The sequence below is a fragment of the Rutilus rutilus genome, assembly GCF_951802725.1.
Source record: "Rutilus rutilus genome assembly, chromosome: 15".
NCBI lineage: Eukaryota > Metazoa > Chordata > Actinopteri > Cypriniformes > Leuciscidae > Rutilus > Rutilus rutilus.
Genome location: NC_140220.1, coordinates 3540967 through 3685145, shown reverse-complemented (window position 1 = coordinate 3685145; position 144179 = coordinate 3540967). Strand labels below are relative to the sequence as shown.

At 37.2% G+C, this 144179-nt stretch overlaps 1 protein-coding gene across 1 annotated transcript; it reads left to right on the top strand.

The window, feature by feature from the left end:
- The first annotated feature begins 43643 nt into the window (after positions 1-43643).
- fut8b (fucosyltransferase 8b (alpha (1,6) fucosyltransferase)) lies at positions 43644-142621 on the top strand. The gene is made up of 10 exons (XM_084431768.1): positions 43644-43785; positions 99582-100058; positions 113747-113862; positions 119421-119586; positions 124674-124788; positions 128474-128711; positions 135861-136107; positions 138229-138405; positions 139323-139473; positions 142185-142621. The coding sequence occupies exons 2-10, from the start codon at positions 99856-99858 to the stop codon at positions 142512-142514; spliced, it is 1743 nt and encodes a 580-aa protein (XP_084287894.1). The 5' UTR covers positions 43644-43785; positions 99582-99855; the 3' UTR covers positions 142515-142621.
- The last annotated feature ends 1558 nt before the right edge of the window (positions 142622-144179 follow it).

Genomic DNA, 144179 nt, shown 5'->3' with positions numbered 1-144179 from the left:
AACGGCTTAGCAGAGAGGGGTTTGACCAGGGGGCCAATGTTTCAGAAAACACTGAAGCTTCGTCCAGGCGTTTGAAGACTCCATTTGTCCATTATTTATTTCTAAAGAAACACGAAAATGTATAAAAGGCTCCATTACCTGTAAAAATAGGCTAACGATTGCATATTAACAACGCGACTCTCTGTCGCACAGTAGAGAGATTACCGTATGGACAGGAGGAGAAGCTCGCGGGCAATCGGGGGACGTGGAGGCAAAATTACAAAATAATTAATCAGAATACTTAGCAAAAGTTTCTCCTGCTCCTAGCTCATGGACAGCTCCTATTCACACTCTCCATCTCTGCAAGACTCGGAAGGGAATGATTCAGATTTCTCTTGGCACAGCTTCTAGAAGACAGACGGGTTGCTCACGTCACATCTACGTCGTCAAGCTCAGTTTGAGTCTGCGCAGTACGCTCGACCATCAGGAAGTGAGAGCTTCTAATTGACTTCACTTTTCTCCATTGAATCCAATGGGGTCGCTGTGTCCATTTCTTTTACTGTCTATGGGTTTGACTCGTGATTAATCAATAAAAAAAAACCAAATTATTTAATGTTATCCACATTATATTTCATCTGCAGCAACATTGTGAACTTTTATAAAGATACGTTTGGTCATTAACTCTTAAATGCATGATTATGCAAACACGAGGAGAGTTATCTGTATGAAAATCCCACACGCTGCTACATTTCTCTCCGATACGTTTGGAAATGAAATGAAATTGAATGTGGATGATTTTGTGACATGATGATTGACAGGGCAGTTTAAACAGTGAGAGGATGACCGTATCTAACCATCAGAGCGCCCCGTTAAAGACACAATTATGAAGCAGTAAAGCTTGCCTACACACTCAAATGTACTTTATCTTCACAAAAACAGAACTTTAAGGGCATGCTATAAGCAGGCGAACTGGGACACAGCATTAGTTATGTTGAATGCTTGATTCTGATTGGTTGACGAACATTCGAAGGTGTGCAATTATTTTGCAGTAAATGAACAGGTGAAGTAGTTCCAGGCAGGTTTTGACCGCATTACAGTTCCATATCACTTCGCCAAATGATTTCAGTGATTTCAAAGGTCCTTACAGCCGACAACAGCAGAAGAACCAAAACCCACAACGGCACTGACAGAACAAATATAAAAAACAATAAAAACAATTTTTTTAAATGAATTCCCTGCTTCACATCATGACCACATTACCACCTCGGGTGTGCATTATTTTTCTAATAATTCAACGCCCCGGAGTCAATTATTCCTTACTTAAATATTAATTTCAACATTTACTAATGGACTGTAAAAAAATTATTTTCAAAGTTGTGATTAATTGTCTTTCTATTTTCTACTGCTTTTTCATTACTTGTTGTTTCTTTGTAATGAATTTGTAACAAATTCTGAGTGAAAGAAGTTAATAGGCCATTATTAAAGTATCTGTTATTATTATTATTAAATGGACCTGAGCTCAAGGTGAACTAACAATGAACAGTTGTATTTTTATTATTATGCTTATGGTTAGTTATTGCATTAACTAATGGGACCTTAAAATAAGTGTTACCAATCGAACCTGAATTAAACTTCAGCATAAAATATCTATAATGCCCTAGCAACCATCTCATGCATTTCTCACATTATGGATTCAAGCGACGGCGCATGAATTTTGCACTCATAGGCTGCAAAAATCCTTCCATAAATTGAAAGTATACAGTTAACCTTCTCAATTTACAGTTTCTACATCACATTCCTCGTGAATTAGTGCATGGGGCGACTTTTTCCTCATCAAAATGAGCTTGTTTTTATGAGTGCACTAAAGTTTTTCAACCTTACTGGATTCCAAATGCAGATATCCAATCTAATAAAGCACACGCTCATGTAAGAGCTGAGAACAGCTTGGGGACAGACATCTGGGGCTGAGATTGTGCTGAAAGCAAACACACACGGCTGTTACCTGCGAGACTTGGCATTCTCTCACGCCGAGCTGGATTTTTCCTGACACGACTCAGTTTTGCTTTTAGAGGCGTTCCTCAACAAAGCAGCAGAAGCGATTGTGCCATTCTCTACGGATGATACGATAGAAGGAAAAGGAGGATAACAGATAACAGACACGCGGGAGGATGTTGAGAAGTCACTTTCGCCTCTCTCTCTCGCACAACACTCAACCTTCTGAAAAATATGTTGAAACCAGCAAAACATTTTAATGTAGTAATTTTTCAAAATCAAGCAAAACATTCCTGCCAACTCCATGACTCTAGCATAAACATCTTCCTGCTAAAATATTCATGGATTTTAAAACTAGACCGAAACAAGTGCAGCTTTGCTCAAAACAAACCCAAACCATTTTAATCTTATTTTTTTCTTCTTACATTAAAATATCTTATTTTACATGTTGATGCAAATGTTTATATAGCTCAAGTGTCAGCTAAGAATCAAACAGAATTTTATGTTCAATATAACTTGACTCTAATTCCACTTAATTCCATTTTTTGGTATTTTTAAGAAAGGTAACAATGCTTGGCAATGAGGTCAAGGGTTTGATTCCCAGTACTGTAAATTTTGTTTCTGAATTCTATTATTTTATTGGTAGCACTTTAAAATAAGGTTTCATTAGATAACATTAGTTAAAGGGGTGGTGTAATGCCCTTTTCACAAGATGTAAAATAAGTCTCTGATGTCCCCAGAGTGTGTATGTGAAGTTTTAGCTCAAAATACCCCACAGATATTTTTATATGGCATGTTAAAATTGCCACTTTTTGAGGGCGAGCAAAAACGCACCGTTTTGTGTCTGTTCCTTTAAATGCAAATGAGCTGCTGCTCCTGGCACAGGGGGCGGAGCTACAACAGTTCTTGTCCTTTTACCTCACACCGACATGCACTGGAAATGTCAGTGTTTATGTTCAAACCGGATTCAGACAATGATGGAGAGACTCAAGAAGAAGTGACAACATGTAGAAGCAACAGGACATTTCTGAATGGTTAGTTGATGAATTTATGTAGCTTATGTGTAGTTATCTTTTAGTCATTGATTAGCATATTCTGTCTTGATAATCTATAAATCGCGTTCCGGGGGCGGGGTTTATGTAAATTCTAGGGTTGGTGATGTCACTAACCCGGGAGGAATGTGGTGTAGTCTCTACCAGCCGTTTGTTGAAGTCCTTAAAAAGCAATTTCTTTAAAAGCAAATATCTCCCTTTGCTTTGAACTTTGAGCGCTGTAACTTTGCAGATGTTGTTTATGCTCAAACAGCAACATTACACACTAACTAAAGTTAGAAAAGTCAAATCATAATCAACCACCCCTTTAACTACATTAGTTAAGATGAACAATACTTATAAAGCATTTATTAACCAGTTATTTTACATTAACCCTGTTGTCAAAGTTAATTGATAAGGTTTAGGGAAATCCAGCTGTTTTCGGCACAAATTACTGATGTTTTGTTGAAACAGTCTAAAGCTCTGTTTTGTTCCCTGTTTGTTGTGAAGTGTGAGATTCTGAAACACCCCTCAGATGAACATCTCAGACCCGTAATCTCAGAGCTCTGTAATTTACTGCTTTTAGCGTGAAGCGCTTGGTCAACAAGAAACCATCTGCCAAGAACAGAAATGCAAATGAGGATGAATCAGGAGACGAGTTTGACCAATTATATGGCAGACATACAAACCATTAGCAATGACTCCTGATTCCACATGCGACCTCAGGAAATCCTGGATGAATAAGACTCTATTTTTAATAATCTCAGTCTCAGACAGCAGTGATATATGCATGAAGACGACTCCTGTGATCCTTCTCTTTTGTCCACTTTCATCAACTTCTGTCCTGATTTCTTTGAGCGGAGGGTCTCTGGGCGGGTGAATGAATGGACTTTTTCAGATCTTTCAATTTAATGGACGAAATAAGCTTGCACAATTTACATATGAACACGACCGGAGAAAACAGAAAAACACACGGAGAGCGTCAGCTTTAGTTTCCGCTCTGACAGCCGAAAGACCAGCCGAACGCTGTGAGTGTGTGTTAGACACCAGGAATGGTGTGAGAACATTATGTTTGGCACGTTTTTCCTCTTCAAACCAAACTTGAGTCTCCAGCCGACAGAGTTTAAATCCCGTCTGGCTAGAGCTCTTCCCATAATGTTTACTCATCAGGTCAGTAAGAGGAGAGTAGACGGTCTTTTGTGGCTGTCAGATCTCATGAGTGTTTACACTACGAAAGCTATCCGGCTGAATGCGTTTTCAATCTCTGGAAGTGGTCGAAAGTGGACAAGCTCAAAAACTTTTAGACCCCGTTTACACCTGTATTTAGCGTCGTCCACTTGTGATCCGATCGACCAAAACGCTTCTTAATACCAAACAGAGCCTCAGTCTCAGTCTCTTATGTGCTGTAGTAACATTATGTGAAAATTATGGAAATACATTTATTATGGTGGTTGATTATGATTTCAGTTTTCTAACTTTAGTTAGTGTGTAATGTTGCTGTTTTTAGCATAAACAACATCTGCAAAGACTAGAAGTTATCAATGACTAGAAGATAACTACACATAAGCTACATAAATTCATCAACTAACCATTCAGAAATGTCCTGTTGCTTCTACATGTTGTCACTTCTTCTTGAGTCTCTCCATCATTGTCTGACTCCGGTTTGAACATGAAAGTTTTTGAAACTTCCAGTGCATGTCTGTGTGAGGTAAAATGACACAAGATCTTGAAGCTCCGCCCTCTGTGCCGGGAGCAGCGGCTCATTTGCATTTAAAGGAACAGACACAAAACGGTGCGTTTTTGCTCACCCTCAAAAAGTGGCAATTTTAACATGTATACAAATATCTGTGGGGTATTTTGAGTTAAAACTTCACATACACACTCTGGGACCATCAGAGACTTATTTTACATCTTGTGAAAAGGGCATTACACCACCCCTTTAAGCATGAGTTTTGAGGAGGTATAGGAAAGACCAAAAAGTGATTGGAAATGGATTTGGTCAACTTTTCATTCATGCATTGTGTTTTGCTAATTGTTAGTTGTCATATTAAATATTTCCCCCCTAACCCTGTACACTCTTTGAAGAAAAGGTTGTTATGGAATTAAAGGGTTCTGTCAGCCGCTTCATATTTATAACCTTTTAGTGGTTGCCATCAAATTTTGTGGATTTAGCTTTAATTAATGATTTTTTTAAATTAATTAAACAGCTTGTAAACATACTTCATTACTGGAATACTTTTATTAAACTTGAAAGTATTATGCAATCAGAACCTTTTTGACAAAAAAGGGTTCTTTAAAATTGAGTCAAAACCCCCAGAGTTCTATTTAGAATCCCATTGAAACTTCTTTTCCATGACTGACTCTCTTCCAGAGGCGGACAGAGTACACAGCTTCATTACTTGAGTAAAAGTACAGATACCCCTTGCTAAATTTTACTCAAGTACAAGTAAAAGTACTACAGTCAGATGTCTACTTAAGTAAAAGTACTAAAGTACTTGTTTTTAAAAGTACTTGAGTATCAAGAGTACAAGAGTACATTTTCTAAATATTGCATTACTACTGCCACAGTGCTTACATTGGTAAACACAGCAAACACTTGAAGCGAAAACTATCATTAACTTGTTCAGAAAATTGAAATAGTCTGGCGAGGTGGGGCCACGGGTTGGCACATTCCCGGGATGGACCTGCTGCGTCTTCATCCATTGTTTCGTCCATGGTTTCGTCTCTTATCTAAATCTGACCATGGAGTTGACTTTGGCAGAAAGCTGAAGGTGATTGCTGATAGGCTGTCCCAATCAGTGGCGCCTGCACAATCCAATCACGTTTGAGAGGGAAACAAATTGAGGGGAATTTTTTTTTTTTTTTTTTTTTGAAGAAGTAACGGGTACTCACGGTTATGGATAGAAATGTAGTGGAGTAAAGAGTACAATATTTGCCTCTCAAATGTACTTGAGTAAAGTCATGAGTACTCCCCAAAAATGATACTTGAGTAAAGTACAGATCGCTCAAAATTGTACTTAAGTACTGTACTCAAGTAAATGTACTCCGTTACTGTCCGGATCTGCTCTCTTCTATGGAACAGATGCATTTCTGGAGAATATCTTGTTTCCAAGCCTTATATAGTGCTCAAGATGTATGTGATTACATGCACAAAAACATTTATATTTGTCTGATGGTGTTTGGGAAGCTAATGCGTTGAAACACCTAACATCTGTTCTGTGATGATTTCCTTCAGACTGCTATTTTGCTATTTTCTGTATTTGCATATGCAGTGATTAAATGTGACAAAACGACTAACTAAATGAAACGAGTCTTTGGGAGAGCTGAAGGGGAAGCCAGAGAATAATTTCTTCTTCTTTTTCTCCCTTTATGATGCGGTTTACTACAGTATCATCACGAATCGTTGATGCACACTCATCCTTCAAATGGATGTTTCCCGAAAAGCAGATGAAAATGTTCATATGGCTTTGTTGAACTTTTAGAAATTATTAAAAGAGGTCAGATAAATCACGCATTCATTGATCTTTTGAGATAAAAGAGTTCATTGCTCTGAGAACCATCTGTTACTCTGGACGTCTGGTTGAGAGCGACATGAAGGCTAGTAAACCATGACAGAAGTTACAATTTTCAATTAACTATTTCTCTGAATCTTTTGATGTGTTTCTGCGTGTTTGTTCGAGAGAGAGACAGATGGAGACACACAAACACTTATTGATCTCATCAGGGAAAAGGCTGCTGGGAAAATCAAGTGTCCTCAATAATGCGACTCTTCTCTTTGTCTCTCTCTCATTCTCTAGATGGCAGCAGAAGTGCTAGACAGGTGACAGAAGGATACAATCAGAAAACAGGCATTTATCATATCAAACTAAGCACGTCATTCTCCCGCAGGACGAATGCCAACACACGGAGCCGGGATATAACACTCACCAGTGAGCTTTCATCAGATGAGTAGTGTTTGTTTGATTGATTGACCGTCTTTTATTGATAATCAGTCATATATAATGGTGAATCTCATGAAACCTGTCAAGAACATGTGCAGGTCATATTTCACCCACAAAATTATGAAAAATATTTTTTTTCCTAAAGAAAACAGCCTATTTTGAGGAGCATTTTTGTATTGTAAAATTATTTTCATGAGAATTATTATGTATTTATGAAAGTATTTATACATGTTAGTATTTGTTCGATTGCATATATATACACTCACTTAAAGGATTATTAGGAACACCATACTAATACTGTGTTTGACCCCCTTTCGCCTTCAGAACTGCCTTAATTCTACATGGCATTGATTCAACAAGGTGCTGAAAGCATTCTTTAGAAATGTTGGCCCATATTGATAGGATAGCATCTTGCAGTTGATGGAGATTTGTGGGATGCACATCCAGGGCGTGAAGCTCCCGTTCCACCACATCCCAAAGATGCTCTATTGGGTTGAGATCTGGTGACTGTGGGGGCCATTTTAGTACAGTGAACTCATTGTCATGTTCAAGAAACCAATTTGAAATGATTCGAGCTTTGTGACATGGTGCATTATCCTGCTGGAAGTAGCCATCAGAGGATGGGTACATGGTGGTCATAAAGGGATGGACATGGTCAGAAACAATGCTCAGGTAGGCCGTGGCATTTAAACGATGCCCAATTGGCACTAAGGGGCCTAAAGTGTGCCAAGAAAACATCCCCCACACCATTACACCACCACCACCAGCCTGCACAGTGGTAACAAGGCATGATGGATCCATGTTCTCATTCTGTTTACGCCAAATTCTGACTCTACCATCTGAATGTCTCAACAGAAATCGAGACTCATCAGACCAGGCAACATTTTTCCAGTCTTCAACTGTCCAATTTTGGTGAGCTCGTGCAAATTGTAGCCTCTTTTTCCTATTTGTAGTGGAGATGAGTGGTACCCGGTGGGGTCTTCTGCTGTTGTAGCCCATCCGCCTCAAGGTTGTGCGTGTTGTGGCTTCACAAATGCTTTGCTGCATACCTCGGTTGTAACGAGTGGTTATTTCAGTCAAAGTTGCTCTTCTATCAGCTTGAATCAGTCGGCCCATTCTCCTCTGACCTCTAGCATCAACAAGGCATTTTCGCCCACAGGACTGCCGCATACTGGATGTTTTTCCCTTTTCACATCGTTCTTTGTAAACCCTAGAAATGGTTGTGCGTGAAAATCCCAGTAACTGAGCAGATTGTGAAATACTCAGACCGGCCCGTCTGGCACCAACAACCGTGCCACGCTCAAAATTGCTTAAATCACCTTTCTTTCCCATTCTGACATTCAGTTTGGAGTTCAGGAGATTGTCTTGACCAGGACCACACCCCTAAATGCATTGAAGCAACTGCCATGTGATTGGTTGATTAGATAATTGCATTAATGAGAAATTGAACAGGTGTTCCTAATAATCCTTTAGGTGAGTGTATATATACACATTACCTGGCCAAAAAAACTAAACAAAGAGTCACTTTGTTCATATGTGCCTCCAGCACATCCCAAAGACTTTCAATGAGTTTAAGATCTGGACTCAGAGGAGACGATTCATGTGTGAAAATGATTCTTCATTCTCTCTCACAACATTCTTTCACAATCTGAATCTGATGAATCTTGACATATGAACAAAGTGACTTTTTTTTTTTCTTGACACTGTCCTCCTGGAATATGGTCATGATGTGTCTTCATACATAGTTGTTTAAGAAATGAAAAGCTACACACTCCATCAGTTAAGGTTAGAAGAACTGTTGCCAAACATATAACATGATAGAAACATAATAATCACTGCAATAATGATCCAATCATAGACTCTTAAGCATTTTTTTTTACTTTATTTTTTTTTGGCCAGCCAGTGTATATTATGTTTTGGACAAGGCCTAATGAGAATCACCGATGAGAATGAAAGTACACTGGTAATGAGAACACTTTTTTCTTTACAATAATGAGAATTTGGGAGCTAAATGTGCCTTGTTTTTGTGGAAAATAATGTAACAGTGTAAAAATCTCAATGGCATTAAAATAGTGTGTATTTTGAGGTGAAATGTGACCTGGATGTGACACACACACACACACACACACACACACACACACACACACACAGATGATGATGTTGCTGCACAGTCATTTATATCCAGGATGAGAGCGGCTGAAATGGACTCGGTGACTCATTGATAAATTGGCACACGGTGACGGCTGCGTATCGCCAGGAAACAAACATGTTTCTTTTTCCCATTGCAAACAGTCTCAAAGGTTCATGGTACGAAATGAGAAATACTGCCTCCATTTGAGAGAATTAAGAATCGCCCGAAAGCTTCAGTACGAAGCTGATGTACAGAAGGAGAAGGATCTGCTATTTTACTCTTCTCATATCACCTATAAAAGCCACATGCATCTTTCTGAGCACTTCTTTTCTCTCATACTGGCTGTTTCATGTCAAGAAATAGTGATATATTGAGGGTGAAGTGTGTCATTTTGCGGTCACTGGTATCACCAAAAGGTGTAGCAAAAAATAATGACTGCTTTCAAACAGGTTGGGGTGTGTTTTATACACTAAAGTGACTGTTACTGTATGTGGATGTGTGCATTACAGAAGTGCATGTGCTCTGTGCATTTGAATTATTTGATATTGTTTTATTTTGAATAATTGAAACCAAGGCAGCTCTCTTAAGTGAGAAACTTTGCAAGTGTTTCTGTGAGTACAGGTTTCTCTAAGGATTTTTTTTTTTTTACTCAAAGAAAGTAAAAACAGCAAGACAGAAAAGTTTGTGTGGTGTCCTCAATGAACTTCATGACTAAATACAGGGAAAGAACTGCTTCTTTCCTTGTGCCATAAAAAAACCGAAGTGCAAGAAAAGAAAAAAAATCCATTCTTATATCCCAAACCTTTTTCTTTCTGCAAACTTTAGATGACAGGCCTTGGAGAGCCGGTGGGTTTAGCTGAAACATGGAGCTGTTTCCATATCCGGCAGGATTCCTCCTCGTATCAAGGTACAATTTAAAGAGCTGAAATCCCTGAGGTCCACTGTCAGGACAGCAGCAGGGGGACATATCCCAGCATGCACTGCACAATAACCTGCCAGTGTCAATGCTGAGTGACAGTCTCTCATCAGGGGGTGAGAAGTGTGTTTTTATCAGGTGCATTCATTCATCCTGCGGTGCGGAGAGGAAAGAAGATCCTGAAAACAACACAGCGGGTGGGCGGATGAGAGGAGAGATACAGCTGTGTCCTCTTTCCACAGCAGCATCTTATCATGTGAAGAAGAGCTGAGCTGTGTAATGTCACTGTCTGCTGTGACTTCTGATATAATGTCCTTGTGTTTTAGGACGTTTGCTTGCCAGAATATTTGCTGCGACACCAGTCCATTTGATGCTTGAGTTCCGATGCTTGAGTGTTGCTTGATGTTGTTGTTTCTGATGGACACTTCCAGCATGATAACGCTCCATGTCACAAAGCTCAAATCATCTCAAACTGGTTTCTTGATCATGACAGTGAGTCTCTAAACTCGAACGGCTCCACAGTCTCCAGATCTCAGTCGATCAGCTTTGAAATGTGGAGGAACGAGAGATTCACATCATGGATGTTCAGATTCGACAAATCTGCAGAAACTGTGTGACGCGATCGAGACAATATGGAGCAAAATCTCTGAGGAATGTTTCCAGCACCAGGCAAATGACTTTTGTTAATTCATTGCATGCTATAATTAGTCTCATTTGCCCAGAAGGGAGGCTTGTTTACACTAAAAATAATCACAATTAGTTGAAATACTCATGCAGCTCTGTTGCACTTAGCTCTTGCTTTAGCTGACTTATGGCTATGTGTTTTGACTTCTGCTCTGATAAAAGTGAAGGTCACTGGCTGACGCAGCACAGGCCTCGTCAACGGATACGCTCCAGACCTCCTCCAGTGATTAACGGCTGCTAAAACACCAGGCCGGACACAGTTAATGTCACCGGGATTATCGAACCCGTCCCGCCGAACGAAGCTCGCAGACGCCGTAAATCTCCTGTCACGATGTCCTTTCCATTAGTCGTATTTCATCACTCACTTAAGGTGAGAACTTTCACTTTTTTTTTACACTCGTGCAGCAGTTGTAAATCTGGACTGGAGAAAGGGAAGAATAAAGACTCTGGCTTATTGATTCTCTAATGGTCCATTATCATAGCGGTCTAATGTCATTGTGTTCCTAATAGAAGCTTTAATTACTGGGTACGGCAACATGATCTGGAGGTGCAGCCGAAATGATGTCTCACTAGAGTTGCATTTATTTGTTATAATTTATGTGCATCTTTCAATCTTTCAAAATTAGTTTTTTTTTATGTTCTGTTCAGTAAGGTCTGTCAAATATTTTTGCATTTTTTAACATTGTCATATTTTTCGGCCTTCTGATATTTCCACGCCTAAAAAAAAGCATCTAGAAAGCCATGTTTAGAACTTGATATCTTGAGAATTATGATCGCTGGCCTCATAAAAATTGGTAGATACGTAGACAAACATGTTCACTTCAAGTCCAAATGGTTCAGATTCTCCTCAGGTTACCAATATTTTCAGACCTGGCCTCTAAAGTTGGAAAAAAGTGAAACATTTCTATATTGGTCGATATTGGGACTTTAATCATGGCCATAAAAAGACTAAGGATACTAAAATATGTGTTTTGATTTTAAATCATATAGGATTTAATTGGCTTTGTCAGTCTGTCAGTTGACTGTCATGTTTAGAATATGAAATGTTAACATAATAGTCAGATATGATACAATATTTTACCCGTTTTGAGGCACTCGTTTGACATTGATGATTATAGCATTATCATTAACAGAAAACGAAGTGAACAATCTGTGGGAAAAAACTAAATCAGTGCAGCTAATCTGACATTGACTGACTGTCCCATTTTAAATAACTGTTTTCTATGTGAGTATATTGTAAGATGTAATTAATTCATGTGATCAAAGCTGAATTTTCAGCATCATTACTCCAGTCTTCAGTGTCACATGATCCTTCAGAAATCTTTCTAATATGATGATTCGATGCTCAAGAAACATTTCTTATTATTATTAATGTGGAAATGCTTCATATTTTTGAGGAAACCGTGGTAAGATAGAAATGTTAAATGTCTTTATTTTGTCTGTCACTTTTGATCAATTTCATGCATCCTCACTGAATAAATATATTCATTTCTAAAACAAAACATATCATATGCTATATACCTTAAGTCATACAATAGCTTCCACAGTAAACAATCCATGTGCCATTACTAATTATAGCTCACTTTCAGCTTTGAATATTTTCAGTGAAGGTGTATGATTGCTCCATAATGTGGACCCTTCTTCACAATAGCAATTAAATCATGTTATTTATCCTAAGTAGACATGGAGTCAATTAGCGCATGTTTTGGACTGAAAGAATCATGCCTCATACGCATATTAATGTAATGTAAAACCATGTTAACAAGCATCCATTAATCATATCATGTCTGCAGTAATACAGCACCATGATTGGCATGTTTAATATGTGCTTTAATCCATATTAACTCATTAAATGTAATGCAAATGAAGGTATGAGTGCTGTGGACTGAAATATTAATAACAGTACGAAGTATATTGTGTCCGTGAGTAAATAAATGATGCCCTACACCTTTCCACTGGCTTCTGAAGTGAATTTGAGCCATCTGTGACTGCTGCAAATGTCACATACACACTCGACTGGCTGCGAGCGCACCGAGGAGCTCAGGATACGACAACTTTTATGATGTTTAGTGAGGCTAAACCAGTGAAATGTGAAATGAGCCTGTTTGTGTGTCAGTCGAGGGAACATGCAGAGGAAGAAAAGTCACCTGTGAGATCTGTAAAAACACTTTCGCATAGACAGCAATGAGAATAAATGGAGAGCAAACTTGGACTTTTTAAGAATCCTGTCACTTCTGTATCACAACTATCATTATTTGATATTATTGCTGTAACAGTAGGCGCGTTTCCATTACAGATTTGCGCAAAATGTTTGCGATTTTTTTTTCTAAATGTCGACAAAAAACTATTGCAAAATGACAACGTTTCCATTAACCGATGTTATGCGACTAAAACTTCATTTTTTCCTCTCGCGATAAGTAAAATCACTCCAAAAATCATAGTAAAGGACGTTGGTAGGTTTATGTACTATATCTCAGCCACTGCACTAGCCATTATTATTAATCGAAGGAGATATATGTGTGTTTTCCAAGCATTAATGATAAGGAACGACCCTTATTATACTTGTGAGCGGCACATATGAGGTGTTTCTGGGTGTTTCTCCCTCATTTCTGCTTCGAGGTCTTGATTGTGGCCTTTATTTGAGGTTTAGAATCCATTATTCCTGTAATTATTTTGTCTTATATGAATTTATTAAAGAACTCTGTCTCGTACTCTGTCCAAACACACCGCGTCATCTACGTCAGGTGACCTGTAAATGCGCAAAAACTGTTTCCATTGCAGTTTTGCGAAATATTTATTTTTCGAATTGCCTGAAAACCTCCTCATGCGAGCGTAAAAACTTTTTTGCGATAAATGGGAGTTTTTGCGAAATTGACGTGTTTCCATTGGGCGTATTTTCAATGCGCAATTTCAATTCGCGCAATTTGAAGGGTAATGGAAACTCAGCTACTGATGTTCTTTGCAAGCTCTTTGGCCGCAAGAGAAACTCTCTCACTTCACTACGCAGGACCAGCGTTCAGGAGCCACGACCACAGAAATCACCACGAATGGTCGTCTTTCATCTGGGACAGCCCAAATTTGTACAATGTGTACCAGGCATTAGTCTCTTTCTTTCGGCTCTGTTGAGCTCAGCATCTTGGGTAATCCTGCAGAGAGTTCATCCACCGTCAGCCCTTCTATAATGCGGCACATGCAGAGATGGAGTTGGTGAGAAGCAACATTTACTGTGAACCAAGTTGCTCTGATGCTGAAAACACACGTGTATCACAGTGCTGTGCTTCACACTGTGAAAAAAAAACCTAGAAACATTTAGGCTGAATTTGCATTACATGGTTCAAGTGACCCAATTTCCGATTTTTTCCTCCCATGTGGCAAAGCGGGGAAAAGACCAACGAACATGTAAGCAGGAAAAAAAAGAACATGGATTCCGATATTCTCAGATGGGTTTCAGGCCTTGTGTAAATATGAATCGGATATGTGCATTTGCGGATATTCCCCTGTCAATGTGAGTCGTACATCATTGAAAAAGCAATCGTGGCGAATGACGTCAACTCAGGTGGACACCAACTGTGATCACATGACTCTTTTCAATGACGCAATGGAGGACGAAGGCTAATGTTCCATAAATATCCAATGTTTTGCTGATCTTTTAAAGAACAAAAGCTCGTTTTATCATTGCAAATCATGCTATTTTTAATTCCTTTTCGGCTTGAGTTTGTCCAGGTCAGTACGTCTACCTCGGGTTGTTTCGCCAAGTGTGTAGTGGAAATGCAGATATCGGATATGGGTCTCTTTTAAAAGAAGATATTAGCTGGTCGCCAAAAAAACCGAAGTCAATAAAACAGAATTGGGCATCAAAGACCTGCAGTGTAAATGTGGCCTTATTAATCGTGGCGTTTGACTTCATAATCTAAATATACGTTTTATTTTGATTAAATGTGCAGCCACATTCATGTATTTTACTGTATATTCCATTTAATAATTAGCTTTTCATCAACTCAGGAACCTTTCAACTCATGTCACATTATGGAGGCCAAATAGGTGGTGAATGCAGTTGTGTTTTCTTTTTAAAGTTTGGTTCTCTGATTCGGTCCTGTCTGTGCTCCTCTGCCTTTCAGCTTCACACCCCCCGAGATCCATCGATTTCCTCCCTGCCTTCCTGACTGACTCTTTCACTTATAAATCCTCAGGGTCAGTTTTGGTCCTGCTGAAGAGTGTTGGTCCTTTGAGGGCTATTACTCCACTTCACTTCACTGCTGTGTTCTTTAAAAAAGCCCCGTGAAATCGTAACTGGAGTTTTGTGACTTTTAGTCCATGTGTGTTACAACCCCAACCCTGTTTACACTTGTATTTAGCGTTGTCCAGTTGCAACAGACTTCCAGCCTGTTATATCTCTGATAGGCTGCAATTTCATTCCTCACCATTAGGGGGCGGTTGAATGATGCTGGGTTTAGTTAAAGTTAGTTGAGGAGTAGAGGAAGAGAGTATGGCTACCGCTCAGGTAGCATATCAACATGTCTTGCTGGCTGTGTCTTAAACAAGTCCTCGTTGGATAACATTTGGTTTCATGCTCAACTGTAAGTAACTGTTATTTTCAGTTAATTGCTGAAGAAATTACAGTTCAGCCTCTTTTACAAATAAATCAACCTCAACATACATTTCTTCAGGGATTAACTGAAAATAACAGTTACTTACGAGTGCAAATGCATGTATAAACTAAGTTATCAAGCTAATCGGGTATCTGTATGCTATGCCAGTCCATAAGCTAACTAATACTGACATTAATGGTCATTTAAAAGTAGTTCGAACGGCATTTATCGTAACATGATTTTGTAGGAATTGTAAGTAGACACTAAAGAGAGTACCTATTAAAAGTTATTTGAGCCAATGGGATCCTAACAGAGAACATTTTTAATATGTGAATAAAAGCCTAAATTCATCCAAAAGATCTTCTGTTGTGTTCTGAAGATGAACGAATTTCTTACGGGTTTGGAACGACATGAGGGTCAGTAATTAATGACAGAATTAAAAATTTTGTGTGAACTATCCCTTTAATTGTGGAGAAGACAGTAAAACCATAAGCTAAAACTGGGACATGTTGAAAGGAGCACTAAAGTTGCAGTAAAGTTTTCTCTCTATTTGGTTGTATACCTGATTTTAATAAGTTTTTGGATGTGCACACTTTCTATGATTGTTTAGAATTCACATTAATAATGATAAATCATAATTATCTTTCAGATTTTAGAACTACAAAGTGAACAGCTTTAGTCACTGTAATTTTATGGACCGTGGAGGAAGAAAACTTCAATTCCCAGAATTCTTGGAAACATTCAACAAACAGCCAAGACGTTTCTGTTCCTGCTCGTTTTGTTGTGTTGGACTTATGAAATTTCTTTCAATTCAGAAAATGTGTCTTCTTAAACTTCCTGTGGGAGTGTGTCCAATTCAATTCAAATTCACACTTGTGTATTTCAGAGGAGCCGAGTCTTAAATATTCAGTTTTTTTCTATGACCCATCTGATGTTCATCCTTTTCTCTTCATTTTGTTGAAGGCTACTAGCGCTAAAAGGCTGTCTTTGAAGTGAAAGAAAGAAAGGAATATGAAATAAAAAGAATATGAAATCAGCCAGTGATGTCCAAACTCAAACGTAGCCTTTATGACCTTCCCAGGAGGAACGTGATGGCAGCGTTTGATTCTCTCTGCTGAGGTCTTCATAAGATGCTTCATGGTGAGACCTTTCAACTCTCCGAATAAGCTCAAACTCTCCACACGACTCTGGGACTTCAAAAGGTAAAACCTAACATTTCAAAACTTAGGTGGTGCCTTATGTATAGTGAACAAACCCAAACTAATCCATATAAAACACTGTAGATTGAGGAATGCAAACAGACGGAGCATTAGCATTTGAGCCTCAAACGTTCATCATGATCAGATTGTATTGTTTTATGTTGAAAATGTGATTTATAAAGCATTCTGGGGTGCGTTTCCCAAAAGTTAGCCAACTTTAGTCGCAAGTTCCGTCGTTATCAGGATAGTTCAACGAGTCTGTGTTTCCCGAAACCATAGTTCTAATGAACATTCGCTCTCATTCGAACATTAATTCGACCTCAAACAGATTCGTTAAAAGTAGTTATTACTCCACTCCTGTGTGAGATCATTAAACAACGTGGTTGAACGACTAATTTGCGACAATACGGTTTCGGGAAACAGTCGTGACTAACTAGTTGATTTGGAAACACATCCCTGACTGGTTGGCACTGACGTGGCTCAGTTCCCTCCTGGGATCTTTTTAGGTAGGTAATACCATGATACTTTGACATAAACCATGATACTGAATGTATTTACATGGCTCTCCAAGGTATTTTAAAGAATATGGAGCAGTGCATGTCTAGTACACCATGGTACCATCATATCCATCAAATAATGTCAAGCAAGCCAGTGGTATTACCATGGGCACAATTTCTGTCAGTGTAGTTCAGATGTGGAATAAATACATGCAGCTTACCTTAGAGAAGAGGAATACGGCAATGCTAATGTTCCATAAACGCCCATGGACATCATGGACATTTTAATAGATGTGTGTGTGTGTGTGTATGTGGCAGGAACGTTTCATTAAAATAGCTTTAAAAAGCAGAAGCAGTTCTTGAGTTAGTAGTGCTGTAAAAATGATCATCAGGGGAGTTGAAATGAGTAAATATTTTTGGAGAGTATGTTTGGGAGTTTGGAGAAGGATGGTGAAATGTGGGATTTCAGTGTTCAAGTCACCTTTATTTCTATTTATACAACACAGATTGTTTCAAAGCAGCTTTACAGGGATAAACAGGGAAATAATGATTCAGTGACGCAAACAGAGTTCAGTTCAGATGTGAAGCAGTTCTAAAAAGACAATAGTGAACAATCATAATTCAGTTCAGTGTCGATTCAGTTTGGTTCAATAACTCTAAGTTCATCAATTATGGAGTGAGCGCTATAAAGGCGCTCTGGAGAAAACAGTGATGTCATCATCAGCTCAGCTCAGTTCTCATCCAATAGTGTCAGTGCGGTCAGATCAATAATGTGCCGAATATTAAAGGGTTAGTTCACCCAAACATGTACAATAGCTGGCTCGTCCAAGCTTTATAACAGGAGTGGATGGTGCCTTAGATTTTGAAGCCCATTGAAGCACATCCATCCATCATAAAAGTAATCCATTCGACTCCAGGGCACTAGCGGCGCCAGGATTTTGATTGTAGGTGGGCCCCCAGAAAACTGGATGGGCCAGTTAAAATAAGCCCAAAAAAAAAAAAAAAAAAACGGGTTCCCCTTCATCTCCGTTTCAGCGCTTTTCTGCGGCACTGAGGACAGTGAGGACTCAGTAGCCTACCTGAATTTAATGCGTAATTAGCATAGGTTTAAAAAAAAATTAAACAGGATTTTTTTTTAGCTTTTTTTAATACAATTACAGTTTCATTTAATTTATTGTTTAATAAAATTATAGGCCTATTATTTTTAGTTTATTAACAACAACAACAGCTGTAAAGATGAAGTTGACGATCGCCATCTCCGTAGTGAACGCGCCTATAGAGAGAAATGCACATCATGGATTACATAACCAGAGAGTAGCCTATTTCTTTTCGTTTTAAATTGTTAAAAAGACATTTCAAGCTTTCTTAAGATATATTTCATGTCTGTGAGGCATATGATGAGTTTCGTTAAGTTAGGATGAGCGCTCCTGTTCACGAGCAATGCAAGTGACCGCGCAGGCGCCTCCATGATTATGTTGTCTGCTATATTTGCTTCTTATTTATTAAATCCAGGCAATTGGTTGATAAAATTATTTATTAAAATTAAGATACAATTTATACAAAACGAAATTCACTTAAAAAAAGGCTTTCTACAAAACAAACCTTAATTAAGTGGTCAAAATCATGTCTGACCCGCTCCATGTCTCTCGATATTGCGCATCCTTTCTTACTCGTAACTTTTCATAATCAACATAAATGAAAAAATAACATTATAATATTTTAACAAATATGAAACTAAATGAGCTTATTTAATGGCTACAACACATATAGTAGGCCTACAGACTCTCTATTTGTACAAATTGCTGCACATTCATTTTATTCTGAATTTTGCACACTAAGTTGAAAGGCATTTGTTTGTGCATGCATGTAAAACATATCTGCAACATTTATCAAGTTCACTGATAATTATGCGTGCATTTAATAATTACTATCTTAATGAATAATGTGACAAGGACGAAGCATGTAAACTGCGTTGTTTGTTTAGAATGGAATGGATCGCAAATAGATCCGAATAAAGAAACATACAAAACCATAGTAGAAAATGGGTGGGCACGGACCTAAAATGGGTGGGCACGGACCTAAAATGGGTGGGCCCAGGCCCACCCGGGCCCAATGGTAGCACCGCGGCTGCTCCAGGGGTTAATAAAGGCCTTCTGAAGCAAAGCAATGTGTTTGTGTGAGGAAAAATATCCATATTTATAACTTTATAAACTATAATCACTGGCTTCCGGTAACGGCCGTATGCCGTGAGTGACCTCTGACCCGACGCATGACGTAGGATGTATTAGTAGCGTAAGTTTAGGTGAGAGTAGACGCCTCTCATGGTTCAAACAAATAAGGCTGAGCAACAAACTCAAGCTCCTCCGACATTTCTCTTTAAAAAAAATTCATTTTAGACTTCTAATTCGTGACTGGTGTTTTGTTTTACTCTCTCCTCTGTGCTTCCGCGTTCCTCGATACGTCACGCGTCGCCCAACTAGACTCGCAAACTAGACTCACAGACGGCCATTACTGGAAGCTAGTAATTATAGTATATAAAGTTATAAATAAGGATATTTTTCTTGCAAAAACGCTTCTCTTCAGAAGGCCTGTGAGACATGCTGCTGCTGCATATGTAACACACACCTGTAGCAGATCTATACAGGTGGAGCTGGGGATGGTGGAGGGTTTCTGAAAGCGCTGCAATGCTAACAGCAACACTACTGGTATTTGTTTGAATGTTGAGCCGCAGCTCATTGGCCGCTGACGCAACAACAACCAATCAGCTGTGCTATGTAGATAATGACGTGATCACTACCAAATGAGTTCGACCTATCAGCATGCGCCATCTAGAGTTTCATGCCAGAATTAGGTAATAAATGCTGAATCCTGAAAAAAATGGATCACCGTTTCCACAAAAATTTGAAGCGGCACAACTGTTTTCAACATTGATGATAATCAGAAATGAGCATTAAATCAGCATATTAGAATGATTTAGATGATGATAAAGGAATACTTTTATTCAGCAAGGATGCATTAATTTGACATTAAAGACATTTATAATGTTACAAAAGATTCTATTTCAAATTAATGATGTTCTTTTGAACTTTCTATTCATTAGAGAATCCTGAAAAATAAATTGTATCAGTTTCCACAAAAAAATATGAAGCAGTTTTCAACATTGATAATAATCAGAAATGTTTCTTGAGCAGCAAATCATCATATTAGAATGATTTCTGAAGGGTCATGTGACTCTGAAGACTGGATTAATGATGCTGAAAATACAGCTTTGATCACTGGAATAAATTAGGCCTACATTTGAACATATACTCACATACAAAACAGACATTTCTATTTGTTTTTACGTTTTTTTATTATTATTATTATTAAATACAGCCTTAGTGAGCAGAAGAGACTTCGTTCAAAAACATTTGGCATGTTTAATTAATTTGTGTAAAGGCTGACTTTCCCCTGGCCATAATGCTTGTCAAAATATCTCGGTGAGAATCATACAACGCCGAAGCAAAGTTGCTGTAAATGAAAGAAGGCCGAAAAACCCAAGACTGGTGATCTCATTCACACAGACGCCGCTTTGTTTTTTGCTGCCGATGTGTTTGAAACAGACGGCGATTCCCTGAGAAAGGACTGAGTGAGACTTACACGCGGCTCACCTGAAGTGTTGGGAAAGATGGGAATACTTCAAACAGAGACGAACATGACAGTCTGTCATTTTAAAGCTCTCGTGGAGTCACCGGCCAGCGGTGGATGAAAGACGAGAGCGTCTGGGGCAGGAGTTGTTGAGGTTTAGATGAGGAGAGAACGCCATCGGAGGGGGGAAGATGTTTCAGAATCACAAGCTTTTGTGTTTCACACACACTTTGGCACTGTTGAAGCGGTATCAGTGTTTTAAATTTAATCACCAGCAATCCCAAAATCGCAGGCACGTTTTACAGCACATCGGGGTGCAACTTTGTTCAGAAAACCTTCAAAATGTAGCGAAGGCATTGAGCCAAAGCAATACAGCCACATTACGCATGTCCCTAGCCTGTCCAGGCTCGTATTGATGGCTCACTAACTGCTTGCTCAACTATCCAGCCGGACAAGCTTAATAAATCAAGCCAATCCCGTTACATGTGTGTTGACATCTCAAGGGAAGCTGAAATCTGCATCATGGGGCTTTGCAGACGGCCACTGCTGAACGCTTAACAATCTATATGCATTGTTATTATATACATTGTAATATAAACTGTTCTTATATAAGAACAATTTGCATTTTGATTGCAAATTCAAAAATATTTAATTAATATATTTATATGAAAATGTTTGCATTAATCAAAATGTCAAATAGTATACACGGATAAATCATTTATAATAAGACCAGAAAAAAATAAAATAAAAAAATAACACTAACACACAGTAAAGTGGAGTAGCAATGGAAAATACCTCTAACACATTTATTAATCTAAGTTAATGTTAATTTCAACATTTAATAAAACCGTATTAAAATCTAAAGTTGTGTCTTTTAATATTATTTTAATGAACCTGAGCTGACATGAACTAACAATGAACAGTATTTATTAACTATTGTTATCAAAGATTAATACATTCAAATGTATTGCTCAATGTGTTAATTTTAGTTAAACTGCAAAAAAAAAAAAATAATATGATCAATAAGTCACGACAACATTAATTTAACTTAATTTAAGGCAGCAACTGAGTGAAGCTTTTAAGCTAAACTATTTTACAGTGCAACTAATAGGACATTACTGTAAAGTGTTACCAAAAAAATAAGTTGAGCTTATTGGTTTGTTCAAACCTTACGTACAAACTATAATAATAGTGATGTTTGTTTTAGCAAAAATGACTCATGAATTAAACTTCTACAGTGGAAAAAATGATCACGATTTTAACAGTAAAAGACTCTAAAAATGCGGTAGTAAAAACCTTTTAATTGGTTAAAAGTAAGTTTCCTTACTAGATGGTTAAACACTGTAATAGATCTAACCTTACATTTAATGTAGTTTTACAGTAAAATACTGTTAAATTTGCTGTTTTTGGAAGTGAAAAGAACAAGTTATTGTATTATTTATACAGTGAAAATCCATAAATTGACAAATTTCCTGCATGACACTTCACATTTGATGTATTTTCGTTGAAATAACAGTTTTTTTTCCTTGCTGTTTATTGCATTTCTTTAGTGTCATGTGATGGTGTTAAGTGTTTTTGGAGGTTGTTAGTGTATTACAAAGGTACAAAACAGATATTAGTATAAGTTGTTAGATCAACATTTCAGTTGATGATATACTTTTTTTTACTGTAAATTGAAGAAATGTCAAGCTGGAATCATTTAAGTCCACAGACAGAAACGCACACGAGAGGAGAGAGACATCTGATCCTGTCATGTTTGACCATAAGGTACAAATGCTTCAGTTATGGGTCAATCCCACAAAGTAAAATAAATAATAATAAATGTTTTACATTTAAAATGTTTGTTTTAACATTGAAAACAATTCTCTATCTGTGTGTGCGTGCACGTGTGTGTGTGTGTGTACTTGTACAATATCTTTGTGAGGACCAGTTTGAGTTTTCGACCATTGGAGTGAGGACAGAGAGAGTAAAGTGAGGACATTTTGGCCGGTCCTCTCTTTCTGAGAGCCTTTAAAGGCCTGTTTGAGGGTCAAGACTTGGTTTTAGGGATAAGGTTATAATGAGGTTAAGGGTCGGTTTAGGGTCAGGGGTCGGGTTAGGCACTTAGTTTTGATGGGTAAGGTTAGGGTAAGCGGCTGCATTGTGTCAATGAATGTCCTCATAAAGATAGATGTACAAGAATGTGTGTGTGTGTGTGTTCTGTAGTTTTAATAAGTTATCAGACTCTTTTTTGCAGGTAGATGATAAAATTGGTGTAAAAAATTGTGCTAAAAACCAGCAGAACATCTTATCAACCACATAGCAACATTTTAGCATTATGATATTGAGTTTTGGCACCACTCATATATTCTTGTTTGAAAGAGTTGGCATGGTTTTGTATTTCCATTTTATGGCAGCTTTCTCAAAATATGTGCACCACGCTTCTAAACGAAGTGAAAAGCGTGAGGAGAAGTTAAGAAAACTGCACAGATGGCTTGAGTTGGAGATCAAGAGTCGAGAGGAAAGTCTGTGTATCTTTCACATCTGCTAATTTGTCTCAAAGTCACAGTGGCACAGAATGAAAACAAAGCGCTCGATGTACTCTGTGCTTACTATTAATACAAGTCAATGAAGTGCAGTAATGAAAGTGTGGGCGTGAGGCGTGGGCTCTGGCAGCGGGAGCGCACACTGCTGATAATGGCTCGGATAATTCGTTTAATTGGTGTCATTACTGCAGCGCAGAGATTCTCAGCATGGAGCGATGCAGTGGTGATTCGTTTCAATAACACCTGACACCTACAAGCCAGGACTTCTACAACTTTCCCAACGATCCACTTACAGTATGAGGGAACCCTGTCCTAAAATATATAGTAAAAATTTATATTTGATACGTGCTGTATGAGATATACATTTTATATTGTAATTGTATTAAAGGCAAAATAAATGATTAAAATATGGAAAATATTTATTTGTATTAAATTGACAGGATTTTTTTTTTAAACCCATTATTAATGTTTTTACACTTTGCTAGAAATGACCGAATAACATACTTATTTCAGCACAATCTCTAAAAAAACATCTTTCATTTTAACCATCATGCTTTATAATAGTGTATTATAATATTTAAATATTTGTGGTTGCATGTTGTTTATTGTATTGCATACGTGATTACACTAATTGATTGATTGATTGCACACCAGGTCTAGTTGCCACAGTTTGTGTGGGTTTAAGTGTGTATAGATCTATGGTATAGATAGCCTACATCAAGATGTTAGGTCTGGCAACTCACCATAGACACGGCTCAATCCGAGGGGCGGGATAAACGGTTGTCTCTCAAAATCCCTCTGCACGCAATAGGACAGCGCTACAACCAATCAGAGCAACGAAGAAGGCTAGTTGGTATATTAAACATTTGCCTTATCCAGTCAGCAAAACTCCGAACACATCTACCTTTTTTAAAAATGACTTAAGTGCCGTTCTTTGCTCTTATCTCAAAGAAAAGCTTAACTCCAAGTCCTCAAGCGCCCCGCCTACTCTATACACGACGTGATTGGCCTGACCTGAGTTTGGTTTTTCCAGCTCGAAAGTCAACAGAGAGTTGCTAGACCAAACTGGCTGCAAAATAAATGTTGCTGCCGCTATAGGTGCGTCTAGATTTCTAGGTGTATAGATACATGGTATCTAAAAAGATTTATTTATTTATTTATTTATTTAATATATATAAATATATATATATATATATATATATATATATATATATATATATATATATATATATATATATATATGCTGAACACACATTGATCATTTGGGGTATGTTGTCACACTAGGGAAAAAAATTCATAAAACAGCAAAAATATGAAAAAAATGTGACAACTTGCCCCAGTCTGACATTTATTAGTTTTTAGGAAGTCCTAAAAACACCATTTTAAATATTTTTGAATAAAGTGTTGAGGTTTTATTGTTCACCCAACATGTATTGCAAAATATGACGATACTGTCATTAGAGTGACATAATTATATATGCAATATTTTGAACTGTCTGAAACCAACAAAACCAGATCTAGATGAAACAGAGAGAATATCCCACAAACACTGTATTAATTATGCTCTTTTCTACCAGTGTTTTTGGTAACACTTTATTTTGATGGTCTCTTTTGAACATTCTGTTGATTGCATGTCAACTAAACTCTCTTTAGAGTATTACTGTAGTTGACTTTCTGCTTAATATCTGCTAACTCTTTATTGTGATGCTCCTCCAACAGACGTTCTGCTGACTATAACCCGAACCCTGCCAGTCTTCTACTGTGTATGTAGGTGCAGCATTACTTATAGTCAAGAGAATGTGTTAAAGAGACCATCAAAGTAAGTGAACCGTGTTGATTTTACAGGAAAACATAAAGAAGAGAAAGAGAAAAGAGATGCAGTCTGATGGAGGCTCTTGAAGAGGTGAATCTGTCTAGTTTTACTTCACCACATGATATGCTATTTCAGCAGGTTGTTTAGTTGCACAGGTCTTAGGTCACAGGTCACAGGTGAGGTGTAAACACACTATAGTGGGCGGATGGTGAGATGAAATCAGTGCTGGTATTTCTGCATGGTTGTAGTTATGGAAGTAAATCAGTGAATGCGTGTGAACTGAGGGCCGGCCGGGGTTCAGCCGGAAGCCAGCCGGATTCATTTCTGAATCCTGGACAAACTGACCTGCCACAGGAGAGATGAAGGTTATAATATCCCTGCCACTCGTCTGACATCTGACACTCTGTCCTCGGAGAAGACTTTCAATATCCCATTCTCAGGAAACATGTCAATTCATGATTTACAGTCAATAATTCTGTACTTTATGCCAAGAAACAAGTCCGTAAAGTCTGTGCGCCAAGAAAAAAGTGAGTTGACGTATTTGCAAAGCGACCATCACAATAAAGAGCTGTTTAAAGGAATATTCTTGTACAGCATTTGTTCTTTAAAATATACAATAATGGCCCAAAATGATGTTCAAATGTGATATCTGTTTTCTATGACCCTACAAGTTTGATTAAACAATCAAAATATGGGGGAAATATTTTATATTTGAAATATTTCTATTTTAAATATTTTACATTTGAAGGAAAAACAAAACGCTAAACTTAACTTGTTTATCTGAAAAAAAAAAAAAAACATTTGGCAAAAAATAAAAAAACAGCAAAATACAGCCACAGGTTTTATAATACTATGCAAAAAAAAGTATACATTGAATACAACATAATCAGTTGTTAATATTTCAATGGTTCTCTCTAGTTTTTGCAAGTTCATAAATTAAAATATTTGTGTCGGCACAATTTGGCAAGTTTTAGTGTGTTTTCACAAATAAAACAATTGACTACAAACACAACTATGCTAATATTTAAGTAAAGGTTAAAAATGTTTAAATGTTCGTAGTCCTAACATGAATTTCTGGCCACTACTGGATGCTTCTTTACTACAGTAATCTTGTTCTGTTCTGATACATTGATAATTAGGACAATTATATATATATATATACTGTATATGTAAGATTATATATGTATTTTCAGAGTGTATTTGGAGCACGAGTTCATCACAGTGTTGAGACTGTGCTTAGTTTTACTGATGACGAGATGCCGTACTTCTCCCTGCTGGAGCGTTAGAGAGCCATATGATGATTGAACACACACACACACACACACACACACACATGCACAGAGAGAGAGAGAGAGTATTGATCATGGAGATGCTTTACAGCCCAGCCAGTCAAAATCCAACATTTGTTCTATGTCTGTCTGTCTGATATTGAAGTAATTAGTTTGAGTTCTGTGATTTCCCTAGTGAGTTCCCTTGCTGTTTACTCCCTATATAGGCAGTTGCCTTCTAAGGCAGCATCTTAACTGGAAAGAAACCTGAAAAGTGACTGATTTGAAACGATCTTCCTCCACCACACAAATAGCATTACTCACATGAATCAGATGAGACACTTGATTCATAATTGATACCAATAGAGTTTGACAATTACAAAAAAAATATTTTATGAAGTACTGAATAAAACAAAGATGATGTGTTTTACAGGAAAATACTTGAAAAGTCTTGAAAAAAAACTTTGTTTAATTAAATGTGTTGCTTGACGTTTCATTGTAATTATTTGTTCAATTTACTTGCAATTTTGCTGAAGTAAAACCTACACTATTTTCAATGCATGTCATTTGGCTAATAGTGTAATATTCTTAATAAGCAAAACACGTATATGATGTCTGGTGACGCTTTTCTATAGATCTGGAAACAGTTTTTCTCTTGTTATACACTGTTAGACATTTCAAGGTTTTTTTTTACAGTAACTTGCTGGCAACACTGTTAAAAAAGTCTCTCTCTCTCCCTCACACTCTCTCTCTCTCTCTCGCTCTCACTCTCACACACAGGTTTGCATTTTGCAGTAATGGTCCGGTTGCTTCAATGTGTCCAATATAGTCCGCCTCTGGCTGTTATAGCGTTGTAGACACATGGTGTAAGGCAAAAATTAGGAAATAAAAAGCATGATGGAAGCAAATTAAAAAAATACAGTAAGTCTCTGTATGTGGTGTTTGACGTCACAGAAATTCCCATGATGCAATGGGAATCACAGTTATTTACTGTAAAGAGAAATAGCAGTATAATACTGGGTGATTTAAAGTAAATAACTGTAGAAATTACAGAAAAGTCTAACAGTGTAGCGTGTGCACAAGCTTTTCCACCTCGTCTCCATAGATCTTGATGCTATTTTGAGTTTTGTAGCATTAGACTTTTTGGCACCTCATGGTTTGTACTTCATCCAGCATGAAATGTCACATCTCTTTATTAGATTCAGCTTTTTTTTTTTAGAGATTGCGTAACAACCTTGCACTGCAAACAAAACTTTTGTCTCTATTTCTAGTAAAATCCTCTCAGTATAACAGGCAAACTCCAGAGGTAATTACTCCGAGATCCCGAAGAGAAAAGGATCTGCTGTATCTGATCCCAAACGCTGGTTAATGAGAGCTGAGCTGGGCCTGGTTTCCACCGCTGACATTCCAAGGTGAAGCTGTACAATGATTGTGCTTTTCCCCGAGCGTTGTGCTGTATGTTTTCTGAAGCATTGGAGGTAATTACTCTGTTAGACGTGAACTCTGCGACCCGAGGGACTCGACTGCCTGAGACCTTTAGAGTCGGAGCTTCAAGTCCAGGTTTTTTTGTATTTTTTATGTGCAGAACAGGAGAGAGAGTGAGAGGAAATTGATTAAACATGTTTTTCCTCGTCCTTTGATGATACTGACACCAGTGGCTCTGAGGAGCAGATGTGATCAAAGATTCTGGAAGATTCAAGCCGTCACAGTCAGACTCTCTGTCCTGTTCCATGTCCCATACTAAACAATCAATACATATGAACAAGTATATATATATATATATATATATATATATATATATATATTACTATTTTTAATGTTTTGAAAGAAGTCTCTTATACTTATCAAGCCTGCATTTATTTGATTAAAAATTCAGAAAAACACCGGTAATATTGTAAAATATTCTTACACTTTAAAATAATGGTTTTCTATTTTAATATACTTTAAAATATAATTTATTTCTGTGATGCAAAGCTGAATTTAATGAAACATAACTATTTTTAATGTTTTTGAAAGAAGTCTCTTATGCTTATCAATCCTGCGTTTATTTGATCAAAAATTCAGAAAAAAACGGTAATATTGTAAAATATTCGTACAATTTAAATTTCTATTTTAATATACTTTAAAATATAATCTATTTCTGTGATGCAAAGCTGAATTTTCAGCATCTGCACTTATTTGATCAAGTTTATTTTATTTTAGCATTTATTTTTCAGCATCTGCATTTATTTGATCAGAAATTCAGAAAAAAACGGTAATATTGTAAAATATTCTTACAATTTAAAATAATGCTTTTCTATTTTAATATACTTTAAAATATAATTGATTTCTGTGATGCAAAGCTGAATTTTCAGCACGGTGACTCCAGTCTTCAGTGTCACATGATCCTTCAGAAATCATTCTAATATGCAGATTTTTTAGGCATCTCAGTTTTGCTGTTGCGGAAGCCTCACCTCAGTACTGAGTAGTTGCTATAGTTACCACCACACCTGTTTCTGCTAATGAGTCAACCTACTTCCAGATGCCTAATGTTTTTCGAGGATCTTGCATTTATATCAAGTGCTTTTTCAAGATTTGGAATCTGTCTAGGTGTGTCTCATTGTTAATATTTAAACAGTAGTGTACTTGCTTACTGCACACTGTCAGCCTAAATGTATAGTTTATACGATTACACCATTGTTGAGGATTTCAATTTCATGTATTTTTAACAAAACATTTTGTGTAAAAATGTATTTTGTAGTATAAACCTGCTGCAAAATATTGCAATGGATATTAATTCTGGTTCAGTGATCACACAAAATATTATAAACATTCTTAAATCAAGAGATATTTCACCCCAAAAAATTATCTCTGTCATTAATTACTCACCCTCATGTGAAATATATTTTTTTTAAATTAAGAAGCGGAAAACAAGACAAAAATACTGAGGAAGATTTTATTTTTTTATTTTTTTTGCAGTGTAGAAATAGTTGGTTGCATTGCATTATGGGATGCACTTTTGTATAGTGCACAATGTCTTCTTCTTTTTTTTACATCACGATAAATGTATTGTGATTGTCAAAACATTTGGTAACTAAACTTAGCTTTAGTGACAACATGTTGAAATGTTTAGCCTACATGGTACAGTGACTGGTAAGTTAATGTTTTTATTATTGCTTGACACAAATTTCACGATTTCAAATCAATTCTTGTGATTTGATTCTGATCTTGATTCAATATCGATTCATTTGGATACATATTAGGTACATTTTCTCAAGAAAAAAACTCACTTAATGCTATACAGAGAGAGCATGGTCAGCTGTATTATTATTAAAGGTTAAAAATAACTCAATAATATAATGTGGTTTTTATTATAAAAACAACGTTATAATATTGTATGGATATAAGTAAAAATACAATAAATATGTAATATAGTGCACAAAATACCTACTCCTTTCTATTGCTAATGTTTCTAGCCAGCTAACATGCTATGGTCATGAAATTACTTTCCTGATGTTCTCCAGCTGTATTAATGACCTCTTTCCGCGGTTGAAAAACACTGATTGATTGAAATTATGTATGAGGCATATGCATTTCAGTAAGTTGTAATGTCTCTTTCAACATACCCATTGTTCGTTCGTGTTTATTTACTAAGGTTAGATGATCGGCGATGATCTGAGGCGCTACAACGATCTGTCGTCACATTTACAAGCGCCAAAACGGTATTTATTGTTTGAATTTTGAAATAAAATTGACAGAATTTGAGAGATGAGAATTTGTTTCATATCAAAAGTAGCCTTCTCTGTCGCGGTGTCAGTGTCCTCCTCTTTGCTTCGTGATTTTTCTCTGCGTGAGAAAATGGATGTGTGGCCTGAGCGCGTGTGAAAAGTGTAAATTGCGTGAGTCTCGCGCTGAATGCGTGAGAGTTGGCAGAGCCCACACAAGAATACATCGATTCCAAAAACTTTCGATCTTAACATGAAATCCCAGATGAACTCTAGCCTTGTTCTCGCCTGGCTCTGGCTGAAATCCACTAGAGATTCCCAAACCTTTCTGGAGGAGGATTTCTGTTCTAATACTCTAACATTGAGAACTAACACTACCTACTCGAGGGAGTGAACCTGGACTTAAGTGATAAGAGCTGTGGTACTGTAACTAACCTTAGCTTTATCAGCCAGGACGGATTACAGGTGCACAGACCAGACGACACACGGCGAGTTGAGGAAGATATCTAGTGGTTTATAAGCGCTGGGTTAAATCTGACAGGTGGAAAACAACTCAAGACAACAAGAAATTAAACAAGTGGGAATTAAATATTAAGTCAACATGGGTTTATAAAATGGAATCTTTCATAATTAACTCTGCCTTCCTCAGAGTCCTGACTTTATACAAATTATTCAAATCATTCAAAGTGGTGCCGACTATACCACACACTTTAACAATACCGTCACTGAAAAAAAACAATAAGAAAAATGTACTTAATTTTTCTTTGGCAAGTTTTTGCACGCATATTTTTTAAAGTACTTTTCACATATGGATTCAAGAAAACTCTACTTAACTAAGTTAAGTGAAAGTATCAAATAAAATAAGTAATTTTAACTTGTCTAGTAAAAGGTTGAGTAACATCTATTTAGTTGAAGTTTCCTTTGCAAAACATTTCACTCAAACAATATAGCATTGAATTAAACCACATGTTTAAAGTATATGCTTTACTTAGAAACATCGAAGTAATTAATACAATAGATATTGTGAGACTACGTATCAAAAAGACATATCAAGTGAACACAGAGACCTCAATACTTGGTAGACAATACACAATGACCGTGACATTTGTTGGATTGTTTTTGTGTTTGAATGTGTCATTTTGAGAAGAAAATGAACTCCAAATGTCACAAAATGGCAAGATACTAATCCTAATAACAAAAGCAATGATAAAACAGTGTAAATACAGCTGGAAAACAGTGAAAAATCAACCTCATTCATTATTCAAGGCCCAGTGCATGATGTGAACACCAGTATCAGAAAAGTTGAGTAATTGTACTTAATTTTATAACGTTGATATTTACGCTTTCATTTCTACACGCTTGAATTGAGTACTAATATAGAATTTACTTAGTTTTTTTTTTTTTCTTGCCTGAACTAACTTTTTCATGTAGAAATTACATTATTTTCTGTAGTTTTTACTTCACCAAAAAATCGTTTTTATCAGTGTTATTATCTATCTCTATTTTTTAGATTAAAGGTGCTATAAGCGATGTCGGGAGATGTAACTTCTTGTTGAGGCTAGCTAGACCCTCCCTCCCTCCTCCCCTCCCCTCCCTTCCGGCATAAAGGAAAGTCAAAGTAGTCACTACAAACAAAGTTACGTTTTACTGATACTTCATTCAATGTGTAATGTCACCAAGTTAGATAAATGCTTTTATATATTGCAGAACAGAATGCAGAAAAAGAGAAACATTATCTTAAAATCGTTTCGCCACCTGAGGTTATAACTAACGTTATAGCTCCCATACAAGGATGCAATAATAGCAAGATAACGTTAGCTTCGCGTTTCCCAGTGAGCATAAACAACGGCGGCGTCATAAACTAATTTAGTCAAAGTTGTCAATAGCCTATAAATGAACATTCAAATTCATAACAAACAGTGGGTGAAAACAATCATTCACACAAATTGTCGCCCTACTGTGAATCTGCTTGATCATTTACAATAGAGATTGATCGCTAGCTGCTTGTTGTATTCACCAAAGTTAACGCTGACTGCATAGTTCTAGCTAATTACATCCTTGTGTTGGTTTGGCGAACATGGACGTCAGTTTAGAAAGAAAAATGGATTTACCTGTTCTGCAAAAAACAGAGCAACTGCATGTCGGATTGGAAGCCCTTCTGCCGGCGGAGTTCTTGCCACCTTTCGAAGGTTTTTCCGATGTAAATTCGGTACTTTGCGCGTTCCTTAAAGGGATAGTTCACTTTGAAATTAATTTTTGATATGTTTTAGCTTACCTCAAGGGCATCAGTCATATAATGCAGGTCGATGGTCACTGGCTCAAAACACAAGCACAGAGTCCAAATTAAAACAATTCCCCATCGTCCAAATGAAACAATTCCCCATCATAAGTACACATTGATGGCCTAAGACACGAAACGAGCGGTTTGTGTGAGAAAACGAACAGTATTTATATCGTTGTTATCTCTTGAAAACAGCACACGTCCAAATGATCTGACGGCGCGGGCGGGTATAGATGTATACACTAGATGTCGCCTTCGCTACTGCAGTTCATTGGAACGAAACCGTAGCCAAGGCGACATCTATGTATATATCTATACCCGCCGGCGCCGTCAGATCATTTGGACGTGTGCTGTTTTCAAGAGATAACAACGATATAAATACTGTTCGTTTTCTCACACAAACCGCTCGTTTCGTGTCTTAGGCCATCAATGTGTACTTATGATGGGGAATTGTTTCATTTGGACGATGGGGAATTGTTTTAATTTGGACTCTGTGCTTGTGTTTTGAGCCAGTGACCATCGACCTGCATTATATGACTGACAGACAAGAACGGTTTGACCTAAAAATATCAAAATTGAAACTACTGCGGAAACAAAGACACCTACATCTTGGATGCCCTTGAGGTAAGCTAAAACATATCAAAAATTAATTTCAAAGTGAACTATCGCTTTAACCTTGTCCCTCTTCTTTGCAATTGGTTCATCGGAATGTCGTCTCTTTGGTCGTGTGTCGGCCATAATTCAAACTTCCCTCTTCATGCTTCTCTCTCCTCCACACCCACTTCACATGTCATGTGCACACGCACTAACCCCCTAAACCCCACCCTCAAATACATCTTGTCGGTTATTGGCTGGAACACTGTTTGTTATGTTTCGTGGTGCAGGTTAGCCTAGTTTGTTTTTCTTGCTGTTTGTGGAGCCTGTGCTGTCTACAGAGACAGCGTTTTTTCTACAGTGTGTTCAGGGGACAGGCAGCTAGCGGATAGTGAGGAGATGTTTGCTGTATGTGACAAAAAATGTTTTGGCCTAAAAAACGCGTGACATCGCTTAGAGCATCTTTAAGTGACTGATACCAGCACACAAATTAAAAATTAATGACAGATTTAATAAAACAAGAATAAAACATTTTCATAATTATAACCACAAAGCTTCCGTAAAAAAATACATATGCTGGTGGGCTTACTTGCACACAGCATCCACATGAGCCTCAAAAATCAACTTTTCATTTATTACAGTAACAAGGTATGAAACAACCTGTAGATGTACAACCTCAACAGCATGATCATTAATAACCACAGGACAGAGGACTGTGGGATTCTTCCTAAAATCTATAATCATCTCTTTAGTTTTAAATATATTGATGTCCAAAAAGGAAAAACTTGCACCAATTATAACATCTGCCAGTACAGAACCATGATAAGTATCCTCATTATTATTAACCCTCCTATTAACTCTGGGGTCGATTTGACCCCATTCAGTGTTTAACGTCTCTAAATACATAATAAAAAAATAAAAAAAGACTTTTCCTAATTTAATGGGCACAACTGGCTGGGTAAACATAAAAGTAACATGATGATATGGTTTCAATTTTCTGTATACATTTTGTAGCATCGGTGTTCTTTGGGTTCAATTTGACCCCAGGCTCATTTTGCTGTGTAAAACATATAAGAATTATTATTATTTTTTTATTTTTTTGTTCACACATTGGTGATTTGACACAAATCACACATTTGTTTTGGATGATATTGAGATCATTATAACTTGAGATTTTATGATCTTCAAAAAACTTCCCTCTGCTTTAGGACCCAACCTAACATTACCATATAGGCCTATCTGAAGTATTGCGAGAACCACTGATAGTTCACACGATATAGTGGAGGGGGGAATCATAATTCTCACAAGACATTAGATATTTCCAGTCGTGTTTGGTGTTTTTAGCCCCCAACGGCGCCTTCCAGGCAGCGAGGGGATGGGTAGGTTTAAGGTTGAGGTTAGGGTTAGCTGCCTGTAAGGAGCCATTGGGGGCTAAAAACACCATAGAGCATTTCCAGTGCCATTTCTATATTTCCAAGGATGGGAAAACATAATTCTTGCAAGAACTTTGATATTTTGTGCCGTGGGGGGAGGGGAAAACATAATATAAACTTGTAAACTCTGTGAGCTCTCTCTTTATGCTCTCTCTCAATTGAAAATGACCTCTAAGCAAAGGTTTTCTGTCAATTAGATTTTGGCATAGTTCTTTGAAAGTGACAGTGACAGAGGAGAATGTGTCTGAGATAGTCGATAATGTCGAGGAGGACCCTGATTATGAGGCATCCTCCTCAGATGAGCATGAGACTCCTAGTGTTGACCCTCATGTTGTCTAGCAGATAAATTACCTTCCAAAAATGAAACGTTATTATGATCCCACTTGAATGACAGTGTCCAAAATTTAGACAAATTTGAACATTTTGCTGCTTCGGTTGTTATGATGTTGATTCACATTTTTCTAGATTATTGTGCATTTTACATATTTGCTAAAAAAACTTTATCACAAAACCCCAAATTTCACTGTTTTTGTCCTTGGCACCAAATGACCAGCTAACATCATTTTACTGATCATATCATCAGCACATGATTGCTATAAAAGGAAGGAAGAAGTGCTTCAAATCATTGTTATCTTCTGTTAGCAATGGTTTCCTCCAAAGAAAGACGTGCAGCCATCATCTTTGCATCAAAATGGTCTCACATGTAAGGAAATAGCTGCAAAGAACCATTTAATAGATCATCAAGAGCTTCAAGAATAGAGGTTCGGCTGCAGTGAAGAAGGCTTTAGGACGTCCCAGAGTGTCCAGCAAGTGCCAGGACCTTCTCCTCCTGAGGAATCAGCTAGGGAATGGTGTCAGCACCAGTGCAGAACTGCTCAATATTGGCAGCAGGTGGGTGTGAGAGCATCTGCACACACAGCGAGGCCAAGACGTTTGGACAATGGCCTGATGTCAAGAAGGGCAGCAAAGAAGCCACTTCTCTCCAATAAAAACATCAAAGATTGACTGAAATTCTGCAGGGAGTACAAGGATTGGACAGCAGAAGATTGGTGCAGAGTTATTGTATCTGATTAGAACATCTGGAAAATCGATTGTCCAGAGAAGAAAAGGTGAACGCTGCCATGAGTCCTGCGTCGTGCCAACAGTGAGGCATCCTGAGACTATCAATGGGAGTGTCAAATTGACCCCAAATTTATTAGAAAATTTGTATAATATCACTGTAAAAAATTTCTAACCCTCCCAAATCAAAAATTTCAAGTGACCGATAACATCTAAATTTTTCAATTGGCCCAAGTGAAATTCTGTAAATTACAAAATTAAATGTACAGATTTTCACTTGGGCCAATTGAAATTTACAGAATTTCACTTGGGCCAATTGAAAAATTTAGATGTTATCGGTCACTTGAAATTTTTGATTTGGGAGGGTTAGAAATTTTTTACAGTGATTATAATGTAAAGCTATTAATACACCGAAAAAAAATAAAATATATATTAGTGATATTTAATAGTGATTTGCTAGTCAAATTGACCCCAGTGGGCAAAAAATATTGGTAGATTTGAGGGTTAAGGAGGGAAACAATCACTGAATCATCCTCATTTACTTTAGATTTACTCTTGACTTAGTATAGCTCCCATTGTTGTGTTTTGCATGCTGAATGATGAAGTCTGTGTGAGACTCAAGTATGGTCAATTGCAAGATATTGTCAGTCACACATATAGAAAGACTGAGAAAGTTGTCACAACTTATTGGTCATATTTTTTTTTTTTTTGTACAGTCAGTGTATGCTACATCTATCCCCAGCTAGTGTTACTCACCCCAGTAGGCTAGTGGAGTTTGTTTGACATTAACTCTAATCTGTGGTTGTGTAGTAGCCTACGCGTCCAAGTAGACAAATGTGTCTGCCATGTATTAAATTCTGAGAGATCTAGCAGAAACAACCAGTGAGTTAGCAATGCTCAAACAGAAGGTGCAACTTTCCTCCCGGTCTCCCCTTAATCAAGGCTCAACAGCGCTCTCTAGTGGCTGGAGGAGCATCATGCACGATCATAACTTCACGTTTTATGTGTCCAAATACGTTTTTGGTTGACTGTAAATAGGCTGCAGTTTATGTCACACCTGTCAGAAACATTGATTGATAGCCGTGGATGATTTATGCTCTCCTGTCGTGTCGCATTTGCGGTTGTGTGACAGGCGGTTATTGTCACGTTTCATTCATCGGTTAGAGTTAGTGCTGCGCTTGTGTGAAGCAGCAGAGCTCACTGTGTCTGCATTTATTTCAGTACTTTGAGACATCACAACAGTTCCAAACTAGTGAGCTGTAGCTAGACAGCATTAGCTGTGACCCTGTTCTGAAGTGCCTTCAAAAACACCCTCTATTGCTTGCATTTCATTCATCATGCGTTGAGAAGACAGTCCTGTAATGCATTGCCAGAAACTCATTCCAAGGTCACAGATGAAAAAAATAATCATCCTAAAATATATTATTGTATTTAATTCAGATCTAAAAAGTTTTGTTAAAATATAGGTCAGTCTAATAATATGGCTTTTTATGGACTATTTTACCCAATATTTGTGTGTCGGTCCTTATACGTAGAGAGATCCAAATCAGTTCAGTTGCTTAGATCCCACAGGGAACGTTACATTTACATTTACATTTACATTTACATTTACATTTACATTTACATTTACATTTAGTCATTTAGCAGACGCTTTTATCCAAAGCGACTTACAAATTAGGACTAAATAAAGCGAGTCATCATGAAGAGGCAAAAACAACAACAACGCAAGAAGTGCTCAGAATACAAAGTTCAGGCATTATTCAGAGTAGCATAAGTCTGATAAGTGATGTTTCAAAGGATTTTTTTTTTATTTTTTTATTTTTTATTTTTTATGAGGTTAAGTGCTCACGGAAGAGATGGGTTTTCAGCTGTTTTTTGAATGTTGCCAGTGATTCTGCATTCCGGATGAGGCCGGGGAGAGCGTTCCACCAGCATGGAGCTGTGAATGAGAATGTTCTGGAAAGTGATTTTGTGGCTCTCTGTGATGGAACCACGAGACGTCGCTCGTTGATCGATCGTAGGACCTTAAACGAAAATTCTATTAACGTTAGAAGAACGTTTGTTCATAACGATGATAGAACCTTGCCAGAACGTTGCACAGGTTCTGTCAAAGTTCTTCTAGTGACGTTAATAGAATGTTCGTTTAAAATGTCTCTGGTATTTAATAATGTTCTCAAAACGTTAGCACAAAAGCATTATTCAGCTACACATTGTTCATGGAGCGCTTTTTTTCCTTTTTTTTTATCATTTTGAAGAATGATAAAATGGAATATTCCCTTAAAATAAATACACATTAAGACCATTAAGAAATAACATTTTCATAACTTAAAGGCAACGTTAGCAAAACGTTCTTTGTTAGCTGGGACGGCAGCTGTCAGGAACTATAGGCATCATCAAGTGCATGAAAGTGAATCACTGAATAATAAGGAAAAATAGTTTGATCTGACCAAATTCTCAGTGTGAAACAGTGAAGAGCTCAGATCTCAGACACTTGAGGAGATCAATATCAACACTTTTTCGTAACGTGTTTTTTTTTTGTTTTTTTTAAGAAAGAAAGAAACAAAATTTCATGAAGCAACATTCTCTTTGTTCTTTACTTGCAAATCATACATCATTTCATGTGGTGTTTCATCTTTGTGGACGTACACAAACAGACACTATAACTTTATTTCTGCCTTTATCCCTTATCTTTGTAGTCCTGGGGTCTTTATATATTTGAGTGAGTTTAACATGTTTTTGAGTTATGGTCCAGTTAAAAAAAGGGCAACATCAGAATCTCTTTAATATTTATTTTATATATTATTGCATCATGCATCAAACCAATAAAATGCACAAGTATTTTTTATTTTATTTTTTACTCAAAAACATATATTGCATTTTTTGTATATTATTTTCAGTTAATGCATTACACACACACACACACACACACACACACACACACACACACACACACACACACACACACACAAACATATATATATATATATATATATATATATAGCCTATATAAAATCTGAGAGACTTTCTGTTTGGTATTTCACATATAGGCCAATGAAACTGAAACACCTGGTTTTAGATCACATTCATTTATTAATATATTGTACAGACTCCTTTTTGTGGCCAATAGAGCATCAATTCATCTTGGGAATGACAGATACAAGTCCTTCACAGCGTCCAGAGGGATTCTGAGCCGTTCCACTTCCAGAACAGTGTCCAGCGATAGGGTAGAGTGGGGGAAAACGCCCCCCTTAAGGAAAATGTGACATTACAGTGAAACAAAACATAAATGTGACTAGAATTGCCATCCCGGTTTTGAGTGACTATGGCAGGAGTTATTCACCAAATATTAAAATTGCTCAGCCTTCATAATTAATTAGTATTTCCACTGAAAATATTTTTGTACAAAGGGGGCGTTTTGCCCCAGCGATAAAATGCCCCCTTTCTTACCAACCAGTTTGCTTCATAGATAAACAGCAAAATTAACAGACAATAGTTTTTAATCTCTAAAGGTAAAAGGCAAGTAATGTATCAACATGTATATATATTAATATTTATTTCAGAAATGTTCAAAATAGGCTAAATTAACTACCTTCCATCAGTGAGCTAACTGTGCTAGCAAGCTAGCTAGTTAATGCTCACTTGAGGTATTTTTTTCATGTTTTGTTCAAATATTTTGATTTTACCACCTAGTTATACTGCATTAAGTGTAAAACAAAGGATTTGATAGACAGAAATATTTTATTATAGTAATTATGATAGAGAAACTATGCCCCCAGGGCGGGGGGCGTTTTACCCCTCAGTGTAGGGGGCGTTTTACCCCACAAGCTATGAGTTTTTTAAAATAATGTTTAATTTTTAAAATATAATTATATTCCTTATGAATAATATATGATCTCAAACTACAGACTTCACTATTCATCTATCATACATCACTGTGATATCCTGCAGAACAATATTCTCTTAAACACTTATTTACTAATATCTGAAAATTATAGCATTTATTTACCATGTAATCCTCTTCTCTTCAAATGTGTCGCTGGTGTCAGCTTCTCGAGATTTGTATATCCCCGTTATCAACGTAGTGCATAGCAACAGTAAAAACCTATATTGACTACTTTTAGTGGTTATTTTGGGAAAAACAGGTGGGGGGCGTTTTCCCCCACTCTACCCTACTGGTGGAGGAAAACGGTTCTTGCCAGTTCATTTATCAAGCACAGTCGGGAATGCCAAGATATTGCAGGATTCTCCACACCGTAACACGGATGTGGGGCAGACAGTGAAGGTGGACTCATCAGAGAACAACACATGTTTGTCCACAGCCCAAGATTTGCACTGCGAAACTGACATTTGGCGTTGGATCAGCAGCTCGATCATGAACATTGACTCTGGAGCTCCAGATGAACAGTTCTGGTGGAAACACGAGAGTCGAGGTGTTCATTTAATGAGTCGTGCAGATGTGGTTTTAAGTTTTTTGGATGCAATCCAGGATAGTACCTGGACATCTCTTTCCGACAGCTTCTTCTTGCATCCAAACATCAACATAGTGTCGGCCCAGATCCGGCAAACATCCGGTACGCGTTGAATCCACATGTGCCAGATGTGGCCCGGATCTGGGCCGACACTATGTTGCTGTCTGGATTGACAGTTACTCCTGTTGGTCCTGCGTGGATGTACTCGGACATTACACTTGACACGAACTCTCGATACACCACAGACGTGCTGTCCTGCTCACAGATGAGCCAGCGAGACGCGCACCAACAATTTAAACTCTAATATGTCTCCCTTTATGTTCATATTTCATGTACAGTTGTGCTATTGCTCTGCTAATTCAACCTTCATGTAAAATCAGTGAAACCTCCAACACTATATTATGTTTCAGTTTCATTATCCAACCCCTGTCCTGGCTCCAGATGATGATCCACATTCAGCTCAAGACGCTGCTGCCATCTAGAGGAGGAGTGGAGCGCTGCACATCTGCGCACATCACCATGGCAACCCGGAAGAAGCCAATTGTGTGCAATCAATGACCCTGTGATCATAGTGCTATATATAGAATCAGCTGCACTTGTATGAATTACCCACAGCACTGATATTATATTGTTCCACTACACAGAGTTACGTATATTTAAAATGTCAGTATTTATAAAACCTCTTTATATAACTAGGCTAATGCATGCAAATTGGTTTGATCCCTAACATTTTATTTCTCGTTTTAGATAAATGTTAGTGTATATATGCATGGTGTAAAAGGCATGTTTTGCAACTTGTTTACTCGTTCTTCTGTTGCTTTTCTTAAATTAAGTTAGGTAATTTAGTTAAGTTCAGTTTTAGACATAACATGGGCTATTATTTTATGCTTTTTGCTATCATTTACCCTCCTCTGATGGGAATGATTATATCAATACATCTTACTGACAGCATCGGGTTTATAACAGCTAATTCAGCCGGCATCTCTCAGTGGAACACGTTTTCTATTAGATTATTTCTGCTTCATCCTGCGCTTTATTTGCATTTGCATTAATTTTCATTATTTATGAGGCTGTGATCCCGCAGAGAGCGCACAAGGGTGTTCATTTATCAAAAACAAAAACTCTGACAGCGTGTTAACAATAACTGTTAAAATTAGACAGAATTTATGTCTATTCATTATTCAGATGAATGAAGACATCACATTTGCTGCACAGAAAACAACTTATTATAAAAGTCTTTATGTAAGATAGAGGAGACCAGAGGATTCATGCGTCTTTACATTATTTATATATACTGGCTTAAATCTAGATTTGCACTAGAAAAAAATAATAATAATAATAATTAAGCCCTTTTTCAATATTCAATCAACAGTAAAATTCCATCAAATTGAACTGAATAATCCTTACATATTCATATTATGAATTACGAATTACGAATTTTAAAATCTAGAGCTTAATAAAACATTTTGTGTAAATCTTAAACTTGAATTTAAACGTATGAATAAAATGAATCGCATAAATTATATGAATCACATAAACTAAATGGTCCATTCCCTTGTTCCATTAAGATTTATAGTTTTTAAAATTCTTAATTCATAATATGAATAATATATAAGGATTATTCAATTCAATTTTATGGAATTTTACTATTAAATTAAATGCGTAAATCTTGAAAGAAGTTTTCAAAAATGTTTTTTTGAGAGTGTGCTGCTAACTCTAAGCATGTAAACTGAACGCTGTGTGCATGTGAACACAATCCGTTTTAATATTTGTTAAAGAGTAATGAGACTAAGTGAACAGTAGATGGCAGTATGTAAATATGAGCAGATCTCATCCGAGTCCACAATCAATTGCAAAAACCTTGCCATCCTCACACTATTTCTCTTAATAACCACCATCACAATATCAGGGCATTTATTCAAGTTTTCATGCACTAAAAAGGATGCTCTGATGTTTCAGCGTGATTTGGTTTGTCAGATTTGCACTAGATTCATTTGCTGCAAAGCAGGATATTAAATGGTTCTTCGACTTCAAAGAAAAGTGTGCTTTTTCTCTGGGATGCTGTAAATCAGAGCTCAGAGGAAGGCGTCCCCGGTGAATAATGCTCTTCCAGTTGAATTCAGCTTCTGTTGTGCTCTTTAATTAATGATGATGTGCGTGTTTGTGCTGTTCGATAGTTCTGGCAGGTTTTCAGTTATAAGCAATCAGCACATTCTCATGAAATATGAACACATTTGCCTTGGTAAAGGTCTGAACTGCAGAGGCTCATTTCACTCCCACTCTCCAAACTGAACCTGAGTGTGTTTGTGATGATTTACTTCAAACTAAGTGGTCGTGTTCATAATCGTCTGCTTTCAGCTACTCATTAAAAGTAATATTTATTGCGTTGCACTGGTGTTGTGCAGTTCACTCTTGACCAAGCTGATTTACAGACGATATGGACCAGCTTCTGTGCAAATGTTCTTTTCCAGAAGGGATATAATTGGCACAAAGTTTTAGTTTCAGAACTTGAGATTGTTAGATCTCACAACACTCTGTTTTGTTGGCTTGATGACTCTTTATCTTTTTCTGTACGCCTAGCACATTTGCAGGTGAACATGAAATCCAAATTTTCTCTTTTTTTGTACCATATCCGACTTTCTTTTAGTTTGTGTTCCAAAATAATGACCTTTTTCCTCATATTTATGGAGATGATGTGTACAGATGTGCGTATAAAGGTGCCTTTTAACACTTTAATGTTGAAAATGCTAAGATCAGACATTTTATCCCTGTACCAGTTTTATTTTTTTTTACAAACTATTGTAAATGGTTTAGATATAACATTTTTGTGGCTGTAGGCTATTACTTAACTGTTTTAGCTTATAATCATTAATTAATAATTTATTATCAATTATTTATGTACCTTCTGATGTAATATTTTGGATTTACAGAATGTTTAATTTGTATTCCTAATTGTTCTACTTCCCTCCTTTTATATTGGCATACCATTGTAAATTAAAATGTAAAAAAAAATATATATATATATAGCCTATATATATATATATATATATATATATATATTATATTTTATTATATACATTTTTTTATTATATTTTGTATTATATATAGGCTATAAATGTATATATATATATATATATATATATATATATATATATATATTTTTTTTTTTTTTTTTAAATAGATATACAACAGGGTTTAACCATTAACACACACATGGACTCCAAATATAAAAGCTAGATTTCCTCAGTAAAATTTCTGTAATAATTATAATAATTATAATAAATATAGAATGTTATGTAATAATTTGCAGATCAGTAGCTAGAAAGTTAGAAGTAAGACATAATGGAAATACTATAAGCTATTTCTTCAATGTTTGAACTTAGCTTACAATCGATTTATATAATCAATTTATTATCAATTATTTATTTACCTTCTGATGTAATCTTTTTTTATTTACAGTATGTTTAATTTTTATTCCTAACTGTTACCTTTCATCCTTTAGGAAAACAAGACATTGCCATCATGCCGTGCCATTGTAAATAAGAATATTGCTCTTAAATAAATGCCTGGTAAAAGAAAAGAAAAGAAAAGAAAAGAAAAGAAAAGAAAAGAAAAGAAAAGAAAAGAAAAGAAACATACATAGTATTTAATAAATAGTATATAAACCTTTTAACCCTTTATGTACCCATGGACCCCCAATAAAAACCGCTAGATTTCCTCAATAACATTTTATATTTACATTAGACTATTATGTAATTATTTGCAGGTCAGTAGTTAGAAAGTTAGAAGACGTCATGAAAACGTAAAAAAAAAACTTCCGCGTTTTCTATTCTCCACAGACCCCCAGACAGTGTCAGTGAGTGGGTCTCGTGAAAGATGATCTGCCGGTAGATGGTCGGTGCGGCGCTGACATGCGCAGTGAGAGCAGCAGATGATGCTCTTCTCTCTCTCTGTGTGTGTGTGTGTGTGTGTCCGCTGATTTCATCTCTCACACACGCGTTCTTCTCCTCCATCCTCCTGGATCTTCCTCCGGAGCGGCAGCGCGGTTTTACGGTACGTGAGTGTGTTTGTGTGTTTGTGTATGTAAATAAAGGCGTTTACAGCAGCGCGCGCTGGACGCGTCTCAAAGCCGCCGATGCGCGTGCAGCATCTGAAGATAATAAACACAGCGGTGTGCATGAAGCGTTATGGTCATCATCTTAGGCAGTTCCTAGCAAACAACGGGTTTGGGCTTCATCATGGATATGTTCCTAATCAGCAGCATTTATTAGGCATTAACATCATTGACGAGTTGGACATGTGTGAAGTGTGAAGCATTTTTGACGTTTTCCAAGTCAGCAGCAGCTGTTGGCATCATATGTGTGTATAAGACATTTTTGGTCAACATCATAGACGCTTCCAAGTCAGCAACATTTTTGGCCATCATATAGAGTTATGACTTTGCGTCTAAGATGCAGTTCACTGGGTCTTGAGACACAGCCAGTGTCAGACAGCCTGTTGCAGGATCCTCGTGTGACTAACATGATGTATAAAACATGTTGATGTCTGGAGAAACTGTCTATCTATCAATCTATCACAACATTTTGTTAATGTCAACATTGCTTTATAGTAAATTCAGCTGATGCGTAGATGATGTATTTGTCTGTTGTACAGTATAGTAATGTATTGTACAGTAATTGTTTACTGTATTTTATTTTGCATCACCAATTTCTTAGTGAAACAATAACTTCGTTTTATTATAGACTGTATATTTAGACTATAGATGGTTTTATTTATTTGGAATTGATTATACCATGAGAAGTGGGTGTTTTGGAGTCGACGATTGGAGGGAGGAGTTAAAAAGTAAGAAGTAGGGTATACAGGGCTAAAGGCAAACCTTAAGAAAAATGTTAAAAAAAAGAAAAGAAATGTTTGTATTGAACATTGATGGAGCAACAGATTTTGTGTGAAAATACATTTTGTTTAAAAATCTTATAATTTGGGCCTTTCACCCCACACACGGGGTCAAACCAGCATTATATATGTATATGTATATATGTGTATACATGTATACAAATATATGTGTATACACACACATAAATATATTATATACAATAATAATATTATATACATAATTTATACATAAATATATTGTATACAACAATGTCAATAATAGTAGGTTAATACTTGTTCAAAACAATCACTTTAGCAAAGTTTGTACAATTTTCTGTTTATGTTGATGAATAAAAGAATGAATTTTTTGTTCAATAAATATGCGGTCATTAAAATGTTCATTTAAAAAAAATACAGAAACAAATTTATTTTAAAAAGTAAAGATTCTGAAAGCATTGAAGGAGATCCCATAATCATTTAATATAGATTTACACTAGTAACAAAAAAAAAATACATTTTAGTATATGATATGATTAATGTACACATTTTTAAACATGATGGTTTCATTATAAATATGGTGATTATCGCTTAGGTTGACACCCAACTTAATATATTATATTTACCATCTGAATCTAACCATGTCAACAAATGTAAAAGTCAGCCAGTTATTTATTATCATGTTAATTATTGTGACTTTTCCACCAACTTTTACCCCAAATACCATACTGAACAAAACTGAAAATCATTAAGAAGACCGTTGTCTCAAAATATAGTCAATCAATTTAGCGATTAGACTACATAAACTATCTATAGACTACAAAGCTACATAAATCTACAGCATTTTTAAAAACATTAATTATTAGATCAAATTAGCGCAGAATCAACCGAGATCGCATCAAGAATCAGCCAAATTTCCACGTGCATCTTGAAAAGTGGATGTTTTGTGATGTGCTATGGCACGTTTATGTGCCATCTATTGGTTTACAGGAAAATCAAATCAAAGGTGCCTTTTACCCTGGTGCGCCTTTAGCCCCATTGTACCCTACTTGTGATGTTAAACAAAAAGAAAAGTATGTTCAGATTAAAAATAAGGACAAGAAACGTGGAGAGTAAATAGGGTTGAAATACACCTGGTCTGAACCTGCAAATTGCTCTTCTTAAGATTATTGTATAAAACAGATGCTATGTTTTATAACATCTTAAATGAGCTTAAGACAATATCTGTCTTTGGACTATATTGACTATATTATTTATTGACTATATTGACTATATTGACTGTCTATATTGACTATATTGACCGTTATTGACTATATTGGCTGTCATGTGCAGTGTGAGACCAGACCCTCACTTATGCGTCTCAAGATGGTAGTTTAATTTCATTTTAACATGTCCAATGTGAAAAGCTAATTAGTTTTGTTTAATGCAGTCAGTCAGAGAATGGAAAGGAACTTTGAGAGTCCAGACAACTAATGAATAAACTGATGATCACTCTTGAAATTAACTCTACAGAAGTGTATTTAGGAAGTGTATTTTCCAGAGGAGCCGTACTGAATACTAAACGCATAGTTTATTTGGGAGTCGAGAAGTTCTCAAGCGCACGAATGAACGAGTCCGTAATGCATCTGAATCTGTATGGAGATGCAGTTTCCTGCAGAATGTGAGCTGTTTACTCTTTAGTAATCTTGTTTGGAATCATAAAAGTCTTCATTAGTTTCCTAATGTCTCCCATAGGTTCAGTAAAATAAGAACAGACTTGTAAAATAATCTGCAGTGAGATGTGAGTGTGTGTTTTGAGCAGCGCAGCTTTAGAGTTTCAAGAAATAAACAAAAATACATCTGAGCGATGTGGGATCTGCATCTTGTATACTGTATCTCAATGTTTAATAGCCTTTACAGACTTCATGTGAGGACACAAACCAAATCAAGAGCTTTGAATCAGTTCTTTGAAATGAACAGTTTGAACTGATTCACTAATTGAGCTTATCATCCCTAATCGCTTATCATGCACCGCTAAACTTTAAATCAGAGATGCTAGTTAAACTAGATAAAAAGAAATTAAAATAATTGCTGTGATGGGAGAAATTAAGCTTTTTGAAACTTTGAATCAACTGAACTGAACTTCGCAAAATGATTCACTGTTTGGAAGCCACTTGCTGGTCAAAACTGTGTAAATGCAACAAAAGCTAGGAATGCCTCGATCAAGTTTTTTGTGCCCCCGAACCGATCCGAGTCATTGGATATTTAGTATCTGCTGTGCCGATACCGATCCGATACTTGTATTTTCCTGCTTGGTGCACGCTTGAAGCACGTTAAAGTTATTAAAATCAATCCAGTGCATACAGGGATGTGCAGAGAGTTTCTCATGGGCTTAATTGTAAAAAAAGGGGCATCAACCTCTACAGACTTGAGCAATACCAATATAACAAATAATACACGTAATATGATGAATGCCAGTCTGTCAGTCAAGTCCAAACTAAGCAAGAGGCAACACATAGCAACGCGTTATGGCAACGAAGTCTCAGATCTGACGGCAGATACAAAATAAACAGTATTTTCAAGTGATTCGTTACAAAAGAGCACATCAAATCTGCTAAACACGGAAGCTCGAATTGGGGTTCAGGATTAAAAAAAAAATCGGCCCCAATACTGATCCTTAAGTTCGGCTTGCATCCCTCATAAAAACACCCTTTACAAATAAAATGCAAGTGTTTTATCGAAAATAATGGGGGACACACCAAAGCCGATGTAAAGGAACCAGTGACAACGAAAGCTGAGTGTGTTGTCGGCTGCGTCTCGGCCTAAGAGCTGCGCTTGAACACACCAGAAGGACTAAAGGCGACTATAACGTATGCTCTGCGCCTGCGATGTGTGCAAGTATATATCTGACTATATCAGCAGGTATAGTCTAGTTTGTCATTCAGAAAGGGAAACTAGGACTGCAGATATACAAACCATAAACAAAGCAGCGCTTGCTTACCATTTTTAAATATCAATCATGTTATTATTTAAATATTTCATGCATTCGAATGCTCAGGTGAGATGACGGAAAATGATCACAGCCTGTTTATGTCTGTACCGTCTTGACTTCTTTGCTCGTTCTTATCACTTTTGCTTATATTCGTGCACTGACTCGTTCACCCAGCTGAACAGCCAATCAGAGTTCCCTCTCTCACCGACGGTCCAAACGCCAATGCAATGCTAAATCAGCCCAAAAAAAACCAGATGGCGTCCAACTAGAGCGATGCTGAACCGTCGGCTTCCCGCCCTTAATACTATTAAATATGAAATGTCTTTATAATATGTGTTATTTTATCAAATTGTAGGGCTTGTTTTATGGAAAGCTTGGTAATATTGGTAATCCGGCCAATAAGAGACTATTGCCTCAAACTCTTCCTCTTTATTATACAAATGTGTCATTAAAAATGTATACAAATGTAAAAAACTGTAAAAAAAAAAAAAAAAAAAAATCTGATCTAGCCAAACCATTGAAATTTCAAAATGTTTCCTAAAAGTTACGAAAACTCATTTAGTGAAATCACACGACTTTGGCAGTTTGACACACGCTCTGAATCACTGGTTCGAAAAGAATGATTCGAAAATGTTTCGAAAGCGGCCAACATATCATTTTAAATCATTGAGTCCTGCTCCAAATAAACACATAAATGAGTATTTATTTACTGATATGTTGTGTACAGTATTTCTTGACATTCAGTAATTTCCACAGATGTTTGTTTGTGCAGAGCCACATGCATATGATGCATTTACACTTCTCTTAACTGCATTAACACTGTTGTGTGAGAGTGTGTGTGTGGCCGTTTTTCCCTCGGCCAGTCTAACACACCTGTCTGTCATCATTTGAGCGTAATGACTCCATTAAACAGCAGTGGCGATGGTTAACGGTAATGGAACATTCTGGATGGAGCTCTCGATGTGGGCTTTGTGCTGTAGGTTGTAGTCTCAGATTGATTGTCTTTTATTTAGACCATTTTGTGCACCACACTCTGCTCTGGCTAACCTGTTATTTGTTTTATTTGCTTGTCAGTTCTGGCTCATATTTGATAGATTTTCATGGCGAGTTCACATGTGCAATTTACATGGTGCTGCTGGCTCAGTCAGGTGGTGTGAATATTTGTCTCCAAAGACATCTGTCATGATTCTGTGTGGAGCAGGCCTTGGGGGAACGAAGTTAAAGGGTGACTCTCGCCAATATGCAACCTAGGGTATTTTTGTGAATCTATTTGAGGCAAACTTTCGTTTAAAAGCATAATTAGGATGGAAACGCAACTTTTAAGTTTGACCGTGTTTTCGTTTTCGGTCAAATTGCCTTGTGAATGGGAGTGAATGGGGCACGACTATGATATAGCATCAAAAATCACTATGTTTAAAACACTAAGAAGACTCGACACAACATGAAACTTTGCTCTCAGTATCACCAGGGGCTCTACACATGAACTCCAGCATTGAGATCATTGTGTGTGTACACAGAGTTTACTAAAGAGAAAGATTTTGAACAACTCACTGTCTCTGTGTCCGCCGCCATTTTGTCAGTCAAAAATAGTCGATCTCCGAATGCAACATAACAGGGAGGAGAGTAAAGATGGAAAGCTCCTAAAGCTTAGTTCCATATAAATTCATGGATAATTTGTTGTTTTCTCGTTAGTGAAAATCAATACTGACCTTGTATTTGAAAAAGGATCCTCATAAAAGAAGCAATACTAAAATTCAGAGTCAGTTCATTCGCATTCGGAGATTGACTATTTTTGACTGTCAAAATGGCGGCGGACACAGAGACGGTGAGTTGTTCAAAATCTTTCTCTTTAGTAAACTCTGTGTACACACACAATGATCTCAATGCTGGAGTTCATGTGTAGAGCCCCTGGTGATACTGAGAGCAAAGTTTCATGTTGTGTCGAGTCTTCTTAGTGTTTTAAAAATAGTGATTTTTGATGCTATCATAGTCGTGCCCCATTCACTCCCATTCACAAGGCAATTTGACCGAAAACGAAAATACGGTCAAACTTAAAAGTGGTGTTTCCATTCTAATTATGCTTTTAGATGAAAGTTTGCCTCGGGTAGATTCACAAAAAAGACCCTAGGTTGCATTTTGGCGAGAGTTACCCTTTAAGAATATAAACGGGCAGTGCTTGTGCAGGGAAACCCCTCCAGGTCACAGGACAGAGGACGAGAGCGAGCTGAGCGAGTGTGTTTTCTGCTGCGGAGACATCAGGAGAACGAGATGAGGAGTTTGAGTCATGCTGATGAAGAGTCACATACTCGCTGTGCTCGTGCATCATCATTTGACTTTCTTTCCTAAGTTTATAGATATTATGAACAATTTGGTCGCTCTTTTTCCATGCAGTACCAACAATGAATGGGGACTGAGGCTTTCGAAATTCTTAAAGTCCCCCTGTAGTCAATAATTGTATCACTTAAAACTCATCTTTGATCACCAGAATTACACATTTAAATGTTTTTTGCCTTGGAAATTCATCATGCCTTAAAATATCTTGAATGTAACTCGACACCCTTGCCTCATTTAGTATACGCGGATCTATGAATATGCAAATGATCCCCGCCTCCACTCACTCACTCAGCTCAGAGATCCACTCGCTGACGATCACACGTTGATCTGATTGGTTACAAGGTAGTTTGTGACGTCAGAAACACCAGCGATTTCAAAGCGTCTTTTTGAGACTGTCTTTGGTTCACTGCAGTTTTAAGGAGGAAATAATCAGCAATGGTGTCGACTTATGAATTTACACATGGTTTGTCTTAAAGCATATTAAAAACACCACATAGACATATAAACAACATTAAAAGCTGGATTTTCTCCACAGGGTGTGACTTTAAAGGTGTGAAAACAACATTAAACTTTCGTAAAAGTAGCCCGTACAACTTGTGCGCTGTATTTCAAGTTTCCTGAAGTCATAAGATCAAACAAAGTCATACAAGCTAAGAAAATTTGAGTGACTGCGCAATTTCTGAATGAATCATTTTTTTAAATCAAATCTTTTCAAAGAATCAGTCGATTCAGTTTACAACCACTCTGATTAAACATATTTTGCTGCAGTTTTTAATGTAAAAAAGCAAAGAAACTTTTTATTTAAAGTATCATCTGTTTTCTTTTTTTTGTCTTGTATTTTTTTTTTTTTGTCTTATTATTTAGTAAATTGAACATAATTGCACATATTTTGTATCTACTTTGTTCTCACCATGAGGCTGCGGCTGAGATTGTTAAAATAAAATAAAATAGTAAATAAATCACAGTCAGTGTTATTTTAGTATCATTGATATAGCATTAAAGTATCTATTCATTTTAATATTTTCATTTTTATTTAAAATTTAGTTTGTTTCAGTAATTTTGTTGTGCTTCTGTAATTTTTTCTATTTGTTTTCAGTTTTAGCTCAGTTACCAAAAAATTAGAAATGCTGCCTTTTGCAAATAACTGAAATAAAATTATTTATTTTACTTCAGTTAAAGTTGAATTTTATTTCAATTAAAGGGTTACTTCAGGATTTAGCATTAAGCTTTGTATTAGTAGAAAACCTGTAGAATTTTAGAATTACCATGCTTTCCACCCTCATATCCCCCTGAGACAAGAGATTTATGTATTTTTTGTCTGGAAAAAATCCTCCGATGACGCAAAAATCGTCATTTTGCGTCATCGGAGGATTTTCTGGCCAGAGGCTACAGGCAGTAGATGGCGTTGTTCCGCATGTTTTCAGCCCGCCCATACAGGGTGGGATCTCACTCACAGAATGTACACAGTGTCAGCCGTCTTTCTGTGGAAGCTAAGCTAGCAGGCTCTTGTTCTGTGGAGAAAGCTGAATAGTAGGAGAAAGCTGAGTAAGTAACCATCCTCCTTTTCCCGGACTTGTCCGGCGGGCGAGATCGTTCAAAATGTCCGGGATTCAGCTTTTGCTTTCTGCGGTCGCCATTCCTTGTTTACATGCACACCTTCAATCTAACTGAATTCATTCCGATTGGTGAATTTGAATGTAGTGTTTACATGAACGCTAAACAAGTGATCGGTTGATGTGCGTTTTACCATTGCTAAGAAAAATTCCCGCTCCTCCGTGAGAGATGGGAGACCCGGCGCGTCTCAGTAATCATGCCACCGGCCTCGCGCTGTTCTCCCGCGGCCGTCAGCCTCGTCCTGCTCGCCACAGTAAACATGATGAATGAATGGCGACTGTAGAACGCAAAAGCCGAATCCCAGACATTTTGGACGATCTCTAAATCCCTCGCAAACTCATCACGTAGGCTAGCTTTGTTGTTTTAAACTGCGCACTCTTACCGGTAGGCGTGGCCTCCTAAGACAGCGAAGCAAGTGCATTCTGGGAGTTGTTGTCTTTCATCCACATAAGCCAAAAATACATTTTCTGGCTTTTCTCAGTCTAGAAAGCTCCAAATTCAAAAATTTCTTCATATTTCTTCTACTTAAATGATCTATTTTAAATACACATTCATCTTCCCAGAGGTGAAGTATCCCTTTAACAGAAATGTTTTTCAATAGTTTTAGTTAACAATAATAAAGCTGCTCTGAATAACATTCTTACATTTCATCTTACTACTGTATGGCTTCAGTATGTAGCGCACAATTCAAATGGGCCATTTTTTATGAACATTTCCTGATTTTTTTATGGTGCTTTTAGGTCCTTTTTGAAGCGTGAATGCATCACTCCCCATTCATTGTAATTGCACGGAAAACAGCGGCCAGAAAAACGCTCCGAAATGCTTCTCTTGTGCTCCACAGAAGAAAATCACATGGTTTTTGAGCAGACTATTCCTTTCAAAATTCAAGCCCTAATGCAAAAAGCCACGGCAGTCAAAAATCGCTTTACAGCATCCTACAAAAAAGTCATGAATTGAGAAATCACATTTTCCTGGATCTTTTGACATGTAAGAGGCCATTGTACTAGAAAAAATATCATAAATTTAAATTTCAGAGCTCAAAATTTCCTCGTTAGTCCAAAAACAGCTTTTAAACCAAGCTCAGAAAACAGCTTGTTTCAGATTTTGTCGCGTTATTATATCATAGTGCAGAAGACTCTTTAGCCCCGCCCACCAATTCACACACGTGATATAGTAGTAAATACGAGACGGACTCAAACACATGTTTACTCCAGCAACAAAACCATAGAGACTCCTCTGAGGATTACAAGACGTTTTGTTGGCAAATGTAATGAGATATCAGACATTTACAAGACAATTCCACATGTGTAATGGCGGGGACGCTGCAAATGATTTAAATATGCAAAAAATTTACCCAATCGTATCAGTAGGCGTTTACTTCCAAGTCTTGAATGCCCATCAAAACAGAGTGTTTGAAAACAGGGTAAAAAATATCTTATTACTTCTAAATTAGGATGTTTTTGATATAAAAATCTTGATAACATTATACGTGCACCTCAGAGAACATTATTAAATAAGATAAAAATGCAGTTCATGACCCAGCCCTTTAAACAGCAACTGAGAGATTTGTTGACATCACCAGAGTGACATTTCTTTGTGAGCGCGTGCAGGTGTGTGTGTGTGTGTGTGTGTGCATGTCTGCATAAGTCCATGGACGTGTGTTTGCGTCTGATGTTAAAGCGGTGTGCACACACACACACATTAGTGAAGAGTGAAGGTCAAGGAAAGGACCTTATATGAGCTCCGCTGACATTTGCCTGGCATTTTTGATTCACTGACGTCTTGTGATAGATCTTGTTCTGGACGCTCCGAGCGAACGCAGGTGATTATAGATGACCCGTTCGCTCTTTTGATGTTTGTGGAGGAATTCTGACGGTGTTTCATCGGGGGGATTGGATATTAGAGGCCTGTGGCGATGCTTGGCGTATGCTAATGGTGCATATATTAATAATGCAATTTCACATGTCATCGTGTGATGTGCTGTCTGTGGCATCAAATGCATTGCAACCTGCTGACTCTGCTCACTAAAATGCAGAGCTTTGTTTCATGTACAGTCACTGTTCCAGGATCAGTGGGTAAGAGAAACGGCCATCTGTCTGTCTAGTGAACAGACCGATCACACCGAGTGTCTGAACTCTCAAATAAAGAGCTGTTTAGATTTCGGCTGCTCATCTGTTTTGGTGTATTGAGGGTCCAAAATTAACTTTGTTCTCGCTCCTACTAAAGGCTGATGAAAATTCACCAACCACAAATTTTGATTTTGTTCCCAGTTTATTAGTTTTGGTGGCTTAACGTGAAGAATAGAGTTCTGAATAAATCTGATGAATAAAGAATATGATATTTTTGTTCACTGAGGTAGAAGTAATGAAGACCCTTGAATCTTCTTTGATAGGACTGTCTTTGATTTGACTCGTTCACGTCTCAGAGACACACTATTGTTCTTACAATTCAATTTTATAATGTTGCAAATCCTTATGGAGTTACTAGGATTGGTGAAAATGCAGTTTGGGACTTAGCAAATATTGATTTTGGACCTTGGTTGGACAACAAAGAGTTCTGAAGTTAAATCAGTTTGATTATTGAAAAAGCACGTAGACCCAAATCAATTAAATATTTAATTTACACATGCAAAACGAAAGCTGCAGAGAATCGTTTTGGAAGTCAAGTCCCCTTCATTTATATAGCGCTTTTAACGATTTAGATTGTTTCAAAGCAGCTTTACAGTGATAATAGGAAATTAAAGTAACGGTTTAAGATTGTTTAGGCTTTACAGCAGCTCTAGGATAAAGTTATTGTCCAGCTAAAGTTAGTTTTGATTGATTGATTCACTTCCGTTGCGAATATCATTAGTTAATAACTCAGGGGCCACTAACGACACCGTTCTAACAGAAAACACTCAACGCGCTGGAATTGAATCATATTCCCCTGAATCAAATTGAATCACAAAGTACACTGTAAAAAAAATAAAATAATTCGACATTAAAACAAGAAGGGGTACGTTTTACAAGAAAATACTATTTTAGCCTTTATACTTTAAAATTTCACATTGAATTCATTAGCTGCACGATTCATCGTCAAAAGATCATGATCTCAATTCAAACACCCATGTGATCTCAATGCTAAATGACAATGATTCACCTGTGTCTATTAGCAGTATTAACTTAGTAACTTCGAATGACGAGTGTATCAATTACATCGTTAAACCAGTAGGTGGCGACAAGCGACTGTTAAAAAATGCATTTGCCATTGAATCATTCATTCAAGAGATTTGTTCAACTGAAGCAATTAACATTTTGTCCAAACCCCTAGTATATTACATGTTATTTTGTTTAATTGTCTGTTCAGAATCGTTGGAGAATCGTGCTCTCTTGTTTAAACTAGCAACAACAACAACAAAATTCTCAAATTACACAAAGTCGTACAGCTCTACTTGCCATTTCTGAGGGAAAATAGTTTCAAAGTAAATCCTACACCAAATTTTTTTGTATTGCACCTAAACATTCACCTCAAAGTCACATTGTGATGCATAAAAATGCATTGCACACAGAGTGTCATGCTTGATCCATAAAAGACTTGATCATTAATAACAATTATGAAGGCTCTGAATATGCGGGACACAATAATGAACACGATTAACCTACTCAAACTCTCAGGAATCTAGATGTAAGAGCCCTGAGTGAGATCTCCATGTTTTCATGTTGATTATGAGACCTTTGCTTAACATTTACACTTTGAATTACAGGTCTTATGTTTTAATTCTGCGTAATTCTGTCATTAAATGACTTGTTTAAATAGCCAACTTTGAGTCACACAGCTGGTAAAAAAAGCATATCAAATCGCATTGAAAATACCAATGTGTTTATTTGAACTAAAAATGCATTGCAAATTTCATATTGTTTATTTCAATAATGATCATTACATTACCAGTAGACACAAATAAATGTAAAATTACACAACTGAGCTGGACGATGACATCATGGTTTTCTCCAGAACGGCTATATATATATATATATATATATATATATAAATTAACTACATTAATACATTTTTTACAACAAAAATGAACCATCACTGAACCTACTTAAGCTAGACTGTGATGCTATTTTCTTCTAGAAACAAACTTTCTTGCATTATTTTCCTGTTATCTCTGTAAAGCTGCTTTGAAACAATCTGTATTGTAAAAAGCGCTATATAAATAAAGGTGACTTGACAGCTTTTTTCCATATAGAAAAATGTACAGTAAGTTCAAATTCCTCTTATGGTTTGATTTGTGAACATCACACCATAAGTAAAGCTCTTTTCTTTTTCTTCCCAGAGGCCCTTTTCCTTTTGTCCAATAATCAGCCATTTTTCCTACTTAACCACAGCATTAATCTGGTGTACAGTATAGCCAACGTTTGGTCATGTTTCTCCTGTTCCACCACGCGAGTTTCTCCCCCGCACACTTTGGTTTCTATGGAGTTTGAACAGACGCTTTCCTCGTTGCCACAGCAACAGGTTTTGATCAAGTCGAAATGGTTTGTTGTAGAATCCAAGCGGAATGTTCGAACATTCCATGATGCACGAATGCTACATTTTCCACGTTCAGTTGTTTGTCTGAGTCTTTACTTGGTCTCGGATCTCACGTCACGTGCAGCAAATGATCAGTTTCCCTCGTAATGGTGTTCATGTGAAGCTGAGCTTAATGAATGTGATGCTGTCAAATGTTACACGCTCCATTTCTAGACACTTTTCTCTCTTTAATTGGCAGAGAAATGTCACTTGACCCCTTTTTATAGACGTTGAAAGGAAAGGACAGGGCTTACAGCAAGGCGGCTGCGTTACGGGTTATTTCCTCTTTCTGTCCCAGTTTATCAGTGATGATGTGATGTGTATTTATGAGAACATTAAGAGATGATTTAATAGCATCTTTGACGTAACTTCAGCAACAAAAAAATATGATTTAAAACTGTGAATTTGCATCGTCACTTTAAAAATGTTCTTGTTCATTTTTTTTTATTATTATATAGTATACACTCATATTGCACTGCAAACCCAAATAATGGGGCAAAACTAAAACAAATTGAGGTAATCGGTTACATAAATATTTTTAAGTTAAGAGATTCAAAAGTTAAAGGGGTGGTTGATTATGATTTGGCTTTTCTAACTTTAGTTAGTGTGTAATGTTGCTGTTTGAACATAAACAACATCTGCAAAGTTACGACGCTCAAAGTTCAAAGCAAAGGGAGATATTTGCTTTTAAAGAAATCGCTTTTTAAGGACTACAACAAACGGCTGGTAGAGACTACACGACATTCCTCCCGGGTTAGTGACATCACCAACCCTAGAATTTACATAAACCCCGCCCCCCGAACACAATTTATAGATTATCAAGACAGAATATGCTAATCAATGACTAGAAGATAACTACACATAAGCTACATAAATTCATCAACTAACCATTCAGAAATGTCCTGTTGCTTCTACATGTTGTCACTTCTTCTTGAGTCTCTCCATCATTGTCTGACTCCGGTTTGAACATAAAAGGCTAAACGTTTTTGAAATGTTCAGTTCATGTCTGTGTGAGGTAAACAGACACAAGCTGTTGTAGCTCCGCCCCCTGTGCCGGGAGCAGCAGCTCATTTGCATTTAAAGGGACAGACACAAAACGGTGCGTTTTTGCTCACCCTCAAAAATCGACAACTTTAACATGCTATATAAAAATATCTGTGGGGTATTTTGAGCTAAAACTTCACATACACACTCTGGGGACATCAGAGACTTATTTTTCATCTTGTGAAAAGGGCATTATACCACCCCTTTAAGTAAGCAGAACTGGCAGATTTTTATTTTGTACTCATATGTTTTAATTGCTCTTAACTTAAAATATACGAGTAAGCTAATTCATTCAGCTTAAAATTAGCATGTAATCTCAACTTAAATATTTTTAGCAGTGGAAACTTGGCTAGCTTTAACTAGCTGAAAACACACAAACGCATGTGATTTTTACACACTTATTGATTCTCTGTGTGATTTGGCAGATCAGTCTCAGATCAGCACTGGTGTTTGTCATTTTGTTGTCATCATCATCATCATCATCATCATCACGAGTGAGTGACATTTGGACGAGGCTGTTACGCGTGAATGAGCTGATGTAATTACCGTGGAGTGGCGACACCTGTTCCTGAGAACATCGCTGTGTGTTTGCTAATCTCTGAGCCCAGCGTGCATCTGAGGAAGAAGAAGAAGATTCATTTTACAGACCCAAAAAACTTGCAGCACAACTTCAGGGTTTTGCACCGTTCAGAATTGAATTGAGATTGCCTTTTAAATTCCCATTCAGTTCCTGAATTATATCTGAGGTAGCAAACAGAATGCAGAAATGCTATTTACATTTAAGGTAGTATACCATTTAAAAGTTTGGGGTTGGGGTAAAAAAAATTTAAATGTTTTTGAAAGAAGTTTCACCAAGGCTTTATTCATTTGATAAAATACGGTAATATTTATATTAATGTAATTATATATTAATTTAGGCCTAATGAATATTAATTTATTATATATAGTTCACAGTAGTTATTAACACATTGTGAAATATAATTACAATTAAAATAATTGTTTCCTATGTGAATGTATTTTAAAATGTAATTTATTCCTGTGATCAAAGCTGAATTTTCAGCATCATTACTCCAGTCTTCAGTGTCACATGATCCTTCAGAAATCACTCTAATATGATGATTTGATCAAGAAACATTTCTGATTATTGTCAATGTTGAAAACAGTTGCGCTGCTTCATATTTTTGTGGAAACCATGATCCATTTATTTTCTGGATTCTCTGATTAATATAAAGTTCAAAAGAACAGCATTTATTTGAAATATAAATGTTTTTTATAGATTTTTATAGACAGATGGATAGATAGACAGATGGATAGATAGATAGATGGATAGATAGATGATAGATAGATGGATAGGTGGATGATAGATAGATAGATAGATAGATAGATAGATAGATAGATAGGTGGATGATAGATAAACAGACAGACAGACAGACTGATATATACAGTATATAGATAGATAGATAGATAGATAGATAGATAGATAGATAGATAGATAGATAGATAGATAGATAGATAGATAGATAGATAGGTGGATGACAGACTGATAGATAGATAGATAGATAGATAGGTGGATAGATAGATAGATAGATAGATAGATAGATAGATAGATAGATAGATAGATAGATAGATAGACTGTGTGAGAGCTGAGTGTGATCATGTGTGTTTGATCTGTTTCTCTGTGGTAGTGTGTGTAGTGTATCAGCGGGTGTATCTCTCTCTCTTCATCTGTATATCTGCGTAACTCCTGCACTTTAGGGGCTGTTATTGAATATCAGACTGGGGGTTATATATATTATTGAATCATTCCTGACAGACCAATGGAGAGTCAGAACAATATGTGAAAGATCAGCCCTCCGGCTCCAGAAGACGTGATCCAATCACTTGTGATAGACTCCTTCTGACTGCAGTGTTTGATATTGTCTTATAATACAAGACAAATGAACTTCACCTTTACTGCTGGTCTTCTGTTCCAGCGGAGTGCTTTCACTGATCTACGAGTGAAACTGATGAAATCAGACAGTGGAGGTCATTAGGACGAAATATTACTGAGACTAAAGACAGTATCCATCATTGTGTCCATTACTTTAGCCCGATTGAGTGTGTACTTGTTTGAGTATTGTGTGTGTGTGTGTGTGTGCGTGTGTGCGTGCGTGCGTGTGTGTGATGGGCAGGTTTAGGGGTCGAGTTAGTGTATGTATGTGTGTGTGTGTGTGTGTGTGTGTGTGTGTGTGTGTGATGGGTAGGTTTAGGGGTCGGGTTAGTGTGTGTGTGTGTGTGTGTGTGTGTGTGTGTGTGTGTGTGATGGGCAGGTTTAGGGGTCGGGTTAGTGTGTGTGTGTGATGGGCAGGTTTAGGGGTCGGGTTAGTGTGTGTGTGTGTGTGTGTGTGTGTGAGATGGGCAGGTTTAGGGGTCGGGTTAGTGTGTGTGTGTGTGTGTGTGTGATGGGTAGGTTTAGGGGTCGGGTTAGTGTGTGTGTGTGTGTGTGTGTGTGATGGGCAGGTTTAGGGGTCAGGTTAGTGTGTGTGTGTGTGTGTGTGTGATGGGCAGGTTTAGGGGTCAGGTTAGTGTAAGGGGAGAGAATATACAGTTTGTACAGTACAAAAACCATTACGTCTATGGAGTCCCACAAAGATAGCGAACCATACGTGTGTGTGTGTGTGTGTGTGTGTGTGTGTGTGTGTGTGTGTGTGTGTGTGTGTGTGTGTGTGTGTGTGTGTGTGTGTGTGTGTGTGTGTGTGTGTGTGTGAAGAATGGAAGAATCTTAAATAGATACTTAATTTATTTTTTAGACTGGTATTTGTTTGCAGAATCAGTCACTAGATTATACTACAGATTTTAACAAGACAAACATATTACATATTATATATGCATATTATGCTTTTTTTTTTTAATCCAAGGCGACAAATTGCATTTAAGTTACATTTTCTCACCTTGTCATTGCTAGCGCCATGCTATTATTTAAAAAATTAATTCAAATAACTCCGAACATTATCATTTAATTAATATCGATCTGCTAAGCCAGAATACAGTGGAAGAATTTCGTCAGCGCTCCCACAACGTTTAATCACAGTCCAGTTTTCAGTGTTTGTAAATGCGTCCCGTGGCTTCGGCAGAACCAGTGTAATCTCGTTACTCCAGAGGACCGCTGACTTTCGGAAACTCCTTGTTAAAGCTTGTGGAGAGGCGCTGATAGAAGCGTCTCTCTCTTTCTCAGTGGAGCTCATTTTCTTCACACTAGAGCTGTACAAACATGACATTCAGCACTAACAGCCCCTAATAAGGCTCATCCAGACACCCTGACAGTCCGGGGCCGCTGGAGTCGTGTGTGTGGCAGGTTTAGAGCAAGATGCTTTATAGCAAGATTGCCTTCCTGAGAAGAGACGCAGAATAATAAAGGGGACTTATTAAGCCCTTTTTCTTGAGTCTTGGTTTTGTTTTTAGGCTCTACTAGAATAAGTTTTCATGCTTGAATGTTCAAAAACACATTATTTTTCCCATGTTTGACATTGTTGCAGCTCCTCTCTTCCCAGTCTGTCAGTAACGAAAGCATTGTTAGCCAACTATGGTCGCGTTATCAGGATAGTTCAACGAGTCGGTGTTTCCCGAAACCATGGTTCCAACGAACATTCGCAAACAGCATCGCAAAGTGTGTGTTTGGAACGACAGCGTCGACCTGTGCTTAGAAGAGTAGTTTCTAGTTTGCATGACATGTGGACTCAATAAATCCTTATCTTGAGCAAAATAAGCAAGCTGACATTCAGTACAATCTGTGTCTTTTATTTAGAATACATACAAATGTCATTTACGTCTTTTAGTGTGTCAAGAGATTTAAAGCACAGTTTTTGAAGAGTGCGCATGTGCGAACGTGCTCTAGTACGTAAGAACGAGGCTATGATTGAATCTGGAAATAAAGCAAAATAACTGAGAAAAATGAGAAATAATCCTCAGATGCCATGTCTGTCATTTATAGCAAAACATCTAGCGTTAATTTGATCTCAAACAGATTCATTTAAAGAAGTTATTACTCCACCAAGCTAATGACATCATTTACCAACGTGATTGAACAAAATTTCGCGACAATATGTTTTCGGGAAACAGTCGTGACTAGTTGATTTCTTCAACGGATGTTCTTACACTGTTGTTCGGGAAACACATCCCTGTTTAGTTCCTGTCTCTATGAAGCTCCTCCTTCTGAAAAGCACACTGTGCTCTGATTGGTCTGCTGGATCAGTGTGTTGTGATTGGTCAAGTGCTTCGAGTATGTTTGGGAAATGTCCCGCCCCTTACCTGCCTGATTAACACACTACTAACTAACTGAACCAGGCCCCGCCCCTTTATTCTGCGTGTGAATTATTTAAATGAGGAATATTGTGACGTGTTTGTTCCCGGAAGAAACTCAAGACTACAATGGAGGCGTTTCAGGAGTTCAGAAACACTGACACTGATATAGAGAAGAACTCCCGCTGGAGGGACTTTGTGCTTCGGAACTTTTTCTTGCTAAAACTGCGACACTAAAGAAAGATGAAAATGCAAAAAAACTCTTTAAGTGCCGGTGTTGTGAAGGGAAACATGCGGGATAACATTGTAGATTCCTGCTCAAGTGACGCTTTTTACTGTGATGCATTAGGGAACTCGTTATTAACGTGGGCACATAATGAACTAATGTCAAGAGTTCGGACAGCATTATCTCCACAGCTTTGTTAAGACCTCGTTATGAAGATATTTGCTTAGAGCTTCCGAGTACACTAGATATGACAGCGTAACATGAAAGCAATTCAGTCGGGATCTATGTTTGGGTTTGTGTGCATATAAGTAGCACATGATGAATGGAGTACAGCATTCATCACTGCTTTCAAACCCCAGTGAGCTGCCAGTGTTTGTTATGGCATGCGGCTAGCACACATGATTACGGTATGTTATGTTAATATGCAATTTGGTGCAGATGCTGATATTATATGGCCAAAAAGTCAGATAAAATTAGGAGATTCTGCTTGTAATGTGCATGTATACACACACACAAACACATATTGTATATTTACAAACTTTTTATGTAAGATGCGATTAATCACGATTAATCGCGATTAATCGATTTGACAGTACTCATTTAAATGTTTAGTTTTATGATCAAACCTTGTAGTTTTTATTGTGGGGCAAAACATAATGCAATAATGCAATGCAATGATTATTGAGCGCTGAACAAATAAACGTTCCTCAAAAATATTTGATACTCAAATTTTAACATGATTTTTCTAAAGAAATAAAAAGTTATGTATGGATAATCAAGTAAATCTAAGTTTCTTCAGTCCAGTAAGTGTTCATCTTGAAATATAACGAACAAAATAAAAGTTATTCTTAGATTTATACTTTATAAAAATCAGTAAAGATTTCACAACAAAACATTTTTATGTGATGCCTAAATTCACTTTTAGCATTTAATTTTTATGTTTTTAGTGCTTTATTTTTTCATTAATTTTTAATCAGTAAGTTGTATCTAGACATTAATCAGTTATATGCCATGTAACATGAAAATGCATATTGTTTTTTTATACCGGAATTTTAATATCGGTGCAAGATACCTCGTTTTTGCCAAATTAAAACAAATTTCAGAAATGGATAAAGTAATCCCAGAAGCCATTATGAAAATCTCGAGGGGAATGTCAACAATTTCTGAAGAAAATGTGATTGGTGTTTGACCAATGCAAAAATTGCCGGCATGATGCTGCAGTTTTCCTAATGGTTGCTATTTGGTCGCTTATTGGCTAAAGTCAAAAGAGCCTTCACACAAGTCTCTATGAAATGTCTTGATTTGCGATATCATTCACGTCCAGATCACTAACACCACTAAGTATGCAGAACACTTGCTTTAGCAAACACCACTAAATGCATTGTAAAGCCACAGGCCAAATTTTAATGCGAGCATTAAGCTGTTATAAGGCAGAATTTTGCTTTGATTAGCCTTCTCTGTTCCTGAGCCTACTTATGCAGATTGTCTTGATCCATAAATTTGACATTTCCAGAAGACTCTCATCTTTTTACATGTTTAAATAAACAGTGTAAATCGCTGCACGGCACTGTTATTCATCTTCTTAATTCACCCTCCTCTTCAAAGCGCTGTGTTTGAAAGGCCGTTTAAAGTAACTGCAGCTATCCCAGAATCCTTCTTTCATCTGCAGATGAAAAGAGAAAAACCGGTGGCCACTCGCTTTTTACACTTTTACCTCATTTTAGGGAGCAGATGCTCTGCTTAAAGGTTATTTGCAAAGTTTTAGACACACAGAGGATCTGTTGCAAACCCTGACTCTGCACTGAAAAATTGCTCGTAAATATTGCAAGTAAGATGGGTGACTATAGATAGAAGATAGATAAACTGAAATAGTATTTCCCTGTAAAATGCACTCCGTTAATCTTTATTTGCATGCAACTTTATTTAATGCATTATAATGCATCATTGAAAATGCACGGGCAAGCACGCATTTTCTTCAGAGAATGTAACAATCTGTTGATATTGTGTCTCAAGCCACCACAAATAAGACTCTGGATTTGTCTTATTTCAGTTGGTTAGATCCATTGATTTTTTTTTTTTTTAAGGCTTAGTTTATTTTTTTTAACAGCATCTCAGCAGCTGCACGCTCCTGTTCTCCTCTATTTCACCTTTGTTCACGGTTGTTTAATTAGGCCTCTAGTTTGGATATTTATCAGCACAGAAACCTTCTCCATGGATAAGGATCATCTTTGGGATTAGTTGAAGGATGTAGGATGAGTTTTGTAATAATGCCTGTATCAGATTGCTGTGCTCGACTTAACTGGGATTAATTGAGCAACCAGGATCACACACTCAGCGTCTCCGTACAGGAGAAACTTCTTCCCGAGTCTTTCCCACAGAAAGGCTGATGCTCTCTTTAATGCAGGAGGGAAATGTTTCTCTTTTGATTTTCTACCCATAAACTCCAGCTGTGAGAGAATCCTGTTTTTAAAGCCACCACTTGTCTGTAATATGTTTGACAAACCCTGAAAGTTTTCATAAAATCAAAATTGACCCTGTTTACTAAATGTGCTTGGTCTTATTGCACATACAGTCTTATTATCATCAATATTGAAAACCGTTGTACTTGTGCCAACCGTGACATTTTTATTAGTTTAATCTTGAATATTGGTCTTCTTCACGATATAAATATAGCCAGTGTAATTTCTTGAACAAGAACATGTGGACATCAAAACATGCAAACTCAGTGCAAGGATTGAAACTTTTATTTTGAAATTGCGGAAAACAATAATTTGCATATTTAGAAACGATACCTTCCCAAATGCACGCTGAACTCACGTCACGTGCAGAGATGGAGTTCACTGCATTCATTCACTGTGTGCTGAGCCTTTATGAGACGTCTAAAACACCGGACCTCAAGCTGATCGCGTGAGCAAAACTGCGCACTTCGCTTTGAAGCACGCAACACAAAAAACAAAAAAACTAATTTACTAATTAAATTTACGATTTGATAATGGCACAAAGCCATATCACACTTTCAATTTTAGTTCATTTGACAGATACTTTGCTAAAGCAATGGCACAAAACAATGTTAGAGACCTTTTATGTTATTATGAATTAAAAAAATATATATATTCTCGGTTTATTATGAAACAGTGGAGGCACAGATTAGACTAATCTAGGTAATTACTGGGAAACACTGCATTCCTGTGGTCACCAGGGTTAAGTATCTTGTTAGGTAAGCAGATCTGTTATCTCAGTAACTCTCTAGGGGTCTCATTTATAAAACTGTGCGTGGGATCCTTACTAAAAGCGCACGTACGCCCGAAAGCCAAAAATGGAGTACGGTGAAAAATATTCAGACTTATAAATCCGTGCGTACGCCAGAACCTGCGCATAATTACCTTTATAAATCCCAGTCAGCGAAATATTGTGTCTCCTCCCTGAAATAAACATTTATAGAGCTTACAACGCCTAGTTTTACTATGCATATCCTCATCTGCATATCATTTGCTATGCATATTCATCCACATGATAACATGTTTAACGGGACAAGACATTTGGAAAACATGAGATGAGTGCCGTCACATTACATTGATAAAAATCATTTAGTAGCCTATCCTTGCCTTTTTTGGCTAAAAAAAAGTATGCATTTCAGAGAAAGATTCTTTCAATCTTTTCCACTGGCCAAATGGTATTTTTAATTGATTTATATTTTTAATGGAAACAGATAGGCCTTGTTGTGCATTATTTGCTCGAAAATATTTTCTCAGACAATCTGCTGTTATCATGATATGCAATTATCTCTGTAGTTAAAACATTAAAACACAACATGGCACTGGAAAAGTGTTCAAAAGCATCAAATATTTATATTTATTGAATATAAAAAAACAATGTTGTAACTTGTCAGTAATGATTTCATGTAATTTAAGTGTTTAACTCCATTATTAAGAATGGCATATTTAATCTAAATGTTTATATCAGAAGTAAAACATAGTTTAAATCATTCTTATATTTATTTAAACTGTTATTGTGAACATGCACTGTATTTATGATTAGGACTCATAATGAAGTTTTCCTTCATCTGCCTTTAGAAAAATATGCATCAGTTTCACTAAACGGCCCAACTCGCTCGCTGGCGCGGACATTTAATAAGGGATGGATGTTTGCTTCATGTGATAGGCTTGGTGAGTGAAATTATATTTGTATTATCTTTCTGTATATGTATAATTTTCTTAAAATGTTCTGTCTAAAAGTGACCAAAAAGACATTTAACTCCAGCTCACCATCGGTGTCGCCAAACTGCTCCATCTCCAAAACGTTCGTACGCATGGGTCAGAGATTGCATGCTGGTACGCAAATTTTCCCGTCAAGTTTGTTTTTATAAATCACAATTTAATGTGGCGTACGCCTCTTTCAAAGCCTGTTTATAAATGAGGTTATAAATGAGGCCCCAGGCCTTTAGCTCATCACGTTCCTCAAACTGAACCTCTATCCATCTGTCCATCTCTTTATTTATCTCTCTGCCTGTTCTGCCTGTTTCAGATTGATTGAGTTGCTACAGCATTGAACTTGCTAGGTGTTTTCTGACTAGCCTCGAGGCAGAAGAGCCCACCAGCTGATCTCTCTGATAATCTGTTCTCTAGATATTTATTTTACAATTCACAGTCCAGATAGATGTTAAAAGTATTCCACCTTCCCTCTCCCCCAGCAGTGAACGATGCGTCTGATGAAATTACATCACGAGAAACTGACCTTGTGTTTGGCCTCCTGTTATATTAAGCACTATCATGAGATGCGCGTGTTCTACTTTCTGCTCAAGGAGATTTCTGGGTGGAGGCGACTACACCAAGAGAATCTATCAATGATTGAGAAGGCTAGTGTTCAAAAGCACAATAGAGATCAACAGTCAGGTTCGGAAAGTAAAAGTCCCATTCAAAAGACATTGATTCTTAAAGGGATGGTTCGGAGTAAATTCAACCTAGGGTCCTTTGCACCATGACCTCGAGCCAAACACCCCCTCAGAAGCCTTTTTTCCCTTGGTCGAACATTATTAAAGTTAGAGCTTATTTAGAGATATCAGCCGGATGGCTTAGTGCAGGCGCTAATGGATCCAAGGTTGTATCTTGTAAATTACCCCACTAATAATGCCCAGAATGGTACCAAACTTCTACAGTAGTACAAATAGGTTCTGTACTCATAAAATGAGGCATTGGAAAGTTTGTAAGTACATCAGGAGTTTATTTAAATAACACTTGCCTGACGGCTCATGCTACCGCTAACCTGGACGTCTACTAACTACACTACATCCTTATGCATCGCTTTCTGCCAGGACTTTTACGTGCTTTTCCCAAATCACTGAAGTGACGTCGACGTCCGGGTTAGCAGTAGCATGAGCCGTCAGGCAAGTGTTATTTAAATAAACTCCTGATGTACTTACAAACTTTCCAATGCCTCGTTTTATGAGTACAGAACCTATCTGTACTACTGTAGAAGTTTGGTGCCATTCTGGGCATTATTAGTGGGGTAATTTACCAGATACAGCCTTGGATCCATTAGCGCCTGCAGTAAGCCATCCGGCCGATTTCTCGAAATAAGCTCTAACTTTAATAATGTTCGACCAAGGGAAAAAAGGCTTCTGGGGGGTGTTTGGCTCGAGGTCATGGTGCAAAGGACCCTAGGTTGATTTTACTCCGAAACATCCCTTTAATAATAAAGAAGAAAATAAGACCCAAGATGAGCTCTAAGAGCGTTAAGTGATGATATATGCTTCTGTTGTAACCACAATTCAATTTGACATCAACTATTATATTTTTTTATAAAAGGTTTAATTGTCAAATTCCTAATTAAGAACTACATTATCTATGATAGCGAGATCTGTCAGGATGGGAATAGAAATAGCAAGGAAAGAGATCATGGTTGCTCTCTATTTTCTCTCTTCTGGCCTTCTTCTCCTCTGGCTTCGCATCAATCCATCTATTTCTGTCTCACTGTATTTTTATCTGGTTTAAACGCGTCCACCACTCATGCTACTTTCTCTCTCTCTCATCTTTCTTTCCTCCATTTCCACATCTTTTCTGTTTGGCCATCACTTAATTGGCCCTCTTGCCTTTTATTGATCTCTCTGGTTGAAATGGATTGGTCTTATACTCTTCTCATGTGTTTTCATGTCAGCCAATCAGATTTCAGAGGTTAGCAGGGGCCATCATGAAACTTCTTGGTGGGTATTTATGACTCTTAGTCCCAGAGGCTTGGCGCTAATATGTTTCTAATGTATAAGAATTAGGGCTGTCAATAGATAAATTGCAGTTAATCGCACCCTTATCGTGAAATAAAGCATACACCATTTATCTTTAAATACGTTCATTTTGTCATCATTTGCTAAATCCAGCAGAGTAAACCTTCAGATTGAAGGATGATTCACACAAAACTGTATTTTCTGCAAGCTTTTTTCAAGGTAAATGTAGATGTCTTTAAAAAAAAACTCCAAAAGGACTCCAAATAACCAAATTATATAGACCTTATGCGCCAGAGAAACGAGGGCGCCGCCATCTTTAGAATATTGTCTTTGAACTTCCGGTTTTGCGGTCGCTCTGTATATTTCTATGGCATTGCTGTCCAGGAGTAATTAGCTTTTGAAGTGGATTTACCTAATGTAAAGTTATCATGAGGATTGTAATGTTTATATATCTTAACAAATGTCAGTGGACCGGGAAGATTTTAAAACGAGTCGTTCATTCATAAATACGCAAGATCGCTGTGAAAATACAGACCGGAAGACAAAAGACAACGAGCGCAGCGCTGAAAAGGGGCGGGGCTACAGAAGGTCTATAAGGAGTCCATACAATTCCTAAATTGATGCACACCAAAACACACACACGAAAAAAAAAAAAACATTACAGAAACAAACTTTTCAGATTTCACAGTGTATAGTGTACAGTGTGACAGCAAAGAGCTTGTTTACAGTTTAGACAAGTCAAGTTGCGACCGAACAGGACCACACGGAGATGCCCCCCAAAAAAAGGTGTGTGGAAACAATGTGAATGCACTGAACAGTGTCTGTGTGCGATCACTGCGTCAAGAGCACACACACACGGATGGTTTGTTTGCGCTTCAATATAACAGACTCACGCATGGTTTCTTTACGACTCCTGGACGTCACCGCAATCATCTTTACCCTGATTTCAATCCTCATCCATCAAAACTTTACTAGCGAGACGCTGGTTTGCTTTATCCAGCCGAGAAACGTGGTTTCGTATCATCATATCATCACATATACAGTGGTGGGATGTTCTGTATTTCACACAGTATTTCTCTTCAGAAACAAAATGTGTAAAGTTAATAATTCACTGAAAAAAGCAGCATGAGTCTCTATTCTCTGTAATCAGCCTGTTTTTTTGTTGAGTTTTTTACATTAGTGCTGTTTTGGACTGTTCGTTTGAATGAATTTGCTTACTGGATCATTGGACTCAAAACTTTTAGAGGCTTAAAATGATCTGATCGCAAACACTGAAGCGAAATCGAGTTAGAGAGTTAGAAGAATAGAAATGTACAGGTGCTTGCGTCATTGTAGATACTCCGTGTGATAAACTCCCGACTTCTAAGATCATCTAACTGCGTGATGTAAATTACATTAATGACGCAATTTCACGTGCTTCAGTCATTTATTTGTGTTAAATTATCTTAACTCGTTAAGGATTTAAAATTAAATGCGTGCATTATCGTCGACAGCCCTATAAGAATGTCTATAGAATATAGTGTTTAACTCAGACAAAGACTTTCATATTAATCATACTTTCATATTTTCATAAAACAACAACTTTGCCTTAGGAACTGAGTTCAGTGGTTCTGTTGTTGTATTGGATTTTGTATTAAATTTACTTTTATGAACTAATCCTTTTGTCAGATCCCAGTGAAAAAAAAAAAACATTCAACTTAAAGAAAATCAACATGGCTGCTCCAAGCTAATGAATAGTTTTGGTCATAGCCTATTTTACTTAAAGGGTAATAACTTTTGAACGCAATAAACAATTTTAACAAAATTTGGTGCGTATATGTATAGCATGAGTATGAGGAAGCATGTTAAATTGGATGATGTTCAGACAATAGGTGGCGCTATAACAGAGAAAACAATAAGAGAAAATTAAGTGAACTGTATTTATTATGTTTAATATGCATACAAATGACCAGAAATACTGATAAAAAAGAACAGTTATTGTTTTATACGATCAGTTATTAACTCTACGAGCATAGGCTAAATTGATGATTGAGCAGATTTGTGTTTTATTTTGTTCCATAACTTCCGTTTTTGTCCTTTTGTAGAGCCAGTTTACCCCACTTCTGTAAATGTATGTGTAGGTTTTACACTTCACATCTCAATTTAGAGTTTTATATCTATTTTTTATCAATAGGGAGAGGAAAATAAATAATGTGAAGACAACAAAGGTACCAAGATCTGAAAATGTCACAAGCTCGCTCATACGAGCACCGTGCTCAACATGTGAAAGCATGGCCCTTTCTAGCCCATTTTACTTTCTGATTTATTTTTATAATTCGCTCTAATTGTCTCTCTGTGTGCTAGTATGTAAATGAGTGTGCTAACTCCACAAGTATCCACAGTGAACAGTCTCTGGCTTCAGCGCTGATGTAGTGGAACGGAGCGCAGACGTTCAGCAGTCTCTTATCGGCCACTTTAGATGTGAAGTGAGCTGCTCACCGGCGCTCTGTGCTGTAGTGGATATCAAATGAATGATCGGAGGATAGGAGCATGTTCATTTTCATACGGCTCAGCAGATTTTACATTCATATTCTCAGTGCTCAATAGAACACATTATCTCTCCAAACTCTCTCTTGAGTTTCAATGGCTTTTCACATTCATTTTTGACCTCTAGTGTGTAAATGGTGGAGATAATGGTGATAAAACTTGTCGCTACAGCGTTGTGAGAGATTTTGGATGTGGCAGAGAAATGAGGTTGATACCAAATGGGTTGTATTCTATACGTTTGCATATGTTTTTTAATGAATGTTTATGTTATTAATGTTTTTTGGCCTTTTTTTTATATTTTTAAGTCTCCTTATAGTTTCAGTCAAGTTCAGCACCAAAAACACTAGTTTTTCACAATCATTTTCCACCCTTTTTGACTTTTAGAATTAAAGTTTTTATTTTTGCTACTGTCCCTTTAAGCAATTTAGTGTCTTTTTTTCTATTTTTGCAGTTTATATGATGGCAACAAAATAGAAAGATGGCTCTCAAGACCGTTTCAGTTTTTTTTTTTATAGATTTTTTTAATCCAGTGTTTATTTATATATACAGTGTGTGTATGTATGTGTATATATATATGTGTGTGTGTGTGTGTGTGTGTGTGTGTGTGTGTGCGTGTGTGTGTGTGTGTGAATCATATATATACATATATGTATGTATGACAGATGTATGACACCTGGTGTTTCTTAGAGTAGAAAACAATGCTAAATCGAGTCCAATTACAGGTGACAGGCACATCCACACAGGCTGATGGGTAGCACGCGCTCCGCAGCTTCACACACACTGAGCGGGATCATCCGATTGGCTCTCGTCTACATTAAACGCTGATCACACACGGAGAGAGCCCGGTCTCACAGGCCTCTTGACTAATGTTGTGTGTCTTGGCGTAAATTGAAAGTAAATGCGCTGAGATACGGTGAAAGACTCCATCTTTTTTGGGTTTGATTAGCTTGCTTCAGCGTGTATGTAGGGAGTCCTAACCCCAATTCAGAGGCTGGATCCTTTAAAGGCCGATTGCATCACAGTGAATGAAGAAAACGAAGGCTGTCTCAAATTCGAAGGCTCCTTCAAACGCAGCCTCGAAAGGCCTTTGCCGACTTCGTGCATCCTCTGAATTGGGACGCAGCTAAAGTGACTCCTGAAAATATACTCTATTAGAAAAAATAACTAAGATTTAGATTTCATATTCACTCCGATGTAAATTCTTTCTAACTTGCATATGTGAGTAAGTGTGTGTGTGTGTGTGTGTTTATTATTCCGGTCACTGACTGCGCTGACCATACGTCTATTCATTTATCTAAAGGACAGCGCAGTCAACGAGATGAGACGAGCACAGACACACTGACTCACCCCAGAGTCTAGAAAACACACGCATGGGTGAACTGAGAAAAAAGTGTAGGAATTACCTGAACAAAGCTAGGAAACTATTTTCAGTTAGAAATTGCTACATTGAAACAAATGATTTTTAGTAGTAAATAAAACAAACATTGGTGTACAAGAAGATACTTATTCTTTCTACTTTCTACTTTTACATTTAATTTGATGTATTATTTGCAGTTTCTTTAATTATTTGTAAAATGTACTATCAAAAATGTATTCATTTTATATTTAATTTTTGCTACTCTCACAGTTTTTGCAGTTTATATGATGGCAACAAAATAGAAAGATGGCGCTCACGACCATTATTTGTTTTCAATATTTTCTTTTAATCCAGTGCTAATTTAGTATCATTAATATACTATTATATTTTTATTAATATTTTTAATTAGATGTGTTTAGATGTTAGATTTTAAATGTCTAGTTTTCATATGTAATTATTGAAACTTGTTTCCACCGCTGAATAAAAAAAAAGGTTATTGTGACTTTTTATCTCGCAATTCTGACCCAGGATTATTGGATTATTGGACTCTGGATTATTTATAATAACAGGAATATATTGTTCGAGAGTGAATTTGCTGCTTTTTCAAAATGGGATGAATTTAGAGATGCAGTTTTTCACATGGTTTTAACGTCCTGCTGATATGGCAATGCATTTAAATATAACCAACATTTTAACCTGCTGTTGACAGTCTAGTTACTGCTAAACCGTTCGCTGAACCGACAGATGATGTTAAACCAAGAAACTGCACTCGAAATCTCCTTTAAAGCAGAGCTTCTGAAAAACTGGCTTAAACACTTTAGTCAACTCGTCAGTTGTTGAATAACTATGCCGTCCTTCCTTACCCATCACTAAACACATCAGTCTTGCAGTCTTAGTGCAAATTTGACCTGCTGACATTGAACTATTGCAGATTAAAGGGTTAGTTCACCCAAAAATGAAAATTCTGTCAGTAATTACTCACCCTCATTTTGTTCCAACCCCGTAAGACCTTCGTTCATCTTCGGAACACAAATTAAGATATTTTTGATTAAATCTGAGAGCTGGATCTCTCCTCCATAGGCTTCTAAGACATTATAACTTGCTGGCCCAGAAAATGTATTAAAGACATCGTTAATATAGTCCAAGTGACTCCAGTGGCTCAATCTTAAGTTTATAAAGCGACGAGAATACTTTTTGTGCGGAAACCCCCCCAAAAATAACGACTTTATTCCACTATTCATTTCCTTCTCTCTGGGCCTCGAATTTTTCACGTAGTATAACTGCGCTGCGCTTCTGTGTTGTACGTCACACGTAGGTTCACTATTGGCCGACGCTGGTCATGTGTGTGATGCGTGTGACGTGCAACACAGATGCGCTGCACTAAAACACTACGTGAAATAACTCGAGGCCCAGAGAGAAGGAAATGAAAAGTGGAATAAAGTCGTTATTTTTGTTTGTTTTTGCGCACAAAAAGTATTCTCGTCACTTTATAAACTTAAGGTAGAGCCACTGGAGTCACTTGGACTATATTAACGATGTCTTTAATAACTTTTCTGGGCCAGCAAGTTATAATGTCTTAGAAGCCTATGGAGGAGTGATCCAGCTCTCAGATTTAATCAAAAATATCTTAATTTGTGTTCCGAAGATGAACGAAGGTCTTACGGGGTTGGAACAAAATGAGGGTGAGTAATTACTGACAGAATTTTCATTTTTGGGTGAACTAACCCTTTAATTGGGCTGTTTAGTGGAAATACATGATGGCAAATAAAATGGTGAGAAAGTTCATATTATTAAGTCAAGTCAAGTCAAGTTTATTTATATAGCGCTTTTCACAATACAGATTGTATCAAAGCAGCTTCACAGTATTAAATTAAAATAATACATCAATGTTTCTTTCTAGTGGAAAACCTCCACGTTTGTTAATGCTGATCAATAGTATTGTTGATTGATTAATTAAATTAAATATCCCCAAATATCCCCAACTGAGCAAGCCAAAGGCAACAGTGGCAAGGAACCGAAAAACTCCATCAGGTGACCTAATGGAGAAAAAAAAAAACCTTGGGAGAACCCAGGCTCAGTCGGGGGCCAGTTCTCCTCTGGCGTTTATGAACTAGAGGTCAGATTTAACTGTAAGATTAAAAGTATTATATGAATGCCTGGCTGAAGAGATGCGTCTTTAATCTAGTTTTAAACTGGGTGAGCGAGTCTGAGCAACGAACAGTATCAGGAAGACTATTCCAGAGTTTTGGAGCCAAATGTGAAAATGCTCTCCCTCCTTTGGTGGACCTAGAAATCCTAGGTATGACCAAAAGCCTTGAATTTAGTGATCTTAAAGAGCGCGATGGATTATAGGGCGATAGAAGATCCGTTAAATAGACTGGAGCTAAGCCGTTTAGGGCTTTATAAGTCAGTAGCAATACCTTGTAATTAATACGGAACTTTATAGGTAACCAATGCAGTGATGATAAAATTGGTGTTATATGATCATATTTTCTTGATCTAGTAAGAACTCTAGCGGCGGCATTTTGGACTAACTGTAGCTTGTTTATTGAGGATGCAGGACAACCGGCTAATAAAGCATTACAGTAATCTAGTCTCGAGGTCATGAATGCATGAACAAATTTTTCTGCATCAGAAACTGATAGCTTGTTACGTAGCTTAGCAATGTTTCTAAGGTGGAAAAAGGCTGTTCTTGTAACATATGAAATATGATTTTCAAAAGACAGGTTGCAGTCTAGTATAACACCCAAGTCTTTTACTGTAGAGGATAAAGTAACAGGACATCCTACGATGTTAAAGTTGTAGAGTGAGAGGTTTTGTGGACGGTTTGTTGAACCGATGATTAGTACCTCTGTCTTGTCTGGATTTAATAAAAGAAAATTGCGCGTCATCCAATCTTTTATATCTTTAACACACTCTGTCAATTTGGATAATTTAGCGTTTTCATCTGGCCGTGATGAAATATAGATTTGAGTGTCATCAGCATAACAATGGAAACTAATTCCATGTTTCCTTATAATATGTCCAAGTGGCAGCATATATATTGAGAATAACAGAGGGCCTAACACAGATCCCTGCGGCACTCCATAGTTTACTGGAGTTATGATCGATTTTTCTTCATTTAAATAGACAAAATGGTAGAGGTCAGATAAGTATGATCTGAACCAGCTTAATGCTTGTCCTTGAACACCAGTATAATTTTGTAGTCGATCTAAGAGTATTGTGTGATCTATAGTATCGAACGCAGCACTAAGATCAAGTAAAACTAGTATTGAGATACAGCCTTGGTCAGAAGCTAAAAGTAAATCATTTGTGATTATTACACTTCCACTTGCTAATCTTTCCTAAAAAGACACATATGTTTGACTGTGTGTGTGTGTGTGTGTGTCTTATGTTGATGTGTAATCGGACTGAAAATAAATGTTTTTGAGATTTATTCCAGATTTGTTCTTCTTGCCCTGAGGAACGTCTTGAGCTGTCAGAGCCGTCGTTCTCTCCTGTCTCACTCTCTCCATGTTGAGCGATGGGAGAAGTGCTTCTAATTCCAGTTGTTAGTGACTCAGAGAGAGAGAGAGAGAGAGAGAGAGAGAGAGAGAGAATGTGTTATGTGTTATGTATTGTTTGGATCATGATTAGTGGGCGTTACAAGCCAGAGTGATTTAATGCATATTGATGAAGACTTTTCTTTAGAGTAATGATCACTGATGAATCATCAACAACGAAACCAGGAACATGAATTAAGAAAGTAAACAGTGTCAGTTGTGATTTCATGTTGACTTCATTTGAGGCTAAACAGGACTTGTTGGTGGCAACAAGTTTCCAGTGAGATTTGTTTGGTTGTTATTTTTGAGGCTGCCTGATTTGGTGGGGGAAAAAAATCTAATTGGAGGATGGAGAATATATTCCTGTGAAATGTAAGTTATGCGCTGAGAGGAGAACAACACATCTCAATGCATTAAGTATTTGTCCCAGCATCTGATGGGGCAAACCGCTTTAATATGTTATTTCAAAGCCCTTAAAGCAACACTAAGGAAAAAATTGTACCTTAAAATAATGTTTCCAAAGTCGTATCAGTGGTTCATCAAGTCGTAACAGGGTGAAAGGCACTTCTGCATTCGCTTTGCGGCCCTATTGTGGACGGAAGGCCAAAACGGAGAGATAAATATACGTTTTCAAACGAAAACGTATTAGTGTGGACATCTGCTATAACCACACTATGCAAGTTTGCCAAACCGGGTCGCGTTTCTGTAGTTCGAATGACACATAGGAAAACAACAGATTTGACTTGCTTTACGGCGTTAGAATAGAATAGTGCCGGTGCTGGATAAACAGCGAGCGTGTGCGACGGTAGGCGAAATTATTTACGACAGCGGTAATGGACAATTCCGCTTCCAACCTGTAGGGGGACCGAAGAGGAAAAGTTCCATAGTGTTGCTTTAAAGGGTTAGTTCACCCAAAAATGAAATCTCTGTCATTAATTACTCTCCCTCATGTCGTTCCAAACCCGTACGACTTTCGTTCATCTTCACGTAAATGAAGATATTTTTGATGAAATCTGAGAGTTTTCTGTCCCTCCATTGACAGCTACGCAACTACCACTTTGACGCTTCAAAAAGTTCATAGAGATCGTAAAACTAATCCATATGAATTGAGAGGTTTAGTCCAAATTTTCTGAAGAGACTCGATCGCTTTATATGATGAACAGATTGAAGTTAGGCTTAGTTGGATTCGTTTTACGATCTCTTTATGAACTTTTTGAAGCGTCACAGTGGTAGTTGTGTAGCTGTCAATGGAGGGACAGAAAACTCTCAGATTTCATCAAAAATATCATCATATGCGTTCCTGAAGATGAACGAAAGTCTTACGGGTTTGGAACGACATGAAGGTAATTAATGTCAGACTTTTCATTTCTCTGTGAACTATCTCTTCAATAGAAAGTATTTGGACAAATCATGTCTGTGTCGTCCCCTATTTTTCAGATGCACTTGTAATATCAATATATCGATATCAACGGTATTGCCTCATCCTATATTGCTTATCAAAATATATCGATATACCGTGCAAAGTGTCGAGCCCTATGCGATATCCTAAAATTTGCATCAAAATAGGTGGATGGAAACATAGAGAACAGAAAGAGAACACAAAGCATATTTGCATTGCATTATGAATGAAGCATCTCTGAAGGCAGTGATGCATGAAATCGAGCTTGAAGCTTATGAGTTCATGTACTGTTGTAGATGATATTTCATGGCTTGAATGTTTCCAGTCCCTCGTCAGGTCCGACACTCGAGAGAGGAGCAGGTTTGCGCAGGTGTGTTGATGTGAGACGTGTGTGTGCTGCAGTGGACTCGTTGACATTCTGCTCTCACCTCGTGAATCCTGAGCAAAAAACACGTCGCCGTCCGCTCAGATAAGAGTCGCATCGGTATGCGCGCTGTGTGCCGCGTAACCTTAGATACGCCATCACCTTCACTAGCGAGTGAGTGTGAGAGAGTTACAGCAGGAGAACGGCCATTCAGTGGAAGGCAGAACAGGGTGTGTTTCAAAGTCTATGGATATGTTTATTGGAAAAATAAAACTTTAGTTTTTTTGTTTTTCAGCCTAACTTTGTGATTGTTTTCTAGTGGACTTACTAAAGTTATACAGCTTTGCTTCTCTTTTTTTCCCCTCAGAGCACACACACCGTCTGTCAGTCTGCACTCGGCTGGTGTCATATGTTCATGTCAGGGATAATGTACATCCAGACAGAGGTTATCGCTGAATAAACACTGACCCTGCAGGGGTTTATTCTGCGATAACAACCGGCTGGGTGAATATTATCCCGCTTATTACACGCCTTACGTGTAAATAAGTACATAATTAGACATGAAATTTCAATCGGAGTCAAAATATTTTATTAGCTATTTAAAGGCAAAGCTTCTAAAGAAACTAAATGACCTCAAATAAAAAAAATATATATATATATGTTTGCAATTATATATTAAATTGTACCTAACAAGTAAATATCGACATTAAATAATAATTAATATATACACATATATATATATGATTTTAGCAAGGGTTGCATCAGCAAGTGTTATGAATCTTTGACTCAATAGAAATGAATCTTTAATGCATTCATAACAAATATTGACTAATAGGTTGTGTAGAATATTTTCACAGTATTTTAAAGTCAAGGTTAACACAATAGTGCATGTTAAAAGAGGAATAACGTATTACTGAATTTTGTCTATTCTTAGTATTACGGATACTGTTTTTTTTTTTTTTTTAGTATTGACTTGGTACCAAAATACTCTGAGTTGGTGTGTGGATGTGCCTGTCTGAGTTTCAGACGAGTCGAGAGCCTTTAGAGGAGATCATTGTTTAAACTGACAGCCTCTTCACCTTCTCTTGCGTCAGCCGCTCTTTGCATGGCAGTCTCTTCTAATGACTCCATTACTCTGAGCAGAGGAGGTGTGTGTGTGTGTGTGTGTGTGTTAGAGATGTGGTAAGAGCGAGTCCAGACCACACTGGAGAACTGGAGGGATTGTCATTTGAGACGACTCTGTATGACTTTAGTTTTATTGGGCAACTCAAAAAGAGTTTTGCAGAATTTCTCATTATGGGAACTTGGAATCAAGCTCCAAAAAGACAAAAAGTCACCATGAATAGGCCTATATATATATATCACTGTTTACATAATACATGATTTATCCTTGCACATATTTTTTTTTACATTTATGTGCCTTGGAATCTTTAATCAAAATAACTTCCCCTCCCTCTTGCAGCTCATCTCTTCTCTACCTGTCAATCACATGAGATCAGCCAATAGCAAACCACAACCATCTAATCAATTCCCCACAGACAAAATCAAGCCCCGCCCACATTTGTTCTTGTTCTTGAAGCCGTTTCACTCGGATATATACGTAACTATAGGGAAGAAAAGACTATTGCAGCTAAGATGTCAATTTGAAAAGTGGTTCATTTTTGCTTCAGTTTATTGTTCAAATAACCCCAGAGATCTGCATGATTTGAGGTATTATTATAGGGTCAAGGGTTTGTAGTATCGCTGCTTTTAGTTAGTTACTCTGAATACTGAAGACAAACCAAAACACATGGAGGCAAGAGGAAGGTCTGCTTGTCCTCTCACCCTCACACACACATTTGCACACACTCACATCCCCCATGCACTCATCTAACCTGGCAAGATTGTGTGAGATGGTTCAGTGCAAAGTTTGTAGGGCTCCTGGTCTTCCCTCTTTGTCAGTTTCTGCAGAATCCATCCACAAATATGCACACGTATATAAACACACGTATGCGCAGAAGCAGATCTGATGAAGACAGACACCTCCAGGCTTCCACTCGAGTGGGCGGAAGGACCAAGAGCATGTGTCATGGAGACAGTGTAAACCACATTATAGTTGAGCTTGTAGGAAATGCAATGAAAAATGTTTCTGAAATGTTTTTTTTTTAAATGAGCATTTTTAAGTTTTTATTTTTTCATTGACATTTTTAAAAATAAGGCATTTGAATAACTTACTGATTACCTTTTCATTGCCATTAAAGTGAAATTACTGAAGCTACACAGTAGCCTGATAAAAATGCTCATTTAAAGAAAAAATGTCAGACGGACGGAGAGGTGTGTGTGTGTATATACATACATACATATATATATATATTATATATAAATTGGTTTATTTACTATTATTATTATTATTATTATAATTATGTAAAATTAGTTTGTTAGTTAATTAGTAAGTATTATATATTGTCGTCACCGCCTCGGCTCAGATTCATCTCCACACACTTTCACATGACATTAACATATGATCAGTTAACACCACCATGTTGCATCAGGCCTCAGTGTTTCCTCCAGTTGGTGTGTTGAGATCTGTGTGAATACTAACTACATGTGTGGGTGAGCAGGCTGTCAGTGAGTGGACGGCTGGATTCCAGTGTTTAGTTGATATTTCTTAATTATCTGAGCGAATGTGTAGGCGAGAACAGACTCTTCTGTAGCCTGGAGTTTGTCTTCAGAACACCTACTGATTTAAAAAGCCATTTTCTCCACTTGTGTAGCATTTTATCACACTCAAGTCCACTTATGTTACACAAGGTTGTTTTTTTCAGCAGCAGAAACAGTCATCATTTAGTTGCACTGAAAACTTTAGCTTGTGAAACCATTTTTATCCTTCCAAATCATCATATTAGAGTGATTTCTGAAGGATCATGTGACACTGAAGACTGGAGTAATGATGCGGAAAATTCAGCATAAAATTACATTTTAAGATATATTCAAATTGAAAACAGTTTTTATTATTGAAATAATATTTCACAATATTACTGATTTTACTGTATTTTTGGATCAAATAAATGCAGCCATGGTGAGCAGAAGAGTCTAGTTTATTTATAAAGCCCTTTCCACTACAAAGCAGACCAAAGGGCTGTACAGAAGAGACTTCTTTCATATGCATTAACAAATCTTAATGATTCCTATATTTTACGACGTAATACTGTAGTCTTTTTTTTTATTTATGTAAATTATGCAGTGCAAGAAACCCCAAAATACCTTACACTGACATTTTTGAGTGCATTATAAAATGCTGCATTTTATAATATTTCTTAACCCAAACCATTTTCATCTAAAATGTAACTTTTTTTTATTTATTTATTGATATTTTTATACTTCCTGGGATTTTAATGTTTTCTGAAGGAGCCATTAAACTGTTTAGTTTCAATACATGTTCTGGGTGGACTGTATAGAAGTTTCGAGTGTGTTTACGTTGAATATTTCAATAGAGCCTAAAAAATCCCCTGCTTTCCATTACATGACCTCTTTAAATTGTCCTCCATCAGATTTTTTTTATTCCAGATGAACAACTGAAAATCAGCAGCCTTGCATCCATCACTGTGGCTGAGGGACGGTGTGTGTGGTCGTGTCAAACCAAGAGGTTTTGATATAAATAGACATCATCAATCACGAGGGCGTGCGTGATCCACGTCTGGCGGAGGAGTGCGTCACTGTCAGTCAAACCTGTCACACACACTCCTGACGGATGCACAGCAGCGTATCATTAGTGACATCGCACATTCCCTTTTAAAGGGTTTCTGCTCTGCATTCATGCCCACGGGACACATTCAACTTATAAACACCCAACCGGCGTCGACTAGCTTTAAATAGTTCACAAACTTACATTCGCTATAGGAATTTGACCTCACTTGGAGGGTTTATAAAGAGAAGTGAAATCGCAAAACCAGCACTTTTCGCTCCAACACCCTCATTGTTCTTCATTCGCGGGATTTTTTTCAATCTGCTTTCGTTTTATGTGTGACCCATCCAGTTACCCTCATGGGCAGCCTTCCAGAAAACTCCAATAACATTTGGATCTCTTTTTTTTTTTTTTATTAGATGTTTCTCTGGGGAGGAAATGCCATTAATGGGAAATTCTGTTGAAGGCGGCTCATTTTACGTTGAGTTGGCTTATTTTGTGGACGGTGTAAATCGTATTTTGGCGACGGATGAGTTTCATTACGAGGTTCTGCGGGTTTTTGTTGCTGGTTGGTTTTAACAGCCTTTGACAAAACAGGATCTGTCTTTCTCTTGTTTTCTGTAATAGCTTTTGATTTGTGCACTGTTAGAGGCCAAGAGCAGGAGGGACAGGATGGGAAACTTGTATCTGTTGGTGTTATTGTGGTCCTGCTTTTTCAGTTATTAAAACGCTTTTATAAAGTTATTGTACTACAGGGCTGTTGAATGCTTGAATCTGATTGGTTGACGAATGTTCTAATTATTAAATGAACAGCTAAAGTAGTTCCAGGCAGGTTTTGACCGCATTACAGCTCCGTATCACTTCGCCAAATGATTTCAGTGATTTCAAACGTCCTTACAGCCGACAACAGCAGAAGAACCAAAACCCACAACGACACTGACCACTACTTCCATGTTTTTGCCCCCAAATTACTTTTTATTATGTACAGACAGAAAGGAAAAAAAGTCGGCACACCATGGCTCCAAAAATGTGAAATATTTAATGGTAGACTCACACACAGGTGGTAACGTTTCGAGCACATAGGCTCTTCGTCAGCATACGTGCTCGAAACGTTACCACCTGTGTGTGAGTCTACCATTACATTTTTCAAATTTTTGTGCTGACTTTTTTTCCTTTTTGATTAATTGTCTTGTTGAGCACCCGATTTGAGCAATATATTGCTTTGGATGTGCGTGCTTTGGATCAGATTTTATTATGTACAGATAGAACATACTCTGTTTATCCCGCTTCTCCCACTCAAACACAGGACACACACTCGCACAGAAACGTGTTGTCAGCGCTACTCTGACGATTTTATCAGTAAAATTGTTTAAAATAGTTTCTGACTAGCGAGGTGATAACAGCGCTGTTTTTGAAGCAGATAAACTTACAGTTTCACTATTAGTAGAGACGCTGCCGCCGAACACTGTTGAGAGACACACAGACAGAGGTCATTCATAAACGCTTGAATTATTGATAACTCTCTCTCTCTCTCTCTCTCTGTCTCTAATAACTGCATTAATAACTGCATTAGTCTGCTATCAGTGGCTCAAACCTCTGTTACTAGCAATGGAGGCTCGGGATTAGATGCGTAAGAAATTAGTCCCACACACAAGAGCGATTTAAGGACAAAAACCTGACATATGTCTTGAAATACATCATATGAACAATGTTTTGAGGTGTGGTAACCGTAGTATAAGAGTAATAATTGACAATAATATAAGCGGTCGTTTAATTATTGAAATATAATGCTTCGCCTCATGGCCGCATTACCACCTCTGGTGTGCTTTATTTTTCAATAATTCAATGACCCGGAGTCAGTTATTCCCTACTTAAACACTTTTCTACCAATACAAATATGAACCAGGGTTATTATAGTTAACTAAAATTAAAATCATTAAAAAAAATTTTACTTAACATTTTAACAAATTGTTCATTAAGAAGCCACATCAGTTCACAGAAGGAAGTTATTGCATACTGGTTGCCATTAAGTGTAATTGTTCCTTTTGTTAAAAAAAAAAACACACAAAATAAACAAAGTAATGATTAATTTGACTGATAGCATTATTTGATTTTGTCAAGATTTCTATATATATCGCTATTGTAAATTCTTTTGACCACGATAATCGTGTAGTGAAAAATCTGATATCGTAACAGCCCTCGTTTGACCCGTTTCTGAGCCCTGAGCACAAACAAATGAATAATTTAAGGTTTCGTGCTGAAAAGAAGAGCACAGTTTTATCGTCGAGCATGTAGTCCAGCGGCTTGTCTCTCAGGTCTGGATCCCGGTGTCCTTCTCATGGCTGTTGAATGGAAATCCTCCATCTAATGTGGTCAGCTCAGGTCCTGTGATCCCTGACCGTCTCAGCTGCCTCCTGTCAGGAGATCCTCATGTTCTCAGAGGCCGGATGAGGAAGCTTTCTGTATGACACTGAGAGATACATCACTCAGGGACGGGTCAGAGCTCATAGATGGGTAAAACCCACCACAGATGGCAGAGAATAGTAATGCACACTTCTACCAGTACAGAAATACAGTCTCTTCAGCAGCTCAACTTGAAATATGCCATAGGAAGGAAAAATATATATCTTTTCGCCTAGTCATGAATATGAGTTAATGATTTGAACAAACCTTTAACCCTAAGCATTAACTTTCTTCAGAAATGGTTTAATATTTAATGATTCAAGGTCTTTATTATGTTTTTGGGCTCGAATAGGTTTTCATGCTTGAATGTTTGACGCAGACACACCATGTTTGACATTGTTGCAGCTCCTGTCTTCCAGTCTGTCAGTAACGCTCTGTTTAGTTCCTGTCTCTATGAAGCTCCTCCTTCTGTAAAGCACACTGTGCTCTGATTACATTTGCATTTATTCATTTAGCAGACGCTTTTATCCAAAGCGACTTACAAATGAGAACAATAGAAGCAGTTAAACTAACAATAGGACAACAATATGCAAGTGCTATGACCCTTCCCAGTTTAATCTAACGCAGTACTTGTACTTTATTTTTTATTTTTTATAATAGATATAGAATAGAAGAGAAAGTGTTAGTCTTAATGGATCAAGTGTTGCCGAAAAAGATGCGTCTTCAGCCGTTTCTTGAAAATGGCCACTCAGCAGCTCTGGTTGAGTTGGGCAGATCATTCCACCATCAGGGAACCGTCATGGTAAAGGTCAGAGAAAGAGATTTTGTGCCTCTTTGAGATGGTACCACAAGACGGCGTACACTTGCAGAGCACAATTATCTGGATGGCACGCAAGTCTGAAGTAATGAGTTAAAAGGGTAAAAGGGTTGGCAGAGCCAGTGGTTGTTCTATATGAATTTGATGCGAGCAGCAACTGGCAACCAGTGCAATTTAGTGAGGAGAGGAGTGACGTGTGCTCTCTCTTCGGCTCGATAAAGACCACTCTGGCTGCAGCGTTTTAGATCAGTTGCAGAGGTTTGACTGTTGATGGCCTGCCAAAAGAGCATTACAATAGTTCAGTCTGGACAGAACAAGTGCTTGGACAAGGAGTTGTGTAGCATGCTCTGATAGGAAGGGCCTGATCCTCCTAATGTTGTATAAGGCAAATCTGCAGGACCGGGCAGTGCTAGCAATGTGGTCTGTGAAGTTCAATTGATCATCAATCACAACTCCAAGGTTCCTGGCTAACCTTGATGGAGTTATGGATGACGAGTCTAGATGAATGGAGAAGTTGTGGTGTAGTGTTGGGTTGGCCGGGACCACAAGCAGTTCGGTTCTCCGTTTAGTTGAAGGTGGTGGTCCTTCATCCAGCCAGAAATGTCTGTCAGGCAGGCTGAGATGCGAGCAGCTCCCGTCGGATCATCAGGCTGGAATGAGAGAGTTGTGTGTCATCAGTGTAGCAGTGATAGGAAAAGCCATGTTTCTGAATCACAGATCCTAGTGATGGCATGTAGATGGAGAAGAGAAGTGGTCCAAGCGCTGAGCCCTGAGGCACTCCAGTAGCTAGATGTTGGGTCTTAGACACCTCACCCTCCACGGCACCCTGAAGGACCTACCTGAGAGGTAAGACTTAACCATTCCCGAGAATTATTTAAATGAGGAATATTGTGACGTGTTCGTTCCTGGACGAAACTCAAGACTACAATGGAGGCGTTTCAGGAGTTCAGAAACAGTGACACTGATATAGAGAAGAACTCCCGCTGGAGGGACTTTGAGCTTTGGAACTTTGCAGAGCTTTTTCATTCTCAAACAGCAACATTACACACTAAAGAATGTTGTCTCCCTCCTCCTCTCACTTAATCCACTCACTTAACATTATCCAACAACTGCAATAACTGTGATCTGGACTTTGCATTGATGCCGCACACACAATTATACACATTTTCTGGTTAATAGCAATTCTTCGCCTCATATACCCTTTTCCTTGTTGTTATATGTCGTTTTGACCTGTTTTGTGCTATTGTTGATCTCATTTAATCCGTCTATTATGCATATTATCTAACAATTGTAATAACTGTGGACTTTGCATCGCTGCTGAACACACAATTATACGCATACTCATGCCCTGTTTACAAAATATGCTATTGTTGATCTCTTGCACTTCATGAAATTGCACTGTCGATTGATGCTCTAATGTAATCTCGTTGTATCATTGCAATGACAATAAATTATTATTATTAAAAGAAAGATGAAAATGGGGAAAAATCATAACTCCTTTAATATTTTAAGTTGATACTTATGCATTCATTTAAGCAAAGACTAGAATCATAGTGATTACAATATATGGAAAAATTTGGCAGCTTTGTGTGTCCAAAATTGTTCATGATATTTTAGATTTTTACAAAAATGTTTGCATGAATGCATGGAAATGGCCAAATGTTCCATAACAAAATAAAAAATTTTTTAAAAAAATTAAAGCCTATTTCAGTACCATTAAGATTTGTTCTGCATTGTGACATTATTTCCATGATATTTCCCTCAAAGGTCATTATGGTATTAGATTATGGTAAAAGAAAGAAAAAAAATGCATTACTATGTAACACTAAGTGTATTACTTAAATTGTAAATTGCTTATATGGCGTTGTTGAATTCCAGTAATGAGAATCACCATTGAGAATGAAAAAAATGACATATATGAAGTTATATTTCCTAATAATCAGAAAAAATATTGATTTCTTTTTTGTGTGCATGTTTTGTTGAGATTCAGCCTTTTCTAAGTTTTGCTGCAGATAACGGCCAGAAAGTGAGTGTGAGGATTTACACGGCTGTATTCACACGGGTCAGTCTGATGAGGATATTACAGCGAGTAAGTCAGAAGACTGTTTAAGAGGATTATGATGAGGGGAAATAAGGGTCTCTGTTCCCTCTTAATAACACGCCAGAGAATAAGATTATGTCTTCATACTTGCAGTCTGCTACTTTGACATAGTCTTTGCTCAATATGAGCATCTTCACTCTAAACAATGAAAAGAAGTTACCGTGCTGCAGCTTTCTGCTTACAATCATCCCATCATTACAGACCCTGAGGAAGAGGAGCGTGTCCCTTTAAGGCAAATCAGTTAATGTGGCTTTTCTATCCATCCTGACAAATATTGACAGTTTCCACAAAAATATGACTGTTTTCAACATTGATAATAATCATAAATGATTCTTGAACAGCAAATCATCATATTAGAATGATTTCTGAAGGATCATGTGACTCTGAAGACTGGAGTAATGAGGCTGAAAATACAACTTTGATCACAGGAATAAATTCAATCAAGTAGAAAAGAGTTCTTTTAAATTGTAATAATATTTCACAACTTCTTTCAAAAACATTTTAAACAGTCAACCGACCCTTAACTTTTTAACTTTAATACAAAAAAATTGTTTTGTAATCACCATTATCCATTTAGGAGGATATTTTCACAATGCATTTTGTGATTTTGCCTGCCTGCTTTGATAGGAATGCTGTCTAGTTAGGCTGCTCACTAGGTTTTGTGATAAAGTGATGGTATCATCAGTTTATAAAGCTAGTGGTTGAGAATGATGCTGTAAGACAGAGATGTGAAGTACAGTATGATATCCGACTCTGCAGTTTTGTCATGTATTTCCCCAGCTTCATAAATGTCCTCTGTGTTGTTTTAAGTAAATGACTGATGTGAGTGTGTGTCCCCGCTGTGACCGGAGCCTGTGGAGCGCTAAAGGTCAGCTGTCACCGCGGCTCATTAACGCAGAGACGCGCAGAGAGACGCGCAGAGAGACACGCGTGCGCTGCAGTTGTGCTTTATGTTCCACAGGTAGTAAAGGTCAAGTTTGTCCCCTGCAGTCCATTTCTGGTAATTAAAAAAAGACAGCATGTCAAATTACTGCTCTCCACGGGTGACCTTTCACTGCGTGTGTGTGTGTGTGTGTGTGTGTGTGTGTGCGCGCGCATGCGTAAACAAGGACATGATGTATTATTCTTGTGTTTTTGTTCTTATGTGGTGTTATAAGTCCACGATTGGTCAAACAGCAAACCATCAACACAAGTCCAACTCAGATGTTGCCCTTTCATAGCTCAGGAGAATTAATAGAGTTCTAAGCTGTTTGCTTCTTTGAAGGATTAACTACAAACTGTGTTTCTCAGTGATATTCTCGTAAGCCAAAAAGTACATTTTATTGAAAATAAATTACATTTATAATATTTACATTTTATGAGACTTATGTTTCATTAATGGATCAACTCCATTAGGGGGAAAAAAAAGTTTTATCATATAAAATACATGTATAAATAAATATTAATTATATTTTATAAATATTGGATATTTTTCTCAGCATTGTTGCACTGAAGAATCAACTGTGGAGTAATTATTTTATTGATTTAATATATGTTTTTTTCCTTTTGATACATTTGATGAGAAATATCTGAATTCATATTGAGATCTCTCACTTTTGATCGCAGATAAGTGTTATTTTAGTTTTATTCATATTTTTCATAAATTTTTGTTTAATTTTTAGTAATTTCATTATGTGCTTTTGTCATTTTATTAGTTTTTCGGTGACATTTCGGTTAATATTAATATTTAGGTTTATTTTGATTTCAGTTTTAGTTTTTATTTATTTCTAGTTAATAATTTTAGCGCTTTAACTTATTTCAGTTTATTTAAAAAAGGCAACATTTTCGTTTAGTTTAAGTTTTCAGCTAATATTTATATTCTATTTTTGTTTCAGCTTTATTTCAATAACAAACATGTTTTTAATAGTTTCAGTTTGAGTTGCAGACTTATCTGGGCAAATCTGTGTAGAGACATTGTGGAGATCTCTTCTCCACTTCATCTCATTTCTGTCTCGCTGAAATAACTGAGATAGTAAAGTGTTTCTCCTCTCCTCTTCCATTCCTTTTTTATTAATCCAAACCCTGTGAGTTGAAATCTCTTGTGCTGCGAGTGCACATGAAAGCACATCTCAGTTTCAGCTGTGTGACCCGTGTGTGTGACCCGTGTGTGTGACCGTGTGTTTGACCGTGTGTGTGTGATCCGTGTGTGTGACCCCGTCCTTGAGCCCCTGAACTGATCGATATATCTCCTGTGCTGGACACACACGAGCACAGCAGGAGCTGCACCTCTCCTTCAGTGTGTTTGGACACCGCTAATGAATCGCACACACACACACACACACACACACACACACACACACACACACACACACACACACACACACACACACACACACACACACACACACACACACACACACACACACACACACACACACAGTCACACACACACACACACACACACACCAGAGACCCTGATACATCAGAGGAGACGTCTGACTGCTCATTATTTGCTCTGCTGTCCTAATTAAAAGACTTGTTTGAAAAACAGTTTGAACAAACAACAGATTCTCAACACAATGTGAGAACAGAGGAAGTGTGTGTGTGTGTGTGTGTGTGTGTGTGTGTGTGTGTGTGTGTGTGTGTGTGTGTGTGTTCTTTCTATCTATCTATCTATCTATCTATCTATCTATCTATCCATCTTTCTATATGTCTATCTATCTGTCTGTCTGTCTATCTATCTATCTATCTATCTGTCTATATGTCTGTCTGTCTGTCTATCTTTCTATGTCTATCTATCTGTCTATATGTCTCTCTGTCTTTCTATCTGTCTGTCTATCTATCTATCTGTCTATCTATCTTACTATATGTCTATATATATCTATCTATCTATCTGTCTGTCTGTCTGTCTATCTGTCTATCTATCTATCTATCTATCTATCTATCTATCTATCTATCTATCTTTCTATGTCTATCTATCTGTCTGTCTGTCTGTCTGTCTATCTAATCTATCTATCTGTCTGTCTATCTATATATATATCTTTCTATATATCTATCTATCTGTCTGTCTGTCTGTCTGTCTGTCTGTCTGTCTGTCTGTCTGTCTATCTATATTTCTATGTCTATCTATCTATCTATCTATCTATCTATCTATCTATCTATCTATCTATCTATCTATCTATCTATCTTTCTATGTCTATCTATCTGTCTGTCTGTCTGTCTGTCTATCTAATCTATCTATCTGTCTATCTATCTATATATATATCTTTCTATATATCTATCTATCTATCTATCTATCTGTCTGTCTGTCTGTCTGTCTGTCTATCTATATTTCTATGTCTATCTATCTATCTATCTATCTATCTATCTATCTATCTATCTATCTATATATCTATCTTTCTATGTCTATCTATCTGTCTGTCTGTCTGTCTGTCTATCTAATCTATCTATCTGTCTATCTATCTATATATATATCTTTCTATATATCTATCTATCTATCTGTCTGTCTGTCTGTCTGTCTGTCTGTCTATCTATATTTCTATGTCTATCTATCTATCTATCTATCTATCTATCTATCTATCTATCTATCTATCTATCTATCTATATGTCTGTCTATCTATCTGTCTATCTATCTATCTGTCTATATGTCTCTCTGTCTTTCTATCTGTCTGTCTGTCTATCTGTCTATCTATCTATCTATCTATCTATCTATCTATCTATCTATCTATCTTTCTATATATCTATCTGTCTATCTGTCTGTCTGTCTGTCTGTCTGTCTGTCTGTCTGTCTGTCTATCTAATCTATCTATCTATATATCTATCTTTCTATATATCTATCTGTCTGTCTGTCTGTCTATATCTATCTATCTATCTATCTATCTATCTATCTATCTATCTATCTATATGTCTGTCTATCTATCTATCTGTCGCTTGTCTATCTATCTGTCTGTCTGTCTGTCTGTCTATCTATCTTCTATATATATATATATCTGTCTGTCTGTATGTCTGTCTATCTATCTATATTTCTATATGTCTATCTATATCTATCTATCTATATGTCTGTCTGTCTTTCTATCTGTCTGTCTGTCTGTCTGTCTGTCTGTCTGTCTATCTATCTGTCTATCTTATCTTTCTATATGTCCGTCTATCTATCTATCTATCTGTCTATCTTATCTTTCTATATGTCTGTCTATCTATCTATCTGTCTATCTATCTGTCGCTTGTTTTTGTCTGTTTGTTCTATCTATCATTCTACCTACTATCTATAAATCTATCTATGAACCTTAAAACTTCCAACCAAACCATTTTTATTCCACTTCCATACAATCAAATCAAAATCTGAATTGCAATTCTGCTTCCTGTTCAAGTTCATGAATCGCACTGGGATTCAAAAGGCATTCTCAGATCAGTTCTAAACGATGTTTTCTGTCCACATCACATTACCAGAACACTGCGAGTCAGCAAAATGTCCTCGGCACAAACTTTATAGATTTATGTGTCGTTCTACAGGAGTTATTTGACATTTAGCTGATTGTGTCTTTTCTAACATGACTGACAGTCTCTCACTACAGGGACATTTCCCCGGGAGCAAATGTTTAGTGTCTCGCTCAAGGACATGATGGGGTTTCAGGGCTCGAGTTATTCTCCAGAACAATCAACCCGTCCGCCACTTTAAGATTACAAGCCTGAAGTTTAATCCACTAATGCTGAAGAGAAGCTGTCGGCTGCTGAAACCTGTCTTATCATATACGGCATCATCCTTCACGGTTATCTGTAGATCTCAGATCTCATATCACTTATGTCAGTGGAAGAACAGTCAGTGTGAGCATGATCTAAATAAAACATCAGTAAACGCTACCAGAATACACACACATTTAAAGGCCAGGGCAACTCCAGCCATTATAAACTGTGAAAACAAGTGAAAAACATGTTGAATTTAAGGATTTCTTTTTCATCTTGGTTTTAAAGCTGAATGCTGTGTGTCAGATTGAAAGGGTTTTATCTTATATGTGCTGTACCTTTAAAAATCCTTGACATTTTGCTGTGAAATCACTGAAAATCTTTTAATTCGCTGTAGCTTACTTCAAGATGTCACAGTTTGATCTGTATTTTTTACTGATATTCTAGATTCGGAAGCTATCAATTTATATAACAATAACTATGATTATTATTTAATTAGTTCAATACACATCAAAAGTTTGAATTATCATTATTATTGTTATAATTAGTCAATAAATACATATATAATAAGTTCATAAGTTGAAAAGTGTATTGTTATTTTACTTAATTGTTTTAGTAATAAATGCATTTTATTAAGTCAAAAACTGTGTATTATTATCATTATTAACGGTAAAATTTGTTGTATTATTTGTCAATAAATGTACGTTGAAAAATGTAAATTAAGTATTAGTGTTTACTATTATAGTTTGTATTATTATTATCATTCATCATCATCATGTTTCAAATTAGATAATTTAATAATTATATTTAATAAATATATTTATTATTATTTATTAAATATAATAAATAATAAATAAATATATTATTTATATTTATTAAATATTATCATTAGATTAGTAAGCAATCGATTTATATAATATCTATTATTTTTTATTACTATTAAAGTTAAAAAAATGTAATTATTAGTCAATAAATAGACATTGATGTAATTTGAAAGTGGGAATTGTTATTATACTTAATTTTTTTTACTTTTTAGTTAATTGTACATTCTTGATAATTCACACTTTACAAACTACATAATAATTAAATAATTATATATAATGTATTTATTAAATATTATCAGTATTATTACAAAGATTGAGACAAAAGTGTAGAATTTGGCTGCAATAATCAAGATTTAGGTGCTTTTTTTTCCCCAATTCTCTATATGATGTTTTATTAACAAGGTTCGGGAGGAACACGTTCAGATAATTAACACAAGTGGAGAGCACTCAGCAATCAATGGTAAGAGGTGTGTGTATATACTCAGCAGTCTCACCTCATTCCATTGACAGTTTGCAGCATCCCTCCACCACCCCTTCTCCACGCTTCTAGTCCTAAACACTTACATACGGGGGGAGTACTCTGGGTTCGGGCCGAACTCCGAGCTCGGAGCCCTCCCTCCGGACAGCACGCCAAATACGCATTAAACTTTACCCCTTCATTATATGTAAGTGTGAACTCGTGAAAGTTTATTATAGCAGGTCAACGTCCGTTTCCAGTTTCCCAATACAGAAGTTTCTATGTTGTTGTTGTTGGGTTTTTTTTTTAAGGAAAAACTTGGAAATGGGATCATTGCATACTTTGTGTTCTTGTGTTGATGTGGCTCGGCAGATCCCTGTTCCCCTGTCCTGGTTTGATTAACTGTGTCCAGCATTTCCCAGAAGTCTCCTGTCCTAGATTGTCATTCCCGTTTGCTTGACCGTTGTAGCCACACACACACACACACACACACACACACACACACTGTTACGTGGCATGTCAAGGATGTGCTCTGCAAGGTTCCTGTTGTAATCCGTCAAACCATTGACCTTAAGTATAATTCATGGTGAGGCCGCGCATGCATCATTCAGCGCTTATTGTGAAGTCTATTGCGGGGCAGGGACCAGTGCGTGATGAACGACCCTCTGACGCTCCCTCGCTCGCTCGCTTTGAGCGGGTCATTTGGGTTGACCTTTCGTGAGTGATTGACAGGTAAATGACAGCTGCACGGTGCCCATAAAGATGATGAAGCTTTGAGTCTGAAAGGTCAGGGAAAGCAAAGCATGATGGGAACAGAACAGCAGTTCTTCTCTAACATCTCATGACCTGCACACGCATCTGAAGCGGAAATCATCAGAGATTATCAGAACATTTAATTTAAGTAAGAGTGCGTTACACTTTACTTTCAAAATGTGTTATTTTCATGTTAAAGAACGACACGACTTTCAATCGTGATGTGAATTGCTTTGGCGAAGACCACTAATAATAATAAGATATTATTGAAAGAAATTGTATTCAAGGTGCATTAAATTGACAGTAGAGACATTTATAATGTTACAAAAGATTTCTATTTCAAATAAAAATTTCTTTAAATTCAGATTAAATTAGAAATAAATCTTTCTATTCATCAAAGAATCCTAAAAAATAAAAAGTATCATTGTTTCCACAAAAATATGAAGCAGCACAACTGTTTTCAACATTAATAATAATCATAAATGTTTCTTGAGCATCAGATCATCATATTAGAATGATTTCTGAAGGATCATGTGACACTGAAGACTGGAGTAATGATGCTGAAAATACAGCTTACAATTTACAATATATTCACATAGAAAACAGTTATTTAAAATTGTAATAATATTTCACAATATTACTGTTTTTACTGTATTTTTAGTCAATTAAATGCAGGCTTGATGAGTAGAAGAGACTGCTTTCAAAAACATGATAAAATCTTACTGACGCCAAACTTTTGAATGCACTTTATTCACAAGATACAAAATTTGTTTATGAAGCTTAAAGAGAAATTTGAGGCAAATGTACAGTGTTTATGCAAAACTGTAAATGACTCTCATGTTCAACATCACTTTACTTTTTAAAGAAATTGAGCTACTACTTTAACAGAAAGCAACAAATGACTTATTTTTGTGCTATTTTTCCTCACCTTCAGTTTTCTGATGCTTTTTTACTCTACAAGTTCTCTCATAAAAGCAACAGAAATGGCTTCATAAATGTTTGGTCTTGCAATTCCCCAAACCGCACACATCATGCACATAAATAGATTCTGGTCCTTTAACCGAGATGCTCTTCTGTTGACTGAAATGTCAAAGTTTGGGGGGAAAGTGTATCTGTCATTGGTCTCTGCTCTCATTAGTGGCTCTCACCTGCTCTTTATTCCTCACTTTACTGAGGAAACATGATAAAAGCCATCAGATATGAGGAGCCTGCAGCCCTGATGCTGAATATCGAAGACAGATTCGCTCTGAAACACACACACACACACACACACACACACACACACACAGCTCAGCACATCTGCAGGATTTAGCCCCGTTTCCACCTGTCAAACCCTGAAACAACCCTGAGATGAGGATGATGTTCTCGGGAGCTGAGTTAGCACTTCTGTTTGCTGAGATTTAAGTGTAAACGGCACAAAATTATGTTTGCATCGTATTTAACTTCCATTATGTGATGCATTTCAGAGTAATATTCAGTGGGAAAAGGGCAAGAATTGATTTTGTCCTGCAGGTTTGTGAAATTGGCTGCGATATTATAAGTTCATGATAATGGAGTCGTCGTTTCAGAGGCGGAGAATCTTATTAAATTTTTTTTTTTTGTAAGATTGTGATTTATTTTCGTCTTTAGAATAACATTGACTGATGAATAATGAACAACAACACCAAAGACATTAAGACTTTGTTTTTTTGCATTTCATGTCTGTGTGAGAGTCTGTCAGTTTGGCTTGTATTCATGTATGATCAGTGCAATTCCTTCTTAATCAGAAAAATAACAGTAAAATTGGATATGACTCGACTTTAGATCAGTGCGGATGAAAGGAAGCTCATATAACTCAACACAACTCAACTGTATTGTTCTGCAGGGGGAATTCGGAGATAAAAATGCAGACACACAGTATCATCCCTCAGTATTCCCTTGCTCCAGCTCTCTGTCTCACACTTAATGAAAACTGATGTCCTGTTAATGTTCAATGAAGATTCATTAAAGGCTGTCATATTTCTCTATAATGCTCTGTCTGAGTGAGATGCAACAAAATCACGAAGGCTCATTGTACGATCAACAGAACTATGTCCTTTGCTCATTATAAAATGAGTGTTCTTGTAGCTTTCACATCACTCGTGTGCAGTGTTGCAGATTACAGCGGTAACGTTCTGTTGCATCTGTGTTGATTTATAACAGGAGTGTTGTAGTTTGTTGCTATGTTCGCGTGCAGTATTGCATGTTTGTGCAATTAGACAGCTTCATTGATTATAAAAGGACTAGATGTCATATGCAGTATTGCATGTTTGTGCGATTAGACAGCTTCATTGATTATAAAAGGACTAGATGTCACATGTGCAGTGTTGCATGGTTACGCAGTTGCAGTGAAGACAACTTAATTGATTAAAACAGAACATTCTAGTTTTGTTGTGTTCACTTGGAGTGTTATAGATTTGCATGCATGCAGTTTAGTTAGATTTATTGATTATAGGGGTCATGACATGTATTTTTTATTCTTTTAATATGTTCATGGAGGCTCACTTAAAAGGTTAGTAAAGTTTTTTTTGCACACACACAAAAAATCATTTTAAACTTTCATTCTGACCCTCTGGTTTGAAATGACTTGTTTATAAGGCGCTGCTCCTTTAAGGCTTGTCAGTGAACGGCCACTGTTATGATTGGCTAACGTCATTTCATAGGAAACAGTATCAATGCATCAACGCAGTATCAATGTTGCTATTGCATGTGAGTGAGTGTTTTGAAAACATTCATATAAAACCGTGTTGTGAACGTGTTTTATTGTGAACTCTCTATTACTCTGTGCCTCGTTTACGAAATAATCTGTAGTCAAATGCTCTGAACTAGCATATAATCCTCCGACTCGATCCGGGATGCCATTAAAGGGATACTCCACTTTTTTTTGGAAATAGGCTCATTTTATAACTCCCCCAGAGTTAAACAGTTGAGTTTTACCGTTTTCGAATCCATTCAGCCGATCTCCGGGTCTGGCGGTACCACTTTTAGCATAGCTTAGCATAGATCATTGAATCGGACAAGACCATTAGCATCTCTCTCAAAAAAATTATCAAAGAGTTTCAATATTTTTCCTATTTAAAACTTGACTCTTCTGTAGTTACATCGTGTACTAAGACCGACGGAAAATGAAAAGTTGTGATTTTCTAGGCTGATATGGCTGATACCATGAGTGCAGCAGGCGTAATGATATGACGCAGCGCCTGAAAATAGTCCCCAGCTCGGTAGACTATAGGGTCGACTATTTTCAGGCGCTGCGTCATATCATTACGCCTGCTGGACTCATGGTACTGCAGCAAAGTTTCTTGATTATTACGCAGGAATGAGAGTATAGTTCCTAGCCATATCAGCCTAGAAAATCGCAACTTTTCATTTTCCGTCAGTCTTAGTACACGATGTAACTACAGAAGAGTCAAGTTTTAAATAGGAAAAATATCGAAACTCTATGGTCATTTTTTTGAGAGAGATGCTAATGGTCTTGCCCGATTCAATGATCTATGCTAAGCTATGCTAAAAGTGGTACCGCCAGACCCGGAGATCGGCTGAATGGATTCGAAAACGGTAAAACTCAACTGTTTAACTCTGGGGGAGTTGTAAAATGAGCCTATTTCCAAGAAAAGTGGAGTATCCCTTTAAAGTCGACATGAAATCAAAATTGACCCTATTTACTTTGTTAGCGCATATTACTAGTCTTGAGGTGAACAATTAATCCATGCAAGTTAATACATAGAAAAAAATAGTTTGCCGTGGTAATCTTTAATCAAAATCTGAAAAGTTACTTCCGGTCTGGAATGGCGTTCCTTCTCTAATGACGTCAGTTTGACGGCTTGGGTTGAAAACTCTTAACCACTCCCCTCAAACCGTTAGTCTGCTATGAGCAGAGATGGAGAGGAGAAGCGCTAAAGTAAAACCCTGCCCTCTGTTCAATATTCCGTTTCACTTGGAAATACGTCACAACACTGGAGAAAAGTCGTTTGCAACTTCCGGTTCACGGGGACTTTAAAATAAACCATCCGCTTGTTTCCGACGCTGGAATCCTTGCGAAGTCTCTACAGAAATGAGCAAATGATCTGTTTAAACTGGACGATCAAAGCGAATGTTCTTTCACTCTTCCATTTTCCCTGTTGTCGACTGACTCAAGCGCTTGAGCGCGTCAGAAACTGAACTCGCGTCTCTATACTGTCCTCAGTGTAGACAGCGTCAGGGATTATAATGGCTTCTGTTTGATTTGACGTGACGTTCTCATCCGGGTCAGGCAAGTGCCAGCCATTAAGCGACTGAACGCTATGGTGCGATGATGTACAACTATTCGTCGATGTCTTGCTCTGGAGGCGGTCATATGCAAATGTACGTTACAGATCCTGTAATATCAAAAACGAGCCATTTTTGGAGTTTGATTTATAAATCCTGTTTATAATGAGGGCGTTTTAAAGGGGTGGTTGATTATGATCTCACTTTTCTAACTTTAGATAGTGTGTAATGTTGCTGTTTGAGCATAAACAACATCTGCAAAGTTACAACGCTCAAAGTTCAAAGCAAAGGGAGATATTTGCTTTTAAAGAAATGGCTTTTTAAGGACTTCAACAAACGGCTGGTAGAGACTACACCACATTCCTCCCGGGTTAGTGACATCACCAACCCTAGAATTTACATAAACCCCGCCCCCTTAACACGATTTATAGATTATCATGACAGAATATGCTAATCAATGACTAGAAGATAACTACACATAAGCTACATAAATTCATCAACTAACCATTCAGAAATGTCCTGTTGCTTCTACATGTTGTCACTTCTTCTTGAGTCTCTCCATCATTGTCTGACTCCGGTTTGAACATAAAAGGCTAAAAGTTTTTGAGATTTTCAGTGCATTTCTGTGTGAGTGCAGCTCTTGAAGCTCCGCCCCCTGTGCCGGGAGCAGCAGCTCATTTGCATTTAAAGGAACAGACACAAAACGGTGTGTTTTTGCTCACCCTCAAAAAAGTGCTAATTTTAACATGCTGTATAAAAATATCTGTGGGGTATTTTAAGCTAAAACTTCACACTTCACACAGGGCATTACACCACCCCTTTAAACTATGAAATTTACAGGATGTTTAAATGGTAAAAAGACCTCTTATATGTCCAAAGATCAAGTAAAATGTTATTTCTCATATCATGACCCCTTTAAAACAGAAATTTTCTAGTTTTGTTGTGTAGACGGCTTTATTGATGATAAAAAGCGCGTTCTAGTTCCCGATGTCCTGCACTTGCAGTGTGTCGTTGATTATAGAAGGAACATTATAGTTGTGTTTGCTTGTAGTGTAACTTTATTGATTGAAAAGGTGTGATTGTAGTTCTGTTGCATCGCATGCTTACAGGGTCACAGGGTCATGTGTTCGGAAGTGTAGAGTGTTCTAGTTCTGTCACACCACTTGCAGTGAGTGTTGTTGATTATAACACAACATCTAGTTGTGTGTGCTTGCAGCGTAGACACAAAGTCTGTCTCACTCATTCCTGGAGGGAAACTGATGACGCTGGGTTTTCTAGGGTCATTCCAGTGTGCAGATCACTTCAGTTTGACAGCATTGCAGTTAGTCACAAAACATGTGTCAACATCTGTGGGACACGTCTGAGGGAATGATGGGGATTTAGCTTTCAGGGTCTGAATCCGTGAGAACAGAAGTGTTGAGACGTGAGATTGAGTGCAGTACAGATGTACGTGTTGAGGAGCGACAGCGTTTGCCAAACCAGCAGCGGGTCCAGGCGTTTTAAGAGTCTCCTCACATCTGTCATGAGATTGCACCGTCGTGAGATTGTCATTTTGATCAATCCTCGCGGCTGTCGAGGCAGGGCTGCATCAGGAGTGTGTGGAACTGCATTTTTATTTTAGTTGTATTCAGTTCATCTCCATTGGGACACTGTGTTCTATAGCAGAGTCCTTAGCTGGCTTTGTTTCAGGGCTCAGATTTTACATGAGGTTTACCAACACAGCAACATTATTTAGCATGCAAAAGTAATATATATATATGCACCATATTTAAATGCTGATATTTCTTAACTAATGGGTGCAGGACACTATTCATTCATGTAAGTTAGGATAGTAGGATAGCGTGATGTCTGAATACATTTTGGTTTGACTGTATAAAATAAGATAAAGATAAAATAATAAACAAATTTATACATATACGACGCATGGCCCAGTCTCTACGGTAAACTCCTGCTGGATTATTATAGTAAAGCTAAAAATGACTGTTTCTTTATTTTCTCATCGTTAAAATTTTGTCCAAAAAAAAAAAAAAAAAGGTATATGGAATTGGATATATATATATTTGTGTATTATTTTATTTTATCTTATAAGCTAAACTGAACTCCTGTTGGCCTTAGAAACATAACACGTGTTAAGCCAAAATGTTTATATAATAATTCAGATTCACCAACATTAAAACAAGGGGAAGAAAATAAATATATACTCATACGCACCTGTTGTGAATCACTCAGTATTCGATACCTTTTCCAGTGCAGATGTGTAAGAACTTGTACAAGCTTATCAGTAAATGAGACACATTTTGGTTGACACAAGCCATTTTTATCCTTATTGCGAGGGAATGTACCCTGGGCTGTGTTTTATTTGACCTGAACCATTTTGTTCTTGGATTTCGAGGATGAATCTGTCTAGTGACAGACGAGTTTGATTGGAAACACAGCCTTTGATGTCAGCAACAGAAGATATGGGACGCATTTTCTTCATTCTTTTAAAAGTTGATACGTCTATTTATTTTTCTTGTTTAGTTTAATCATCTACGATTAGATGGTGACATTTTATTATTTGCATTCAGCATTGTTTTTCTCTGCTGTAACATCTTTCTCTCTTTCTCTCTGCAGGACAATAATGCATTCAGAGAACCCAACAAAGCCAATGAGACGCCAGTGAAACACCAAAAACACCACAGTCCTCAACTATAGGAACAGAATGGAAGATCTGTCTTCTTGACGAGTCACGATGTATGAATACCCACGGTGTGTTGACGTTCTTACGTAGACGCACCAGTTCTTTTTTCACCTTCTTCCACATTTGGACGCCTTGCTTTTAAGCTGTACTTTACTCGTCAGACCCAGCATGCCGGTCCGTGATTTGTGACTGGAGTTTGGCGAGAGCATGCGTCCATGGACGGGCTCATGGCGCTGGATAGCGCTGGTCCTGCTGGCATGGGGGACGTTGCTCTTTTATATCGGGGGTCATCTGGTGAAAGACAACGAACATGCGCCGCGCTCCAGCCGTGAGCTGGCCAAGATCCTCACCAAGCTGGAGAGACTGAAACAGCAAAATGAAGACCTGCGACGCATGGCCCAGTCTCTACGGTAAACCCCTGCTGGATTATTATAGTTCAGCTAAAAATTACTGTTTCTTTATTTTCTCATCATTAAAATTTTGTAAAAAAAAATTTTTTAAAAAGCATATGGAATTGGAACAACGTAAAGATGAGGAAAAGGTTACAGTTAGGAAAATGTTTGAAGTATTCTGTTATCAGCTAAAGATGAGTGTGTCAATAAGGCTGTAATATAAAACATATAGGGCCCTATCTTGCACCCAGCGCAATTGACTTTGTACACCGGCGCATGTATCATTCCTATTTTGCACCCGACGCACAGCAGACTTTTCCCTCCACAGACGCACGTCGGTAAATAAGGAAATGAACTTGCGCTCCCGGGGGCGGTTCAGTGAAAAGAGGAGGCGTGTTCCGGCGCAAACATTCCCTGGTGCTATTTTGCAGTTTCAGAAAACAATTCCGCCACAGACCAGGAAAAACCTAGTCTAAAGTCAGTGGCGCGTTGCGCATGTTATTCATATGCTATTTTAAGGGCGCATGTGCACAACGCGCATACACTTTGCTTCTCTCATCTACACACAGACGCAGCAGTTCTCATTTTTAGAAAACCATACATAATAATTACTAGCCTGGGTTTCCCCATACTGCCTTGCTCGCAGCGCGATTTTATTCACGCTGCTAGGCAGTCTGGACACCATGGACCAGATTTTCCCCTGAAAAAGGGAACCAATCACAGAACGGGAAGGGAGCAGCAAGACGATGACGACACCGAAGCAGTTTGTTTATATCTATGAATCCAACATGGCATCAGACTCGACTTTACCTTCTACCCTCATGTTTATCTTGCACAAACGGTAATATTCGCTAAACGCCATCATGCACAAATAAATCTTTGACCCATCGTCTTTTTCCTCGTTGAATTTCTGTCACTCTACATACGTCATCTGGTATAATTGAAGCGATTGGTTATGAGCTACGTACAGGCGCATTTGATAGACATTCATAGCGCCCAATAAACGGCTCTGGGCATTCGTAAACCACGCCTCAAATACGAGAAAATGAACACGTGGTTCCCAGACCAAGTCTCAAATGAGACTTGGTCTGACGTTAGCCAGGCTACATAATTACAAGGAAAAATATTAACACACGAGGGAAATCATTGTGGTGTCCATGAAGATGTGAAAAAATAGGCATAAATCTAGCTAACACATTTACCCAAATTGTTATACGCCTGTTTAACCGAAGCTAATTTGGGTGTGTTTCTCCATCCCCAACGTCACTTCTCTGTGTTTTACGGCCCTGACGAGAACGTCGGTCTTCTCGGCTGTGAACCTCTCCTGGCGTGCGTCTGGCAAATCCGCCGTTATAATAGCAATCCGCCATGTAACAAGCACGCCTGCTCTTAAAGGGAATGTGAGATGTTGCTCTGATTGGTTTATTTCACGTTACGCCCAAGCCACACCTATGAATAATGAAGCTACTTCAGACCAACCCATTTTAGATTTGCGTCGGGCACAAGAGTCATTTATCCCGCCGGTATAATAGCAACAGCGCCCAAGACCCGCCCACAAAGTTACTTGTGTTTCGCGCTTGATACTTGTGTTTCAGATCGTTAAAATAGGGCCCAGTATGTTAGTTGACATTATGTATTCAGTTAAGCAGACGCAATGAATGACACAATTTCACAATTACACAACGGCTGCAATTACAACTTGTTCTCATATGATTACAATATAAGGATCATATTTGACATGTTGTACTATATTTATACTATATTTATTAGGGCTGCACGATATTGAAGAAAAATGCAAAATGCGATAACTCGTTAAATAATGCGATATTCGATAATGCTTAAAGTGTGTAAAATAAACTTAAATTATCTTTAAAATATATTTAAAATTATATAACCTACATGTGTTTCACATTCTTCTTGTGACTAGAAAACATCCCTACAACTTCTGAAAGTGAACATCAGTGTTTTACTGTATAAGAAGTGTTATTTTAACATCAGTGTAAACCACGGGGTTTAGGGCATTATTAGGGTTATTTAACAACAGAAACTGAATAATCAAATGTAAAAATAAAACACTGCTTAGTTTTCACTGTATGAATTAAATATTTACTGATTCTTATTAAAGCTACAAAAGTTACTCAGCCAAGAGTGAGTGATTTTTCTCTTTGTCTTTTGGTCATGACCACAGTTATTGCAAGCCGTTGCGATATGCATATCGCGATATATACATTTGCGATATTTCGATAATTTCGATACATTGTGCAGCCCTAATATTTATAACATTTAACAGTTTATGTTGATCCTAAGTTGGCATCATCGCAGGTTATTCAGTGTTTTTTTCTGCCGTAACCATGCAAAGTAGTTACATTATCTTAATTTCGGGGCTTTCCTCAGTAAAAATTTACTTGTGCAAGTATGCAAACTTTTAATCGATTTACAGTCAACGTTTTGCATGAAGATGCATTGTGCTTCTATAGTTTAAATGGATTGTTATGTCTATGGTTTGTGTTATCAAGGCTGTGTGCCCTGCCACTGAAGACCCTTTCTAACATTTGCAGTATTTGACCCGATTCTGTCTGATGTGAGTTTAGTTCCCTGGGAACAACATGTGCTCTTAACAGAACAAGAGAAAAGAAACCGTATGAGCTTCTATAGTAACAAAACCCCATGTTCTTCTGAGCAAAACTGAGCCAAACAGTCCAACACAGTGGTTCTCAACCACGCTGCAGAATGACTTAAAGTTAAAATTATATGTATTATTATTTATACAATGATTTAATATGTAATGTAATTTATATAATATATATAATATAATTAACATTTGGACAATCAAATATTAATATATTTATATATATGCATCTTCTAAATGCATAAATGTAATGTGATTTACTGTGTAATTAATATTTATTATTAATTTGAATTACCTAACTTAGTTAAAATGTTCTAAAGCAAGATGTATACTTAAATCATATTTATTTTCCCTCAATAACTATCGTTTGTCTTCAAGCACATGCAGAGTCAGACAGGGAACAGATTCACGACACGTGACTGAGAACATGAGGAGTTTTGCAGGATATTCAGGAGAGACACGAGGGAGGTGTTCTGAAGGTCTGATGGAGAAAGTCAAGATTTATAAAGAGCTTATACTGAGGAGAGAAGACACATTTGCTACTCTCAGATGATGTTAGAGAAACAGTGATATGAAGGGATTTGCGGAGGACCTGGTTGCCCTGGAGAAAGTGCTGTCCTAAGATGCTGTTTTCCCTGTTCAGTTTTCTTTAGTGTGTAATGAGAAGTTTCAGTCTGGTTTCAGGCCGCACCATAGCACTGAAACTGCGCTCGTTAAAATCACAAATGATTTACTTTTAGCTTCTGACCAAGGCTGTATCTCAATACTAGTTTTACTTGATCTTAGTGCTGCGTTCGATACTATAGATCACACAATACTCTTAGATCGACTACAAAATTATACTGGTGTTCAAGGACAAGCATTAAGCTGGTTTAGATCATACTTATCTGACCGCTACCATTTTGTCTATTTAAATGGAGAAAAATCGATCATAACTCCAGTAAACTATGGAGTGCCGCAGGGATCTGTGTTAGGCCCTCTATTATTCTCAGTATATATGATGCCACTTGGAAATATTATAAGGAAACATGGAATTAGTTTCCATTGTTATGCTGATGACACTCAAATATATATTTCATCACGGCCAGATGAAAACGATAAATTATCCAAATTGACAGAGTGTGTTAAAGATATAAAAGATTGGATGACGCGTAATTTTCTTTTATTAAATCCAGACAAAACAGAGGTACTACTTATCGGTTCAAAAAACCGTCCACAAAACCTCTCGCAATACAACTTTAATATAGTAGGATGTCCTGTTACTTTATCCTCTACAGTAAAAGACCTGGGTGTTATACTCGATTGCAACCTGTCTTTCAAAAATCATATTTCATATGTTACAAAAACCGCCTTTTTCCACCTTAGAAACATTGCTAAGCTACGTAATATGCTATCAGTTTCTGATGCAGAAAAGTTAGTTCATGCATTCATGACCTCGAGACTAGATTACTGTAATGCTTTATTAGCCGGTTGTCCTGCATCCTCAATTAACAAGCTACAGTTAGTCCAAAATGCCGCCGCTAGAGTTCTTACTAGATCAAGAAAATATGATCATATAACACCGATTTTATCATCACTGCATTGGTTACCTATAAAGTTCCGTATTAATTACAAGGTATTGCTACTGACTTATAAAGCCCTAAACGGCTTAGCTCCAGTCTATTTAACGGATCTTCTATCGCCCTATAATCCATCGCGCTCTTTAAGATCACTAAATTCAAGGCTTTTGGTCATACCTAGGATATCCAGAACCACCAAAGGAGGGAGAGCATTTTCACATTTAGCTCCAAAACTCTGGAATAGCCTTCCTGATACTGTTCGTTGCTCAGACTCGCTCTCCCAGTTTAAAACTAGATTAAAGTCGCATCTCTTCAGCCAGGCATTCATATAATATTTTTAATCTTACAGTTCAAATTACAATCCGGCCTCTAGTTAATAAACGCCAGAGGAGAACTGGCCCCCGACTGAGCCTGGGTTCTCCCAAGGTTTTTTTTCTCCATTAGGTCACCTGATGGAGTTTTAGGACACTATTAGGTCACTTGATGGAGTTTTTCGGTTCCTTGCCACTGTTGCCTTTGGCTTGCTCAGTTGGGGATATTCTGGATATCTAATTTGATTTTATCAATAAATTCCACTAGAAACAAACCTTGTTGTATTATTTTAATTTAATACTGTGAAGCTGCTTTGATACAATCTGTATTGTGAAAAGCGCTATACAAATATACTTGACTTGACTTGACTTGACTTGTAATGTTGCAGTTTGAGCTCAAAGTCCCTCCAGCGGGAGTTCTTCTCTATATCAGTGTCAGTGTTTCTGAACTCCTGAAACGCCTCCATTGTAGTCTTGAGTTTCTTCCGGGAACAAACACGTCACAATATTCCTCATTTAAATAATTAATGCGCAGAATAAAGGGGCGGGGCCTGGTTGAGTGAGTTAGTAGTGTGTTAAACTGGCGGTTATGGTAAGGGGCGGGACATTTCCCAAACACACTCGAAGCGCTTGACCAATCACAACACACTGATCCAGCCGACCAATCAGAGCACAGTGTGCTTTTCAGAAGGAGGAGCTTCATAGAGACAGGAACTAAACAGAGCGTTACTGACAGACTGGGAAGAGAGGAGCTGCAACAATGGAGAATATGGGGGAAATAATGTGTTTTTGGAACATTCAAGCATGAAAAGTAGATCCTAAAAGTTGATTGTATTAGCCTGGATGCCAGCCGAACTTAGCCCCGCCCACAACATTTTTAGGTCGGGAAGATCGATCTGGACTTGATCCGTTGTGGAGCTATTATGCTCGAACAAGAGCTGTTCGGACCAATCAGATTGTCAGGGCGGGCTTTATACGATGATGGACAGATGATCAACAGTAACATAATCATCCACGTCACCAACGAGCGCTTGGGTTGAATCCGTTTACAACAAAGATGACTGCCACTGGAGAATTGAGATTTCACACTTACAAATAAGTCAGATAGAATAAATGCATATTTGGCGTGCTGTCCGAGGAGAGGGCTCCGGGCTCGGTATTCGGCCCGAACCCAAAGTACTCCCCCCGGTATTCCTGGCTGTGGAAGAACAAGCCAAGAGTGAGTGGAGGGATGCTGAAAACTGTCAAGGAATGTTAGGTGAGTTGACAGAGTGAATAAATATATGCTTCCTCTCATGCTGATTGGGTAGACATGGTAATTGTTTGATGACAAGTTGATTGGATTGATTATTTGAACGTGCTCCTCCCGAACTTTGTTCATGAAACATCATGTGTAGATTCCGCCATCTTAGAAGATATCGACATCCGCCATGAAGATATCCGAGAAGATATCCGCCATCTGCTATAGAAGATATCGACAGCGCATTAATTTGAAAAGAGGAACAGAGAACCGCGATCAAGGCATTTGTCGATCGGAAACATGAATGAAGAACAAATACGTCACTTACTCCATTGCTCTGATTGGTTGTAGGTCTATCCAATTGAGTGCAGAGGCATTTTCCTTCCTGGTTCGGTTGAAACGCCCCATAATCACAGCCCAATGGAGCAGATCAGACTCACATTCTGACTAGAATCTGAGTATGACGACGTCAGGCTAAGATTGTATTAGACCGCAAAAATAAAATCAAGACTTTGTAAACGTGCATAATACAGCCTCATTAAAAAGATCATCAGTGAAGTAGGGCTGCACAAATTAATTCAATAAATAATTACAGATTACAGCTTCCACAAGTAGTTAATTGTGAAAAGTGTTGGTTACAGCATTAAAGTGGTAGTAGTCCCACCACAGTGCTGTTTTGTAAGGGAAGTGTGCTTGAAACTGAACCTGTGTTCGATTGTCTGTAACACACAAGCGAATAGTTCCTCAAAAACAGCTCTTTTATGGATCCTGAGAGTCAAGCTATTGTCCATAAGCAGTGAGTAAAGCTGCTTTGGTCATTTGTCTTTGTCAGGCTGAAGGAGGAGCATCTGTTTCAGATATAAATCTTGATCTGATCAATGTATTCTGCGCTTTAATTCCAAACAGATCGTCCAATGTGGCTCTTATGTGTCTTTCGGCCTCAGTCAGGGTCCCAGTCTCACATTGATCGGCTCTAAACCTGGAGGTCCACAATATCAATCCCGGGATCTCTGATAGATCCAGACAGTGTCCTTGGACTGGAGGAGTATTAATTATAAAACAGCTGCATGTAGTGTGCTTTTGTCAGGCCAGATTCACTAGGACTAGAGAGAGTGAGTGTGTGTGTGTGTGTGTGTGTGTGTGTGTGTGTGTGTGTGTGTGTGTGTGTGTGTGTGTGTGTGTGTGTGTGTGTGTGTGTGTGTGTGTGTGTGTGTGTGTGTGTGTGTGTGTGTGTGTGTGTGTGTGTGTGTGTGTGTGTGTGAGTGTGTGTGTGTGTGTGTGTGAGTGTGAGTGTGTGAGTGAGAGCAAGTGTGTGTCTGAGAGAGAGGGTGAGAGCAAGTGTGTGTGTGTGTGAGAGAGAGAGAGAGAGAGAGAGAGAGAGAGAGAGAGAGAGCAAGTGAGTGCGAGAGTGTGTGTGTGTGTGTGTGTGTGTGTGTGTGTGAGTGAGTGAGTGAGTGTTGTGTGAGTGTGTGTGAGAGTGTGTGTGACTGAGTGAGTGAGAGAGAGTGTAAGAACATGTACATTCAAGTACAGTAATATAATTATAATTGATATTTTGCTGTGTGTGTTTATATATTTTTCATGTATATTTATTTTAAATAATAATAGTAACAGTAATAATCATTTATACTTAATAATACTTACTAAGTATTTGTAATTAGTATTGTTTAAATACAATAAAATATTATAAGAACAAAAATATTTACTCTATATTATTACTTGATTGTATTTTTAATATTAATTAACAAAAATTTAATTTAATATTAAATTTAATTTTAATTTAATATTAATTTAATATTAATTTTTCATATTAATTAACTATAATATGATTATATTTAGCTGTCTATACTATATATAATATATAGTATAGTGTATATATATATAGTATAATGCATATAATATATTTTATTTATATTTAAATAACAACAACAATAATATAGTATCAAAATGTCACGTCTAAAACCTGCTGGTTAGAGAAATCTGGAAAAAAGCATTGAAGACCTTTATTTCTCCTCTTTTCTTAAATGAATGTCTTCAAGAAAGCACTGTTCGAATGCCAGAAGGCACTTTTATGTTTCATGTAATTTATATATGCACATACTACTATAATAAAGTGGTGAATGAAAAAAACCTACTGGATAGATAAATTAACATGGGAAGTGATGCTCAAAGCAATAAAACGTTTCCAGCCTTCGCTGAAGAGAAATGGGATGGTTTCTGACGATGGCCCGCGTGTGCTGCCGTGCATTATTATCAATGTTTCTCCACACATCGTAACGTTCATTTGTTTCATCGAGACGCGGCGGTCCACACCCTCGGGCTGGGTGAAGATGTGTGTGCTTTCTGTCAATATCATTATATGAGCAATTAAAATTGCCACGAGCCCTGGAAAATATTCTGCCACAAACATTCTTCATAGTGACACTTGCCAAGAACACACACAATAAACTTAGAAAAGAAAACAGCTTCCCTGCACTAAAAGCACTCTTATGATTAAGAATATTGTGCTATTCCTCTTAGTATGCGTAGCCAGACTTCTGACTATCGGCTTAAAGGTCAGTCCACATCGCAGCTTATTCTGGATTGGAAGAGACCGTCTGACTGACATCACAAGTGACCAATCACAGGTTTGTGTTGACATGATATTAAAGGCCCCCTGAAATCAAAATATACGTTTTTTTTTGTTTTTTTTTGCTTTTAGATTTGAATATGTTAGCCTTAAGGTTATGAATAAGCTGGTGTGTTTCAAAATTTCGCATTTAGGAGATATAAGCATTTAAAATTTACAATCTCTCACTTCCGCTAAAATGGATCAAGGATTTTTATGTCGAGTCACATTTATTTATATAGCGCTTTTTACAATACATTTTGATTCAAAGCAGCTTTACAGAGATAACATCAAAATAATACAACAAAGTTTGTTTCTAGAAGAAAATAGCGTCACAGTCCAGCTTAAAGGAGAACTCCGGTCAATTTTAACATTGAGCTAATTTTTTGTACATTTGGAGTGCTGTCAGTACAGAGAACAACGACAAAAATCGGTGTTGCCTACACCGTGTTATCCTCTTTTTAATATGTGCACCCTGTTGACTTCAATGGGGCAAGTTTTAAACCTGCTTTTAGGCTCTTAACATCCTTGATGTGTCATTACAAGTGCACAGGTCATGTGAGTGATTCCTTCAGAGTGAACGCGATGTGAAAGAAATATATAAAAATGATGTTTATTCAGCCAGCGCACATACCTGTATTTACATCCTGTTTTCGGTCGAAGTCCAAAGTAGTCGATTGTCGAGTTCACGCGCATAGGTTTAGTACCTATGATCACGCGCGTGAACTCGACAATCGACTACTGTGGACTTCGACCGAAAACAGGATGTAAATACAGGTATGTGCGCTGGCTGAATAAACATCATTTTTATATATTTCTTTCACATCTACTGCAGTCAGATTCACCCGCGTTCACTCAGAAGGAATCACTCACATGACCTGTGCACTTGTAATGACACATCAAGGATGTTAAGAGCCTAAAAGCAGGTTTAAAACTTGCCCCATTGAAGTCAACAGGGTGCACATATTAAAAAGAGGATAACACGTTGTAGGCAACACCGATTTTTGTCGTTGTTCTCTGTACTGACAGCACTCCAAATGTACAAAAAAATGAGCTCAATGTTAAAATTGACCGGAGTTCTCCTTTAAGTAAGTTTCTTTTTTGTTTAAAAAAAGTTATTCATTCAGTTCATTTATATATATTTAGCCGCTCTGGAGTAAACCGTGATGTCATCGTCCAGCTCAGTTCAGTTCTTGTATAATAGTGCCAGTGCAGATCAATATTATTGTTGAATATTAAATTAAATGTTAAATTGAATGTCCCCAACTAAGCAAGCCAAGCCAAATGGCAACAAACGTGGAAAAGGCGACAGTGGCGAGGAACCAAATCTCCATCAGGGCAGAATGGAGAAAAAACCCGACTCAGTCGCTCAGTTCTCTTCTGGCCAACGAACAAACAGTGTATGATTATGATTCAGGCAGCATTATAGGTCAGAGGTCAGATTGGTTTGGAACAATCAGAATATTATCCAGTTCCATCTGGTTGAAGATTGGAGTCACGCTGGCATGGGACGAGTTTGTTGAGGATCAGTGCCGCTGGCTGTGGTGTCGATGAGGCCTTCACAGCGGAGAGTCTAGTCGACACGATCTCTACATCACCGCGGACTTCAGTTTCTCATCACATCTTCTGTCCAATCAAATGCTCTCTTAAGCTCCGCCCCCTCTGCTATAAACACCACCTGGCCAAAGCGACCGTTGAGAGTCACAAAGCGATATGTGTCGGAGATGTTGCTCAAACGCTCAAGGTTTATTCCGTTGTCCAACTGTATGTTGGATAAGATTAAAATGGCTAGAATTTATTCACACCTCTACTATTGAATCCAGTGTATCATCAGCGCTCGGATTCGCTTCCAAGGTGCTGTCAAGTACGACTTGCAGTCTGTGAGCTAAACTAAACGCTATTGGCTATTTGAAAAAGGGGAGGAGCCATTCAATATGTCCCGCCTCAGCTTCCTGTTTCAGTGGAAATTACGTCAGCGCAACATACAAAGCTGCTGTTCCAAGGCACTTCAGCGGGCCTTTAAGGATGATTGCCAGGGCGTAGGGTGAGTGCTTTTGAGTGCTAGAGTGTTCTAAGTGGATTTAGCATTTTGCTATGCAGTTACTAGGGTTTTCTTGGTTAGCTGATTGTTCTTTAGCATGTTCTAATGCACTTGCTAAGGTGTTTTGAGTGGTTTTAGTATATTGCCAAGTGGTTACTGTATACACTGTCAGAAATAGGGGTACAGTAGGAGTCCATTTCTGTCCCCCAAGGTACAATCTACCCCCATAGGGTTTATTATTGGACCTCAAGGTACATATATGTACCTTTTTGAGGGTCAAAAAGCATTAAAAGGTACATATATGCACCGTTTCTTTTAAAGGTTAAGGTACAATATTGTACTTTTTTTCTGAGAGTGAGTCGTCTGGGTGATTTTAAACACATTCATGTGCAGTTACTAGGGTGTTATGGGTGATTTTAACATGTTGCCATGCAGTTACTCTGGTGTTCTTAGTGGTTTCTTTCTGGTCCAATTAAACAGAGTCCCTCTTCAAGTCTCTAGGTACAGCTCTGGTCCCTTCTTCAATGCAAGTCTGTGGGATTTTTCCACCTATTTCATCATCCACCAGGTGAAAACCTTCAGTCTGATTGCTTGGAAAAAGTAACAGCATTTACTGTATAGAAGTCTGTGCAAATTCTATAATCATTTCGCAGTATGCACATCTTCCTTGCCTCTTTTTCATCGGCAAAATCTGTGTGATCTTCAGGCTTCAGTGTCCTGGCTAATCTTGCGACTCTTGTAATTTCCAGTCAGTGACTGACAGTAATTCACTCGCTGTAATGTCATTTGGCCGCCGTTCCGTCCTGTATCAGACTCTGTTTTGCTCTCCATCAGCAGTTCTGAAGTTCTGCCCCGTCTGATGCTCGTGTCACACACTCGTTAGATGGAATTGAAGTAGAGCTGCATTATTCTGGATTAATAAAAAAAAAAAAAAAAAAAAGTGTATATATATATATATATATATATATATATATATATATATTGTTTAAATAAAGAAATCACGATTCTCCCACAATTCTGAATAGACTGCAATAGACTTTCCAGATTGCAGTTAGAGAAACGTCTTTAACTAGAATAGGGGGACATGTGTCATGGTTGGTTTTTGTATCGAAGCGGAAAACTCAGGCGATCGTAGGAGTAAATGTAAACACAACCACTTTTAACATAGACGATACAGGACAAAGAAACTAAGGAGAAACTTTTTGTAGATGTTCTGATTAATTACTTTGTCATTTTGCCTCGACGTCCTCCCGATTGCCCGCGAGCTTCTACTCCTGTCCATACGGTAATTTCCTACTGTGCGACAGAGAGTCGCGTGGCTGTGATGCAATCGTTAGCCTACTTTTACAAAAACTGCTTCTACAGGGCCATAACGTAAGCTACAAGGTAATGGAGCCTTTTATACATTTTCGTGTTTCTTTAGAAATAAATAATGGACAAATGGAGTCTTTAAACGCCTCAGATGTGAAGTTATTCGCTGTCAAAGTGACGCCAAAATGAATGGGAGTCAATGGGATGCTAACTGCAGGTGGGGTTCCGCTAGCCAATGGCGGCGCCCGGGGGTACCTTCAAAATAATACAAATCCCTGCCCCCCTGGTTTCAAAGTGCAATGAGGATCGTTTTGACAATGATGTCATCTGTGTGCGGAAAACTCAAAGGAATGCATGTTACATAAATCTGCTCAAAGTAAAACTCTAGTCATAAAGGGGTGGTATAATGCCCTTTTCATAAGATGTAAAATAAGTCTCTGATGTCCCCAGAGTGTGTGTGTGAAGTTTTAGCTCAAAATACCCCACAGATATTTTTATACAGCATGTTAAAATTGTCACTTTTTGAGGGCAACCAAAAACGCACCGTTTTTGTGCCTGTTCCTTTAAATGCTAATGAGCTGCTGCTCCCGGCACAGAGGGCGGAGCTTCAACAGCTCATGTCATTTACCTCACACAGACATGCACTGGAAATTTCGAAAACTTTTAGCTTTTGATGTTCAAAACAGAGTCAGACAATGATGGAGAGACTCAAGAAGAAGTGACAACATGTAGAAGCAACAGGACATTTCTGAACGGTTAGTTGATGAATTTATGTAGCTGATGTGTAGTTATCTTCTAGTCATTGATTAGCATATTCTGTCTTGATAATCTATAAATCGTGTTCAGGGGGCGGGGTTTATGTAAATTCTAGGGTTGGTGATGTCACTAACCCGGGAGGAATGTGGTGTAGTCTCTACCAGCCGTTTGTTGTAGTCCTTAAAAAGCGATTTCTTTAAAAGCAAATATCTCCCTTTGCTTTGAACTTTGAGCATTGTAACTTTGCAGATGTTGTTTATGCTCAAACAGCAACATTACACACTAACTAAAGTTAGAAAAGATAAATCATAATCAACCACCCCTTTAAGTGTGTCAAAATTCTAAGATTTGCGTAATTATAGTCTTATAGACTTAAGAATAAATGTGATTCATAAAGAATTAATTTCTTTCTTTTCAAAAAAGCCTTGCTGACCCCAAACAATTGAACGGTGTTGTCTTTCTAATGCCCTGCTTTTTCTTTTTGCATATCGAAGCCGGCTGGTTTTCTCACCACTTGTGGCTGTTTTTGTCATTTGCTTTAAAATTAAAAGCCCTTTTTGCATCTTTTGAATCAATTAGTATTCCCTCCTCCACTCTTGCAAATTGTGCTAACATGCTCCATTGATTTCTCCACGCTAATCTTTGTTCCTTTGCATATATACCCTCATGCATATGCATTCAGCAGAAGAATTAATATTAATGTATGATTACCATATTAATACTTAGTATAAGCGATCTACTCAGTGGTTTTAGCACTTGGACGCGCATATTGACCCGTTTACCGCCCCTTAAAAGCAAATAGAAATATTCAGTAAACATTCAGTTATTAAATAAAAGCTCAATATGATAATATGTGATACTAAACGAGCAGTTGTTTGTGTCATGCAGAGTTTCCCAAATGCTCGTTAGTTAAGAGGTGATTTCATCTAAATCAGCTGAATAGAAACGAACACTGCCAAACTGTAATTAGCAATTATGCTTTAGACGAATGTATAGGCAGCAAATTTATGCAGTGCACTAAACGCTATTGAACATCACAGCAGACATTTATGATTATTTTATTCATGGCCAATCCATAATCAGGCTCCAGTGAATCAACGTTCGGAGCCTGTCGTTTTCCGTGTCGCTCTCCGTTTGTTTTACGGTCTGATTGCTTTCTTCATTGACGGCGTGAGAAGAGCAGACAGATCCGCTGTTTGCATACTCTAAGCTGCGGAAGCGTTTCGCTAACAAACCGTGTGTGTTTTGCAGGATGCCGGAAGGACAGTCGGATGGGCCAATATCGTCAGGAAGACTCCGGTCTCTTGAGGAACAGCTAAGCCGAGCCAAACAGAAGATCCACAGTTTTCAGAGATTATCTGGAGAAGGCAAGTAAAGAGATAAACAGGACTAAGTCTCCCTTTCTTAACCCTAACAGAACCCTTGTCCATACATGTCCAAATACTCATGGTCTAACATTGGTCAGATAAACTGGTCTGACCCAAACTCACACCATTGTTTGAGCCAGTGAAGATGTTTCAGGCTGGTTTTGATAGTGTCACTAGCCGCGTTTCCATTACCCTTCAAATTACGGAAACACGTCAATTTCGCAAAAACTTCCATTTATCGCAAAAAAGTTTTTCCGCTCGCATGAGGTGGTTTTTTCAGGCAATTCAAAAAAGAAATATTTCGCAAAACTGCAATGGAAACAGTTTTTGCGCATTTACGGGTCACCTGACGTAGATGACGCGGTGTGTTTGGACAGAAGACGAGACAGAGCTCTTTATTAAATTCATATAAGACAAAATAATTACAGGAATAATGGATTCTAAACCTCAAATAAAGGCCACAATCAAGACCTCGAAGCAGAAATGAGTGAGAAACACCCAGAAACTCCTCATATGTGCCGCTCACAAGTATAATAAGGGTCGTTCCTTACCATTAATGCTTGGAAAACACACACACGTCTCCTTCCATTAATAATAATGGCTAGTGCAGTGGCTGGGATATAGTACATAAACCTACCAACGTCCGTTGCCATGATTTTTGGAAGGATTTTACTTATCGCGAGAGGAAAAAATGAAGTTTTAGTCGCATAACATCGGTTAATGGAAACGCCGTCATTTCGCAATAGTTTTTTGTCGACATTTAGTCGAGTTTTTGCGCAAATCTGTAATGGAAACGCGCCTATTGAGTCACAGTGTTTGCTATTCAGGGGGGAATCAGCCTATGAATGTCATACTTATAGTTGCATGTTAAAACTGGATGCAAGAACGTATTTTAAAGTGCCCCTATTATGCTTTTTCGGATATGTGACCTTTTTTTGTAGTGTGTAATATGGCTGTTTGTGAATGTAAAGGTCTGCAAAGTTTCAAAGATCAAAGTGCAGATAAATGTAGTTCTTGTCACCCAAAAGAAAGAAGCATTTCGAGTCTTACTTCCTACTGAACCTATGTAGATTTGTAACAAATTTGCATATTGCCAGCCTATGGTCTTCATTGGCTGCCTGCGAACAACGTTTACTTTGCCACGCCCTCAAACACTGTAGTTGTATCTGAGGCCTGAAAGAGTTTGGTTCGTGTTTGTTGAGAAGACGCTGTGTTTTGTACAGCGAAACCAAATCAACTTTGATGCAGTCAGCGCTGGAATTGATACGGTAAATCCGACGCCATCGTTACTGTTCATATGATTAAGTGCTGAGGAAGATCCAGAGCTAAAATTCAGATATGGAAATGGACATTTGGCTTCCAACAGACTGGGCCCTCTGACCAATCAGAGCAGAGCAGAGTAGGCTGTTGGAAAGGAGGGGTTTAGAGAGATTAGAGATTCTTGATCAAACGGTTTCAGACACTGAGAAAAGAGTTGATGCTGCAATATACTGTATATTATGAGAAAATTAAGTGGTTTTTTTTACCTTATGCATGTTAACCTATTGTAGGAGACTCCAAAACAAAATGAGGATCCTTTAAAATAGCATAATAGAGGCACTTTAGCAATGAAAAACATTAGCTCTGAGCATGCTGTTTTTATTCTAGCCGAAATTTCCGCACGTTAAAAAATAAATACGACCACCTCACGTTGTGTCAATCACGTTTACACACTGCCTCCGAAAAAAAATTCGGATCAGGTTCATTTTGAGAGGTGTTTTGACTATTCAGAGCCACCGTACAAGCGAACGCCAAAATCCAGAACTGTTCATGATCAATTGGTTCACAGAAATTGGTGGTTTTCATTGTAATATGCGGCTCCAGTATCGCTAGCATCAAACTGAACCACTGACATCCTGAAGTAAACTTTGAATTGCTCGGGATGATCCCGAAGCTCCTTGATAAGGAGGTGTAACTCTCCTTCCTCTCTACGCAATCTCAGGATTGGATGGACCCAATATTTCCTCATTCTTTTTCTCTTTTTAAGAAGAGAGAGGACAACAAAATCATCCTGACTGCTTGCTTTTGTTGTTCTCTCTCTTCTCAAAATGAGGAAAAAAAGAGGAAATATTGTGTCCATCCAATCCTGAGATTGCGTAGAGAGGAAGGAGAGTCCGTCTCCTTATCAAGGACCTGCGGGATTATCCTGAGCGATTCAAAGTTTACAGAGGCAGTGTGTAAACGAGATTGACACAACTTGAGATTTTTAACGTGAATATTTCTGACGAGAATATGGACTTGGCACATTGACATCCTTGTAGGTTTAACAGAATCACAACAGAATGATTCATTGTGTAGGTAGAGTTTGAATGTTTGCATTTATATCTGTGTATTCAAGTCTCTGCATGCATAATCATCAGGGTCAGGATGGGGGAAATTTCCTTGCTGCAGGATCTGCCAGAAATAACTACCAACATCATTATCATCACCCTGGACCAGAGGTCACAGATATATGAGAATCATCCTTAAAGAGTCTCTCTCTCCTCGTGCTTGTTCTGACCCCTATAAAAGGAGCGATAGATGCTGTGTGTCTCACTCAGGTCACCTCTGCTGTAATGAGAGGACGGATTCGAGGATAAGCCAGCTGTGTTTGAGCTGCCCACCTACACAGCACCTGAAGTCAAAGACAAGATTTATAGCCATAGTGATAGTGCTTATTGAAATTATTCTTCACTAGAATAGAACAGCATTTGTTTCTATAGTTGTGATGTGTGTGTTATCCTGCTAGAAGTTTCCATCAGAAGATGGTCTACCGTGGTCATAAAGGGATGGACACGGTCAGCAACAATACTCAGGTCAACTGTGGCGTTTAAATGAAGCTCAATTGTTACTAAGAGCCCAAAGTGTGTCAATAAACACCCATTACAGTAGCAGCACCTGAACCGCTGATACAAGACAGGATCATCCATGCTTTCATGTTGTTTTCACCAGATTCTGTCCCGAACATCTGAATGACAGCAGAAATCCAGACTCTCTCCAATCTTCTTTAGTCCAGTTTTAGTGAGTCTGTGTGTATTATAGCCTCAGTTTTCTGTTCTCAGCTGACAGGAGTGACACCGGTGTTTCTTCCATTCTCTGTAAACCCTAGAGATTATTGTGTGTGAAAATCCCAGTAGATCAGCAGTTTCTGAAACACTCAGAATAGCAACAACCGTGCCACATTCAAAGTCACGTAAATCACCTTTCTTCCTCATTCCTATGCTCAGTTTGAACTTCAGCAGTACGTCTTGATCATTTCTACATGCCTAAATGCTTTGAGTTGCTGCCGTGTGATTGGCTGATGAGATAGTTGAGTTAATAAGTAGTTGAACAGGTGTACCTAATAAAGTGGCCGGTGAAATATATATGTAATCCATTACATATCCAATGTGCTGTGTGTGCACGTATGTATGTGTGTGTGTGTGTGTGTGTGTGTGTGTGTATATATATATATATATATATATATACATACACACACACAAACACATATTCCTTCTTGCATTTGTTTCACAGATCTATATAAAAAAATGCTATAAATAAATAATGATAATACAGATACATATTGATGAAATTTTTTTTTTTTTAAATAGAACCTAATATTTGAGATTGCTATTTGATTTTATTTTTTATTTTATTTTTTTATTATACCTTTATTTAACCAGGGAAGAAAATCACATTGAGATAGATATCTCATTTACAAGTGAGCCCTGGCCAAGGTAGCAGCACACAGAAAAATAATAATAACAGACAAAGTAAAACTAAGTACATAAAACAATAATCACAACACACACACATACACTAACACACTCACACACTCACACTCACACTCACAACCACACACATACACACTCACACACACAACAATAAAACAAAATTAAAAGTTAAGAAGAGGTGCAGACAGTTTGGAATGTTTGGTTGAGATGTAACTTAAACTCATTGATTGAAATAAATACAGTAAGTTTCAGTGATCTTTGAATCACATTCCAAGCAGTTGGTGCACTATAAATAAAAGCAGTTCTTCCAAACTCTGTCTTCATTAAGGGAACATTTAAAAGAATATATCTACTTGAACGCAGATTATACCCTTGACTATTGACAGTTAATAGACTAATCATATACAGAGGAAGCTGACCAACTATGGCCTTGTACACAAGTATAAGCCAATGCTTGTACCTTCTTAAGTGAAGTGAAGGCCAACCAACCATTTCATACAGTGCACAATGATGAGTATAATCATTTGTACGAGTTATAAATCTTAGAGCAGAGTGATAAACAGAGTCTAAAGTGGTATTTCTGTAAAAAAACATCTCCATAATCTAAGACAGGTAAGAAGGTAGCTTCCACCAACTATCTCTTGGCTGACTGTGAAAAACAGCCACTATTTCGAAAATAAAACCCCAGCTGTAACGTTAACTTAGATAGCAATTGTTTAACATGTAACTTGAGTGATAAGTCCTCCTCCAACACAAAGCCTAGGTATCTGTAGGAGGAGACCAGTTCTATAGATTTACCCTGCAGAGTGTAAAGAAGTGGTGGAGAAGATTCACACTTATGTTTCCTAGAAAAGACCATGCATTTTGTTTTCTTGTCATTCAGAACTAGTTTTAAAGAGATGAGGTTGCGCTGAACTATTACAAATGCTTCCTGCTACTTTGAAATGCAACTATCAATGGAGGATGCAAAACAATAAATTATAGTGTCATCTGCATATAAATGAATACTTGCGTCTGAAGATTGTTAATATATAGTGTAAATAACAGGGGACCCAAAATGGACCCCTGTGGCACACCAGATTCAATACTGAGCCTATCAGAAAGAGACCCCTTAATTTGCACCCTTTTCTTTAAGTAGTTCCTAATCCAACCTAATGCGGTTTCAGAAAGACTGATACTGTGTAGACGCGATAGAAGAATACCATGATTGACAGTATCAAAAGCTTTAGTCAAATATTTAGTCAAAAGCTTTAGTCAAAATGTTATGCTTATTAGAGTATCATGTTCTTAGTTTGGCAACATGCTATCTGTGAGGAGCACTATTGAGCAGTTACTTCTGAGGTTTCATTTCCATTAGGATGCTGCCTATGTAGTCAGGACACAGCGGGGCAGCTCACTGGGGATCGGGACAGATCTTTCATTCAGGGTCACCCGTCCTGCTGGCATTATACCCAGGAGGGATTCCTCCAAAAGCACTGAACTGAACGTATTACATAAGAGCCGAAGATGGAGACCGAGCAGAGCGAGAGACGAATGAGAACAGAATCAAAAAGAGGACAGTCTAAATCTGTAGGGGAGATCGACAGCAATTCTAACCTTTCTTGCAATTTCCTTCAAAACTCACACGCTATTACAAATCTGCCTGCCATCTTTTATATAAAACACATATGTCAGCAGTAATAGCTGCTAAGTCAACTGCGGTCTTCAGCTATAGATAATTTCTTGTACCAAGACCCTTAAGCTGTGATTATCTTCACATTATATCACATCCTCTCAGACCTCATTCCTTAATTAGAGTACTTTTGAATCTCTCATTCTCTTTCTCAGTTGGTCCGGGTCGAGAACAGGAAGAATTGCGGAGGAAGGTGGAGAATGGAGTGAAAGAGCTGTGGTATTTTATTCGAAGCGAGATCCAGAAGCTGAGTCACATCAACCCGACAGACAGACAGAAACACACTGACACACTCCTGCAGGACCTGGGTCACCAACAGAGGTCAGCCGCTATTCACCGCTGCTCTTTCACTGCTCAGACGACTCTGGCTTCATGTGGGGACCTGTTGTGCAAACATCACTTTTAAAGCGTAACTCTCGCCAAAATGCAACCTAGGGTCTTTTTGTTAATCTACCCGAGGCAAACTTTCGTTTAAAAGCATAATTAGAATGGAAACGCCACCTTTAAGTTTGACCGTATTTTCGTTTTCGGTCTAATTGCCTTGTGAATGGGAGTGAATGGGGCACGACTATGATAGCATCAAAAATCACTATTTTTAAAACACTAAGAAGACTCGACACAACATGAAACTTTGCTCTCAGTATCACCAGGGGCTCTACACATGAACTCCAGCATTGAGAACATTGTGTGTGTTCACAGAGTTTACTAAAGAGAAAGATTTTGAACAACTCACTGTCTCTGTGTCCGCCACCATTTTGACAGTCAAAAATAGTCGATCTCCGAATGCGAATGAACTGACTCTGATTGCTTCTTATATGAGGATCCTTTTTCAAATACAAGGTCAGTATTGATTTTCACTAACGACAAAACAACAAATTATCTGTGAATTTATATGGAACTAAGCTTTAGGAGCTTTCCATCTTTACTCTCCTCCCTGTTACGTTGCATTCGGAGATCGACTATTTTTGACTGTCAAAATGGCGGCGGACACAGAGACAGTCAGTTGTTCAAAATCTTTCTCTTTAGTAAACTCTGTGTACACAAACAATGTTCTCAATGCTGGAGTTCATGTGTAGAGCCCCTGGTGATACTTCCAGCACAGTTTCATGTTGTGTCGAGTCTTCTTAGTGTTTTAAAAATAGTGATTTTTGATGCTATCATAGTCGTGTCCCATTCACTCCCATTCACAAGGCATTTAACCTAAAACTACAATATGGTCAAACTTAAAAGTGGCGTTTCCATCCTATTTATGCTTTTACACGAAAGTTTGCCTCGAGTAGATTAACAAAAAAAAACCCTAGGTTGCATTTTGGCGAGAGTTACCCTTTAAGATTGATTTTTAACATAATTATGTGTCCGCGGTGTGTGTACACAACCACCCTATTATGGTAAAAATCCATCCACTCCAAAAATCCTTTTGTTATTTTCCCCATTAATCTAATACAGGGTCTCCGATTCAGGAATGCTTTGGATGTCTGCGCTCAGAAAACCACATATCAAAAGTTTAAACTGATATGGCTATAAAATGCATGCAAATAATAAACTTTAATGATGACGAAGAACCGCAGTGTCACTTGAGCGTGACCACGATGCAGATGATAATCAAAAACAAACAAAACTGATATTTTTCATTTTATTTGTTGTTGCCGGAGTATCTGAGGCATGAGCTGTAAAGGCTCCGCCCTCTTTTGGAAAGGGGGCGGGGAGCAACAGCTCATTTGCATTTAAAGATACACACATGAAAACCCAAAAAGGAGCTTCATTACTTTAATTCTTTAGGAGAAATAAAAATGACATGCATTTCACTTAATTTGCTCTCATTTACCCTTATTATTTCTTGAAGAAACAATTAAGATTTGTGATCTGATCTCATTTGTGACTCTCAGAGGTTGAATCTCTCAAACCATGTTTCGCCCCGTAGTCAAAACTTGATTACAATTTGCATTAAGAATATGAGACCTGTTTTTTTATTTAGATTTGTTGCATTGTGACAATAGCAAATTTAGCCACAATTGCACAAAAAATGTGCTATTGAAAATTGTAAGTATTTTTTATCGACATGTTTGTTGTATTGTTTTTACTTAAAAAACACATTGTTATTATTTTTACTGTAATAGACTCAAACATAGCTGGCTTGCACTAATTTAATGAGAATCAGCATTATAAAAAAAAAAAAAAAAAAAAAGTTGACCGATCATACGTTTGGAGTGACATTTTAAATGTTTTTGAAATAAGTCTTTTATATTCACCAATCAAAAATACAGTAAAAACATTAATATTGTGAAATATTATTACAATAAACACAATTTACACCTATGACGGCAAAGCTGAATTTTCAGCATCATTACTCCAGTCTTCAGTGTCACATGATCCTTCAGAAATATGCTTAATTGCTGCTTAATTATTATCATAGTGCTCACTTATTAATTATGATTGTTAATTAATTAGTATTATCAATGTTGAAAACAGTCTTGGCTGCTTAAGGCGCTGCTTTTTTAATGAATATAAAGTTCAAAAGAACAGCATTTATTTGATATAGAAATCTTTTGTATCATTCTGAATGTCTTTACTGTCACTTTTGATCAATTGAATGCATCCTCACTGAATAAAAGTATTAATTTCTTTCTTTTCTTCTTACCCCAGACTTTGGAATGATTGTGTATCGCAGTTTCCACAAAAAAAAAAAAGAAAAAAAACTATATTATTTACATGATTAATTGTCAAAATGCAACAACAAAAACGCTCAAACCTAAACTAGGTTTTCAACAAAACATTATTTTTCATTCATTTCTTATTTTCTTCTGGTTTTGGGGTGAAAAATGAGTCGAGCATGTTGTCGACGGGTTTCATAACATTCAGAATTGTTTTTTTATGAGATGGATGATGAAGAATTGATGTGCGTCTCCAGTTTCGCCGTCATGAAATGGCTCCAGACACTAATAGTGGTGCAATAGAAATATAGCAGCACTTAATTTTGAGTTATCACCCGCTAGACTAATTACAGAGAGAGACGCTGTCAATATCTCATTATCTCGGCGTCTCTGAGACGGTCAATCAGCACATTCACACCTGTTTTGACAAAGAGAAGTGCTCGATGCACATTTAATGCTGTGCCGTGTTGGAGCGAGCGGCTCCCTGAGGAGTCTCTCATTGATGAAGTAATAATTAAACTCCTCATAAACTCAGCATATGCCCATCTGTTTGAATTAGCAAATGACTGGTTGATCACAATTCATGCGTTCCTAGTGTCTAAACTCCCACTTTTTGAGGAGTTATTTGATTTAAAGGAATGGATCATCCAAAAATTACAATGATCATCATTTACTCATTACTTTATTTCTTCTGTCGAACAAAAAAAGGAGATGTTGTGTTGAATGTTCACGCTGATCTTTTCCTCGGGTTCACATTAAAATACTGCAAAATACATCTAGACGAAGGTTAAACAAAAGGACGGGTCTTTTTCTCTCTCTGTATTGTGTAACAAACAGGCTGGTAACGGCAGCCCTATGAGAGCAATAATCAGATCTCTGGTTTGACTGGATTATTTTGATTTCATAGTTCTTTTCAAAATGATGCCTTAAACCCTGATGCATCCGTGAAGGACGGTTTAAGGAGATTTGAGATCTGATTTGGTCAAAATGTGCACTATGAGTAATCAACAGTGCTGGGTAGATTGCTTACACATTATAGTCCGTTATTGAAGACAAATTTCATGCCTGTACAATGCATGGTTGTACACTGCAAAAAAAAAATATATATATATATATATTTTGAAGTGAAAATGAAGTGAGCTTTTGCTTAAAACAAGAAAAATACCTGCCAATGCGGTCAGAAAAAGAATTGGCAGATATTTTGGTAACCCTTTACTTAAAGCCTTCACGTATAATGCATATTCATAATGTACGTTATAATGCATTATATCATTTTTATAAACAATTGTAATTAAAGTTAAAATGCATTATATTTGCAGCTTCCTTGCTGCATCTGAAATTGGTTGTCATGCATTATACTTCCTGAAGGTGTCACATTAAATAGAGAAGTATTATAACTGTGTCATACAATGCATTATAAGGTGCATTACAAGGCATAATCAATGCATTAAAAATACTTTTATAATGCACTATATATAATGGTGTGAAGTAAAGTGATACTGATATTTTTCTTGTTTTAAGCTTAAACTTGCATAATTTTGACTTAATACTTAATAATTTAAGTAATTTTGCTTCTCAAGTAAATGTATCTTGATTTAAGAATATTTGCACTGGAAAGCAAGACAGAAAGACTGAGGAGGAACATCACTGCAGTGTAATAATCTATTACGTTACACATTCCAAGTAATATGACCGGCCTACTTTTTGATTACTTTGAGATTAAAAGATCGCATTGATTTGAATAATCGTGTGCCATAAAGATAAAGAGAGAAAGAAAATCCATTCTCTATATAACGTCAAAGAGGTTGGACTGACAAAAACCCTTTGGGAATTGCATGTATTTGTGCATTTTAATGTGTTTGAAAGACAAAAGCCTTCCAAAGACATAGTAATACAAGATTAGATTTGGGAGAATCAATAAATTACAAACATATATGTGACCCTGGACCTCAAAAACAGTCACATGGGTACATTTTTTAATTGAGATTTATACATCATCTGAATGCTGAATAAATAAGCTTTCCATTGATGTGTGGTTTGTAAGGATTTGACAATGGCCGAGATACAACTATTGGAAATCGAAAGAAATCGAAACATTGAGAATATCTCCTTTAAAGTTATTCATTTATGTTCACGATTGTGCTGCATTCACTCACAAAAATAAATGTTTTATATATTTACAGTAGGAAATTTACAAAATATCTTCATGGAACATGATCTTTACTTAATATCCTAATGATTTTTGGCATAAAAGAAAAATCGATAATTTTGACCCGTACAATGTATTGTTGGCTATTGCCACAAATATACCCGTGCGACATGTGACTGGTTTTGTGATCCAGGGTCACATATTTGTTTTGCATATATAGTATATATACTTTACTTTAAATATGTACAACCCCCCCCCCCCCCCCCCCCCCCAATAATATGTTATTATTGCACTACTGTATAATGCCTGAGCCTCAAACTAAGCATTTCAATGTACAAATTGTCACTGACATATGAATACATGACAAATAAACTTAAAACTAAAACTGTATTAGAAATATTTCACCACCATTTTGTCAATAATATTTAATCATGTAATCAATAAAAAAAAAAAGTAACTTTAGTCCGAGTATTTTAAAATGGAATATATTGTAAATACAAGTCATTTTTGGAACCTGATTACTCCAGATTACACATGACCAGCACTGGTAATTGTCAGATGATAGAGAAGCAGGTTTAACACTCTCTCCTGTGTTCCTCTGCTGTCAGGACGATCATGACAGACCTGCACCTCCTCAGTCAGGCCGATGGAGCGGGGGACTGGAGACAGAAGGAGGCCAGAGATCTCTCCAGTCTGGTGCAGAACAGGATCTCATACCTGCAGGTACAGCTCACGCTGGCTCTCGCTCAACTCTTCTGCTCACCACAACTGTGGCTAGAGCTTTTCTAAACTTACCAGACACACTTGACATCGATACCATGGGGAAAAGCTGACATATGTGACCCTGGACCTCAAAACCAGTCACATGGAGCAGTTTTATGAAATTGAGATTTACACATCACATGAAAGCTGAATAAATAATCTTTCCATTGATGTGTGGTTTGTTAGGATAGGACAATATTTGGAAAATCTGGAATCTGAGGGTGCAAAAAAATCTAAACATTGAGAAAATCTCCTTTAAAGTTGTCCATTTATGTTCATGATTGTGCTGCATTCACTCACACAAATAAATGTTTTACGATAGGAAATTTACAAAATATCTTCATGGAACATGATCTTTACTTAATATCCTAATGATTTTTGGCATAAAAGAAAAATCCCTAATTTTGACCCATACAATGTATGTTGGCTATTGCCACAAATATACCCGTGTGACATGTGACTGGTTTTGTGATGTAGGGTCACATATATATATATTTAATATGATCTCATAATTTGGCAGCATGGAGCACTTTAAGACCTGACACGTTATACTGTCACACATGCGTTTTCTTTCTCAACTGTTTACGTTCACTTAAAACACAGCGGACTGTGTTTACGTGAATACTCGCCAAGACCGGCATTTTTACATTATTTTGTGTGAATTTGAATGTTTAAGTGCAACAAGCAGCGAAAAATGACTCAATTTAGTACTGAGAGGAGGCTTTATGTTCACGGTATCAAAATTTAAGTGAGTTTCACCTTAAGACATGACAAAATATCTGCCAATAAAGTCAGAAAAATCTATTTGATTCAAAGGGAAAACAAGATTATTTTTGTAATCCCAATGGCAGATATTTTTTTCTGGTTTTAAGCAAAAACTCACTTCATTTTGATACATTTTTCAGAGACAATGCATAAAAAAAAGAATTATATTAATTTAAAAGCCTAGGGGGGAATTAAAGAAAATATTTTAGGTCAAAGGCTGACAAAAAAAATGGTAATTGGAAACTACTTTTCTCTGCGTTTGTAAATAATTGTTCAGCTGAGATTTTCAGTCTCTGATTTTAGGAATCATTCCTGCCTGGAGCACAAATAAATCCAGTTGAATACTTAAAGTTTGGCTACATCATTAACCCTGTGTATGATCAATAATAATAATGTTTGTCTCGGCGAACAACACTAATTAAATATCTTTTTTTTTAATATGTATCGCCATCCCTCTCCGGGCCTGTTCCTTTCTTCCCCTTCTTTCCCTTTACTGAAATCTGTGTCTTCCCGTCAGTCTGATCGCACCGGGAAAAGAAAACATCGAAGCCGTTCGAGATTGTGGTTTTCTTTACAAACGGCCTCTAACGAAAACCAAAGTGTGAGATCAAGCGAAGTCGGTCTTTCATTGATTTATCCGACGATCTTTTGAATCTCGACTCTGGTGCCGCGATCATGCATTATTTGTTTTCAGCAAAGAAACACTGGGCTACTTTGTCAAATCAGTCTAAAAGGAATAATTAAAGATCCCACTTTATCTAACACGATGATAATAATATAGCTGCTAATTAGCAGTGTTTATTTGTCATGCTAGTTTAGATGGTATAAGCCACAAGTCTAGACCAGCACAAACCAGCATAGTGTCTGTTTCTCTCAGCGGGAATGATCTGGTTATCATTCAGTACCATGCTTTATATCAAACACTATCTGATCGCTGATTTCCATACTCAGAACCGCACAGTACATGTCTGCTACGGCAGCACTTTAAAATGAGAGTGCTTCATCTGCTGCCATAGCAAAGTCTGGGCCAACTGTATTGAATATGAATTAAGAGTGAAATCTATATAGCCTTCACTCGAAAAAAAAAAAAAAAAAAACACGACGTGAAAGGGCCGCCAGACAATTTGATTATCGTAACTCATTTCCTCTAATGGCACAGTAAAACTGAAAAAGCATTTCTGAGGGGAAATAATGTGAGCCCTGCCGGACACAGAATCAGTCCATCTTTTATAAATAAATGTGTATCAGGATAACCATAACTCCTGCACAATATACTTTAACTTCAGTTTTTGTAAAATTATCATTAATATGGATCTCCTTCACGCAGGGCAAGAGGCTTCAGCATCTTTGTCATTTTTATCTTCTTATTTATTTGTGGATTTTTAATTTTTTTAATTTTACTTTTTTATTATTTACACTATACCCGTTCAAAAGTTTGGGGTCTGTAAGACTTGTTTATTTCTCTTGTTTTTTAAAAGAAGTCTCTTTTATTCACCAATGCTGGATTTATTTAATAAAAAATACAGGAATATTGTGAAATGCTATTACAATTTTTCTATTTGAGTTTATTTTAAACTCTTAATTTATTCCTGTGATCAAAGCTGTATTTTCTTAAAAAAGAAAGAGGATGCACTGAAAAAAAACTGTTCAAATTGCTTAGTTAAAATGAGCTTAAGCAACACAATTGCTATACATTTTGTCCTAACTTAATTTGATTGTGTTCAATCTGCTTAAATATACGTCAGATTTAAGTTTACTTGATCCGTTTGTGTTGGATTACATGAATGATTTGTGTTGCATTAACTGAAACTGGACGGCGCTTGTTAGTTCCCTGCATGCTTTGCATATGGTTGAATTAAGAGAGAATAAATGTTAAAATGAAGTGTTATTTTATGTTTGTTTGTTTTTTTGAGAAAATGAGACTTGATAGTGTGTAATTGTGTTTAATGTTCAATTACATTGAAATGATTAGAACCATTTAAATTACAGTGGGTTACCATTGTGGAGAAGAGTGGAGCATTTTGTTAGGCTGTGGACTAATTTTAGCTACTTATTTTCAACTGCTTTGGCTAAAAGAGCACGTAAATCTTAGCATTTAAGATGTTAATATGTGCCACTGCTAGCAAATAGCTAGCTATAGTGTATCAATTCAATTGTGTGTCACTAAAATAAATGAAATCTTTATAAACGTATGCATTCTTCAAGCAAAAGGGCTTATTTCTTTAAATTGGAAAAGTATTTGTGCACCAAGTATAGGACGTCGGCTGAAAGAAATGGTAACCAATATGTCAATGGAAAAGATGACAAATATAGTTTTTGATGGTGTTTGGGGACCTTTTAGATCGGTCTTAAAATGTGGTGGACTTGTAAAGGTGTTAATAAAGGAAAAAGAAGAGAGGAGGTATAGAATATCAATGTAATATACCGAGAGGCTTTTTTTTTTTCTTTTTTTTTTTACATGGAAATGTAGATGTTCATGTGTATAAAATGCAAAAAGAAAAAAGCTGAATTTTCAGCATCATTACTCCAGTCTTCAGTGTCACATGATCCTTCAGAAATTACTCTAATATGATGCTCAATTGATGATCAAGAAACATTTCTGATTATTATCACTGTTGTGCTGCTTCATATTTTTCTGGAAACAATGATACACTTTTTCCTGGATTCTTTAATAAACAGAAAGTTCAAAAGATTTAGTTTGAAATATAAATATATCTAATAGAAAAAAATCTGTAATTTATGTATGTAATATGTAATTAATGTGACCTTGCTATTAAAAAAAGAATAATACTTTTGGAACTTTTATTGCCATTGAAGTCACTGAATCTAAAAAGCGGTCATAATTTGAAGTGCATCTGCCGTGTGTGTTGTGTCCCGCCAGAACCCGCAGGACTGCAGTAAAGCCCGTAAGCTGGTCTGTAACATCAACAAGGGCTGTGGATACGGCTGTCAGCTCCATCACGTGGTTTACTGCTTTATGATCGCTTACGGCACACAGAGAGTTCTGATCCTCGAGTCGCACAACTGGCGCTACGCTCCCAAAGGATGGGAGGCGGTGTTCCTTCCCGTCAGCCACACCTGTACGGATCGATCCGGAGCCACGACGGGACACTGGTCAGGTGAGAGCTGTCAATCAGCAGATCTCGTTATTAAAGTCAGCATGAAAGCGAAGTTGAGAGAGTCTTTTCTTCCCTATTGTGGGGTATATCCGAGTGAATCGGCTTCTGGGACAAGAACAAATGTGGGCGGGGCTTGATTTTGTCTGTGGGGAATTGATTGGACGGTTGTGGTTTGCTATTTTCTGATCTCATGCGAGTGACAGGTTATTGCCCCGCCCTCATCATCACAAAAGAGACGCTGCAAGAGGGAGGGGAAGATATTTTGATTCATTTAAAAAGAATGATGTGCACAGATACATTATTTATAATAATTACTGCAATATTCCATAAAAATAACAATTTGATTTCATGGCGATTTGAAGTCAGTAAGTGAAATTAAAGTGGGCCTTTTTACCTTCCTATTAAAGGCCAGCTTGTCATATCGTGAATGATTCAACCGTGCATGTTATTATGGAGAAAACAAAAAGCATAAAGTCTGTATGATAACAGTGACTATTTACAATTGCTTCAAATGTGGCTCATTCAGTGTTCTCTAGTGTTAGTTTTACTTTATCAAATAAAAAGAAATCAATCAAATGAAATACACACTACCTTTCAAAAGTTTGGGGTTCGTACGTTTTTTGTGTGTGTTTTTTTTTTTTTTGCCCATCAAGGCTGTAGTTATTTAATAAAAAAATACAGTAAAAACAGTAACATCATGACATATTATTACAATTTAAAAGAACAGTTTTCTATGTGAATATATAGTAAAATGTCATTTAAAATCAGATTTTGCATGTTTATTTTTTGCAGTAACATGTTATCTCATAGACTACCATTCAAAACTAAAAAAATTAAATAACTAAAAAATAAAAAAAATGTATTCATCAAGGATGCATTAAATCCATTAAAAGTGACAGTAAAGACTCATTAAAAATAAATGCTGTTCTTTGTTCTCCTGAAAAACATATATCACGGTTTAGTAACACAACTGTTTCCGACATTGATAATAATCATAAATGCTTTTTGTTCATCACATCATCATATTAGAGTGATTTCTGAAGGATCATGTGACTCTGAAGACTGGGGTAATGATGCTGAAAATACAGCTTTGATCACAGGAATAAATTACATTTTACAATATATTCACATAGAAAACAGTTATTTTAAACCGTAATAATATTTGACAATTTTACTGGTTTTACTGTATTCTTGATCAAATAAATGCAGCAAATTGAGACTTCATTTAGAAACATTTAACAGTCTTACCGACCTCAAACAATGTACTGATGTATAGGTGTCTCTAATTACTACACATCTCTTGTTCTGCATTCTCCAATTAAACACTGCGCTGCATTGATTTAATTGGTTTCTCTTTCCTTATAATTCAGGTTAATACACTTTTAAATGAACATTTCTCATTGCGTATATATTCCAATCTATTTTAAATTAACTTAAGCTCAGATTGTAATTGTATTCTTTATTATGCCACACTATGAAATGTGCTATATATAAATGTGCTGAGCCCATCAGGTCATAGTTAACAACATTTTCTACTGTAAACTTGTTCACCGTGTGTGTCGTGTGAATAGAGTCCACTTCTCTAATGCTCTAAGTGCGAAGCTCTAGTACAAGGCCGATATTTAAGTGTATTGAGGACATGTGAACATTTCCTCTCTTCTTTGTGTCCTAATTATTACAGCCGAGGATCTGGTGAGGGAATAGATTATCTGAGGATTCTTGTCAAAACCCATTCCAGCCGCGTGAAAAAAAAAAAAAGGCAGAAGAAGCGCTGCGAGTGCTTTTACACGAGCCTGGGAATGGCATGGGAGTTTTTTTCTTAAATATTTCATGCTTTCCCTAATTAAAATTTCAAGCACACTCGGATCACATGTGCGCTTGCTCATGGAAAGGCCGTGAAACAGCCGGCGGGCCGCTGTTGTTGTTGTGTAATTGTTAGGGAGAGTTTTAATGAGCTAGTTGTCAGTTGGTTTGTGGTTGGGAACGTCAGAGCCGTGTTCAGCTAACGGTCATAATTAGCAGACCCGCTGTAACTTGTTTTTTGACAATCTATTAAAACAAAGCTGCTGTTTCCATCCAACGCGTTCTGCTTCGGTTCATTTGCGGTTTGTGTGTTTCTAAACTCAGCTCAACTTCTTGTAGGCTAATCAGAACGATTTCAGTCCTCTAATAACGGTGTGACAGTGGAGATAGCTTTCCTGTAGCTCAAACACTAGAGCGTTGGCGCTTGCAACGACAAGGTCATGGGTTCCATTCCCAGGGAAACAAGAACTGATAAGATTGTAAATGTGTACCTTGAAATGCAATGCAAGTCACTTTGGATAAAAGCATAAATGTATATAGCATGTGAAACAAAAATGAACATGGCATCATCATTTACTCGCCCTCATGTCTTTTTAAACTTAAATGTTTTACAGAAAGTTCAGTAAAACAGAATTGAAAACTGTCGAGTCCGAAAAATGAGGCGCATAAAAGCTGTCCACATTAAGTCTTTTTTTTTAACAGAAAGTTCAGTAAAACCGAATTTCTGTCATTTCAAAGTGAACGCAGACAGAATCTGTCGAGTCCTAAAAATGAGGCGCATGAAAGCTCTCCACATTAGGCCATTTGTTACATTTATGTGAGGAACATACCATATTTCTAACCCTGTAAAGCCAAACATATGAAATAATATATAAAAAAAAAAAAAAAATTTATGCAAAAATATGCAATTTAGATGTAATGTACACTCTAAAAAATGCTGGGTTGTTTTAACCCAATGTTGGGTCAAATATGGACTAACCCAACGTTGGGTTAAAAATGCAATTTAAAAATGGACAAACCCAGCCGTTGGGTTACATTTTTAATGTAACCAATGCAATTTGTCCATTTTTTAATTGCATTTTTGTCCATTTTTGGTTTTGTCCAAAATGCAATTTGTCCATTTTTAAACTGCATTTTTAACCCAACGTTGGGTTAGTCCATATTTGACCCAACATTGGGTTAAAACAACCCAGCATTTTTTAGAGTGTATAGTTCCAAAAAGTGATATACTTCGTATGCTTGTAATGTAAATCAATGAGATCTTTATAACAGTTTAGCAGATTACTTACATAAAATGCATGTAAATATCAGTTGTCACTCTATATCTGCTAATAAATTGCAAGGAGATATTTTAAATGCTTAGTAGCAATATAGTTTATTGTGTTGTGTTTTTATGCAATGCAATAGAATTATGATTGAGAGATGAACAAATAAATGTTCCTCAAAAGCCTGATGGATCATATTTGATCATATTTCAACATGATTTTTATAAACCGAAGGTGCTTCAGTCCAGTAAATGTGCGTTTTGAAGTGTTACTAACGATATCATTTACAGGTTTTACACAGCGTCAAGCACAAGCTGAAGGTGAACGTTTGTACTATTATTCTAGTTAAACATATCAGACGACAGGAGGCATGTAGTAGATTGTGTGCCAGGGGTTTTTCAGCAAAGTTTTGATCATTTTGAGGCCTTAGAAATGTACATATCATATATGATAACGGTAGGCTTTATAGGGTTCATTATGGGTCTGTTTGGAAGACTATAGAAAACAAATATTCTGACTCAAGGCATATTGACTATTATTAAAGGGGACCTATTATGTTTTTTTCCATGTTCATTTTTCTTTAGTGTGTAATGTTGCAGTTCGAGCACAATGTCCCTCCAGCGGGAGTTCTTCTCTATATCAGTGTCAGTGTTTCTGAACTCCTGAAACGCCTCCATTGTAGTCTTGAGTTTCTTCCGGGAACAAACACGTCACAATATTCCTCATTTAAATAATTAATGCGCAGAATAAAGGGGCGGGGCCTGGTTGAGTTAGTTAGTAGTGTGTTAAACTGGCGGTTATGGTAAGGGGCGGGACATTTCCCAAACACACTCAACGCGCTCGACCAATCACAACACACTGATCCAGCCGACCAATCAGAGCACAGTGTGCTTTTCAGAAGGAGGGGCTTCATAGAGACAGGAACTAAACAGAGCGTTACTGACAGACTGGGAAGAGAGGAGCCGCAACAATGGAGAATATGGGGGAAATTTGGTTTTAAGCATGAAAACCTATTCTAGTAGAACCCAAAAACAAAATCAAGACTTTGTGAAAGAGCATAACAGGTCCTCTTTATAATTTTTGTATGTATTTGTAATATTTGTATATATTTTTGGAGCTTGACAGCGTCTATCCCTTCACTTTCATTGAATTGAAAAGAGCAGCATGTTCCAGGATAGGGGGAATAAATGATTTTTTATTTGTGAGCTGTCCCTTTAACAACTATTTATTTATTATCTACCGAATAAACATCCACAGCTCCTGCCTCTCTGGCTCTTTCTTCTGGCCTGTGTCTCTTTGTCTCTCTCTGTTTCTCTGGAGGGTGTTTGTGAAAGGACTCCGGGTAAGTGACCTGCTTAATCTGACGTGTCCAGACTTCTGCCCCGAGACCAGCGCCAGTCATTCCAGCACGAGGGAGAACGAGTGTGTGTGTGTGTGTGTGCAGGAGCACTGAAACGGGTCACCTTGGCGACTTTTGAAGAAACTCGCCTCTGGAACACTTTGGGAATATTTCTTCAGATCAAAGTCTCTCTGGTTTCCTCCCTCGGCCGTCCTCTCGCGCTCTTGTCCTTCCTTTGCCCCGTCTAACACAAACTGCACCATTAAATCTAATCAGTCTTTATTTCTCAGGGGTGACTTTGTATCTGCACAGCAACCACATAAACCATGCAACGCTTTAATGCAGTTAAACGCTACCAGGAGACATCTGCATCAAACATTTATGAAAACCTGTGACAGGTCGAGCGTTTATTCCTTACGGTTAGCTGATGAAAATCCACTGAAATGCACTAAACTCTAGCTTAGGTTATGCTAGAGAATACAATGCTCAAAATGCTCCAAGTTACTACATTTGTCTACCATAAACAGCCTACAGTTACTGGCTAATGAACTGTATCACATGGCAGAAGAATTGAGCGCAAAAGCTTGTTTTCGGCTGTATTGTTCCTCATTTAGAGCAGCGTTGGTGTTGTTCGGAGCACACAGGTGCATGCAGACAGATGCTGATAGGAGTGAGCGATTGTCTTCAGGTGTGGCTGCTGCGCTCTTGTTAAAAAAACCATGAGATTTCTCATGCAAATTGGATGTTTTCTTTGTTTTTACCTCCGCTAGATGCATTGTGAATCGGTTGTGCTTTAAAAGACGGTTTGTTGTTTGTATCGAACATTTGCATGCATCTTGAAATCATGATAGATGGGTTGAGTGAGCGGTGCCAGGTTGAGCTACTTGATGGTAATGCCGCGGCTCTCTTTCAAATTCTATTGAGCTCCTACCTTGAAAGCATCATTGGCAATGCAGTAGGCAAATAAAAGCTTTGTTTTGGCCATTTTGGCAGCGTTGCATGTTTCTGCAATCCCGGAATGCATTGTGATTAGCTCAGTATTTTATTCAACAAAGGTTTGACAGGGAAAAAAAAGGCTCCATCCAATTAAAAATGAAGCGTTTCTCCCAGTATCTATTGTTTCACCCAGCTAGCTCATGTCGTTTCAAAATGTATTTTATTTCTGCTATTTTCAGTAAAATGAAAGTAGATGCGTACAGACTCTTGTTGAGTTCTGAAAATGATCATAAAGGTCGCATAAAAGTGGTCCATATATGATTTGTGCGCTGTTTTCAAAAAACGTTGCCAGCCACCGCCAGCATTTTTGATCATTTTCACAAGTTTCATGGCCCCCAGAATATTTAGTTGTATGCATATATGAATATGCAATGCATAAAAAAAAGAACTGAAACTGAAAAAAACAAAAAAAAAAGTTTTATTCTAGCTTAATGCATTATTTATTTATTTTTAACACTTGAATGTGGGCGAGTTTCATAAAAATAGCAACATTTTGAGCAAAAAGCTGAGAAAATCCTGTTTTTGTCAAAGACTACGAGATGATCAAAACACAGAAGGAGCAGATCGAGTCCATCAACACCCTCAAAGCTTCACAGCTCGTCCTGGGTCGGCATTTCATTCAGTAACATTAGGCAGTTTTGATTTATATGCTGTTTAATGTTGACAATCGCATTATTTTACTTATGCATATGATTACATATGCTTATTTCTGCTTCTTCTTTGCCTGTGTTTTGATCAGGAGATTCAGTACTCTTTCAGAAGATGTGTGATAGCGCCCCCTACCGTATAACAGTGAAAACACTGAAAGCCGTAAATGTCTGTAATTGGCGGGGAAAGAGTTAAGTAAAACATCTCAATGCAAAGGCCCAGTGCGAGTTAGAGGCCCTAGACATGAACTGAGAAAATGCACAACTTCAATGCAATGCAAGTCACTTTGGATAAAATCATCCGCCGTCTGTATTTGTGTGTGGGTTTGGATGCCTGAAGCTCACTGACAGTAGAAAAGGTTTGGAATAAAGCCAAAGTGTTGCATTATTGAATAGGCTCAATGCTCACCAACTGCCCTAGAATTTCCTCTAAAATCTCAGTGCCGCGTGAGCCTCCAGTGTAGGACTATCCCATAGCAAACTATGGCAGTACCAAACACTTTCTACCATACTTCGATTTGACAATCACAAATAATTACAATATAGTATATTATATACACTACCCGGCTGTTTGATTTAAATAGGCAAATGCTTAAGAGTCTATGATTGGATCATTATTGCAGTTATTATGTTTATGTTATATGTTTGGCAATAGTTCTTCTAACCCTAATTGATGGAGTGTGTAGCTTTTCATTTTTTTTAACAACCATGTATGAAGACACATCATGACCATATAATGAAGAATCATTTTCACACATGAATCGGCTCCTGAAAGTCTTTGGGATGTGCTGGAGGAGACTTTACGAGCTGGACTCTTGCATTGACAATACAAGATCTGGACCAAAAATTGATTTGTTTCCATCAAGAGGTGAATCAGTTTTTGGTCCAGATCTTGTATTGTCAATGCAAGAGTCCAGCTCTCTGTAAAGTCTCCTCCAGCACATCCCAAACACTTACAATGAGTTTAAGCTCTGGACTCAGAGGAGTTAATAATGTTTCACGTTTTTATACATCACAACAGGGAAGAAAAGACCATCGCAACTTCCGTTTAATGCCGACTTTAAGCTTTAAAATGCTGATATGATGTGTTTCTGCACAGGTGAGGCTCATGACCGGGACGTCCAGGTGGTGGAGCTGCCCATCGTCGACAGTCTTCACCCCAGACCCCCGTACCTCCCGCTCGCTATCCCAGAAGACCTTGCTCCCCGACTGCAGCGTCTGCATGGTGACCCGTCCGTCTGGTGGGTGTCTCAGTTCGTCAAGTACCTGGTCCGTCCTCAGGCCTGGCTGGAGAAGGAGATCCAAGAAACGTGTGTCAAACTGGGCTTTAAACACCCTATTATTGGGTCGGTATATCTCTCATCTTCTCTCAGTCTATCAGATAATCATTTTATTTGTCTTCTCACATTTCTTTCCATCTGTGTGTGTGTGTGTGTGTGTGTTTTATCTGTGCCCGTGGCAGACGCGTCTGGGTGGGTGTTACGCTGATAAAACACTGCGAGATAAAGATGACACACATGATAATGACAATGAACATGAATCACGATCATGATTAAATTAATGAGAATAACTGAGAACTGAATGATTGCGGCCCCATAGGAAGCATCATTCTCTCATGACAGCGCTGTGAAATATAATAACCCACATTATATAATAAAGTAAATCTACAATGAAGCATAGAGATCAGATGAAAAGAGAGAGATAGACAAATACTAATGTGTTTGGTACACACAGTACGTACTTGATTTCTGCTCCTGTTTCGGGAAAATGTTCCTGTCAGTCAGTCTTGCAATTTCTTTTATTACAAATATGTAAAGCATAGTGTGTTGTTCTTCAAATCATGTGTTTGTTGATGCTGTGCTAGAACTTCCTTTCACTGATAAATGATCGACTTACCTGGCAAATTATACATATATATATATATACATTTTCTTCTAAAATGAGCATTTTTATCAAGCTCATATTTAGGTTCAGTAATTTCACTTTAATTACAATTAATAGGTAATTTTCATTGCCATTAAAGTGAAATAACTGAACATAAACATACAAGCTTGATAAAAATGATCATTCTAGAAGAAAATTTCAGACGGCACTTCATATATGAAGTCTTCATATATATATATATATATATATATAAAAAGATGAATTCCCATTGACTTGAAGTGAATTGATTTGCTTATATGAAGTAAGTGGATATGTTAGCATGCAAAGGTGAAGGGTTCACTGTAAAAATGATGTTCTTCCTCAGTATTTTTGTCTTGTTTTCTAGTACAAATATCAAAACATTCTTAAATCAAGATTAAAATTAAATTAAAATTATGTGACTTTAAGCTCAAACAAGAAAATAAAAAAATGCAAACAAAGTCAGAGAAATAAACTTTATTTTAAGGGAATTTTTCTGACCCCACTGGCAGATTTTGTTCTTTCATGTTTTAAGCAAAAACTTCACTTGATTTTGATTTTTTTTTAAAAGAGATAAAAGTAATATCTTAAATCATTTTGCTTCACAAGTAAATGCATTTTGATTTAAGAATGTTTAGATATATGTGTACTAGAAAACAAGACTAAAATAGTGAGGATGATCATTATTTTTTGCCGTGTTGCTTTGGTTGCATTGCATGATATGTGATATAGATCATTAAAAATGGCATTAATTTACATGTTTTCATGGTTAAGATTACATAAGTAGCTCAAACAGGTTTGACATTCATGCATTTGGCAGATGCTTTTATCCAAATTGCCTTACATTGCATTCAAGGTATGCATTTGATCAGTTCTTGTTTTCCCTGGGAATCAAAGCAGTGACCTTGGCTTTGCTACTGCAGTTCTACTATTTAAGATACAGGTAAAAAATAGGATTTGCGGTAACACTTAATAATAACGTTCAGTTGTAAGTCATTTATAAGTGGTTAGTTAATGACGAACTAATCATTTACAAAACATTCACAAAAAAAATGTAACATCATTTATTAAACATTTATGAAATGCATAGTCATGTTTTGTAAATGATTAGTTAATTATTAACTAATCAATTGTAAATGACTTATAACTGAATCTACAAAACATACATAAAATAATGAACATCCCTTATTAATCATTTATGAATGCATAGTCATGTTTCATAAATAATTAGTTAATCATTTATTAATCACTTGTAAACGACTTGTAACAGAATTTACAAGACATACATAAAATGTTAGCATATCACTTGCTAATCATTTGTTTAATGATTAGTTCATCATTAACTAACCATTTATTAATGACTTACAACTGAACGTTATTATGAAGTGTTACCGGATTTGCAATTCGAGTATTCATAGCAGGTTACATCATTCACACTGTTGTTCAAAACTCGACATGGCCACTACAAACCTCTCAGACGACAAACGAAGGGATAGTCCCAATTGTTTCTAAACAGAATCAGATAAATCCAGTTGAATGAACTCAAACGTGTCTCTGTCCTCCAGCGTCCATGTCAGACGGACAGATAAAGTCGGGACAGAGGCCGCGTTTCACCCCATAGAGGAGTACATGGTCCACGTGGAGGAACAGTTCCAGTACATGGCTCAACGGGGACACGTGGATAAAAAACGAGTGTATTTGGCCACCGATGACCCCTCGCTGTTACAGGAAGCAAAAACCAAGTGAGTTATGAGTCCTGAAAGGGATTTTTACAAATGCTACAAAAGTGCAGAGAAAGAGAGACAGACAACACACACAAAAAACTGCTTTTTACTTTGCTAAGTTAAAAGCATCAAAGGTTTCTATAAATAAATGCTGCAGTTCATCATTGCATGCAGCAAAATGAAGAAATATATATTTTACATGGCTTTATAAGCTCACATTACATTATACAAATACACACATGAGAGCTTATATTTCACTTTAAAAATGACTTTAAATTGAAATGTATTTATAGGTTATAATTTATTTATTTATAATGCATTTGGTTTGGAATTTATTTGATTTTATTTGTAACCATATATAAATGAAAATTTATAATTACAATTTTTACATTTTATGTATAGTTATATAATGAAAACGTATATATTTGATGAGTCATCAGTATTCTAAATATGCTTTGCACTATTTTCATCTTCCAGTTTGAAAATGTAAGTTTATAATTTATTTATTCATAATGTATTTGTTTGGAATTTTATTTAATTTATTTTTAACCATATATAAATGCAAATGTATAATTACAATTGTTACATTTTATATAGTTATAATGGAAACGTATATATTTGATGAGTCATCAATATTCTAAATATGCTTTGCGCTATTTTCATCTTCCATTTTTAAAATGTTCATTTTCAACCTGGGAGCTGAAAAAAATATTATTATTTTTTTTAACTTTTTTTAAGTAAAAAAAGCTCCAAATTTACATTTACAAATTATTTTTTCTCCTATATTTAAAATTACAGAATTCAATGATGTGCGACACAAGTTGTTAAAATATTGTTTAGTGTGTCAGAACCCTTTCATTAGTTAATGGTCACATCTTAAATTGGCCTCATCTAATATTGAAATGTATTTTTTATATTTTAAATGTGTTTTTCAGGTACGCCGACTATGAGTTCATCAGTGACAACTCCATCTCTTGGTCGGCAAGTTTACACAACCGTTACACAGAGAATTCCCTCCGAGGCGTCATCCTGGACATCCACTTCCTGTCCCAGACTGACTTCCTGGTTTGCACCTTCTCCTCACAGGTACGTAGACCACGTCGTACGAAAACCTCTTGTTATCCTTAAACCACCAGTTGTTTGTTCTATTGGCAACACTTTACAATAAGGTTTCATTTGTTAAAGGAACACTTCGACTTTTTGGGACTTTAGCTTATTCACCGTATCCCCCAGAGTTAGATAAGTCCATACATACCTTTTCCATCTCCGTGCGTGCCGTAACTCTGTGTGACGCACCCACCGCTAGCCTAGCTTAGCACAAAGACTGGATGTAAATGGCTACAGCTAGCATACTAATCCCAATAAGTGACAAAATAACGCCAACATTTTCCTATTTACATGTTGTGATTTGTATAGTCGCAGTGTGTACAAATAACAAGGTCATATGAGACACAGACATTTTTTAAACGTTTAAATACTGGGAACTATTTTCTCAGAAGGCCAAGCACTGCTACTGAAAGTTACCTTTAGCACGCTTATTTGTTACTGGGGCGATAGAGCGCGTTTGTGACAGCACAAAACTAACATTACAGGGGATACATGGAGCCCAGGAACAACTGTAATAGTAGTGCGCACCCTATTCATGTAATAGTGTCACTAAGGTTACATTACATCTAGCTAATGGCACTGTAACAGTAGGCTAGTCATCTAAAAACATAACGGAACACTTAGCGCAGCCGCAGGTGATCCACTTTGTCCTGTCTTTACTATCGATGGGATGGCCGTATCCTTCAGCACACGTTTCATGGTCCGTGTGGCAAATTCCATTTTTTCAAAATAGTCGTCCTCAGTGAAATGTTCTGAGCAAACGCAATAGTCCTTGATGATGTCTACAGGTGTGTTTGGATCTATATCCAGAGCAAGTAGCCATTGATTCATCAGGTCAGCGTTTTTGGTTGGAATTCTATGAAACATCATGGTATTACCTGGTCTCCCCTGTTTATTGTCGCAGCTCTTTACAATACAGCGAACACCCATGATTGTAAACTTTGCATTTACTATCTAGTATCTATTACTCCAACTCTGAGCGCACTCTCTGCTCCTCACCACGGCGCTTCTCGGGTGCTGCGCTAATCACTCCGCCCAAGTAGCAGTGCTTCGCCTTCTGAGAAAATAGTTCCCAGTATTTAAACGTTTAAAAAATGTCTGTGTCTCATATGACCTTGCTATTTGTACACACTGTGACTATACAAATCAGAACATGTAAATAGGAAAATGTTGGCGTTATTTTGTCACTTATTGGGATTAGTATGCTAGCTGTATCCATTTACATCCAGTCTTTGTGCTAAGCTAGGCTAGCGGTGGGTGCGTCAAACAGACTATACAAAGTATGTATGGATTTATCTAACTCTGGGGGATATGGTGAATAAGCTAAAGTCCCAAAAGTCGAAGTGTTCCTTTAACATTAAAGAGGTCATGGGAAATCAACTTTGCCTTGATCTTTTGACATATAAGAGGTCTTTATACCATTAAAACATCCTGCAAGTTTCATAGCTTAAAACTTCATCCTCATTATAAACAGGATTTATAATCAAGCTCCAAAAATGGCTCGTTTCGATATTTCGGGATCTGTGATGTCACATGGGCAAATACATTTGCATATGCATGCCTCCAGTGCCAATCATTGACGAATAGTTGTACATCATCGCACTATAGGCCCCGCCCCCCTGGCGTTCAGTCAGTTAATGGCTGGCACTTGCCTGACCCGGATGAGAACGTCACGTCAAATCAAACAGAAGCCATTATAATCCCTGACGCTGTCTACACTGAGGACAGTATAGAGACGCGAGTTCAGTTTCTGACGCGCTACAAGCGCTTGAGTCAGTCGACAACAGGGAAAATGGAACATTCGCTTTGATCGTCCAGTTTAAACAGATCATTTGCTCATTTCTGTAGAGACTTCACAAGGATTCCAGCGTCGGAAACAAGTGGATGGTTTATTTTAATGGATCGCGTCGGAGGATTATATGTTAGTTCAGAGTATTTGACTACAGATTATTTTGTCTGTAAATGACGGTTTTATATGAATGTTTTCAAAACACTCACTCATGCGCAATAGCAACGGGGCGTTGATACTGTTTATGACGTTAGCCAATCATAACAGTGGCCGTTTACTGACAAGCGCCTTATAAACAAGTCATTTCAGACCAGAGAGTCAGGATGAGGGTTGAAAATTTGAATTTTTTTCATATTAATTGTTTTGGGGTTTTTTTGCAAAAAAAAAAACTTTTATTAAAAGTGAAATAATTAAATAAACTTGACCGAACAATATTTCAAAATTGGTAAAACTTTACAAAAAGTTTCCATTTGTTAGCATTAGTTCACGACTTTAGTTAACATGAAACATACTTGTAAAGCGTTTATTAATCTTAGTGAATGTAAATTTCATTCAGTTGTATCTGTGAATATTATTTAATGGACCTGGGCTGACATGAGCAGATGTATTTTTGTTAACACTTTACAATAAGTTTCATTAGTTATTATTAGTTAATTTATTAACTAACATGAACTAACCATGAGCAATACATTTGTTACGGTATTTGTTAATGTTAGTTAATAAAAATGCAGCTGTTAACTGTTAAAATGCTGTAGAAGGATTGTTCATAATTAGTTCATGTTAACTAATGAACCTTATTGCAAAGTGTAACCGTATTTTTTAACTAACATTAATAAACACCATTTGACCATGTCCAACATTGTTCCGCCTTTGTTGTTGTGTGTGTGTGTGTGTGTGTCAGGTGTGCCGTGTGGCTTATGAGATCATGCAGACTCTTCACCCGGACGCCTCCGCTTTCTTCCGCTCTTTGGACGACATCTACTACTTCGGTGGACAGAACGCACACAATCAAATGGCCATCTACCCACACCAGGCCCGCACGCCGGACGACATCCCGCTGGAGCCCGGGGACGTCATCGGAGTGGCCGGAAACCACTGGGACGGGTTCTCCAAAGGGGTCAACCGCAAACTGGGACGCACCGGCCTCTACCCGTCCTATAAAGTGAAGGAGAAGGTGGAGACGGTGAAGTATCCCACTTACCCCGAGGCAGACAAGCTGCTGAGCTTATAGAACAACAGAGATTAATGATCACCAACACGAGGACGGAGGAACGAACTCGCCATGCCGAGGAGCGCCGGATGGATGTAACTTTTATTCCAACCTGACTGAGGTTTGTATAAATTGCATAAGGATCTCCTAGACTGATGTGGACATCAAGAGCCTTCGAAACGGCTCTCAGATCAGCAGAAGCAAACGATTCAAACATTTGGGTTTTTTTATTATTATAATCTTTTTTTTTATATTCTCTTGCCTTCTTTGCCACTTTCTCTGTCCTCAAACTCAAACTGGAGTGAATCTCACAGAGGATGTCAGGAATATGTTTAGGTCACATTTCATCCACAAAATCAACAGAAAAAGTAAGAACTTATTTATTTATTTATTTATTTTTTACGTTAAGAAAATTAAGCCTATATGAAATAATACCTCAAATTATATTATTTACATTTGTGTTTTTTTTTTTTTTGTCATTTATAATGTGTATGTTTATTTATAACGTATTTGTTTAATTTATTCACACTTACCATTATGAAAAATAGGGTTTTTTTTTATTTTCACATTATGTTAGTATTCGTTATGCTATTTATTAAATGAGAATGAATTACAAACTCAAAACTTTCTGAGACATTAAAGCAATGCAAATTGGAGTTAAAATGTATTTATAATTCATTTTAAATGTATTTATTTATTTAGTATTTATTTATTTATAATTACAATTGTTACATTTATGTATAATAAGCATATGATGAAAATATATTATTTCAATTATTTTCACAGTATGGTAGTATTTGCCTTTTATTTATCCTGATTAAAAAAAAAAAGTAATTAAACGTTTAGTCACTAACAGTATATTATTCAAATTGCAGAGAAAATGTAATTTCTTATTTCTTTCATTTGATTTAGTGGTGAAATATGATCTGGACATTTTCTTGAAATTGTGTTTCTCATTTTTTCATCGTCACGCTGCGCTCTTACGTTCTCGATCTGTCTTAAGTCTGTACGTGTGTGTGTTCACACAAACTATTTGTGCTTTATTTATTGTGCATCCAGAGCGGTGCCTGAAATGAAAGGAAACGGCTTTGGAGAACTTTAATTTATATATAAAAAAGGAAACAATTTACCCATTGTTGTCAAATGACTCATTGTTACTGATCCCTGAATCATTTTGGCAATTTTACAAATGAACACGGTTTTAAAAAAAAGTTAGCATTAGTTTTGTAGTCAAATATAATAAGATAAATGTGATCTCATTAGAGATTCATAAGTATTGTTATGTATAGTGTGAAAAATGACAATTGCACAGATACATACATTACAACATGTTTAGCATTCATTTTTTTGGTTCACAGAATATTGAATTCAAAGGTTCCTGCTGTTCCACCAGCCTTTCATAGACAGAGTTTGGATCCCAGGGAATGCATGAACTGATATAATGTGCACCTTAAATGCAATTTGCTTTGGATAAAAATCAGTGCATTAAAGGGGACCTATTATGTTTTTTCCACATGTTCATCTTTCTTTAGTGTGTAATGTTGCAGTTTGAGCTCAAAGTCCCTCCAGCGGGAGTTCTTCTCTATATCAGTGTCAGTGTTTCTGACCTCCTGAAACGCCTCCATTGTAGTCTTGAGTTTCTTCCGGGAACGAACACGTCACAATATTCCTCATTTAAATAATTAA

What these genes read in the sequence shown, in the direction of transcription:
- fut8b (XM_084431768.1), top strand. Translation starts at nt 99,856, where the DNA reads ATGCGTCCATGGACGGGCTCATGGCGCTGGATAGCGCTGGTCCTGCTG. An exon ending in GACCTGGGTCACCAACAGAG is followed by an intron (nt 119,587 to 124,673) that starts GTCAGCCGCTAT and finishes CTCTGCTGTCAG; the next exon opens with GACGATCATGACAGACCTGC. An exon ending in TTTGCACCTTCTCCTCACAG is followed by an intron (nt 139,474 to 142,184) that starts GTACGTAGACCA and finishes TGTGTGTGTCAG; the next exon opens with GTGTGCCGTGTGGCTTATGA.